The following is a 144,179-nucleotide window of genomic DNA, read 5'->3' on the forward strand; positions in this document are numbered from 1 at the left end:
CCTGAAAGGAAGAAGCATAAGCTTACTAAATGAATCTCTTAATCACTGTCATTTTAGTCCTAAAAAACCTAGCAAAAACAAAGGTATAATTTCTGCAGACAAATGGAAGTCCAGCAGTGAATTTCCCCCTTGGATCACATCCCTCTGGAGAAATCTTTCTTGATGAGCTGATTTTTTTACATCTATAAAGCACATTTTCTTTGATAGTTTCAACACTCAGCAAGGTGAAAATGCTGGTCAAAAATGGTTTATTTCTATGCAGAGAGAAAAGCAATGTGTGTCCAAGCTTTTAAGTCTTCTTGATTAAACATAAGCACAGTGTTCTCAGGAGGTGCTGAGCTCAGGCTGTCCTGGTGGATCAGGCTTCTAAGACTGAGAGGACTTTTATGGTCCTGATGGTGTTCAAGTTGTCCCATGTTCGCAGCTGGTCAAAATTATGGTGCACCCAATATGAAACATCACAGTTAAATTAATCTGAATGAATAAAGTGTGATTTATTCTGCATGTTAAAGGGTCATAACACACTCAGGGGCCATGAGGCAGAAGGAACCCACCTTTTCCTCATGTGGAGCTCAGAGCATTTAACCATGTTCAAGTTTGGCCTGGTGATCCTGTGCCCCCCTGGTGAGTGAACTGCCTGTGGTGAATCTGGGATTTTGGACAAACTGGCATAGATATTGTCTCCTTGCAGCTAATTGTCCTGAGATAAATCTTGCTGTGAGGAAATAGCTCTGCCTACAAAAGAAATGAGTGATTTGTGAAGGAAAGGCTGCAATGAAGTAGCAGAGAGCTCAACAGTGCAGTGAGTTACCTGCAAATAGAGGAGGAAATGCAGGAACTGAAAGCTGAGCCCCGCCTTTCATCCATGCAGTGGGCTCCCCACACCAGGGGAATGTTCTCCCAGATTTGTGCAACAAAAGGAATGCAAAGAAGCCCCACCATCCTCTGCTTCCTCCCCCAGCTGGATTAAAATTGAGCATTCAGAAAGCGAGCCGGGATGGATTCCGTGTAATAAATTCTGTTTGAAAGCTGGAGGGTTTGCAGCTAGCAGAGGAGGGAAGCTCTGGGACAGCCTTCAGCAAGAGGAGTGGGTGGCAGGCAGCAGCCTGATGGGTTTTATGATGAAGCTTGATCAGCTTTCGAGTGGGCTTGCGTGGAACAGTTGCCCAAGATAGCGGGGACTGGATGCTGTGACCTTTGAGGCCCTTTCCATCACATGTTCCCTGAAATTCCAACGAAATCGTGGGGTACAACAGACACAGTTCAGTATTTTTCTGTTTCATGGAAGGTACTTTAGTTTACACCAGCTGAGAATTGCCCTAGTGTGGCCAAAGCCAAGGCTGGGAACCTTTAATCCTTGACACGTGTGACAACACCTCAGTCCTCGCAGCCCCCACCTGGCTTCCTGATAATACCAACAATGGCTTTATTCTGCAGGGCCTTTTTCTATTGTAGAGATGTTAGCAATGGCCTATCTGGTGCCACATTCAAATAGATATTTCTCTCTTTGTTTGGCAATAAAAGATACCTTGAAAGAGCAAGGATGATGGTGAGAGTGTCAGGTGGGGTCATGAGGCGCAGGCATTCCACAAAAGGGAGCAAAATAACAATGAGAAAATATATCAAAATACTTTCCAGATATAGCAGCCTAATTAATGCAGCTATTGTTTGCTCACTGGCTGAACCTCCTTTTCCTGTGCTTGGAAATGACTGCTGGGGAATTAGAAGGAACTTTGTTTCTCAGCTTTAGCCCTAACAACCTGCTTTGATGGAGAAATGTGTATGAAATCAGGTGGCTGATACTCAGCATGGGAACTCGGGGTTGTGTCAGAACCAACCAGCACAACATGAAGGTGGGATGCAGAGTACTGACAATGTAATGCCTATTTTATATATCTGTGTCTATATATATATATATATATATATAGATATATCTCCCAGAGGGACAGTGTGCCCCCAGTCACAGTGCTGGATGGACTACAAACAGAACAAAAAAGGCAACCACAGAACCTTACAATTCAACCAAGTTATGGCACAGAAAAAAATAATTCCACGAGAAAATGTTGGGCAAATAAACGCAAATAATTGCTCCCTTGAAAGAGGATAACTCACAGAAAGGCAAAATACGTCAAGTAAATTAGAAAGAATTTACAAAGCAAAATTAGCATGACAAACCTGTGGCTAAAAGTCAATCAAGGCAGTGCCCAGGTTCAGTGTCACTTCCCTGGGGATGATGCTGAGCATGGACAGTGACTCAGTGGAGATGCATCAGCTTGGATAAAAAAAAAGCTCTCCCAGCCCACAGCTCACCAGCCCACAGCTGTGCCCATGTGTGCCCATCCATTTCTGGTCAGAGAACAGCACTGCCTTTGTAGAACCTGCTGTTAAGCTTTGTAGGACTTCCAGCTTCGTGGGGCTCTGTTCCCAGTTTCTGTGGTCAGCCAAAATGGCATCTGTTGTGCTGCTGCTCCTCTGCAGACTGTCAGAGATCTGCTGGGCATGCACTGCTGGTTAAAACAGGCACTGCTGGACTCATTCCTGGGCATTTTGGGATATAAAAAGAAGGATCTAGTTCAATAAGAGCATAAAACAAATTTGTCCAAGCTGCATGGGAAAACAAGCCCAGTTGCACATTTTTGTGGATTAATTTATCCTACAGGCAACAGAAACATTCATGGTTTGTTTTGCTGCCCATAACACTGAAAAGCACCTCTGTATCTGACATGGGATCAGCATTGAGGTGTCCCTCCACCTTCCCCTGTGAATCCCAGAATCACACAATGGTTTGGGTTGGAAGAAACCTTGGAGATCACTTCATTCCCAGCCCTTACAATAGGCAGGGACACATCCCACTAGCCCAGGTTGCTCCAAGCCCTGTCCAACCTGGTCTTGGACACTTCTAGGGATGGGGCAGCCACAGCTTCTCTGGGAAATCTGTTCTGGGACCACCCTCACAGGGAAGAATTTATTCTTATTATCCAATCAAACCCTCTGAAGGGGCAGGTTAGAATGGGGAACGTGTCAGGTCAGGGCTCTGTGGTCCCTGACTGTATCCCTGGAGAGGGAATGGTGTCCCTGGGCAGATGTCCTGCTCCTGCCAGCACACACAGGAGCACAGTTTCTGTGCTGCTGCTGAGGAAAGCCTTGGAAGTGCTGTCTAAAACTGCACTTTTAAGAAACCTCAGCAGCTGCCCAAGCACAGGAGTTCCCTTAATTGCTGTATCAGTGCATTCAGAGCTCCTCACTATCTCACCATCGCCCCAGCTGCACACATATTATCCATTTGTCCTTGGAAGCAGGATTACAGCACTCCTGTGCCACATGAACCATGCACAGCTCTTTTCCTCCTGCTCCCCCCAAAGATCTCATCCCCCTGCCTTTCCCCCAGTCACGACAGAGCTCCTTCTGTTCCATTTGGAACATTTGCACTCACTTGTTTTCCGTCAGGCAGGCTTCAAGGCACTGCATCCAGTGACCTCTGGCAAAGGGATGGGAATAGCACACACTTTTATCCTGGCACCAGGCAGCAGCAGTGACAAATTGGTTTGCTTTCCTGCCTGACACTGGGGGTTCTGTGTAGGGAAAGGGGGTTTATTAGCCTGGACTTGTGCATCTGAAATATGCTGTGTAAACCGTCTTCTCTGATGTTGTTTAAAATATGTATTTGGCCTTGTCTCCTACAGCCTTGACATGCAGTGAGTTTTGCTCAAATGGATGGAAGCTTCTGGTTGGAAATAAACTTGTTATCATGATATGCTGGGATTTATTTTTTTTTTTTTTAATTTAACAGCTAAATATAAATGTTCAGTTGTGTATGGATGTTATGTTAGGGAAAGGAACAGCACATACATCCACACTTTCCAGCACAAAAATATCCAGCCATTTACCAGAGAAAAGAGATTAGGAGGTGTGCACAGCCACAAACATTTCTCCAAGCCCAGGGGAACATTTTGGAAAGAAAGTACTGTTCCCACTTCTCTCCTTCCAGAGCAAGCAGAAATAGCCCAGTAGCTGGGGGATTCTGGGTGATTCTTGGCAGCACAAAGTGATAATAGCGTTGAATTTGGTTTCACTGTGTTTTGCCAGCACTGCCCTGCCCTGCAGCTCAACCCCTTCCTTGGACACATCCACCTTTGAGAGTGGCCAGCAGAGTGGCAGAGGAAATAAAGCAGTGGAGAGAATTTGTGTGGAATTCAAGATACTGACCCTCTTTGCACAGCCTGTAAGGCCTGCTGATAAAAGCACTAACAGGTGGCTCCTGTTGTCTTTGTTATACTCATCACCAATGTAAAAATCAAGGAAAGGTTACAACAGTTGAGGTCTTTTCCTCAAGAGCCTGCACAACCATTTCCAAGAGGACACGTGTGAATGTGAATATTCATTTTCTGCCCTGGCTGGGCTCCTTGCTGTGGTTCTGAGGATGCTCACAGTGCCCAGCTCAGCTTGGTGCACTGTCACCACACCATTTGCAGTGTTCCCATGTTGCTGCTGTGTCCTGATCTCAAAGGGTCGGGCTCAATGCAGCCTCCTCAGAAAAACCCCATTTGTGTTCCCTCCTCCGCTCTCTTTTTTCCCGTGGCTGATGTTATCTCCTGTTATCTTAATTACATGCTTTAAGGGTGCCTGCTGCACAGATCATTGATGGAGTTTGATGTTTGTTAATATCACATTGCATTATGAGAATCTGGTACATTAAGAGCTTGGTGTCTTTCCAAATTATTCTGAAGATATAAAAAAAGCCTTAATAAGCAGCCCACTTTAACTAATACAGACTAATAAGTTGGGAAGGCAGAGGGTGAGTTTGGGAACATGTTTATTTGAAGGGTTTTAAGAAAATGATTTAAAGAGCCCTTGCACAAGACTTGCTGTTCAAGGTCAGAGTTTATTGTCAGGATTTGGATTAGTGCTGCTGGGGACAGCAGACCAATTTGTGGTCATATTAAGTCAACCTTCCCACTTGTATTTAATTTTCCCAAAACAGAAATTTGTCTTTAAATATGAGCACTTATCTAAATCAGATACAGATGGTTGTTTTTATCAAATGAATGCCGTTTTATCACTTTAAAAGCTTTTGTTCTTAGTCAAGTGAAGGCAGTGGGCAGCACTCCCTTGTTTTTGAAAGAAGAGCATATGCTTTTTAATTTGAAATGTAGCACTAATAGCATTATCCACAGGGGTATAGGCTGTGCTATTGTGGATTGTGGATAATGCATTTATGCTCAAATATCCTTTATTCCCTCTTGAGTGAAAGAATTTAACAGCATATTGTATTATCATGCCATGGAGAATATAGTTTACTCCAAAAGTGAAATTTTTGACAGTATTAACTCTTCTTATAAGTCTGTGTTGAAAAAAAAAAACACCTCAACTTATCATGAACAACCGAAAAACGCTGTTGAGGGGAGATCTGGAGATGAGACAGACAAAAGCCAGACACAGTTTCAAAAGCTGTCAGGCACATCCTTCTTTTGCCTTTATCAGTCCCTGCTCCCTTCTCAGCAGAAGTTGGTGCTCATGCCACAACAGAGCCACACTGGGGGATGCAGCAGAATGGGGAGAAACAGCCTTGGGATACACAAACTCAGCCCATTTGTGACTTCCTGTGGCAAACTCCTTTTCCCCAGGGCTGGAAGACAAATGGTTTAATAACCCAGAATGCTGTGCTCTTTGCTTCAGCAAAGTTGACTCTCTGCATTCAGCCTCACTCACAGGTGTCTTCCACAACCTCCTGGGAAAATGCTGAGCAAACAGAGATCGCGGCTTGGGCGCCCAGGGCTGGCCTTGCATTGTTTGCTTTTTATTCTAAGGCTTATCTTGCTGTGTCATATGGTTAAAAACTGGAGCCTTGCCTCCAAGATAGCAGCGGGAAGGCAAGAAAAGCTTGTGTGCATTTGTCTTCAGGTCAGTTCTACAAAGGAATTTACTGATGCAGCCCTCAACAAAAATGCTCGGGAGAAGCTATGAGGAAGAGAGAGCAGGGGCAAGTCCTAACTTTGTTCCCATCATGTGGTTTTCTGGAAATGAAAAGGCTGGGCACTGCTCTCATGCTGTTTCGCCAGAGGACTGGCTGTGCTCCAGTATTTATGTGAAGTGCTGGACTGGGTCCTTCCACTCAGAGACCTGGAGTGTGAGCACAGCCCAGCTGGAGGGACATTGGAAAACAAAACCAGGTCTTGCACCCTGTTCCCACCTGCCCCAGGATCTTGGGATGTCCTGGTTTAGTCAGGGACACTAAGCCAAACCTGTTAGAGCCATCAACATAGAATGAGGTGACAAAGGATGAGAAGCTCAATGAAAGGAAGGCACCAAGGGGCACAGTGTCCCAGTGGGGCAGCAAAAGAGGAGAAAGAGGTTTTCAAAATGAGGCTGGACACTTGAGCATCCATTTACTGCTTTGTAGGAGGAAGCACAGAAATTCCTGCTGTCTCCCTGCAGGACTTAGCTTCAACCTGCCTGTTGGGCATCAAGTCCTTCAGACCTGGTTAGGACAAGACAAGAGGTCCCTCCTGCAGCTCCACGTGCAGGGTCACAGAGCAGCAGTGCTCTGCTGTCCATCCCAGCGCTTATTGTGAAGCACAGAAAGATTTGGGTTTCTTCAGCCAAAGCAGGATTAATTTTACCCAGTTTTAGTCCTGTAAAAGTTGAAATGTCTAAGCAAGCGATCCAGCCCTCTTGTACAGGCTGTGAGGAGAACAGGAGGAATCTCCAGAGCATGAGTCACCTCTTGTAATGTACAGTGTCTGAAGTGGGTGGGATGAGTCACTCTCCAAAGGTAACAGTCTCTTTCTGGCTTAAATGACTGGTTAAACTGAAAGCCTGACTTTGTGGTGGCAGAAGTTAGCCATCCTTAGTGTCACCAGCATTTGTCTCAAGTTGTTTGCACAATTAGGGCGAGGTGAGGTGGCTTCCTTCTCAGTTAATAGCACTTCAAAAGACTGTTTTGTGCTTTCTCCTGGAATCTGCACATCTTTGCCCTTCAAAAATGGTGCTGAAACGGTTTGCTCAAGTTTTATGGAGTCAGAGAAATTAAAGGCTGTTGGAAACAGAAAGTCACTTGACCCATCCCTAATTCACAGACAGAAGACTGCAGATCAGTTTTGTTATTCTTAATGTTTTCTTCTTTCAACAATATCTCTCAACAGTCAGTAGGAAAATTTCAGTTGTTTTCAATGGGCTTTGATCCAAGCCTGCAGAGAGAGCAATAGAGGAAATTCAGCTGCAGAGGCAAATCAACAGAGGGGAAAGGTAATGGCATGAGAGAGCTAAAAGACGTAATTGTGAGATGAGGGGAGAAAGGGGAACAGAGAGAGGTGCTTTAAAGGCTGAGCAGAGGAGGAGCACAGAGGCAGAGCTCAGTGGAGAGGAGATCTGGGCACGGAGAGAGGGACAAACTCATACCCTTGAAACACACGTCTCTCCACCACTGCAGCATTCCTTCAATTTGAAAATGCCTAACTGCTCTTCAGTTTAATCATTGCTGCACTTTTGGGTATAAGATGAATAATTAAGCCTGGGAGTAGAATACAGCAAGTGTTAATAGGGCAGAAGGTACTGCAAAGTCCTTATAAAAAGCTGTGCTTGCAGCACGAAGTGGCTGCTGCTCTCTGTGTCCCCAATCACAGAGTGAGGAGCAGCAAAGTACTAAATTAAATGAAGTGCATCTGCATCCATTCTGCTGGACTCTTTTCCCCCTGTGTTTGATACTATTTCTTGCTAAATAATACCCCATCTCTAGCAAAGGCTGAACGGTGTAACTCTGAATTGTCCTTCCAAATGCAACCAGGACAGATATCCTGCACAGCCCTTCCTTCCATGCCTGCACCTGAGGGCTCCCACAGGCACAGCCTTCTCCCTTATGTAACTCCATGTCTAAAGAGGCTCTCTGGTGCCTTAAAGAAATGATTCAGTCTGAAGTGGCAGCATTGTGAAATTCACCCTCTCCAAGGAGCTGAAGATTTCTTCCTGTTGCTGCCAGAAGATCAACACGAAGAAGCAAATGCCACTTCACAGTGTGAGAGACAACAATTAAACAAGGTCTGAGAGGACCTCTGGGACGACCCTGATTGAGCAGGGAGGTTGGGCCAGGTGACTCCACTGTGATCCCTTCCAGCCTGGCCCATTCTGTGAAGACACTGGGCTGTGCAGAGAGCAAGAGAAGGCACAGCCAGGAAAAGCTGCCCCTGGGATAAAGTACAGCCACAAATCCATGTACAAAGGCAGTGATTGTGGTTTGCTGCTCTGTCTCCTCTGCCCTCCATCTGGAGTGTCTCCCTTTCCCTCAGCACCCTCTTCCTCAGCCAAGCAGCAGCTCAGAGCACAGGTGGTCACCAAAAACTCACTGAATCCACTGAATTGCCCAGGGACAGTGTGCAGGGTTATTCAGATATTAGAATCACCCAAAACTCACTGAATCCACTGAATTGCCCAGGGACAGTGTGCAGGGTTATTCAGATATTAGAATCACCCAAAACTCACTGAATCCACTGAATTGCCCAGGGACAGTGTGCAGGGTTATTCAGATATTAGAATCACCCAAAACTCACTGAATCCACTGAATTGCCCAGGGACAGTGTGCAGGGTTATTCAGATATTAGAATCACCCAAAACTCACTGAATCCACTGAATTACCCAGGGACAGTGTGCAGGGTTATTTAGATATTAGAATCACCCAAAACTCACTGAATCCACTGAATTACCCAGGGACAGTGTGCAGGGTTATTCAGATATTAGAATCACCCAAAACTCACTGAATCCACTGAATTACCCAGGGACAGTGTGCAGGGTTATTTAGATATTAGAATCACCCAAAACTCACTGAATCCACTGAATTGCCCAGGGACAGTGTGGAGGGTTATTCAGATATTTGGATCACCTAAAACTCACTGAATTACCCAGGGACAGTGTGCAGGGTTATTCAGATATTTGGATCACCTAAAATTCACTGAATTGCCCAGGGACAGTGTGCAGGGTTATTTAGATACTTGGATCACCTAAAACTCACTGAATTCACTGAATTGCCCAGGGACAGTGTGCAGGGTGATTCAGATATTTGGATCACCTAAAACTCACTGAATTCACTGAATTGCCCAGGGACAGTGTGCAGGGAGTGTTGTTCACTCCTCTGGGAGGGCAGACCAGTGATGCAATGCTCCTCTTTCAGGTCTTCATTTTCCACACACACCCAATTAAACAGAGCTGTGTACATTAATCAAATTAGGTGAGGAGGAGGAAAGACAGATTGTTATTTTTAAATCCTTGGAAGATGTTTGGGAATGGGAGGTCATAAAAGTAAAGAGGGAGGTCAATAAATAGAAAGGAAGAAATTATTTTTAACCTTTGCAGATAAGGTATTTTTAGAGCAATCACCTGAAAGCTCCCTGAACTACACAGAGTGATAAGCACAGCTCAAACTGGCACTGCAGCCTGGCTCAGACCCACCTTCCCTGGCTTCTTTAAAGTGAGTTTTCAGTGTAAGAACTTTTTTCTTTGCCTTTTTCTCCCGTCTCCAGTCCTTCCTGCTCTCACTGAGGCACCTCAGAAAGTCTGGTGCTTGTATGGACATTTGAGATCTCCAGGCATTGCTAAATGGATATTTTTCCTCCTCTTTGATTTGCTTTTCATCCTTTTCTTTTTTTTTTTTTTTCTTTTTTTGGTCTCCTCTCCCCTTCACAGGAGGTGGAAGGATGACAAGCTGAGCTTCCCCAGGCCAGCAAGCTGGAAAAGAAACCAGGGGGGCCAGGAGGGCACAGCCGTGGCTGGAACATCACAGACAGGGGTGTCACATGTGGGGCAGGAGCTGTGGCTCCATCAGAGGCAGAAGACCCAGGCAGAGCTGCCTGAGGAGCCTGGGTGTGTTTGCCAGTGGTGGGAGAGGGGGACATCGCTGGATTTTTAATTTTCTTTTTGCACACTCTGCCATACAGCTTCACCAATTATCCATGTCACACCTTGTCAGCAGGAGATGGGATCAATACCTTCATTTTCACAGTCTGGACAACAGTGCAGGCAAATGTAGGTGCAGGAAAGGAGCTTTGGATCAGGATAAACTTAGGACAGGCCTCACACAGACATCCCTCTCTAAAGCTGCAGACAAAGGCCTGGATGCACTAACTATACTGTGTATAAAACACTTTTTTTGGCTCTCTTCTCTTCTAGAAAGGGCCAGACCTTCAAAGTAATTCAGCACAAACCACGCTGTGCCATAACGTGTAAGCTGTGAATTGAAAACAGATCTCTTCAAAGGTAAGGGAAGATGTCCCAGCATCTTCCTCAACCTGAATTAGCATTTTTCCTGCCAGGATGCCAAGCTTTTGAATGTGTCAATATGCTGACATGTTGCCATAGTTTGGGGAAAATAATCATTTTTGGAGCCATCTTCCCATCTGCTGTGTGAATTTGGTTTCTTCCTGCATCCTGCTGGCCACTTCACTGAGAGCCATGGTGCCTCTGCCTTCATGCTTTGCCAGAGTGAGGGCAAGGAAAAGGAATTTTCTCTCTTTCAGGGGTGAAAGTAAAGCATAGAAGATGTCAAAAGATAAATATTTGACTTTGGAACATGAAAAAAAAGAGAAGAGGAAGAGCAGCATCATGGGAATAAATCTCTTGGGGTGTCCTGCAGTCTGGATGTACATTTGTATTGCAAAGACAGGAGCTGGGGATGTGGTGTGTAAAGATGTGGGTTTTACAAGAAAATAGAATCAGTTAGGAGACCTCTGGGAAATCACAGAATGTGTATACACATTATGGTTTGTGTAAAATTAAATGCTTTTATTTTTTTTCCTTCAAGATATTGATCCTTGTTCTTTTATTATTATTTATTATTATCATTTCTTTTCTTTCACTCTCCTTTGATTATCCATGTCCTGGTCTTTCTGATCCCTTGTTTGAATTTGGCCTCTTTAGGTGAAACAGGCCTATAACTCTCATCTCTTCTCTCTTATGCTCTGAATAATTATAGGTTTCCCAGGAAATCTGGCCTTCAGTAGAAATTTTGTGAAGGTTTTGAAAGATTTTATTAGAAAACACTTGGATCCTGCACAATTATCAGTTCTGAAAGGTGCTTTGCCCACCCCCTCCCGTGGAAGGGCTATTGATCATCTCACAAAGGCAAGGCAGGTACTCACAGAGAGAGGAGTTGAGGTTTGGTTGTCTTTTCAACATCAGTGATAAAATTGCATCTAATGTTCACCTCATTCACCTTAACTCCAGTGGTCTGCACTAATTAAGGTGAAGCAAGCAGTGCTGGTTAATAAAGAACACTGTAATTCAGCTTGTGCTGGGCAGTGATTGTGACAAGAGCAAAAAACTCAATAACTGATTTAAAAGATGGGCTTTGATTACCAGAAATATCTGGGGCTTTTGTCCCCTGATTGCAGAGCACACACTGCAAAACCCTGCCACCATCAATGGCTCTAATGTGACACTCAAAATACCTTCTCTACCTTTTAAGTTGGGCTCCAACTCGTCAAGTGGGGCTTTAAAATATTGTAGATGATCCTCACAATGCTGTCTTCTGTTTTGCAAAAAACACTGTTCTGCTTGGCCATATGTGCCACCATCCTGCTCCCAGGTCCTATATCCAGAGCCATCACATCCCACACAGTAGCCAGCTCCTTTTGGAGCAGCCACTTTGTTCCTTCCATGTTGCACACTGCTGGAGTTTGCAGGAAATTTTGCTGCTAGGTCTATTTTGGATGCCCATATGTCTGCCAGGTTTGGTTCTCTCAATCCAGGACAGTTCTTTCCCCACTGTCAGAACAGACTGTGCTCCTTCCTTCCCACCACACCCAGCCGTCCCTGGGATGTGTTCTCTGTGCTGTGCCAGCAGGGCTGGGACACAACCCTGCTACATCCACTGAGGTGAAAAATACACACATAAAATCAATTTTTAGAGCAGTGACAAGAGTCAGTTTGGGTGAGGTGTGATGTATTACCCTGATGGCTAATTCCCTCTCTGGAGCATTAGCCATGGAGATGTGTGATGGAGGGCAGCTTCTGCAGACTGCTGATGATCAGGGTGGGAGTTTGTCGCAGACATCTTTTATGGAAAATCCTTTCCTTAGGATTTTTCCTCCTGAGAAGCTGAGAGGCCTCAGGAACAAAATGTAACCAACGGTTATCTGCTGCTGTGGAATGCAACAGGTGCATCTGGGATTGGGCTCATGTGGTTGTTTCTAATTAATGGCTAATCACAGTCAGCTGGCTCGGACAGAGAGTCTGACACAGAGCCTTTGTTATCATTCCTTCCTATTCTATTCTTAGCTGGCCTTCTGATGAAACGTTTTCTTTCATTCTTTTAGTATAGTTTTAATGTAATATATATCATAAAATAATAAATCAACCTTCTGAAACATGGAGTCAGATCCTCGTCTCTTCCCTCATTCCAAGAACCCCTGTGAACACGGTCACAGGAATTGGAAATACAGAAAGCAACCCCGTGGGGTTTTTCACCCCCTGTGCCTGTCTGGAGCTGCACATTCCAGCTGTGTGGACAGGAGACAGAGCAATCAAGGATCACTCCTTCCCCCCAAGCCTCTCAGGAGCACTAAGAAAGGTCTACATGTACTCAGCAAGGCCAAGTTTTCACACCCCATTAGCCCAGATGGGATGAACTTCACTTGTCAACTCACTCTCTGCTGACAGAGCTGACCAATTCATTTTTCCCCAGCTGAACAGTTTTCTCTTACAGAAATGCAAATTCAGCAAAATATCATTTTTGTTGACATTTGTAATGGGAAATTATTGAAACACTTCATTTCCAGTTTAGCATTTGGCTGGTTCTGTCTCATCTGGCGTGAAGTAATCAAAACCCAGCAGAGAAGCCCTTGCCTCTTAAATCATTCACCAGATTTTCCCTTCAAGAAGCCTGTCCTGAGATCCCTGAGATGAAATAAAATGGAAGGTTGCCTTTTTACCCAAAACTTTGAGAACACTGCTTTTCATTTAACTTTAGAACTTTCCTTCTTGGAATGAAACTATTGCTCCAGAAATCTGCATTTCTAGGGAGAAAAATGTGCCTTGCAGCAGCTGAATCACAGCAAGGATGGTTTGACTCAAGGCTTTTAAAGAATTAACAGTTGCCACAACAGGACTCCCTCTTATGCAGCCAAGGCAGTGCAGAGAGGAGTTGGTACAGGGAGTCCTGCGTGGTTCAGGCTTTTTATAGTGACAGATTTCTTTGCATAATGTATTTTGGGTGAAGCTTCAGGTTTATTTTGTACTGATCTGATGGCAGAAAAGTATATGTTAAGTATTTTAAAGAAAAAAAAAAGGGAAAGGTTTCTTAATCAGCTTCTTACAGCCTTCCCTGTCTAATAAAGCACTTATATGGCTGTAAACCTGGAATCCTACAGGAGGTTGCTGTAAAGTGACAGATTCAGGTCAGAGCTGTTCATGAGCAGCCAGATTGATCTGTGATGCATAACGATGGCAGAAATGGCATTATTGTTTCACAGGAGAGCACAGAGAGTTAAAATATGCCAGGGCCATTAGAACAGCTGGGTACCCTGGTCTGAAATACCTTGCCTCTGGCCAATGCCTGATATTTCAAATAAATTGGAGCTATTCCACAACTGGTGAGCTCTTCCACAGCTAGTCACACAGTAGGTGTGGTTTTGGTTCCTTAGCTCCCTTCACCCTGGCAACAAAGCCTGAATTTCCCAGTTAACTGTTGCTCCTTTAGGTACAGGCTTTGAAAATCACAGACATGGGATGGGTACAACCACAGCTGTCTGCAAGAGGTCAATTTTAGATTTTCCTTCCTTTCCCTCTGTCACTGCCTAACCCTGTGACCATGGGCAACTCTTTCAATACCTACTTCTGTCCTCTTTCTTGTTTTAAACCAATCCTTTTTAGAGCATGAGTTTGTCCTGTCTGTGTCATCTGGTTGGCTTTTATGGTATTTCTTGTTCTGAATTTGTTGGCCTTTATTTGTATTAACTGGATCCTGTAATAAATGCACAAGTAATGCTGACCTGAGGGAAATGCTGCTCTCTCTATAAAGATATCAGAGAGGTATAAAAACACTTTCTGAATGGAACTGTATTGAAATGGTAAAAGCAATGGCTCCTGTCCAACATTTCCAGGGGCAGCAAAAACCAGATGAAGGACTGGTCCACCTTTATGGGACTGACCCTTGAAAACCCACTGGGAACTTCAGATGGTGCCACATGCATCTTCCTCTTAATTAGTGCTCTTCTGAGAGACTTTGTGACACCAGAGCTCCTTTCTCCTCCAGCTCAGTAAAATGCCAGTTCCTCTGGGGTCTTGGTGTGCAACTGAGGTGCCTCGGTGCTACATCAGAGATATTAATTCTCATTAAGAAATTATGCAATCAGTGCTCATTTGGACACGTGCTGTGCCCCTCTCTGGCTGCTGGGTGCACAGTGATGGTTCACCTGGGGATGGAAGGCTCTGTGCTCCTTCCTTCCATCACAGCTGCCCAGGCTCAGCTCACCCAACCAGCTGCTGAGATGAGCAAACTAATCCAGGCTGGCAAGATGGGTTTGTGATCTTGGGACTCCTGGGCCTTTACAGCCCTGAGATCTGGGATTCTCCCTGTTAGCAGTTATTGAGAACTCTGAATTCCAGCCAAAATAATGGATGGGCATTATCTTAACTCTGAGGGGTTTGAGCAGTCCCTTTGACTTTCACGCATCTGCCACACACATTCAGACCCTCAGTGTTGCAACTCCTGCTCAGCACCTTGCAGGACTGAGCCCCTCACTAATCCTCCTAAATCCAAGTCTACTGACTTTCAAAGCAACCCGCCAGGGTTTCTTATCTACATTTCCTGAACAGGCTGCTTGCTTAAGCTGAGCCTTTTTGCATTAGTCTTCAACCAGACTTGATTTTGAGCAATGAACATGATTAGATTTTCATATCAAGAGGGAATGAAAGTCTGGAGATAGTTCACAAGTATCTTGGAATGAGGCAGGAGTGATCTACCTTAATTGAGTAGCTTGTAAAAACACAAAAGGTCAGAATTAGTGTCTAAATCCAACTCAGGCAATATCCAGGTTTTTCTTTCTCACCCTGGAATGAATCTTAACAGAACCCTGAGTCTAAATGTCTTAGGGAAGTTTGAAAGCCAGATCTCAGCCCTTACTTAGATGGCTGACATTTGTAGAATAGGATCCTGTCACCACATGGCAGAATGAGATTCAGTCCTAAACTATGGCACAATCCCACAAAGAGGGAGATGCTGAATGAGCTCAAGGAGTCTGCTCCAGAAAACAGGCTGAAATAAGGATTGCTTCATCTCCAGGAAATTTCTATCATGGAGGTCACTTTAAAATTTTGTCACCCAAAATCAGGTGAAGACTGTCTTTCAGGCTGGACCTGAGCATTTGAGATGCCAGAAGTCTGAAACAAAACCCACATTGTGGCAGCACATCAGTGTACACCTTTCTCAAGGTCACTGTCACTGCCTGTGTGAGTGGGCAGTCAGGGACTGGCTATGGAAATGAAGCCCACCTGGAATAACCATTCCCACACTGACATTCTGCTCATCTTCACACAAAGGTCAGGCTTGGGCCTGAGACTCCAGAGGGACTCCCTGCAGTTCTGCGCAGGCTTTGCCATAGCAAGCCACTCTCTGTCCTTTTTGGACTTCTTGTTCCCACCTCTAAAGTCAGAGCAGTCCTAAACTGACCATGTCTGTGGCAACCTGGTATTAATTCAGTGTATGCCCAGGAATAAGCAAAATGAGACTTGGATTGTCACAGAGCCCTCAAAGTGTGGACTAATAGAAAAATTAATAGAACAATTAACAGATCAATAATATACACCTCTCAAAACTTAACAAAAACCTGCATCTGGAAACACAGAAGGTGTAATTGTGTTTCTGATGTCACAGTCAGACCCCTGGCTCCCTCACTTGAATTCAGCAGCACCAAAATCCAATCCTCTGTTCCTGGCAGCAGCTTTGAGAACTCCTGACCTTCAGCTCCCCTTGGCACGCCCTGTTTGAGGAGATGTGTGAGCATCTTGGAAAATCACCCCAGCTGAACTTCTCTTTCCTGTTCAAATCTATGTTCTAGACAACATGACTGACAGTATTAAAACACAGGGCTAACTCAGATTCTCAAAAAGTAATACCCCTCCCACATTTGTCAGTCAAGAAATCTTTACCTAAAACTTCAGCCAAAATGATTCAGTTGGACATTTTTTTACTGGAAGCTCTTGTGTAGTTAAAAATTAAGATATCTCACAGAGATTTATCACTGGCAAAAACATCCTTAATAAACAAAATGAGCTGCTGTGCTTTTCCCGTTTCATTTTGCTTTCTTTTTTCAGTTTGATTTATTTGACTTTTTCAGCATTAAAATATTACTTTAAGCTCTGCTTGTATGATGTATGTTTTTTATATATATATATATATAATGGGCTGGCTTTGTTCATCACTGAGCCAAAACTGAAATGAGGAGGTGATGAGAGACAAGATGGGCTGGGGGAGTGGAAGGAGCCCTCCCTGAGCACTGAGGTCAGTGTTCCAATTTCTTTTGTGCCTGCCTGTATCTCTTCAGGGTCACCTCACCAGATCTCACTCCTCCTCCACAGATTCTGCTGCTGTGGTGATTTTTTCCAGCTATACCCTTTGTAGTTCTCCTGGGGAGGAACCCATGGCCTGTTTGTTTAAAGGCTCTACACAAGGTCAGATTTTCTTCTTGGCTTACAAGCAAGTGCTGGAGGTGGACAGGAGCCACCTGGAGATTGCACTGCTCAGGATGGGGACACAAAGATGGGTAACAGCACCTGGGGATGCCCTTAATATCCAAGGGGCAGAGACTTGGAAAATTTGCCTTTTTTCCTAGTTACACTGAAGGAAGGTTTGGTTGAGCAATGCATTTGTACAAAGCACCCATCTTGTTCCAGTTAAACATTCAGGAGGAAGGATTGAAGTGTCCAACAAGGCTTTTATATAGTATTTAAGTCCTCACTGATTTCCACATTTATTTAATTCATGGATGAATGATAGTTCTGGTGACATTAGGAGAAGATTTAGATTAAGGTGAGGAAATTGTGAGGGTGAGATAATTGATATGTGCATTCTTGGAGAAGAAGTCTATAATCTGGCTGGCTCCAAATTGTATATTGTTAATCTACAATTTCAAATGTTCCAAGGCAGAAAGAACATGGAAGTGCCTCCCCCATGGCCTCCTTATGCCTTGTCTGCTGTGTCTCCCTTCATCCTCTCCCCGAAACACACACACCACAGATCATCCCCCTGTGTCTCTGTTCTCAGACTTGCAGCACCTCCCCCTTGTGCCATTTCCTCCCTTCAACGAGGGTGAATTCCTCAAGGGGAGTGTTTTAGGAGCACAGAGCTGGGACTGGCACCCAGCGTGTCTCCTGCAGCACTGGGACTGAGCAGCCAGGCTGGGGACCTTGCTACACCCCTGTGCAGGAGGCACCATCTGCCAAATGTCCTCCTGAGCCCTGTTTTAGCAAGTGGGCTAAAGAGCTGAAAAGAACATCCCATCCATGGCAGCTGAAGTCCATCACAGCTTGCTTACAGGATTCTGGCTCTGAAGGGAGGCTGGGCAAGTGGCCAAGAAGTTTCTCTTACTTGCCCATGCTTCTCTTTGGGGAAAGGGATTCCTGGTTTAGCATGGCCTGAGCTGGCTTTAGGGAGCAGGATGGCTTTAGGGAGCACTGGAGTTCCCTCATCCCAGGCGCAGCCCACCCAAGAGGATGCAAACTCCCTTAATTGGATTTGCCAGGGCCTTGGGGCTGCTCTTGATGTCTTCAAGGGAGCACTGGCATGAGCCTTGTCAGCTCAAAAAGCAGCAGATCTCTTGTGTTCTTCTATGCAAGAGCAGCCAGGCTTCCAGGGAAGGGAAGGGAAGGGAAGGGAAGGGAAGGGAAGGGAAGGGAAGGGAAGGGAAGGGAAGGGAAGGGAAGGGAAGGGAAGGGAAGGGAAGGGAAGGGAAGGGAAGGGAAGGGAAGGGAAGGGAAGGGAAGGGAAGGGAAGGGAAGGGAAGGGGCAAGAAAAAGGGGGATTATCTCCATGCTTTATCTATTTCTCTGCTTGTTGCCCCCTCCCATTTCTTGCCCACCTACTTCTCATCCCTTCAAGAGGAGAGTTCTGCTCCAGCATGAGGCTGCTCCTGCAGCTGTGCAGTGGTCACTGGGCCTGACTGGGGGGGGTGTCTGGGGCTGTGCCCTTTGCCTCTGAGGAGGCCAAAGCTGCTGAGGTCCAGATTCTTCCTGATGATTCCATGTGATAGCTAATTAATGGCCTCCCTACGTTTCCATGGCAACTTCATGCTGTGCTCTTAGCCCTGATCCAAATGGACATTCTGCACACTCCTGAAGCCATGGCATCAGCATGTTAATAAGACTTGCTGACGTCTCTTGCTTTCTGCCACACCGGCTGGTGAGTCTAAATTTGAATAATTTGAAAAGAGCAGATTTCTTAGGAAGCTCCCAATGAATTTCTGTCATGTGACTGGAGGAAAATGGTCCCAGAAGTCTTCTGCATCTGAAGGGAAGCAGGATTCTGCCCTACCTGCTGCTTTTTCCTTGCTTTGGCTTTGGGACACCTGGAATTGACTTTTCTTTTTTTTTTTTTTCCTAGGTTATTTGGGAGCTCCAGCTTTCATGTAGTGCCGAATTTAACGACATCAAGGGACAAGTATCTGTCCTGAATTGGTAGGAGCATCTCTATTAGCTGAGCTGGACAGTCTGATGGATTGCTCCCTAACTCCTTCTCATGCCAAGGAAGGAAGCTGGGTTTTGTTCTCATACAGTCAGAGGATGGTTACTCTGACTTGAGAGTCTGAACATCCCTTTTATCATGAAACTCTGCAGCAATGCCCACTGAGCACACAGGTTAGTGGGTTGAGCTTTATGGTGAAGGGGTTCTCTGGGTCCCACCTAATTCTGCTCTGTTAATTGCCCTCCATTCCAGTCATTGTCCTGTCAAACACGTTTTTATGGCCATCATTTCCTCAGGAGCCCATTAACCCCACTGGAGCACTGGTGTGGCCTCTCTGGGGGTCTGAACTGCTTTCTCTTGCTGAAGCAGATGTCAGATGCCTCCACATCTCCTATTGCCTGCAGAACAAATCCCCCAAACCAAACCCAGGGGATGTTTCTGGATCTGGCTGTCACAGACTGCCCCTTGCCTGGGGAAGGGTTTTGGGACTGAGCAGTGGAAGCACAGCATGTGCCCTGTTTAATTTATTTCCTAGCATCAAAAGCAATCATCCACATTTGATTGGCTTGTTTGGGGTTATTTTCCATTTTCTCAGTGAGCCCAAAACGGTGGTTGAGCTGCCAAATAACTTCACTTTCCCTGCCTTGAAGGACATGGGAGTTTCTTCTTGACATTTTTGCTGCATTCCTTCACAAAATTTGATGTAGCCACGTTGGAACGTGGCTCCACTTTATGGTGTTGATGTGCCATCATTTCCAGGTGCACCATCAGGTACTCCCAAGGTGAGTTCCATATGCTGACAGCACGGCTGTGCCAAAACTCCTTCCCTCTCCCTGCACTGCTCCCCAGCCACGATGGGAATGTTAACTCACGTGCCTCTCTCAGCACGCACTTGCTGTTAAATCCAGCCAGGATTTAATGTTGTCTTGGCACCCAAAACCTTTCTTAAGGTTTATGGAGCTGCCCCCATTGCTGAAGGCAGTAAATGCTGGGGGCTGCTCATCCCAAGGCATCATTAAAGATACATGAGGGCAATTGATTTGATCCCTACCAGTGCCACAAACACCAGGCAAGATTTAGGTAATGTGCTGCTAGTTACCCACGAGATCTGAGATTTAATTGCAGCTTCTTTGGCTTCCACTCACTAGACCTGGATTCTTATCTCAAAGGAAAGAATTTATCGAATTAATTTCACTCTGTGTTGGCACAGCCACTATTCCCAGCCACGAGCAAATCCCATCATTGCATGCAGGCTGCAGCTCAGGCAGCAGTCAGTATTTTTAGAGCTATAACCATAGTTCTTTCAAGTGTCAGCTCTTTGGGTCATACATGTAATTTAAACAGTACATTTCTATTCCCTGCTTAGATGGATGTAACTGTCAGGAACATTATTTCTACTGATAATTACAAATTTGACATTCATTTCCCATGAATACTCTCTACTATTTGCTTAAAACTCACCTCCATGCATACGATTGCTGCCAAATGTTCTCTTATCAGAAAGCTGAGGCAGAAATGTCACATCTATAAAGAACACTCTTGGAATGGTGAGGTCTAATATGATTTTCTGCTACACAAAGCAAAGACCAAGCAAATGAAAAACAAACACTGGGAAAAATGGGCAGCCCAAGGCCTCTTGTGTGGACTGCCCAGGTGAGAGAGAGATCTTGATACAAGGTAGGGAAAAAAAGCTCCCACTAAAGGAAATATCCCTAAAAACATCCTTGCTGTTTAATTCACCCAGTTCTTCTTCTGATGTCAGACTTTGGTGACTAATCCCCCTTTTTGGGGTTTTTCTGATTATCCAAATTGCTTTTCTTGTGCCCTCAATTGGTAGCTCAGCAGGAGAGTTCAGTGAATGTATATTTTCCTTAAGCTATCCAGTTTCTTCTCAGGAAATTTGGATGAGAACAACCTAAATCATATAAATTAAATCTGAAACCAGCCTTAATAGCTCAAGCCCCTGGCACCACATGACCAATACCACAATGCATGAACTGATGTTACTCTCAGAATCTCAGCCAAAGTCTTCAAATAAAGTCAAAATTCCTACAAGACTGTTTTGAACTCTGTTGAACCAACACGTTAAATCTTGAGCCAGACCTGAATCTTGGTCTTTGGATCAGGACTGTGCCCCTTGCTCAGACCCGTTTACCCCAGGATGCTCCTCCACCTCTGGAAGCCATCAGGATCAGAGATTTATTTCTCCCTTTCTGAGCGGGCAGGAATTCCAGTCTCTCACTAGCACTTCTCAATCAACTTCAACTAAAAAAAACAGTGAAATTAAGAGAAACACCTCACTACTCACCTCCCACAGTGTTCAGACTTCATCACCCAGCTCAGATGATCCTTCATTCACACAGTCCATTCAACATCCTACTTTTTGTTTAAATCCAAACACATGTCCCCACACATTCAAAAAAATTTTACCCACCTTTTGGTTATTTTAGTATTTTTTTGATAACTCATTTTTTTTAATTTGGCTTTATCCTTGCAAACTCAGGATATGTTTGGTTGTTGTGCTCTTCCCTCCCACCCCTCCCTTTTACTAATTTTGCATATATTTTAATAAAATGTTCTCATATATTTGCTATATATATTTTTTTTTTTGTGGACAAAGTGTAAGTGAGACAAGGATATTATTCACAGCCACAGAAACATAAGAAAGTAAAAAGGATTTTTTTCCTTTCCCAGTGAACAGAGATGACCTATGACCTACGTACCCTTCAGTGTCTCCAGGTTTCCTTGGAAATGTATTCCCTTGCATTGTGCTTTAGTTTTTGTGTTGATGAGGGTTACCCCGTGCTATTGGAAAACCCAGCACCTGAGGCAGAAAGACAAACTCAGCTTTGCCTTTATGATTTTGGCTTTCTCTGATTTAGGGACTATCTAGAAGGGTCTGAAAGATGAGTGAGGGAAGATTTACAGGTGCTGCTCCTCCTCTGGCACCTCTGAAGGCAGCACCAGCCCAGGGCAGGGCACAAACTGCAGGTCAAGCTAAGAAACCCAACACATCCCATTTTCCAGCATCTGCTGAGTCTCTACCTCTGGTGAAATGTCTTCCAAGATGGAAATCCCAAAGGGAGGACACCTGAGCCCTGCATCCTCCCTCCACCTTTTCTGTGTGGTCTCACCAAGGAGGTGAGAAAACTCATCAGCTGTAGCCCCCAAGGGCTGCCATTCCCTCCTGTCCTCCAGCAAAGCTCAGCACAGGCTGCAGGAATAACTCAACATAAAGCTGGCATAAATCTCAACAGAAGAAATATCTTTTATCTTTAACCATTTACTCCCACTATAGGAATAATGGTAGCTCTTTTACATTTACATATAACTCTTGTTTGTTTGTTTGCTTTGATTTTTTTTTTCTGTATGTCTCTTTGTCTTGGCACCTGCATAGCAGAAAACTTGACAGTTCAGTACAGAAGTTTGCCCCTCTCCCTGCTCCTCCCTTTATTTCCTCTGCTGCCCCTGAGGACTCACAAGCAACACCCCCAAGGTCAAGAGAGAGTACGGTGTTACCCTTTTATGACGGATTATAGAAATAACAAACATGCCTGACAGTCTTATACAGCGGCTAGAACGGGTTTAGTTTTCAACAAATGAAGAATTTCCTCTTTTTTTTTTTCTCTTTTGTATATTAATTACATTTTACAAATCTTATTTTCCCCCTTTTCTTTCCCCCCACTTTTACTTCTTCCTTTTTTACTTTTTTTTCCTTTCTCTTTTTTCTTTTTTTTCTTTTTTTTTTTTGTGGGTTTTTTTTTTGTTCATTTGTTTGTTTTATTTTTCTTTTTTTTTTTTTTTTATACAGCAAAAGGATCAATCACCAAAGTGTCCATTGCTAAGTCCAGGGGTTAGCAGAGTTTGGCTGTCATCTGGTCGGACTGTTTGAGGATCTCGGTGTTGTACAGGTCCAGGGCGTGGTTCACTCGGATGATCTCGCTGTTGGTGAGCTTCAGGCGGTGCTTGAGCATACACGAGAACAGATCCAGCTGCGGCTTCCCCGGGGCCACCGGAGGCGCCAGGCGGTTGATTCGGTCCCGAATATCCAGCAGCAAGAGCATGACGGAGGAGGAGGAGTAGAACTGCCCGCCCTGCGTGTAGGACTGGTTGACCTGCTGCACCGCGCTGCGCAGGAGGTCCGCGTTGAAGCGCAGGCTGTAGCCGTAGACCTGCACGTCTGAGATCTTGATGTAGAACTGGCGCTTGGTGGGGTCGGAAAGGTCCACGGGCCCTTGGCCAGTCTCGTTGCGCAGGAGGGAGGGCAGCCGAGTCCGGCTGCGTAGGTAGATGTGGACGGTCTCAAAAAAGGTTTTCCACCGGTTGCCCAGCAGCAGGGTCCAGTTGTAGCACTGGCTGTTTTGGAGGCGGATTTTCTCCCAGCGCGGGTAGCCGTACTCCCCGAAGGGCATGTTCCAGCCCTCCGAGTGGCTCCCGCTGAACGGGTTGACGTAGACAAAGAACATGGGGTCCAGGCTGCTGTTGCGCATCTGGCAGATGCGCATGGAGATCCCGATCACCATGTGGATGAAGTCCATCCGGTTCTTGTTGCTCTTCAAGGTGAGGGACATGCGCTTGCGCCACCGCGGGTCGAAGAAGGTGTCCAGGCGGATCTCGTTGCTGATGAAAGTGGTGTGCACGTACAGGCGGGAGTCCATCTTCTGCAGCAGGTACTTCAGCTCCAGGTCCTGGAAGTCCAAGTCCGTCTCAAAGCTGATGAACTGCTCGCTCCGCTCCGAGTCCACGTTCTGGGGCTCGCAGCGGCCTCGGTAAAGCTTGTAGCCCTTGTTGCACGAGCCGCAGAGGGAGATGTTGGCAAGGCTGCACATGGCACAGCTGTTGTTGCCCCCGATGATGCAGGGGATGGGGCGCTGGCACAGACTGGTGCCACCGTGGCAAACGCAGCTTCGCTGGCTTTCCAGAAACGTCCCCCAGAACCCGTTCTCATTGCAGTAGAGCAGGGACTGGACTCGGGTAAGCCATTCCTGTATCGTCCTGCAGGTGAGGAGGAGGAAGAATTAGCGCTGTAAGGCCTCCCAGGGAATCAGTGTTGGCATCTTGCTGGAGCTACAGTGTTTTCAGGGATATGTCTGAGGCAGAGCTCTCGGAACATCAATACCCTGCCGTGGCATCTGGGAGCTATTCCAGTCTATTTCTAGACTGAATCTTTCATCTGCTGTTTACTCCTCTGGTGATGAGCAAAATCCTTCTAAGAAATTGCCACCAGTTGGAAATGCTCACCTGAGCTCTCTATCTTCACTCTGCACCAGGAGCCAAGACAGGCACTGTGTCCTGCCAAGGATCCCAGCAGGGCTATATTGACATGGGAATGGAGCTGATAAAGCCATGCCAGAGTCTGTGGGGCTATCAGGACATCACAAGGGCAGCAGAACTCCCAGGCTAGCAGGAGAAAACTGCTCTTCAGGTCATTGGCAATTGGCTCCACCCTCTAAAACACAGACCCATAACAGGACAAGCAAAGCAAGCAGCAACCTCTGCTTATGAGCTCAGAACAGTAGAAAAGAAGGTGGAAGCCAGGATGCATAGAGACAAAGCTGCTAAAACTATTCCTCCTTAAAAAAAACCCCAAAATTCTTCTGCTAATTAATCACTTCTTGAAGTCTCTTCCTTAAAATCAGCCCTGCTCACCCACCCCTGAGCCCCACCACTCCCACAGCTGCTGGATCAGCACTTTCAACCCCACATCCTGCAGCCCTGGAACGACTCCTAGAAAATGACACTGCAGCCCACGTTCACTTTTTTTGCACAACCCACTTGCCACGTTGCCTTGTTCCCCCTTTTTCCCCCTTCCCACTGCCCCAGGAAAGCTGGGTACAGCGGCTCCTTTCTCAGCAGCCCTCAGCAGAGCCCTGTGTGCAGCCACTGCTCCCTCCCCTCCACCTCCCCCCTGGCTAATGAATACTTCATTGTCTCCTCTGGGCAAAAAGTTCTTGGTAGTGCTGCAGTGAGAGGACTGGCTAATGACAAATTAGGATTCAGCCCCTGTAGAACAGGAGGAGTGATTATGGACAGAGGCTCTCAGAGCTGGATTAGTGAAATTCATGGCACCTGCATCGCCTGACCTCCGAATAATCATTAAGCTGTGGGCTGTATCAAAGAAGGCATTAAATGATACAGCAGCAAAGAACAGCAAGATGATTAGGGGGAGGGAGCCAGTGGAGGGATGAGAGTGTAAAAGAGAGGAAAGCACTGGAAGGAAAGAAATAATCAAGGAGCAGAAACAGAAAGATTGGGAAAGAAAAAGAGGAAAATGTGCAGGTAAAAGGAAAAATGAGAGAGAAACACAGTGGGCAGGAGTAACGGGTGGAGAAAGGGAAAAACTGCAACAGCAACCACTGAAAGAGAGCAGGCAGGAATGAAAAGCAGGAAGAAAAGGAGTAAAAAGAAGGGCAAGGAAAAAAGGAAGGACATTAGAAGAAAAATTCTGAAGTGTTGGATATGGGAACAGACAATTTTTCATATTCTTCTACCCCTGGTACAGGGCTGACAGGGACTCTTCCCCCTATTCCCAGCCAAGAGGAGCTCTTCTGCTGGTGGAAAGGACAAGGCTGGCTGGGGAGCTTGGGAGCAAGGCAGTGACCCCCATAAATATCTGCTGTAGAGGGAGACAATCACAGCCCTAGTCCCTCAAAATGAGCACAGGGCTCCTCTTAATTCCTGGGACAGCTCTGCCCCGGAGGGGAGGGGACAGCACAGTACAGTGTGCCTGTAAAACACAGCCACAAGCTGACAGCAACAAGCATTTCCAAACCATCCCAGGGACTGAGGCTGTCTTCTGCTCACAGGTGAAATTTTGCTCACTTTTCAGCAATACAAATATATTTTCACCCATCTGAATCTTTGTGCTTCCTGTTTGGAAAGCCAGTCAAATGCACCTGGATTTGTGCAGTGCTGGATTGATGCTTTACACAGGTTTTATGTGTTGATAATGCCCCTGAGTTGCTGGACCATGGACTGCCAGGCCATAGGAATGAAATAAATTAGAGTCAGATGACCACATTCTGTCCATTTTGGGTATTTTCTGTGTTAGGAAAAAAATCACTGGATAGTAATCTTCTTCTTTATACTAACAGCCAGCAGAACAAAATGGGAAAGAACCTCAGCTGATATCTTGAAATGGATACCAGTAAATTTCCTGCTCCCCAGATGAACTTTGTGGAGGATGGATGGGAGGTTGTTTGTTGGTGTGTGTGTGTGTGTTAGCTTTCAGCAAAGATACAAGGAAGACTAAAAAAACCATGAAGAAAATGAAACAGGAGACTACCCACCATCTCCTGATGGCAGCAATAAAGGATGTAATTAAATAAAAATGCAGAATCCAGGGCAGAGCTGGGCATCAGCTACAAACACGACAATGGGAAGTGTGAGAGAGTGAGAGAGAAGTAAAGTGGTATAAATTACCCCATTTTTTCTTGCGACTGGGACAGGTTAAGAATATACACATGACCAGCCAAAGCCCTTCAGCTGACAGGAGGTAACGTTTTAAAACACACCCCTCTGACGGCTCAGGCTCATGGCGTTGTACCCAAGAGGTGTCAGAGCAGGAGGATGCTGGAAAAATCGACTGCTGAACAGCTGGAAACCAGTACCAGAGCAGCCCCTGATCCTCATTTAAAATATTCCCAGGGAGGTGCTGGGAATCCCCACCCCTGGAGGTGCCCAAGGAACGCCTGGATGTGGCACTCACTGCTCTGGTTGGGGTGACAAAATGGGGATCAAGCCCAGGTTGGACTCACCGATCTTGGAGGTCTTTCCCAACCTCAATGATTCCATCATTCTAAAGTGAAAATAAATATGACCTGCAGGCCAAGCTCTGAGTGAGAATTACTTTGCAGTGTTCTCTGACTGTTGCTCACTGGACATGTGGCTCCCTGGCAATGCTGGGAACAGGCAGCCAGACAGATTTTGGTTTTTATTTGCAGGAAAAAAGGCAGGGACTTAAATAATTTCCTTTGTAAACTCACCTTTCACTTTCCAACCATCACTAGCTGCTCTGGGGGTACTTTTGGGTTTTCTGTACAGGAGAGTGAAGTAAAAAATGCTATTTTTTTCCTCAGCAGCTGTGAGATGTATTTTGGCTGCAGGCCAGAACATGTATAACCCTTCTCTCCATTGGACGTTATTTCTATTTTACATCCAGTGCTTTAAAATAAAACTACAGGTGATCATTCGACATCAAAGTTTTATTAACTGAGGAGTGGTCTCCTTTTTAAACCAGCTGACTTGCCTCTGTTTTAAACCTGTAAACTTTCCTGGGTTTTGACAAAAGAAGTACAGACCAAATATATCTATATCTATATCTATATCATCTATATCTATATCTATCTATATCATCTCTATATCTATATATATTGATATATCTATACATTTATCTATACTTCTACAGATAAAATATAGATATATAGAGATATAGAGATATAGAGATATAGATATATAGAGATATAGAGATATAGATATATAGATATACAGATATATAGATATATAGATATATAGAGAGATATAGATACAGATATTTCTATCTCTTTAGCCATTGCAAAGGTCATGAAGAATCAGCCTAATTGCCAGAATCTCTACTCTTCTTTTCTTATCTTCCTTTTGGAAGCACCACCTATTCCTTTCCCTGAGGACAATCAGCTGCAATCTATTTTTTTTTAACATAGCCTTTGAATGTATAATGCAGGCTTACAATTACATGTATTAGAGAGAGAGAGGCTTGCTCTTAATAGAACCAAGCCATCCTTTCAAAGCCACTGGCATGCTTGATAAGCCTCTGTCATTCTGTACAGCAGCAATTAGAAAATGAGAGTATTTCCCAGCTCTGTGAGGAGAAAGATGGGCTGCACCTCTTCCACTATAGAGCTCCTACCACACTGCTCCCCTGCCTAGCTGCAGATGCAGAATGACAAACAAGAAAAGAAATTATAATATGCCTGCTCATGTTGACTTAAACAAATCAAGCACATCAGTCAGTTAAAAACCCATCTGCCATCATCCATTCCACCCTCCTTCCCCCACATTTCATTGTAGTACTTGGAGGCTCCCTTTCTGCTTGGCTGGGTTTTTAAAATAGATGATAAATGCTGAAGACATATTTGTCTGAATCTTTTGGAGTAACATGGTTGGATGGAGATTTACTCACTGCTGCTTCACTTTGTTGTTGTTGTTGTTGTTGTTAAAAATTCAAAAACAACTAAAAATTCCACCTTGGACATGCCTTTGGCTCCTCCAGCACTCAGCCTGGTCAGAGCAGCTCCGCCACTTGGCAGGGATGGGCCAGGTTTAGGAAGCTCTCCAAAGACTTTATTTCATAATCTCTTACATTTAATAGATATTTCTCCTCATCCCTAGTAAGTCCATCAAATTTTTGTCTAGAAACATGAGATTTCTTGGTAATTAAAGAGGTGTTAAGCCCTGGAAGGGGTTTTCTGAGCTGCACAGTGATGAAATGAAAAGTCAGCGTGTTCAGCAGCCAGGGAGCTGGATGAGAGCTGTAGACAGCAGTCAATCTGTCAATTTTGTCTTGAAACAGAATATTTAGGTAATGAAGGAAGTGAACAAACAGTTTCTCTTCAAATATTAACTTGGCCTGACCCTTCCAAGAGAAGCATGCAAGAAAAGGCACTCAGACTCATTTTTTTCCCCCAAGATTTTCCATATTGCTTCAGTCCAGACAATGTAGAAAGACACAGCAAGAGATGTTTATGAAAATCCAGAAATGCAAGTCTCCAAAAAAGGAATTGAAGCAACTCAGCTACAGGTTAGGGCTGAAAGGAGCCAGCAGGAGGGGATTATCAGATATCAATAATTGCTGTAGCAGTGGAAAATGCTCTCCTCCACATATAATAAATGGAAAATCTGCTCTCTCCACCTATAATAACCCTGCCAGGCTTCTGCTCAGTGAGGTTTTACAGGTTCACACTGCATCTCACAGCAAAAATGTGATGTATTGCAAGTGAAACTAAAGCTTCTCCTTTCACTCTGGAGATATTGAGGAGCACAATCCAAGAATGGACTGAAGCACCTTGTGCTCCACATGTCTCTTTGAACAGCAAGAGGAGGCTGAAAGCTCAGCTGTGGATCTTGAGGGGAAAACCACAAAAAAAGCAGAACAGACTGAAGATATTCTTGCAGAACTTAAAGAATAAGTGATACCCTTCCCCTGGGTAGCTAAAACCACACAGAAGGGATGTGAATGTAATCAGGAATGTGACAAAAGTTACCTACACCTCCAGGAATTTCCAGATTTTACCGTTTTCCCCAAACATCCACGCCAACACCCCCTACATCCAAACACAGCCTGCTGGGATTAATCCCAAACCCAAGCCCAGCTCCACCAGGCCCTGAGCCCAGCTCCCCCATGCCCGAGGAAGGATGGAGGTACCTTTCCCTAGGCAGCTGGTGGTTAGGATTGTGCCGACACCGGACGCTGAGGCCAAAGAGTTTGCGGGCGGTGCGCTGGATCTTCTGGCGCTGGGCTTCCAGCGAGCTCTGCAGCAGCTTGTAGCGGTTCTGCAGGTCCCAGTCGTTCCCCCAGTGCTGGTGGATGCTCCCAATGGTCAGGAAGTGGTTGCTAGGTAGCCTTTTCATGAAGGATTTGAACTCATCTGGAACACACACACACACAAGAAATGGGGAGAAATGCGGAGGTTTCTGAGCTGTGACAAAGGTTTTGTTGGCAGGGTGGAGAAAGAGCGGTGGTGATGAGGCCATCAGCTCTGCCAGGGGAAGGTGCTGCCCATTAACTCACTGCTCTGAGTTAAGCTACTAATCCCATGGCTGTTGCTGCTCCCATATAGGAAAAAAACCCCTACAGTGAATATCAAAGTGTAACAGCACAGTTAAAATGTACACGGTGGAGGAAAAAAAAAAAACCAACAACAGAAATTCCCTGGAACATGAGGTTATAGTGTAAGGGTTATAAACAAAAAGCTGGGAGTTGTAATCATTTTCAGTTAAAGTGTTCTCATTTACATCGTTTTTCAGCTGCTCCTGAAATGCTGTTTGTTGTTGAAGGCAAAGCATTTTGCTGTGTAATTAAAAAAAAAGGGAGAGAAACAAAGCTTTAAAAATTCCCCAGAGGAAAGGTTTGGATGCTGTTAAAATGTCCTGCTTTTGCATTTTTTAAAATGAGCATTCTGATTCTTACCTCTTATTTAACTCCATTTGAAGATAAATGAGTTGCATTTTGTAATGAGGAAAATAAAATGAAATAGTTTGCAGGGCTCGAGTGAGAACAAAAGGTGTCAATTTTAGCCAAAGGAACAAATCCAATTGATCGAAGAATATATTGTGCGGTATTGCTGTTTGTTGTGTTTGTTGTTTTTTTGATCACTTTATTTCCATTTTATTTTGCTTGATAATGAAAAAAACCCACTGTTCTGCAGGGTTTGTTTGAGGTTGTTTCGTTTTTTTCATCACAATCATCAATTCTGATACTGTTTCTGTTTCTGATCAGCCCCTCCTTCCTGCCTGAGAAGGGTGGTTTGCTCAGATTCTGATTACCAGGCTGGGACAACCTCAGATGAGGAAAAACCAGATGGTTCCAGCTTTCTCAGGGGAAAATAACTCAATTTTTGATGCTAGAAAACCACATTTGACACAGTGAGACCTTGAGAAATGCAATGAGTGGGACAATAAGAACTCCATCAAATGCAATAACAACAAGAGCAATGTTTTGTACCAGGAGAGAAAAACCCCAAGTGTCAGCACAGGCTTGGGCACAATCAGCTGAGGAAGGTCCTGGGGCTGAGGTGGGTCCACATCCTGCTCTCACTGGAAAAAAAACTTCATACTGGGCTGAATCCTGCTTGGGGAAGTTGATATTCACCTTTTCTTGGCAGTGTTACACCTGGGGCACCCACCTAAAAGGGATGGACAGAGGCTGGGAGGGCAGAGCTGAGGGACATTGAGGTGCTCTGAGCTCTGCAAAGTCAGGTGTGGGGAGCTGCACTGGTCTCACTTGGTAAAGAGGAGGCCAAGGGATATTTAATTACAGCAAAAGGTACTCACAGATATGAACAAAACTCCTCTTTTGAGAGACGCTTGCTGTAACAAGGAGCAATACACAGTTTGCAGCTTGAGAAATTAAAATGATTTACTGAAAAACTTCATCACTTGGAGGTAATGCAGTGCTGGAACATGATCAGAGATGTATAAAAATCTCTCATTTTACACTCTGCTAGGCAAAACCAAGGCTGACCTGACCTGGTGCTGGCTTTGGTCCTGCTTCTAGAAGGAAGCTGGACTAGGACCCTGCCATAAACTTCCCAAACAAGCCAACAAGAAGTATTTCCTCTACATCATCTACATTATTTCTGATCCTTTCCCAATATTTTTTTTTAATTCCTTCATCCTATTTTCAGAAGGAAAAGGAGAGCTTGTAAAGGCTGACATCTTTTCAAATAAGAAAAAGAAATAATCCATAGAATTAGTGGAAAAAAAAAATCAGATAATTTAAATCCTATAGTACAAAGTTAAAGATATTTGCATAACAGATTTCCTATGCAGGAAATTTCCTACTTGCAGTTCATGCTTAACTGCCCAACAAAGGATATTTGTACATCAGGCAGTCCCATCCTGCCATGGATGGTAAGTGGATGTTCACATCCTCCTCATACAAATAATCATCATCACTGCACTACCAACATCCCTGGGACATCTGCTTGTCTCCTTTCTCCCCCAAAGACAACCAAGAGATTTTTTTTTTAGTAATCTCTCAGGTTTTCACTGTGTTTTTAATGCTGCTGCAAGTGCCCTTCTCCTCCTCAGCCCTGACTGTGCTTTTCCGTGGGCCTCTGGAACCACCATCAGGTGTAATTGCTTCTGTTGACCATGCTGATTACTCCGGGTACCTTTCAGCAGTAAAAGCCTTGCATTTGCTTCCCGCCCCTTATAAATCAATTTCCTCAAAAGCCTTTTTGTGCAGGAGCCCAGGCTCTTTTCCCTCTGATGATGAATGTGGAACATTTTTCATTGAGACGGGCGAGGCAGGAATTTCGGTGCAGTGTGCACATTTTGCTACCGCAGTGCAACGTTGGGGGAAAAACAAATGAGCAGCAAATCTGGCAAAACAAAAGCTGGATGGGGTTGTTTAAAATTAGGGTGATGAAGAAAAAGAAAAGTACTTTAAAACCAACATCGTTTCTTCATTATTTATATTTATTTATAACTCTGCCTGAAAGCCAGTGGTGGGGATGGATGGGGATATTCCCTGTTTCTGGGAATAGTTCATAGTCAACCCTGAGAATTTCCAATTAATTAACAAGTCTGTTTGCATTTGTGGTTATTTGATTCCTCTGCACAGCAAACCTTGCTGATGGCTGGAACTACACCTCCCGTGATGCAGCCTGGCCCCTCTTTCTGCTGAGTCACCCCATCCCTAAGGCAGTCCCATGGCAGTGACTCAGCATCACAAGTGGCACCACAGGGAATTGGCAGGTCAGACATCTCTTTCACAGATGAAATTTTCTTTTTGCCAATGTTAAAAAAAAAATAAATCCCATTTACATCAGACAGCAATAGTCTTGAATAAACAAACAAATTAACTCCACCAAATGACTTAATTAAAAGTTGGCTTTTTTTTTAATCCACAATCACTGAAGTTTTTGACCAGCCATTCTAAGATGTCAAGAATAAGGCAGCGTTATTTTTCTCAATTTACCCACAAGCAGTGAAGCACAGGGTAAAAAATTTCCTGAGCTGATTCAAAGCAGCTTCAGTTCACTGCAGCCTCCTTGACTTTGAAGATACTATTCCAAATCACAGCAACTCTTGATTCACCCTGCACAACTTTTTTCAAATTAACAGAGGATCCAACACAGACCAGAAGCAGAATACAAATGTTTTGGGCTTTCAGTGGCTTCCTGTGCAAAATGGTATTTTGCTTTCAGAGCACTCCTGTGCCTTTCAGTCCACTTTATTGGAAAAGCCTTCAGGTGTCATCAGAGATTTCTCCTCTGCTGTTCATAATGAAGAAAATCCTCTAGTTATTGGGAATATTTATTAAAACAAAGAAGCAAAACACTAATACTGCAGTCTTTTGTGATAGCAACTTCTATCTCAAAGGATAAGTTCACGCATGATGCATCAAAGTGATGAATCAGATGCAGCAGCTTTAGACATAAAGATAATCACTCCATCTAGCCCTGAAAAGCCTCCAGCCCTGGGTGGAATATGGCAGAAATTGCACTGCAATATGTCACTTGAACGTGGCAAATGAAAAACACCTTCCCCCATTCAAATCTCAAGGGGAGGGAGCCTGGATATAATTATCTACCCTGGCCTGTGCTTGGATTGAGTGCAGCAAGGACAGGATGTGGGGCTGGAACTCCCCTCCCCACAGGGCTCCCACCTTCTCAGTGCTGGGTGAGATCCCCTGGGATGGGAAGGGGTTTGGTGAGACCAATCTGTGGCTCTTGAGCACCTTTTGTGAAGATGCTGTGCCAGAGCTAACAACTGCTAACACATAACCAGTGGCAGAGCTGTGCTGGCAGGCACTGCCAGTAATCCTTGTAAACTTGTGTGGTACTGAGCTGGCAAAAGCTCCTGAAATCCACATTTCTGGTTTGCCCTGGGGTTATCCATCCTGCTACCATGATATTTTCTGAAAAATCCCTTCACCAGGATTTTTTCTCCTGGCAAGATAAGAAGCCTCAGCTTCTCCCTGTTTTGCTGCTCTGGAATGTGGTCTGGAGATTGTTTATCCAAACATGTGAATTGTTTTTAATTAATAACCAATCACAGCCAGCTGTGTTGGACTCTGAGGAGTCAGTCATGAGCTTTCATTATCGTTCTTGTTAAGCCTTCTGATGTGTCCTTTCTCTTTCTTTAGTATAGTTTAGTATAGCATTCTTTTAATATAATATATCATAAAATAATAAATCAGCCTTCTCAGAACATGGAGTCAAATTCTCATCTCTCACCTCATCCTGGCGACCCTCCCAACACCACACCCAGCCCATCCATGAACCCACAGAAACTCACAGAACACATCTGACCTTGCTAGCTGGTGACCTGCCCCTGGAACTGCCCAGCCCTGTGGCTCCCCAGGGTACCTGGGGGGATCTGGTCAAGGTGGGCATTAACCTTGGGCCATTGACTCCCACCCTGGCTGCTCTGGCTGCTTGAGCACCAGGGTGACAGCATGAGTGGGACATAAGGACCTGTGCAGCAGCACAAACACCAGCAGGGGCCACGTGTTGAAGTGTGAAGCAAATCCTCCACAGACCTTTGAGGAAACGTCACAGGCTTGTCACAGACATCTTTTATGGAAAATCCTTTCCTCAGGATTTTTCCTTCTGAGAAGCTGAGAGGCCTCAGGAACAAAATGTAACCAATGGTTATCTGCTGCTGTGGAATGCAACAGGTGCATCTGGGATTGGGCTTATGTGGTTGTTTCTCATTAATGGCCAATCACAGTCCAGCTGGCTCGGACTCTCTGTCCAAGCCACAATCCTTTGTTATCATTCTTTCTTTTTCTATTCTTAGCCAGCCTTCTGATGAAATCCTTTCTTCTATTCTTTTAGTATAGTTTTAATATAATATAAAATAATAAATCAGCCTTCTGAAACATGGAGTCAGATCCTCATCTCTTCCCTCATCCTTGGACCCCTGTGAACACAGTCACACAGGCTACTGCATTTCAGCCTTTAAAGGGATTAAGGTGGCATTCAACATGAAGAAAGAAATAAAACTTATGAAGGATTCCTCTTGAATTGAGCTAGATGGTCATTTTCTCACAGTTTTCTTCCTGACATGGAGATCTGGGCAGTTGTGACAATAATCATTAAAGAAAATGTGTCTGAAAGTGGCTGATGAAGACTGAAAGATGAGAGTCAGCACAAGGACAGGCTCCTGATGAAGTTCTGCTTGGTGCCTGTGTGGTTTCAGGGCAGACAGGCCACTTGCTAAAGGAGAGGATTCACTGAAAGTCTTGCTCTTTCCTACCTCAAGCCCTCGGGAGTGTGTATCTTGTGAGTACAACACACCTACTGTGGGTAAACTACTCCCACTACCATCACCAACACAGAACAAACTGTGCTGACACCCCCAGCTTCACCTGGGGAGAAAGTGGGAAAGATAAATGTTCCCAGCAGCAGGGAACATTGCCCTGCAGGACAGAGGAATCATTTTCCCTTCTTCTCCCTGCCTCAAAGGAGGCGTCATCTGGCCTGTGTGCTCTTCTCCCTCTGAATTGCTTTCACCAAAGCAAAATAAAGTATTCATTCAAATCTGAAAAGCAATTTCTGCATCATTCATACTGTGGAATTTTCTCTGTAAAACTATTAAAAGGGAGATTTGGAGATGGTTTGGTCTGAAAAATCAGATTTTTAACCAAACATATACTTCCACAGAAAATATCCCTGTACACATAATTCCATGTGTGGTGTGTGTTCCTGTCTGTGTGTTTAATAGAGGAAAAAAGGGTAAGACTTTCAAGACTGAGATCCTGGGTTTGGGTTCAAATCTTCTATTTTTTAGCCAAACTAGAGCATTATACTGAGGGAATAAAAGGTTTTCACCAGGTTGTAACCTGCCACAAATTGAAAAAGCAAGCTTTGGTCAGTTACCTGAATTCTCCAGATCTTTATAGGCTTCTGTCCAGGTCTTGGCCATGTTTGCCAGGGTGTACTCCATGATCTGGATGTCGGTGATGGGGCAGTTGCACTGCGGGAACTCCTCGGAGCACTGGCAGCCACACTGGCTGTCCCTGCAGATGTACTCGCCCTCCCCATTGCACATGATGTAACTCAAGGCAGACTGGACAAACTTCTCTTGTAAATACTGAGGGAAGATGATCTGGAGGCCTGGAGAGAGAACAACAGGGTTATGGAAGGAAAATAAAAGTAAATAAAAAAGTAATTTCAGGCATTTGTTGCTCTTTTCAAAACACGTTTCTTTAACAGTTTGAGAAAGTTATGGTGAAGAATTAAAAGCTGTCATGAATAAGGAAGGAACAGTAGTGATTTAGCTGAGAACAGAGCCCATCTCCTATGGGCAGGAGAAGGGTGACAAGAAACTTCTCCTTCCCCAAAACCCTTTCATCCCATTCCCAGATCCCAGTACAGTACAAGGCCCTGATTGCAAAGCCTCCCTTATTCCCAGGTGTGGTGTTTTTTGTGTCCTGAAACTAAGTGCTAGTTCAGAAGCAATGAGCATTATGCTGCTCTGACCTGTTTAGAGAGATGCTAAATGGGTTTGGTTCCACAGAAAAAAAGGGAAATACACACTGAAAGGGAAAATAAGAAGGAACAGAAAACAGAAGAAAGGAAAATACCACAAGAGGGGATTTATAAAAGCCCCTTTCAGAGTTAAGTGCCCAGCTCCCACAGCATAAATACAGGAGTTGGGTACCTGAGCCTTCACAGCTTGCTCCCTGCTAGGAAGGCTACTTGCCAAATCCTATAAAAGTGCAAATGGATTTAGTGCCGATGATTTCAGTGTTGCTTGGCAGACTTACATTAGCAGGGAGATCTATCCCCTTGTCCCTTCCTGCATGGCAAGTGTTTGTGTATGCATCCATCTGTGCAGGCAGCAGTGTAAGTGCCCCTTTGCTCAGGTACCAGAGATGCAATAACAGTTTCAATGTTTGCCCTGTGCACAGTGTGTGTGGTTTTCCATCCCGTCCTCCTCCAGACTCCCTGCAGATCTCCCTGAGGATTCCCAGCTGTTTGCTTCTACCTGGCCAGTGCTGCCTGTCAGCCCCTGTCAGTGTCTGTGGAGCACGAGGCAGGGGACAATAACCCCAAACCTTCCAGGGACCTCTCAGGTTTCTGTGGTTGAGATGACCCCCAAGGTATTAAAGAGTCTCTTTTTTCCCAGCCCCATGACCGAAGAAGAAGTTGAGATTCCTCGGTTCTGCTTTTCAAGGTTGTTTATTTTTCCTTATCTATCACAGTCTTTCTCTGACCTGCTGAGATCTGTCCAGCAGGTCAGGTTGTGGCACAGTCCCTGCCCTCAGGGTGGTGTTAACTTTTTATACTAAGAACTACGTGTGCTTTATTTACAATAATTTTCTGATACCTATCACCTATGTTAGACAGTCTGTCTCTGCTCTAAACCAATCCAAAAGTGCCACCATCACAGCAGGAGATGAAGGACAAGAAGAAGAAGAAGGACAGGACATGCCCAGATTCCTCCATCTTGCCTCTTGAACCCCCATTCTAAATCCCCAAAATTCTACTTTTTCACCCTGTAACACATTAACTATCATTCTACTCAAACCCTTGTGGCTTGTAACTCCTCACACAAAGTTGGTAATTGTTTCCATGGGCTAAAATCGAAGGCACAGGTGGTTTTGACTCTGTGCCAAGGTCTCTGAGCCCCCTGCCAGGGTCTCAAATCCCCCAGGGCAGCCAGAGGAATGTCCTGGGTCCTGACAGGGACCCCCTTGGAAGAGGGCAGGTCTGGAGTGGCAGTGTGAGGAGTTTGTGGCAGTGCTGAGCTGCGGTGCAATGGAGGCACGCGGGTCAATCCCCCATCTGTTTGTGCTTCTGCTGCGCTGCATTACCAGAGCCATGCCTGACAGCTCACTGGAGTGGAATGAAAATCAGACAATAATTCAGAGGATGAGAGCATGCAGGAATGGCAAAAAGGGTTGTGACCCCTTTCAGGAGTGCAGGCCCGTCTCTGATGGGTTGTGCTCACCTCAGACAAGAGGAAAACAGCAGGCGGTGACCCTGGGACCCCCATTACCCTTTTGCATTTGGATCCATAGAAGCACCTCAGCCTTAATGAGGTCCCTCTGGAAGAGCAGGTTTGGGGGCTCAGGAGGCTGTGGAAGGCACGGGGAGCCCTGGTTCCCCTGCCCCTGTGCCTGGTGGCACCAAGCTGCCCCTCTGCCTGACCCCACTGGTAGCCTCCAGGCAGGGTGAGCTTGGAGCACCCTCCAGCTGGGAATGTGTTTGTGACACTTGCACAGGGAAGGATTTCCAGCCCAGGGACACTTCTGCATAGATCCTGCTGCCTTTTCTGCATTGCTGTTGTGGACTGGAAGGAGCACATAAAGAGCTGACCAGGACAGCATCCCTGCAAACACCTCAAAACTGGCCTGCAGAGGATCATTATTTTGAGGTGCCTTTGGTCTTTTCTGAGACGTGTCTCAACAAGAAGCTCAGATTTCTTCCTGCTGTCTTCAGGAAGTCCTGAAGCTCAGCCTCTTCCAGGGATTGTAATGATAGGACAAAGGGGAGTGACTTTAAACTGAAAGAGAGTAGGTTTAGATTTGACATTAGGAAGAAATTCTCCCCTGTGAGGGAGATGAGGCCCTGGTAGAGGTTCCCAGAGCAGCTGTGGCTGCCCCTGGATCCCTGGCAGTGCCCAAGGCCAGGCTGGACAGGGTTTGGAGCAGCCTGGGACAGTGGGAGGTGTCCCTGCCATGGCAGGGGTGGGATGGGATGAGCTTTAAGGTCCCTTCCAATCCCATTCTGGAATTCTATGATTTATCTGAAACAACCACTACAGAGGGATGGTCCCTTGCCAAATCCTCACACTGATCTTAGTGACCCACCTGCCAGGATCCCAAACTTTCTTTCAGGGTGGAATGAAAGCGCAGTGCTGTTGGAGAACTGATCCACAAAAGGGACCAGAGAGCCTGAAGGCAGCTGTACTCACTGAGCTTTCAAGCTCACATGAGAGCAGAGCTGGACTTCTTGATGTGCACTGACTCTTCATTCATGGTCCAAGTCCCATGAACACATTTTCCACTCTGCTTCATGGAGGAGCAACCTGCTCTGGCTCTTTGAATATGATCAAATTACCCCAGGCTCTTAAGCTCTCCATAGTTTCTCTTTGAATTTGAACTTGGATAAAGCACAACAAGGTGTTTGGTCCCAGCTACAAATGATCCTGGCTTTGGAGATTTTAAATTTATTTTTTTTCTGCGGGGAATAGGGGTGAAAAAAGCAACTGAAGTTTCGAGGAAAGCACCTCCCATTGCAAGGGAGATCCACTGTGCATTCCAGCACATGCAGAGGTGTGAATACCCTGTAATCTCCAAAACACAACATGTTTTAACACTGCAGTGTTTCACATGGATCCTCTCTTTTTGCCCATAAGACTCATGATTTCTGAAAAAAAATAACATTTCCAGGAAAATATCCTCTTGTAAGAAATAATATAATGTTTAAGGGGCAATCAGACTTCTGTACACTTAGCACCAACTCAACAGAACACTGATATAAATACTTAATTTCATCAGAAAAGCAGTTTTGCTGGAACCCACCAGTTGCCTGAAGCATTTGACAAGAAGCCCACACTCAGGGCTGTGTTTGCACGAGTGACACCCAAACCCAGACACTCATGGAGCACCAGTGTGCACACTCCAAACACAACCCCTGACTCTAAACAGGCTGCTGGGATTGCAGGTGACTCACATCTTCCAGCCTGGAATTTCCTTGTGGAAGAAACCAGTGCTTCTGGTTCTGGTTCTGGTTTCTTCCAGAAGAAACCAGAAACTTTACAGCTGAAATTTCTGGTGCTCAACCAGAAATTTCACAGCTGAAATACAGCTGTGCCTCTTTCCACAGAAGTATTTTATATATATATACATGAAAATATTCACAGATTCCTCATCATCCCCAGACAAGGGCATATCAATTTTTTTCATATCAATTATATACATATCAATTTATTCATTTGAATTTTTTTGCTTTAGTTCTGAGCACCTCTGTGATTGGATATCAACAAGAGATTTTACAAGCTCTGTGCCAGCAGCAACACCTCATCCAGATGATCCTGGCATCCTCTCTTTCATGTGTAGCTCTATCCCATGCCCAGGGACTCAATATTCCTGGAATTCAGTGGGTTATGGTTGTCAGGAAAGCACAAGTAGCATCAATCTTTTGAGACCACTGCCCTGGGTGCTTCTGTTGCTACCTGTAAAGCAGGAAAGCTGTAATCCCAAGGAATATAACAGCACCACTGAGCAGTTTGTGCTAGCAGGGAAAGCCCTGCTGCCAGCCACAACCCTAATAAAATAATAAAATATCCCAAATGCTGTGCTGTTCTCTAAGAAAGTTATTTGGATATTGCAAACATTAAATATATATATATATATATATTCAATCTTTCACTACTGTCTTATATATTCAATCTTGCACTGCTGTCTACTGATGAAACAATCTCAAGTCAGCAGCCAAGAAGAGAAGCAATCTAGTCTTAAAAATTGGGATTTTGGACCATCCCCATGGGGAGAATCCCTCAATCCAAGCCAGGGGGCACAAGGAATGGGCTCATCCCCAAGAGCAGCCTCAGGAGCTGATAACAGATGCACAAGGAAAGTTTGCTGCTGACTTGGATATCTTAGTTTTTTAGGGAATTTATTGATCAGAGGAGGAATTCTGCCACTTTGTAAAGCATGAAGTTCCTCTTTAAAAATGAAGGGCAGCACAGATTTGGTATAGGTTTATCTTAGATAACTACAGGCAGAATATGAAGTATCTGACAAGGGAACATGTCCTTAATTCACCCAGAAAAACTATTAGAGATAGATGTTTGGCTTTAGACTGTATATAAAAGGCTTCCTGCATTAAAAGAGGTAAATTTTCCCAGCTCTAAATTAGAGCTATTTGAAACATTTTCCACAGAAGAGTTCTCTGTTGAAAATGCAGTTCCATTGAAGCATTTTGTGAAAGCATGTTGACTCCAAAAGCACTTTTCACTTTCTAAATGTATTTTTTCATACTCCCTCATTTCACTGCAGTGAAAATTTGAAATGTTTTGTGTTGCCATTACTGTTCTTTCCATCTTGGAAAAAGCTTTAATAGTAATTTTAATGTAAATTCTAATGTTATGTTATCATATATGCTATGCAGGTATATAATAAATCTCTTTATGTAGTTATAGATGTATAATATAATATGTATAAGGGTATTTACACATATATGACAATATAATATTAAGTATTGAAATTTAATATATTTAATATATTTAATACTATATAAGTGTTGCATACAACAGGCATTATGAATAGTATAATAATATATGACCATATTTGATGTAGAAAATGACCTGATATGCAACATTTCCTGTTTATTGTTGCACAGTTTGGAACAGCATAGAAGGATTGTACCTCACTGAGATAGTGCTATGCTCCAATATTGACATATACTGTCAGTAACAGTATTGATACAACAAGCCATGCCTCTGAAATTTGGAGTTCCTGAAATTCTTCAAAATGTTGCCTTTTTTTTTAGTCAAATTTTCCAATTTCTGGCCAGGGAACACAAATCCCCCTTTCCCAACAGGTTGCTGTAGAGCTGCTGGTACCCTGCCCTGCATCACCACAGGGATCCTGCTCCAGGGAGTGCTGGGAAAAAGGGGGACATTCTGTGACAAACACTGTGTATATATATGTATATAGGTACTCCAGAACATGTCATGCATGCTGGGCCCACAAGGATACTGGTTTATAAATTAGTGATTATTTTTTGTCCCAGTAACACCAAGTGCAGCACCAGACACCCTGCACTATCCTCCCCCAAAATCAACCTGCCCAAACCCAACCCTACATGGGTTCATGGAATCATTTAGGTTGGAAAAGACCACCATGAGCACTGAGTCAGCCTTTGGCTAATCACCACCTTGCCAACCAGAGCAGGGCAATCAGTGCCACATTCCACCCTGTCTCTCCTGAAAGGCACAGCTTTGAAAGCCCAAGTCCCAGGGCTGGGCAGCAGCAAGTTCAGACAGAGAAATTCTCCCTGTCACAAAGAAGCTGCTCTTTTATTGAGCCAGGCTGAGAGCTGGAGTGACACAAAGGCAGGAACATGGATTTCTGTCAGCAGCTCATGCTCGGCTGCTAATCAGATCAGAGGAGACTTGGTCACGATCCATTACCTGCTGCAGCCCTGTGACTAATTTGGAATGAGGCCTCTCAGAGCAGAGGAAGGATCCTGGGTAATTATCCCAAGAACCACACTCCAGATTAGGTAGAAAACTCAGGTGGAGCTGTAAAGGTCACTTTGTTCCATTAGGAAGAGCTCCTGCCTTCCTCCCTTCCCTCGCTGTCTCCTTTGCCTGGGTTCAGCCATGGAGCTCCATGAAACCCACGTGTGGTTGGCCCCCAAGGTTCTCTGTCTGCTCCCATCAAAGACCACAGCCTCATCCCCTCTGTCTCCTAATTTTTCCCTCTTCCTCCACCTCCTTCCCCCTCCCTTGGTTTATCTCCTCTCTTGTAGGATCAGATAACCAATAGCAGCCTATTGATTTACCCACTTGTCTGCCTATAACCCGAGCTGCCTGCTGATTTAGCTGCTTCCCCACTTATCTCATGTGTCATCCTTGGGTTTTCATTACCAGCAGCTATCATCACAGTGTAAAACCCTCTCAAACTGCTTATTGTTAATTAGCTAAGAACCAGAACTCAATGATTTGGATAATCACTGCCATAGTGAAAACAACCTGCATATTATTTTTAAAGGCAAATAATAACAACAATAATATTATATCCACAACATTACTTGGTAAATGAAACCCAGTTTCTGTGAAACCAAAGATTAAAACAGCACTTGCCAAATTATACTCAAAGCAGAAGATGTAATGTAGCCCATTCATCTGAAAAATTAAAATTTGTGCAAGTACAAGGATTTGAGAAATAAAACCATCTGGGCAAATGAGCAATTAAATCCCACATTTCCTTATTTTGTCAAAAACTTGGGAATAACCTTCATGAATTACATGCCCAGTGAATTTCCTCCTTCTACTGAAGTTGACTTCTTGCTAACCAGCATGTATTTATTTATTAATTCAGCCATGACCTCTATCTGTTGACTTTTGGACTAGCTCCCCATCTGGGACTGAAGCCATGGCTTCTAGCATCCAAATAAAACCTCAGTGACTTTTCCCAAAGATTATGGTCATTAGAGAGCCCCAAAAGCTGATCTGCAAACCTCTTACACAAATCAGCAGTTTGGGAGGGATGGAGAGACGTGGGCAGAATTCTCCTTCTATACTGATGGAAGAGGTCACTTTTTTTTTTTAATGTTGGTGTGTGTATCATACACAGAAGTCCATCAAAATTCAGCAGCAGAGAGAGACACTTCATTGGGGTCAGCCCTAGCTCTGCTCAGCTGAACCTCGTGTGAAGCTGCAGGGAACTTCCAGACACAGCAGAATCACAGCAAAGAGAAGAGGGGGAAAGGCTCAGAAAAAAGGCACTCCTGTCCCATTTCCACCCCACTCCCTGGTCCCTGGGCCCTACCTTGCAGGTGGAGTTTGCTCTCAGTGCTTTGCAGAAGGACAGAACTCACAGAGTCCAGATTGTCGTAGCTGTTACAGCCCAGGGGGCCGGTCCGAGTTTCTGTTACCTACAGAGGATGCAGAAAAGAGAGAATGTTCCCTTTGACTGCAGCACCACACCTTCCCCAGGCTTTTTAAATCTTTTAATTCAAGGACTCCTTGTCACGGGCTGGTATAAGCCAAAACACATCCTCCCTAATTGGGGAAAAATGCCCCATCCTGCAAGACACTGCTAATGTTTGGTGCAGTCTCAAGCTGAAAAAATCAGAAGGAATTGCGGCTGCTTTCTTTAGGGTACCTCAGGTTATTCTGGGCTTGGCAATGGGATCCTGCAGACTGATGTTTCTCACAGAGGATCTCCACTGGAGAACATCAGAAGCCTGTAGAGGAATTATTCCCTGGTTTCTCTTATTGGAAAGCAAGAAACAGAGATGGATTGCCAGCCCACAGTGGTGCCTGGTGCTCCCACAACAGATGTGAACGGCAGCCCTGTGCTGAGGATGGATGGAGGCACAGATGACCTGCAGTGCTGTTGCTGTTGGTTTCCTGCCCTCCTGGAATTCACCACGGGTGATTATCTGCTGTCACTGTTTCAATATCTCAATACAATTTCCCATCCAGAAGGGAACAGCCTCAGCCATGAGACAGCACAGAACAATAACGAGAGCTGAAACCTTTCAGAAATGGCTAACAATGACGACTCCATCCACATCACCTTCCCTGGAGTGAACTCAGCAACAATAAAATCCCTGCCCAGTGTAGGATGATTGCTTTCAGAGAAGGCAGCCTTTGCAGAGCCATTTTCCCTGTTTTGTATTCTCTGAGCAGCTTCCCTTCCTTCCTGCTGCAACCCCCAAGCTGTCTCTCAGTCCGTTTCATTCCAGAAGCCTCAGTAATGCCACACTGAGTTTTTCACCATTTCTTGTAAATTCAGCTGAGAGATGTTTTGCAGCCTTACACCCCCAGGAGACAAACACTCCTAGGTGGCACAGGGCTGTTCATTTCACAGACCTGCCTTTCCCTTCCAACCTCCATCACTGATCTGGGTCCTCTGTCCCTCTCTCCCTTCCAGAAGTCACTGTCACATTTAGTGAAAGCCTCCTGTCCTACACAATCACCACACTGAATGCTCACCTCTTTCCAGACATTGGTGACCCTGGGGAAATCAATTCTTCAATTGAATAAGAGCCAACAACCTAACCCTGGGAATAAAACAACTTGTGCTCAAAGAAGACACCAGACTGGCAAAGCCCTGCCCCAAATCCCTAGAGAATCCAAACAAGGCAGACAATCTTTTCCTTCTTCCTAAGGCAGGATGTGGTACCTTGATTGCTCCTGTAGAGATTTGGATCTCATGGAGTCTCCTCATGGTGCCATCACGATCTACAAAGTAGGAGGAGGCGAGCTGGTGCAAAGCTTCAACGCTCTGGGTGGCGTTTCCTGACTTTCTGTCGAGGCGGCTTTTGTCCATGTACATGGTCAAGGCCTCCTCTCCTGCAGCAGAGAGAAAAGGAGATTTCAGGCTGCAAGCAGGGAGAAAATGGTGTCATCTACTGCACCTAAAGAAAGAAAAGTCCCACACCTAGAGCACTCTTGGAGGAATCCACCCTTCCTCACCAGCATCATAGGAGGACATAGAGAAACCTCCTCCTCTATTCAGACAGCAAGGCCGAGTCCACCAGACAAGTAAAGCAGCTCCACTGAATTGAGTAGACAACATTTTGGACATTTTTTAACCAGCAGAGCTTTGCCACAAAGGATTCAGCCCATCTGTCCCACCTGAAGCACGTTCTCCCTGTAGGCAGTGCCTCTAGAGTGATGCACACCTGAGAGGAGAAGATCTCACTTTGTGCAAGTCTCTGTCTGACCTGACTTCTGGAGGGGATGGATGATGACTGCAAGCAGAACACAGTGTGCAGGTAGGTACAGTGGACAAACAAATGTTACTTGGACCTCTTCAGCTCCCAGTGGCATTGCAAAAGGGGAGAGGGAAGGGGATGAGTAAAGAGAATTAATCAGAGGAAAAGCAAATAAGTTAATTTGAACTAACCACCCTTGCTGCCTTCTTTCCTCTCCCAGAGTCTCATCCAGGGAATATAAGTAAAGAGTGAAAATACCATACAAGATAAGGGACAAAAGCAGGTGATTTTGAAATTGTAAGCTCAGAGAATCTGGGAGAGAAGCAGTTAAGAACTGATAAACATCAGCAGAGACCTGAATGTAACAAAACAGGTCTGAAAAGGACATGCAGCTGAGAAGGACGATTTACCTAATAATTCAATTTGTGCTGGGTGAGACACATTAAAATCCAGTCCATTCTTAACAAAAGGCTGGCATTGTGAGAAGTCTTAAAAGGTGGAATGCCATCCTGCATCCTTAACATGTGAAACATGGATTTTAATAAATGAAGAGAAGACACAATTAGGGGAGGAATGTGCCATTTCTACATAACTCTCTTAATGAGAAGAATGGTGCTTGTTCTGATTTGATAGATGAACCACTGATGAATACACTGCCTCTGGCAGTGATAGCATAGTCCAAAAAATATGTACCACTGCTTTCAAGGCCAAAAAATATTTCACTTTTCATCATCTTTGCATATTTTTTTTACGAGAACAAGGACTTACTTTTCTTTAAAATTCTTACAAGGTAAAACAATTTGATTCATCCAAATTATTTCTTTTATTTCATATATGAAAAAAATAACCCCAAATCCCAGTAAGCCCTCCCTCTCACTTTCCCTGGAAATTTTCCAGCTTTTATCTGAAAGCCAAATGCCTGAAAACAAACCAAAAATATTCTGGTGGAAAATCAAAATATTTTTATTAGATTTCAGTTTTTCAAGCAATAGTTGTGTTGAGTATTCAGCCTTTGGCTTTGAGATGAAAAATTCACTTTTTTTTTTCTTTTTTTGTGGAAAGAAGGTACTTTTCATCAAAATAATTGATCAGTTGAAATCTTTTAATTAGTTTTGCAGGACCTAAGTGGAGAAGTTAAGCATGTAAAACTTTGTCTTTAATATTTTGTTTAAAATAACAGACTAGCCTTCGACCACTATCAAAGCTGTGGTGGCAACAATGATGGCACTGTTACCTCTTACAAAAGCACTTTCCCTGGAAAATGACCAGCTTTGATTTCCTTTATCACCATTACCATTTTCATGTGTTGAGCTTGTGAGGAGACCTTGGCAGGGATCAAGGCTCTGCCACATCAGGCTCTGTCCACACAAACAAAGTCAATCCATCTTCCAGAGGATTGAACTCCCTGGATCTGATGAGACACAACAGGTGAACACAGCAAACAGCCAGCGAGGCACAGGGGATAAATAAAATGTCTGTGATTAATGTGAGGAGCAGTGGTCACTGCACTGACCACTCAATGCATTTTTGAGTTTCGTCTCTTTGTGTTTTTCAGGGGGATTTGAAGGAATTTTGTCATTTTTATGAAGCAACTCATTTGCCGCTGAAGAGGCTGGATCAGTGGGAAAGTGTATTTTGAGCCAGAAGTTCTGGATCAAAATTCCGTTCTCATGTAACAAAAGCATTTCACTGCAAGGAGATGCAGCAGAGAGAAATGAGAAATGTTGTTTCACCACCATTTTGTGAGGCTGTGGCAGGAGAAGGAAGGTCTGGGATAATTCTCCCCTCAGCAGTGATGCACAGCCATCAACTCTTCATCAATTGCACCAATAACTGGGGAAAAAAAACAACTTTCCTGGGAAAAAACATGCCTTATATTAACAGCCAAGGCACAAAAATCAGGATTTTTTCATTCCAGCCTGGCTCATTTTCACTAGAGGAATGCTGAGGCTGGAATCCTTGGCCAGGGGGCAGGCAGGAAGCCTGGGTGGAATCACATCAGGCAGCAGCACTGCTGTCACATCACCAGCAGATCTCCTCTTGGATTTGGTCCCTACACAACATGAACCAGGCACGGAGAAGGAGAAGGAGAAGGAGAAGGAGAAGGAGAAGGAGAAGGAGAAGGAGAAGGAGAAGGAGAAGGAGAAGGAGAAGGAGAAGGAGAAGGAGAAGGAGAAGGAGAAGGAGAAGGAGAAGAATCTGTTCTCTGGAGCAGTGAGGATTAGTGATTTCCCTACAAAAGTTGTCATTTTTTTCCTCCAAAGGAAGAAAACAGAGAAGTCCATGAGTGATGATGCTTTTTCCTGAAGGAGCAGTGCTGTCCCTAGGACTAAGGAGTGCTGAGCAGGGACACTGCTGCTGGAAACCTATTCTGTGCAGCTCTGTGCAGAGCTGGAAAAGCACAGCATCCCCATGGAGGGGTCACATGGGAAAGCAACTCTTGGATCAAGAGAGGTTAACAGAATTTTCCTGCATTATTAAGTCTTAATTTCTCCTTTAATTAAGTGAATGATATGTTCAAAGTTGTTTTTCCTTGAGGGATTTTCCTGAAAATTGACTCTCAGCTCTGTGTGCTCCATCCCAGAGCATGGATGCCCTCAAAGTGACCCTTCACCAGTGCCTTTGTCACAAGCAGGCTGGAGCAGAGCTGGGTTTTCACTGGCTGCCCTGCAGGTTTGAAAGGCACCAGAGCTGTTCCTCCTGTGTCCAGGTGTGAAAACTGCAGCGTTCAGGTGCTGCTCCATGTCCCACCCTCCTGGGGGCTGAGCAGCAGCTGGCATTTCAAAGCCAGCCCATTTCCTGTGTGTTTGTCACTCTCTGCCACCTCCTGAGACACCAGGCTGAGCCACAAACAGCCATAACCCAGAGCAGAACTGCCTGCAGCTCTGCTGGAGAGACACCAGCTCCTGGGAGAGCCAGGTCATGGCTGCTTTAATGTCCCAGAGCTCTTGTTTAGCCCCCAGACTGAGATTAGAACGTGTCCTCCGTGCATAATGCATGCCCAGCTCCGTCTGCATTTTCCCTGCCATTGCCAAGATAAATCCTCGTTTTCTCCCCACCATGCTCAGGGCTGGTGGGGTGTTTAGTGCTCCCCTCCAACACCAGTTCTCATTATGAGTCTCTGCATATTTAAAGTTGTTGTGTTGTAAAATCAGGGGAAGAAACAAGCTCCTGTGAATAATTTACAACCTCAGCCAGGCAAAATTAAAAATATATTTTACCATCAAAGGTCTTTCTTATTTTGAATTTTCATGGATGTGAGTGGCAAGAAAAAGAGGAATGTCAATGGGAAAAAAGTAAACCAGCAAAAAAGAAGATATAAAAATCTCTACTTGGCTGTCTTGGGCTCTGTAAAACACGGTCTTGAAAAGTGAATTCCTCAATAAAAAGCAGTTTATCTTTACCTAGACTTCATTAAGGCCTGAAGAAAGCAGTCACTTATGCTCTTCAATGCTTGGAAACCTCCTTTGTCTCACATCTCTTGCTGATGGAATGGACTTGTTTGGGTGCCTGGACTGGAAGAGCAGCCCAAGGATCTTTGAAGGACATCACCACACCAGAGGCCACTGGACTTCTGGGGAACTGTGCCAATTTAGCTACCTACCTAATTTGTGCATGAATCATATGCTCACATCTAATCTCATCCCAGTGTCTGCACAATGCTCTGGGAACAGACAGATGGCCAGAAATTCCTCAAAGTTCACTACAAACACAGCAATGTGGCAAGGCTGGAGGTGAGGCACGTTAGAAAAAGCAACAACAACAAATTTTGAAGTAAAATTGAGCCTTTACCACTGCAGAATCCTTCTCACAGGTAGTTGTTCTTGGAAGAAAAGCATTTAAATGAAAGAAAGGCACACCCCAAAGGGGGAAGAGAGCCATGAAAATAATACAGAAAAAAGAACCAGGAGTAAACATCAATAGGAGCTGCTGATTTTCACCCCTCCAAATGCTCCTGAAGCACCACCAGCAGCGCCTGCTCAGGAGTTCATGGCCCTACAGGGCTCTCTCTGATGTCATCCCTGACACATTCTGTGCACACACAGACCTCTCTGCAGCCCTTGCATACACATTTTGAATTTTACTGAACTGCTGTTTTTCCAGAAGTCTGCTCCATGTTAATGCATTCAGCCTTCCGGCCATCTCTTCCCCTCTGTTCACGCTCCCTGCCCAACTCCTTGAACTCCCTTTTCCTGGAGCTCTTTAAAATTCCTCCAGTTCCAGCAAGAAAGGATGTTTTTCCCCCACCCCTGCATTTGTTTTCATCCTGTGAAAACGAGGGATGAGCAGGTTCTGTTGTGAAGCTGAGGGCAGTGGTGCAGGGCTGGCAGGACAGTGGCCCAGCTGAGGGATGGGTTTCTCCTGACACACACAGGGTCAGAGCAGCACAGGGGCAGCTCCCACCTCACACTCTGAATTCATTGGCAAAGGCTCTTTGGGAGGGTGTGATGGAGTTCACAGGGGTCTGAGGATGAGGGAAGAGATGAGGATCTGACTCCATGTTTCAGAAGGCTTGATTTATTATTTTATGATATATATTATACTAAAACTATACTAAAAGAATAGAAGAAAGGATTTCATCACAAGGCTAGCTAAGAATAGAATAGAAAAAGAATGATAAAAAAAGCTTCTGTCTCAGACAGAGAGTCCAAGCCAGCTGACTGTGATTGGCCATTAATTAGAAACAACCACATGAGACCAATCCCAGATGCACCTGTTGCATTCCACAGCAGCAGATAACCATTGGTTACATTTTGTTCCTGAGGCCTCTCAGCTTCTCAGGAGGAAAAATCCTAAGGAAAGATTTTCATAAAAGATGTCCGTGACAGGAGGGGGAGCTGCAGCCTGGCCTGTGCCCCCACTGCTTTCAGAGTCACAGGGTGGTTCAGACTGGAAAGGACCACACTGGGGTATTTGGTCCAGCCTCCCTGCTCTACAGGGTCATCCCAGAGCACATGGCACAGGACTGCATCCAGCTGGTTCTGGAATTTCTTCTGTGAGGAGACTCCACACCCTCTCTGGGCAATTTGTTCCAATGTTCCCAAGAAATTCTTCCTCACGTTCAGCTGGAACTTCCAGGGTATCACTTTCTGCCTGTTCCTTTTGTCCTTGTGGCTGGCACCACCAAGATGAGCCTGATCCATGCTCAAGGCACCCCCCTTTAGATAATTATTAATGAGGTGTCCACTCAGTCATCTCTTCTGGAGACTGAATAGCCCAGCTCCCTCTGCTTTTCCTCACAACAGGGAAAACCAGCCTGTCACCCTGGGTTTTTTAAGATTTTCTAAGCCTTCTGATGTTTACATTCTTGCAATGAACTTTCTCACGCACTTTCTGTAAATAACTTATTGTTTTGCATTTTTTTATGGAAGAGGAGAAATTTGATGGACTGTTGGTTTGTCCAGTGTCATTGGAGAGGTGGCACTGTCACCCTCCAACCCACTGTCACTTTTGGAAATCTATAAACGTTGGAGTCAGAAATTAAATTTCCCTCTTTTTTACCTCAGAGAGTCCAGTGTCTGCGTTATTTCATGTCCTGGAGCAACAGATGCCCTGCTCCCCTCACCTCTGCCACAGCCCCTGCTCCGCCAAACTGGACACACTTCCAGCACTGCCCAGTGCCTTCACCACCCTGTTGTGTTGTGATTTCATGGTTAACCCCAAAACCTCAGATCCCTCCCCTGATAATTCCCTCCCATGTGTGTCAGTCACCTCTCCTTTCCCCTCCCAGCACTGTCTGTCACTCCTGGCATTCCAGAAGGGCACTGAGTGATTGGCAGATCCAAAGGATGCCCTCTACCCCTGGGGGGCATTGGGCCATCCAAGTGTCCTTTGTCCCTTTGTCCCTCCCCTCCTGTCCCTGCTTGGTGCCTCCCTGCCCCTTCCCTGCCCCTCTCCCCGGGGTTAAAGGAGCAGCAGCCACGGGCTCAGGGAGTTCTGTTGGAGCTGGTGCTGCATTCAGAGGCCTGAGGGCCAGAATAAAGCTCTGGATCCAAACCCTCCATCAGAACCGACTCCTTTCCTTCACCATGGCCTGAAAGCTTCTCCACAGAGGGAAACCTGAGGAGCAGCCCCTGTTATGGGGGGAAGCTCCATCCCAGCACCACCAGAGCTCCTGCAGGCCTGGACTTGTCCCCACGTGCCCACTGCAGCATCCAGGCAGCCCAAAGTGTCTGTGGGGTGAAACACCACACACCCAGGCAGCCAAAAGTGTCTGTGGGTGAAACACCACACACCCAGCCAGCCAAGAGTGTCTGTGGGTGAAACACCACACACCCAGCCAGCCAAAAGTGTCTGTGGGGTGAAACACCACACACCAGCCAGCCAAAAGTGTCTGTGGGGTGAAACACCACACACCAGCCAGCCAAAAGTGTCTGTGGGGTGAAACACCACACACCCAGCCGGCCTAAAGTGCCTGTGGGGTGAGACACCACACACCAGCCAGGCAAAAGTGTCTGTGGGTGAAACACCACACACCCAGCAGCCAAAAGTGTCTGTGGGTGAAACACCACACACCCAGCCAGCCAAAAGTGCCTGTGGGGTGAAACACGACACACCAGCCGGCCTAAAGTGCCTGTGGGGTGAAACACGACACACCCAGCAGCCAAAAGTGTCTGTGGGGTGAAACACCACACACCCAGCCAGCCAAGAGTGTCTGTGGGTGAAACACCACACACCCAGCCAGGCAAAAGTGTCTGTGGGTGAAACACCACACACCCAGCCAGCCGAAAGTGCCTGTGGGGTGAAACACGACACACCCAGCAGCCAAAAGTGTCTGTGGGGTGAAACACCACTATTTGGTTCAGGAGCAAGGGCCAGACAAGCTCAGGCAGGTCCTATCCAGCTATATTGGTAAATATTCCAATACCACCCCCAGAGCCAGCCCAGGTGCCACCTACCTCCCAGGGTGGCAGAGATGAGGAGGTGGGTGCCGTACTTTTTGATGATGGTGTCAATGAACTGCTGCGTGGTGGGTCTCCTGCCCAGCAGGCGGATGCTCCTCTGGAACTCGGGCATCAGGGGCAGCGGGTTGTGGAGCAGGTCCCTCCTCTCGATGGCTGTGTTCCTCACCTTCCAACGGGCAAACTCCCTGTGCCACAACACAGGAAAACACAACAGGGGTGAGGCTTCCAGTCTGGAGGGGCAGGGGGAGTCAGCAGGGGTAGGAGAGGAGGATGGAGAAGGGGCCAGTGCTGTTGGACACCCCCCATGTGGATTCACACATGAGGTCACGAGGCTGGACAGAGGGGATGGGGAGGAGAAGAGGAAAAGTGAGACATTACTGCACAATAACCATATGCTACAAGGATCAGGCTGGTGAGGAGGCGCCCTTGGAGACATCAGAGGTGTCTGTCAGAGAGCTGGACTGCCCTAAAATAAAAGCAAGCTGGTTCCTTCACCTTCCCACACTTTGGGGTCTTTCATTTCTCCATAAAGCAGCAAAGTCTGGTCTCTGTCAGCAAATGGTCTCAACCACAGATCTAGCCCAAACTGATCATTGCTAAATCTCTAATGCCCACAAGCCTTCCTAGCACGCTTTTGCAAAGCAAAGCTGAAGAAAATACATTTTCTCCAAACATCTTCATCTTTCAGCACCGTAAGTATGGCAAAAGAGAATTTTGGAAAACAATTTTTGAGGTAAACAATGTAAAAGGATGGATTCAGATACAAGCAGAGTCCAGGATGAAAGTGGAGGTTTTGTTCATGTTTTAGGAAAAAAAAACCAAAGTGATTCTTAAATCCATGCTTTTAAACTGAGAGCAACTGGGATAAAAAATAAAGTTAATGTTTGCAAAAGCAGTTCTTTATTGCAGGTATCCATTTTAAAACAACACAGAGGGAAATGCCTAGAGAAAAGCTTGCACACCTGCAATCTAAAAATCAGGCCTCTGAAACATCACCAGCTGAGCACCTGAAAAATGAGAAACCTATTAATGTCTTTCAAAAAGTATTGAGCAAAGCCTTCCTTAAAGGAGAGGATATTATTTATACCCATTCTCCTACAATGCACCTGCTCTATCTTCAGCTATCTCCCAGATCATCAGCTCACAGGCTCCTCTGTCACTTTTAATCCACCCATTCCTGTAACTTGGGTTTAAACAAATATTTTATTTAAATTGTAGGTGTTGTGGTTTAATCCCAGCTGGCAGCTCAGCCCCACAGAGCCACTCACTCCTCCTAGAGAGGAGGAGAGTCAGCAGGGTGAAAGTGAGAGAACTCATGACTTGAGATAAACAGTTCAGCAGATAAAGCAAAAGCTGCACAGGCAATCAAAGCCAATCAAGGAGTTCATTCCCCATTGCCCATCCCAGTCTGGAGTTCAGCCATCTCCAGGGCTCAATCAGAGTGACTGGGGAAGATAAACTAACTCACACTGCACATGCCCCTTTCCTCCTCCTTCCTCAGCCCTACAAGCTGAGCAGGATGTCCTGTGGTGTGGGATATCCCTGGGGTCAGCTGGGGTCAGCTGTCCAGGCTTTGTCCCCTCACAGTTCCTTGTGCATCCCAACCTCATCCCCGGTGGGGTGGGATGAGAGGCAGCAGAGCCCTGACCTGTGTAAACTCTGCTCAGCAGCACACCTGTGCTATCAGCACTGTTCCCAGCAAAATCCAAAGCACAGCCCCATACCAACCTCTATGGAAAAAAAATTTAACTTTATCCCAGCGTTACAGAAGAAATTTAATAACAGTGTTCTCTGGGAATAATCTTGTTTTGCATTAGTGTGGCTCAGCAGTAGCAGCTAAAGCAGAAAGAAATTTACTCAAAGAGTAAACTTTGAGAAAATTAGTGCCGCTAACAAGGAATGAGCTGAATTCAGCAGAAACAAGTGGAATGAAGATGAGGCCCAAGGAGACTCTTCCAAGAGAATGAAGTCACTTCAGAAGTAGGCCAGCCCCAGTAAAAACAATAAGAAGTTAAGGTACCACTGGTCAGAATTAAGGATTTGGGGTTGGATTTGAGGATTGGGTGACCAGATGGCACAGGTATGATTCTGAGGCATGAACTGGGCCAGGGTCCCCTCTGCAGGCAGCCAGCTCACACTGTAACCCAGCAAAGACTAACTGGAAACCTTCTCAGGCAGACTTGGCACTCCCAGCAGGATCCTGGGTTAAAATCTGTCACTGTGGCTAGTTTGGAGTAATCCATAACACCCAGTCCAAAGCAGGAACGACAACCCCTGGCCCTGAGGCAGCACTTCCCATCAGGGAGTGTCCTCCCAGCACACCAACCCCACCTGGCTGGCAGAGACCCTGACACACAGGCACATTCAGAGACTCAGCTGCAAAGCCAGGAGCACAAACCAGATGTTTTCTGCCCAAGTTGATTCTATACTCAGTCCACTCTGCGTGTGTTGGGTTATTTGACTTAATGTAATTATGCAGGTATTTATTTTGATTGTGCCCCTTCACAACACTCCACGCTGCCTGACAGCAGTTACATTCATCAAAATACCAAAGTGCCAGATATTTACATCAAAATATCTCCTTACACCTGAGCTAATGCTCCCTCTGTAGTTCTTTGCTTTCACAAGCCAAGTGAAAATGCCAAAACAAAACACACCTCCTACTACATTACAAGAGTCATTAGTGCCAAACCTTGCAATCTGAAGAAACATCCATCCTTCCTAGAAAAACCTCAGTCAAAAGGCAAAACCCCCTTCATACAACGAGTTCTTAACACAAGGAGTGATGAAACAGATCATTTGCTCACAGGTTGTCTGCAGATAACAAATACATCACCAATGCATTCCCTTTATGGAGCAGAGGGTGTTCTCTGCTGTCCCAGAATTGCGTAGAAGTTGATTTTAATGATAGATAAAACTTTAAAGGAAAGACAAAGTTTCTCTCTGACACCACCAATCATCCCAGATTAGAGTTCTAATCCCAGACCTTGAAATCCCCTTTGAGGAAGGAATGGCCCCTTCAGCAGTTGCACTTGATGGGAAGAGGCAGAGCTGGATGCTCGAAGACAGGCAAGTTTTATAATAAATAAATAGACACACCCATGTTCCATCAGAAAGATCACAACTAGCAAGCATGGGAAGAATGCCACCTGTGCTTCCTCTCCAAAGAGACAATCATTGCTTCCTGTAAAACTCAAGCACACATTCAGATTCCTGCTCCCTGCAGTATCCATAAAGTCAGGAGGGACCAGAGCACCCCAGAGCCACCACGTTTTCAGACAGGGCTGAGGGAATGTTCCATGTTCCCAATAGAGTTCAGAGAGTTTGGTTTTGCTGCTTGCAATAGATAATTTAGCAACAAAGAGTTGAAATGTGCAGCTGGTCAGGTATTGATCCCTGTTCTCCTTCAGGGGAGCTGTGGCTGCCCCTGGATCCCTGGAAGTGTCCATGGACAGGGCTTGGAGCAGCCTGGGACAGTGGAAGATGTCCCTGCCATGGCAGGGGGTGGAATGGGATGAGCTTTAAGGTCCCTTCTGACTCAAAGCACTCCAGGATTCCATGGTATATCAGCACCCAGAGCCTGGGAGCGCCTCCATTCAGGGCAGACTGGGGAGTGATGGGCAATGAAGGCAGGAAAGGAGAATGACATTTGGATAAACAATGTGTCCAAAGGAAAAGTGGGGTCATTTCTTACATCAGGTCCAACATCACCCTTTGACACCTCTGCAGGAGACAAAAGCAGGAGTTTAAAGGGAATCACTGTCACATCTCCAGCCTTTCCTGCTGCCAAGGGACAATCGCAGCCCCATTCTTGCAGTAGAAGAACCCTGAGCAGAATCCACCTCTAAAGCATGACAGTGAAGGAGACTTTTCCACCCAACTGTTATTGATGCCATCCCTCCCCAGGGCTCCCTGCTCCCAGGGCACATCAGCAGGTGAAAGCCCAGTTCTGCTCTGCTCTCCCTGTGCTTGGATGTGTGGCTTTCCCAGCTGACAAGAAAAGCTGAGCAAATATGTTATGATGAATAATTTATGCAACTAAGTTAGATGTTTATCTTCTGCTCATAGAATATCCATGAACCAGTTGCAATTCCCTCTAAGTTATGCATTATTTGAATTTACTTAGTGACATTTTTCAAGCTTTTTTTATAGGTTTTACATAGCATTTGGCTGTTTTATTTCTTTGTGTGCTGTTGATTCATTGGGATTGGAAACAAAGGAAGGGAACACCAGTAGGGTCATCTGCTCCAACTTCAGTAGTCAAACAAATGATATGGCCTTGTTAAGCTTCCTTTTTAATGTCCAAAAAATACATTTTAAACTTGGCTCACTGAATTCCAATATTTTACATGGAAAGCAAACTTCTAATTCCAGCAATCTTCCATGCAACCTACAGAAGCCTCTGCTGCAAGATGCACCTGAGGCCAAGATTATGGTACAGTTTTGGAAAATAGACTTAACATTAATAGATATGGCTACTGAAATAATTTAGAATTATTGAGGTCATAAAAAAAAATTATATTTGCAGGGAACAGCATAGATCTGGCCTTAGGGAATGTTCCAGCCTGAAACTCCTGAAGTCTCTGAAGAAACACCTCCAAGAACAGGTTTTCTATTAGCTTTCAACTCTAGATTTAATTGCATTTTCTGCAGAAGCAGAAAATCAACCAAAATGAATTCTGAGTGCTGGGTTAGGTAAGCAATACTCTTGTCTGTTTGTCACCACTGGTTCCTTCCACCTGTGGCTCTTGGGAGGATTTACCAAGGCCTTGCATTTGTGGATAATGTGTGGAAAAGGTGCTGAAACCTTTCCTCACAGAACCATCCTGGGCTGCCTTTCACTCCTCTCTGAGCCACCAGCAGCACCACCTGGGACACAGAGCTGAGGCCTCGACAGCCCCTGAGGCATTTTAAAAAGAGAAATATTGCCCTGTGCATCACTTGTTTTCCAGGTGAAGAAGTTGCAAAGACTGGACTGGGATTAGGGGGCACCCCATGGTACAGCTGGGATTGGTATAGCTGGGATCAGTACAGAGTCTTCTGACCCTCAGGGGAAATCCCAAGCAAAGACCTGAATTTCTGCCAGCAGGGGAGCTTTGAATGGCTTTGGAAAGAGGAGAAACCTCTCAGCAGGGAGGAGAAGGGTCAGTATCCCTGAGGGAGATGGGATAAGGAGAAACTCTGACCCAAGGTCTGCGTAGTGGGGTGTGGCACTTGTTGGGGCTCTGTCTCCACAGGGCTGAGAGCCCAAGGGAGTTTGGGCCGTGCCAGGAAATGCCCTCCAGGCCCTCGAGAGAAACACAGAGGAGCTTCTGTAAGGGCTGAAAGGGGCAGGAGATGCTGAAAGGGGAAGGGGGGTGAGAGGGAAGAGGGATGAGGGGTGCAGTACTGCCTCAAGGAGGCACATGCACAGATTGAGGGACACACTTTATTTGAATAGGGCTGAGGATGAGAAAACACTGCCCCTTCAAGCTGCATTAATGAGCTTCCATCAAGGCCAGCACGTCAGGGGCAGAAGGAGCCACTAGGAATGTCTCAGTGCTCATTAGCACTATGACCCTCCAGGGAAACAGAAAAACAGGGAAAAAATCTACAGAAGAGGGAGGAAAAGTCAAGAGGCTGGAATAGGTACATCTTGCCCCCCATCATCAGAAAGGACAGCAGGATCCAAGGGCAGGAGCATCTCTACCCAGGGAGGGAAGTCTGAGGGAGAGGGGACATCAGAGCAGATTAAATTCCAGCTCCACATGGCCAAGACAACCAAAGCATGTAAGTGAGGAAACAAATATTCAGCACAGACCTTGGGGGCTGGTGCTTGAAACAAAAGAAAAAAAAAAAAAAAGGAGTTAAATGTGTTAAATGATCAGGACAGTTTTAAAAAGGAAAAAAAAATAGCAGAGGCACTGAACAAATCTAAGCAGAAGAGCCCAGCCCCTCCAGGTGCTGGATGTGCATCCTTCAGAGTATCCCACCAAGTGCACACTCAAACAGGAGCAGCCCCAGCCCTCCCTGGGAACTGGGCAAGGACAAGGCAGCAGCTCCATTCTGCTCCATGGCTCTTTGCTTTTTTAATAAAATTTGTCTTGAAAGTCACCCACTGCTCCCAAAGGTGATGGGCCTTCCTGAAGGCAGCACGCTCTGCACTAACAGCAGGACACAAACATTATTTCATGCCCTCCCCTTGGCATATTGCCCACATAATTGACTGTGATGTCACCAGGACTCCCTGATGTCAGAGAGATGTTCCCTGGGATTTTGGTGTCTCTGCCCCTGTTTTCTTTCAAGCACTTCACCATCATTAAGAGAGACATTTTTGGACATGTCTGTGTGTGCTGCAGACAAATATTAGTAGCTGTCAGAATGAGTGTGAACCAAACCAGACAGATTTAAGCCTTGTCTGGGTAAGAAACAAGTGCTGTGTTAGCTCTAAATCTTCCAGAACCCTTCCAGATACTCCTACAACAGAGCTCTTGGTTTGGGGCTTTTGTTTTGCTCTGCCTTTCCTTTTTCCAGCCCAGTTGTCCCAGCCCCTGGCTGCACAGAGACCTGATTATCTCCAGTCCTCAGGATGATGGCTCTTCCAGGTCCCTGTGAGCCCTGGATGCTGCAAACAAAGCCAAGGGACAGGGCTGAGCATGACAACAGCACCATAATGCTTATCTTGTTCTGCCAGATCAGGCTTTAGAGGAGCCTGTGCGGGGTATCTGGGATTATGGTGGGGTCAGTGATATTTCATTTCCAGTCTGTGCCCTCAAAATGCCAGACAGCCCCAGGCTGAGCAGTGCAAAATTCCTTCAGCACTTCCCTCTGCAGCTTGGCCTCTTCCCTATCTAGGCCAGCATGAAGAAGTCACTCTTCAAAGCTGAGCTTTTCAAAGGACCTGCAAGAATTAGTTTCCTGTGAGGGTTTGGCACTCATCCCCCCTAATCTATTTAAAAAACCTCCAGTCTGTAGATTTAAACTAGATCCAAATTAGACAGAGGCTGAAACTCTGCCATGAAATAGAGAAAAAAAAACAACAAAAAAAAAAAACCCTAAAAATTTAATTCCAGAGAAGTATGAAAAAGAAATCACTTAAGCTGAAAGTCCAACAGCATTTTGCATAACAACCAGGCAAGTAGACAGGCTCACTTATGACAGCTGGCAGGTGAATGAGATAAATAAATTGACTATTGATCTATTGATAAATGCTGTGCTGCCTGCAGCAGCTTTATTGCTCTAAGGGCATTTACCTGGGTGGGACTGAACCAAGGGGAGGACAATCAGAGTTTGAATCATTCAGCAGAGTCCTATGGCAGAAATTAAGCAATGCTGTGGGACTGCTTCCTCCTCCACCTGGCTCCACAGGACAAAGGAAGAATTTCCTGTTGCTTCTCCCCTTGGTCTGTCCTTTGGCCACGTGCTTGGTGTTGGCTGAGGGGTCTGAAACCTCAAATATTCCCCCTTTTTTTGGCAAGCAGTTCAGCCTGCTCCAGAGTTTTGTTTTCATCTCTCTAATCATTTTCTTAAAGATAGTAAATTGTTACAGAGTTGAAAGCTCTGAGGTTTTTTTTTTTGGAGAGGGGGGATGTGGGAGGTAAAAATGGGGTCCAGAACAATATGACAGTTGCAAGAATCAAAATGAAATAAAATTACTTCAAAGTCAGAGGAATTTCATGTGACCTTGAAAGCCCCTTGGTAAACAGGTTGTGCCAGCACTGAATTAAAATCCAGTCAGACAAACATGATTGCAAATGTTGTGCTTGCTCTTAGGATAGGACTGCATTTGGGTCTCTTAGGAAGCAATATGGAATTGTTGGGTGCCCAAAAGATTGATTTGTTTAGAAAAAAACTGAAATAAATTAATGATTAGAGACTCAAAGCAGAGTGATTCAGCATAGGCAAGAACAAGTTAAAAGATAGGTCATTAAATTTGATCATTATTAAATTTGTTTATTATTAAATGTGATCATGGCCAGGATGTGGCTGTAATTCTTAATCTTGACTTCAAATCCAAACACATAAAAACATGGTGGAGTAGGTTTCTACCCTTCCAGCTGCTTGGGATCACCTCCAGGCCATGGATTTCTGCATCCTCACTAACACACAGTAACTTCTGAACTCCTTCAACACAGCTCAGTGGATCTGCTCCCAAACCCCACCAGATCCAGCTGCTGCAATGCCCACCAGTTCCAGTTCCTTCCAGTTCCTTCCACCTCACCCACCAGTTCCAGTGCAAGCAGCTCGTGGACATTCATCCCCCAGCTCTCCCTGTTATTTGTGGTTATTTGTGCAGGTTTCCTTCCAAAAACCCCACACCTCGAGCACTGCACAGACCCTTCCCAAAATCAGCCTCCATCAGCCTCAGCCACCCCACAGATGTGCTGGTGGGGGTTCCCATTGATAGTAAAAAAATTTAAAATCATGGAAAATTCAGAGAGTTAGAAAGAAGGTTAGGCTTGGGAGATGTTAGGCCTTGTGTTTGCTAGATCATGTGAAACTGCACCTGTGTAATCAGTATATGATAAATGATATGATTGTTAGATGTGACGATTATTTAGTAATTAGATCTAATTATTGATTAGTCATGAGAAGAATCATGAGAAACTATGTTAAAGATTTGAGGGGGATCATGAGAAATCCATGCTTGGGTGAAATCAATGTACACAATAGAAGAATGTAAGTTTAATAATTAATATGTAAGTTATATAAGGATAGAATATAAAACATGTTCAACCATGGTGGGTCAGATTTGGGTTTGTGTCCCCTGACACCCAGAGCTCTCAATAAAGGCACCTGCATACAATCATTCCATGATTATGTGTTCCTGAACACCAACACCACGAGTGCTGACACCATCTCAGCTGTTCCACACTGGGCTGACAGCCCCTCTGAGCCCCTGCAGTTCCCATGGGCTTGATGGGAGCGGCTGGAAGCAGCAGTGACATCTCTCCAACAGCTCCCAGCACTGTTCGCACCACCACAGCTTTTAACAATCGTTATTAATAACAGCAAACGTTCTGCTCTGGAGCTGTTTGCTCCCTGAAAGCTCACCCAGACCACACATGGTTTATCAAGCTGCTGGGGAAGCTGTTCCAACAGGCTGCAGGGTGCTGTGCTCCGAGATGGACAGCACAGGGACACCCAGTCCTTCACCGTGAATTAGAATAAAAATCACAGGACAAGCAGCAGGAGCAGCTCTCCCACTAAAATACCTGACATAGCCTAGAGAAACTCACCTGTGAATCAGGCATTTTGAGTTCTCTGCTTGCCAAAACAATGACACAAATATTGTTTTTCATAGCAGGGTCTCCTGGATTTCTGTCTCTAGAAGTTTGACCCAGAATTCACAATCAAGCTGATCCTGGAATGTCAAGGAGCTGTCAAGAAGAAGCTTTCACAGCACTTTTGAAGCAATGGATGGAAACATCTGAGTCATTCAAGGAATTTAAGGTATTATTGAGGAAAGCTGGGACAGCTGCCATGATTGTAGGTTCTCTTCACACTTCTTTCAATTCCCTTCTTTGCACACAAATCCAGGGGGATGAGGGCAGAGATCAGCCAACAACAGGTTGGAAGGGAAGCCAAGACACAGGATGCTGAGACAAATAAGATTGTATAGGAGCATGTGGCACAGACAGAAAAAATGTCCCAAACCATGTGGTCTTGTGCTGTACCAATTGGGTTGGGGGGGCAGGGGGGAAACAAGAAAAAACTACAAATAACACCAACAAAACAAAGAAAAGCCAAAAAAACTAACACAACACACAAAAATAACCCAACCATAAACCCCCAACCCCCAAAACAAGCAATAAATCCACAAAAACCACCTGACAAACTAGCCCTTTTCACATTGATGTGTTTATTGGGACTCTAGTAGATTAAAGGATTACACCCTCAATGAAGTCCCTCCTCTTGTGGCTAAGTAGCACATGAGAATATTTAAATCTTTTGTAACCAAGTTTGCAATGGAAGACAGGCAGGGAGAGTTTAATTTATGAAGCAGATAAATCACCCAGGGGTGACTGGCCCATGTGAAGTCCTTGTGACCCCATGGACCCTGTCAGCAAGCGGTGCCTGCCCCAAAATTCACCAAATGTGGGTTCAGAGCCTGTCAGTGCTCCTAGGAGCACAACAGCACCAATCAAAGGCTGCAACAAGAACACAGTTTGGAACAAATAATTTCATTAAATTGCACTTGCTTAATTTCCTGAAGATAGAGGTGTGTGTGGAGCACAGGCTTTTTTCCTAATTTTAGCTGTAGCAAGCTGATAACCTCAGCCTGTGACACCACAGCCCCAAAGTTTGCTCTGTGCTTATCATAATTCACAGTTTGCTCAGATGAAAAACCTGAGAAATGTCCCCTTGAACCTTAATTCCTCACGTTGCAGGTGAGGGTACCAGGCTGCTGCACTGCCTGCAGCTTGAGCACAGCATTTGTCAATACTGGGAAAGTAATATCAGAAATTTAGCCTTGATTGCCCTTTTTCTCAAGAAAAAGCATCAAATTTTCTCCAACACAGCATGCAGCTATGTTTCAAAACTCGAGCTGTTGTTAGAAAATGGAGCTATCACCCCTCCTCCGGTCAGTTGTGCTGCTCACTTGGCAAAGGCTCAAAGTCACTGATTTAGGAGGGGGGAAGAATAGAACAGAAGATGATGTTTAAATACAAAGCTGCTCCTGCCTCCTCTACCCAGCTGAGCCCTCCTGGCAGAGCCACCTGGGCACAGCTGCCAGGCTTGTGGGCAGAGCAGGCAGTGCTGGGAAAGTGTCCCCTGTCGCCCACCCCTGGGCCCTGAGTCATCCTCATCTGATGGAGACACCACTGAGCACTCCAGGCAGGAGCTGGTGGGTGGCTGGGATGCCTAAAGGCCACCAGTTGGCAAAGTCACCTGTTCCCACCAGGGATCCTTCGCTGCAGGGCAGCTGAGGGGGGTTTTGTGCAGATGAAGGGCAGTGAGGAGGGCCCAGCCCCTGCCCTGCCACCCTTCAGATGGAAAGGTGTGCTCCAGGCTGCACAAAGGGGATCTGCAGGGAAGAGAACTGGCAACAGGACAGGCAGACTAAGCACTGCCTGCTCACAAAGATCCAACAGATGGCCACCAGGCTCAGAATGGCACAGGGGATGGGATTATCCCATATCCTCATATCCTCATACCTCCATACCCTCATACCCTCATACCCTCATATCCTCATACCCCCATGTCCTCATACCCTCATATCTCATATCCTCATACCCTCCATCATCTCAGCCATTGCAAGGGGCCTTGCAGGAAGCTTCTGGTACTGCTATGTACTTCCAGAGAGAGCAAGTGAACAAAAACTGTGTTAAAATAGTAAAACAAATCCACGCTTCCCTCCCGCTTTGATCCTTGCCACTTAATTTTCATAGTGGTGGGACATTATTTTCTCTGAGTTGGTTTAGGAGAAAACAGTGGTTCCTCCTCATGGTCCCTCAGTTCTGTGCCATCACCCTCAGAGCTGGGCTTCCACATCCCTTTGGTTTCCAAGCTGTGCTGTTCCTCTCAGGCCACTGGCCAAGGGCTGCTTTTCAATATTCAAGCAGGAATATCCACAGTGGCTGTATGCAGAGGATGTCCCCTCTCAGTATAGGATTCAGATGGTGGCTGGGTTTGAAATTAGTAGCAAATAGCATAAGAGGTTAAGGGCTAAAAAAAAATTAGGCTGCAGAGTATAGCTGCAGCAAAATCCGAGTCATACATAATCAGAGGCATTTGTGCTTTGCTCAAGATTAAAAAAGAAAAAAAAAAAAGTCCCCAAAAGCCTATGACATTTCAGAATTACAGTAAAACTGAAGAAATTTTCTCTAGGAAAAAGGTGACCCATTTCCTCAGACTACATCCCTCTTTAGCAAAAAAACTGAACACAAGCTGTGAGAAAGCCTTGAATATTCCCTGGTTGCTCCAAAATCTCATTTCTACAAAAATCAGTTTTGATGTATTTAATTTTCATTCCTAGTCATGCCATTTCAAACTCAGGCATGTTTTGATGGAGGAAATAAAAAGACTGCAATAAAATAAAAATTCACAAACTCATGAAGAAAGGCAATCTCTTTGCATGCTGCAAAGTGGCCTGCAATGAAAAGATAACCATGCTTTTTATGCAACACTTCATAAAGAAAAAGCTTTATTTTTGTCCTGTCCTAGCTAGTGAACAGGGACTTGTGAATGCAAATGCTTTTGTTTCCTGGGATCTGTTTGTGAAGCTCTGAGGCACTTGGTTATTCAGGCACATGCTTGGCAATTTCCCCATCATGAGTCATGTTTTCTTTAGCTGTTATTTGTGACTTTGATATGTGGATCTCAAAGCACCTTTAAACAAATGTGTCACTGTAGATGGAGAAGCTGAAGCAGCAGGAGATGAACAACTTTTCCAAGGAAGAGATCCCGTATATAGCCCAACCGTGAAGAAAATCCACACAGGTGTAGAGACAGGGCAAAGTATTTCACCAGCAAGGACTAAAGTAGATGGTGGGGTTATGGCTGAAGTTGCTGCTGTGTTCTGCCTGCCCAGGCCTCAGTTCATCTCTGCCTCCACACCTCACTCGGGGTGCTGATGATGTGCAAACACAGCCCCACATCAGCTACAGAGAACAGAAACAGGGCCAGAACCACTAAATCATTAAACTTGGTAAAGACCTCCAAGACCATGCACGCCAACAATCACCCAGCAATGTGGTGGCACCACATTCACCATTAACCATGGCCTTAAATGCCATATCCCCACAATTTCTGAACACTTCCAGGGATGGTAACTCCACCACTTTCCTGAGCAGGCCCTCCAATGCTGTTTCACAATTCCCAATACCTAAAACATCCACTGGTGCAACTTGAGGCCATTTCCTCACGTCCTGTCAGAAATATGGCTATTAAAAATCACCACTGCACAGGTTCCCAAATCCCAGCCCTTAGAGAGGACACGAAAGCCATGTGCAAGCAGTGGAGTGAGCTGGAGTCATGCCACAGGGAGGGTATTGGACCTTCCAAAAGTCAGAGGAATCAGATGCACACCCCTGGCACTTGTCATCTCTCATGCAGTGGTGGGGGAATCCTTTGGTGAGTCTTGGTGGGACCTCCTGGAGGTTCTTCCCCTCTCTCCTGTGCTGCTCTCTTTCATGGCAGACTTCTTGGTTTGTGTTGAGTTAAAGTACAGGATCCTTCTGAGGATGAAAATTCAGTCTGAGGGCGTCAGATGCTGCAGAAAAGCTGAGGAGAGACCCCAAGGTGTTCCTTCCTGTGGCAGAGGATTGGAACTGGGTGATATTTAAGGGCTCTTCCAACCCAAACCATTGTGGCATTCCATGGAAAACCTCCCCTCATGGCTGTTTCAGGAGGGGAGGATTGGGCAAGGTTAAATTATCAGTTCCTATTCTAATTCCGGATACACACACACCTGAGTTGGGGATTATGTGCTATTGCACATCTGAGCCTCTGCTCCCAAAGAATGAACTGAACCCCAGAATTTAGAAGCACATGCATACGTATATATTTATCTACTGAGCAAAACAACAATATCTGCAATGCTTTTTATTTGCCTTCTGTGTTTTGAGATTTAAAGACTTGCATTTTCTGGCTTTCCTCCGCAATCCTAAAAGACAGCCTATTCTTATTTCTTAAATGGAAGTTGTGAGTTATACAATTATATGACTCAAGCATGGAGTGCTTAAAGGAGACGGGAAAAAAGCAAATGTGAATTCCCCGACTCTTACAAATACCAGAGGAACAGAAAATAAAAAGCACTATCTTTGCAGTCTGGTAGAGAGCAGGTCCTGATCTTTTCTCCTGCTGACTGGAAACCTCACAATCCCCAGTGCCTGAGCAAGAGCCAGGAGGAAGGGGGGCAGGAGAACAGATGCTTCCTTGCCCTGGGCTAGGTCATTAACCTTGGCACACAGCTCTGCCCTCTCTGGACTAGGATAAATCCCCAGAGTAGCTGAGTGATGCTCCAGCAGTGGGATGCATTTCAGCACTTCTCTCCACACCAAGGCATCCAACTTTCTCCTTTCTCCTCCTTTTTGGTGGAGTTCCTTCCCCTCCTGATAATTCCCAGCCTTCCTTTCCATTTTTCTCCCCCCCAGCAGTGTGCAGAGCAGGACAGACACAGGGTCCTACACACCACTTTTGTCCTGCCAAAGAACCTGATATAAACTTCTCCCAACCTGGAAACCTAATGGAGGGCAGGGAGGCTCCTAAAACTGTGGGAGGAATGAATTATCCCGCTCTGTGCAAGAGCAGCACCCAGAGGCCTCCACAACAAGTGCACGTTTATCTCACCAAGATCTGTCCCTGCTCCTTCCACTGCCCCTGCCAAAGCCCAGCTGCTGCCAAATCCCATCTCCACCTACAGGGAGACACTAAAGTGTCTTAGTGCAGCTCTGATGCTGTTCCTGGTTTAACTTATCCCCAACAGGAGGCAACTCTGGGCATTCCCACCTCCCCTGCCTGTCTCTCCTTGCCCCACTTTTCCCTGTCTCTGGAAGGGCAGGTGGTGCCTGTATTTAAAGCCTCAATCTTCCTGGGCACTGGACCATGCCCAGCAGCGCACTCATCACCAGGGCTGAGTTTCACTGACTGATTGTTTTCTGATTCTGTTTGGCATTTTATCCTGGCTGCATAGAAAACTTATTATAAAATCATATTTGTGTTCCATAGATTATATCTGTGGCTCACTGCAGCGGGATTGCTGAGAATGACAGGCAGAGTCAGAGAGCAAGGTGACAGGGACTGAGCTGCAGTGCAGTCGTGGTGCTTGCAGGGGACAAAACAGGAGCCCCTGGTCAGCCATGGGTTATCCTGGGGGTGGGATGGGTGGGGAAACTGTTAATAATTAGCTGTTGCAATTCTTCTGGCCAGATCCGTGCCATATGCCACAAATAAATGTTCCACACACAGAATAGTTTCATGTTAAACGACTGCAAGAGTCTCCACTGCTATTAAAAATGTGTTGGTGTTTCTTCTAGGTAGTCCCAGCTTAGAGCTGCTGCTCATTTCCACCTGTATAGAGTCTAACAGCCTGTGATAGAGCCAGAAAAAATTATTATTTAGGATTTTGGTTGTTCCTTGGGGTCTGGGGGCAGTCAAGACTTGAGAGATGCAGACTGCAGAGAGCACCCCCAGTGTCCCTGAGGTTTAGGATTTCACGGTGAGTTCAGCCAGAAGACACCTTGGAGCTGCATTTGGCACAGAAATGGAGGCAGCCATCCCTTCCAGCCATGGTTTTGCCATGCTCCTCCCAGCTCCATCCCCTGCTCACCTCCCAGCCTGCACGGAGGGTCTGACTGGTGCCATTCAACCTTCCTCCCCTCAGCCTCTCTCCTCTCTCATGCAGACTCACATTTTGCCAGCTGCCTGGCAAAAATGTTCCCTAAGAAAGGAAGGCGTCCACATGGAAAGATCGAGGAGAAAAAGAAAGTTTTACCTCTGGAGAAACAACTGGGCATGGTGTGATGGCCTTCTTGGAGAGGTGGAAAAATGTTCCAGCCTCCTTCTCTCCAGAGTAGTTTTTGTTCTCCAGAATACACATTTCAGGAGGGAGCTCCCCTGTTTCCTGAGCACCAACAGGTCTACTGGATTTTCCTGCCCACATCAGCTAATAACAAGAGGTACTCCCTTGTTCACAAGTTCATCACAAGATGCTGGTGGTGCCAGAGGCTCCACAACAGTGGAACCGGCCAGCTGGAACAACCCTCATGCATCTCTCCATCTCATTGACTCTTTGTTCCATTTCAGTCTCAGCTGAAATTGGATCTTTTATCTCTCCTCCCTTGCCTGTGACTCTTATTTTCCCCCTCATACCATATCTGCTGCTATTTATGATTTATTCTCTGTCGCTGTCCTATTTAATGCTGCAAAATGGTTGGGATGATGGTTTCTGTGGATGGGGGAAGAAAGCAGAGGGACCCTGTCCTTTACCCACCACAGAGGAACTGACTGGATGTGGTATTCACATGCTCTGAACAGAGAGAGAAGAGAAAACAGTTCTGATCTTCACTTGCTGCTCTTGTTGTTTAGCACATGTGGAATGTGTTACAGAGATTGTTTACCCTGATTTGTTAACTGGACTCTGCTGAGGGTTGTTTAGATTAGTTGGCCAGTTGGGCCAAAGCTGTGTCGTGACTGTCTCAAACAGTCATGGGTTTATCTTTAGTATCTTTTTAGTGTAGTTTTAATATAGTATCAGTGTAATATAACCTAGCTTAATACAGCAATTGTTCAGCCTTCTGAATCATGGAGTCAGAGCACATTATTTCCCTACATTGGAGTTACCCTGTATTGATAACTGAACACATCCCAGCATTGTGGGAGATGGGAATCCCACAGCAGCACCTGAATTCCTTACTGCCCAGCACTGTGAAATGCCACAGTGCCACTGAGGGACGTGGTTATCAGGAATCCTGGCTAAAGCAAAGAGCCTCCAGGATGAGGGGCTCTCCTCACAGTGAGCTGGGGGCACCACCTCATTCCAAAGTGTCTGCTGCTATTTATGATTTATTTTCTGTTGCTGTCCTATTCAATGCTGCAAAGTGGTTGGGATGATGGTTTCTGTGGACAGTGGAAGAAAGCAGAGGGACCCCGTCCTTTACCCATCACAGAGGAACTGACCGAACTCTTCCCAGCATTGTGGGAGATGGGAATCCCACAGCAGCACCTGAATTCCTTACTGCCCAGCACTGTGAAATGCCACAGTGCCACTGAGGGACGTGGTTATCAGGAATCCTGGCTAAAACAAGGAGCCTCCAGGATGAGGGGCTCTCCTCACAGTGAGCTGGGGCCACCTCCTCACTGCAGAGGCACTGAATGCCCTTTCCTGAGAAGGATGTTCCACCTGCCATTGCACAGTCTGCACCCAGGCTCTGAATGCCCGGAGCTGCTCAGGTCTCACCCTTTCAGGATGTGCAGAGTTCAGGGCAGCAATACACAACCAGTGTCTCTGGGAGGCTCCTTCCTACACTGGGATTTTTTATCACGCGGACGCCACGCTGCAGCTGGCTCTGGGAAGTCTTCTGCCCACACACTAAATAAATTCTGGTGTGGTGCTCTGCTTCTCTATGGAAACCGTACCCTGCATTTCTCTCCATAGGATTTTTCTCATTTCAGGCTCTATAATAAATTAACGAGAAGATGTTTTCTTTACACCAACCATAGGAGAGACACTTTTCTGTACTCGATTAATCTTTAGTGATCTATATTAAATATTTATCTGAAGAAACGAGGCCTGTATTGCAGCAACATTTTCTATTATGAGACTTTATCATATCAAAAGATATTTTCCTGGTGCTGACTCCTTCGTCTGTACCCAGCCAGCGTTTCCAATGGAAGGGTAACTTTTTCTTTTTTTTTTTCCCCTTTCTCTCCCAGTGACCTTTTCCCTCCATAACAAGCTGCTGATATGTTAGAATTTACTGGGTTATAAACATTTTTTATCGAGTAGGAGGGAGCTGGGTGATTTGGCACCAGCTTCCCTAATAAAACCCAGGGGAGAGGCTACAGTGTTTGACTCCAATAAAAGCCTGGAAGGAGCTGCAACCTTCTGGGATGCTGGTCACGAATGACATGGGGAGCTGGGGAGTGTCAGTCACGTAGCTTCACTCTGCTCAGGCACTTCTGGAAGGAGTCCAGCTCGCTGGCACAGGAGAGGGAGCTGGGAGGGACCTGGTAAAAGACTGCTCTGTTCTCCCCCAGTATTTCTGAAATTGTGTGATTTATCACATGGAGCAGTGAGCTGGGAGCCCTAAAGCCTCTTGTGCAGCAGCTGTGAGCTGGGGAGACACTGCACAGTTGAGATAACTCAGAAAGGATGAGGACCTTGGTGTTGGGGTCAGACACTGGTCCTGCAAGAATGCAGAGAAGTCAGATCACTGTTTGATTTTGAATAAGGGGGTGGATTTTCTTACCTGAAGTAGACCTAGCATTGGCTAGAGATAATCAGAATTAGGGTTCATCTATTGAAGCAGTGCCAAAGGGAAACCCAGATGCAGTATTCTGCTTTTTTCAGGTCCTGAACAAAACCACAGCAAAAAGAGATGGTCCAAGTTCACCAAGAGCTCCCAACCTTCCACATCCCTGCCTCCCTAGGGAACGGAGCTTTAACTGGTCAATAACTAGAACACCAAAAGCCTGAATAAATCACCTCAGGACTAGATATACACACATTAAAAATGTTTAGTTCTGATGATATATGACTGAGCTGTTATTTTGACAAATAGCTAGTGAATAATATATCTGACGAACTGCATAATATTTTACTAATGATTAATTTATTCATTCCAAACAAACAAACAAAGCCCAGCCTTTTCCTCCACCATCCTAAAGAACTCTAATGGCTGCAAAGAGCCTTGAGATCCCTGGATGAGCCATGTCTGTTATTGCCCCTTTTATCATTGTGCATTTCCACTGATTTATTACCAGGGAGAACAAATTCATGGCTTACGTTATGGATAGCCTCATTTCAGATTTCAGCAGATCCTGTTTAAAAATTCCTGATTTTTGTAATGCCCCCTAAAATCTACAGGAATTTGGTACACTTAGGCAGTTATTTACCCACACAATGTGCTTCAATACCCCTTTTTAAGTCTGAAATATTCTGACTGGAGATATGTTGTTTGGGATATTGTCCCTAAGGTTAGTTACTACAGGATATTTACTAAGGATATTTACTACAGGACAGAGGTCTGTGAGATTTAGCTGAGGATTGCCCTGGCTGTGCTTTTCCCTTTCCCTCACTCAATCCCATTCAGAATACAATTTCTGGGAGTTCTCAGAGAAGATAAAGGACCAAAGAGCAAGAGCTCTTCCTCGGAGCTTTCCTGTGAGGGTGGGCTGATTGATTACGGATCAGAGGCAGCTCCAGCTTCCCTTCCTCAATGAAAAATCGAGAGCTCTTAAAAATTGAATAAAATATGCCGTTCTGAGAAGGATTTCCACTGGCACAAGCACAATAGGAGGTAGTAGTGAGTTGCTCAATATTTCTGTGTGCTCTGGCTAATCCTTTACTCCTCAGTCCCTGTGCACTCTCCCCGTGGCACCTGAGGATAACTCATCTGTAATTGGTAAGGGCTCCAGCTCTGTGTCTCCAGACAAAGCTTAAATCGCTCACGTTTGGGAGAGCTCCAGCTTTAGCTGCGGCTGGAGCTGCCCAGGAGAGGATTCCTTTTGGTAGCTGCTTTCAGGCCTGCAGAATCTGGCTTTGTTCCACGTTGGAAGAATCTGGAACAGCTTGTAATGTTTTCACTAGACAAAATTTTGTCAAAACAGCTCGCTCCTTAGATCTCTTGCTCTCACCATAGTCACTGGTGGCCAGGGCAGATAGGATATCAAAAATATGTTGAAGCCAATTCATCAGCCTGGAACACTCTACACCTAACAAAATAAAGCATTTTGACAAAACCTTACTGTGGGAAAAATGTTTTTCTGCCTCACCGAGACAATTTTATTGCACCTAAAATACAACAACTTTTCCATTCTGTTATTTGTTTCCCTCCACCCTTGTGGAATTTCATCAGTTCTGCTCCTCTTTCAGTGCACAATCCCTCAGACTGTGAGTGAAAATCCTCCTTCAGTGTTACAAACACTTGTGAGACCTTGACAGGGAGCTGAGATACTTCTGTGCCAGCTCACAGGCTGCCACTGTGCACAGAAAATATTTTCCTTTGGATGCTCACTCACAATTGTGCAGGAGATGGTCACCAACAGAGCTGATCTGTTCAAGGGGGAGATAAAATATCGTCTTTTTTAAAGACCTGATCCAAATATCTCAGTTCCCCAGAGAGACAACAATAAACTTATTTTTATGACTCTTCTGCAGGAGAAAATTAAGTCCAAGTACAGTTGGCAATTATCCTCTAAGCTTATTATATAGTAGCATTCAGCCCCTTGCACACTCTTGGCTCCTCTTTTTTTATGTGCTGGAAGAGCTGGTGATTTCTGTCCCTTATTCCAGAGTCATTTCACAGGGAAGCATTCTCAGATTTCATTTAATCCACTGTGGGCTGTGCACGATGCTGCAGACACCTCAGCAGCTGCGTGTGCCTCAAACATCAGTGGTTCTGTGAGCACAGAGTCATCTCTGAGTGACCACAGAGCCCTGCTGGCCCTGCCAGCTCCCCACCCTTCAGTGTGTGTGCATCCCAAACAGAATCACACAGCCCGAGCAAACCTGCGTGGGGAAGGTAAGAGGAGATCCCTCTCCATCTTCTCACACCAGCATCCCTGCTTCTGTGTCTGCAGGAGTATGGCTGTGGATGCCACATGAGTGGAAATTCCCAGGGCCAGGCTGGATGGAGCTTGGAGCAGCCTGGGACAGTGAAGGTGTCCCTGCCCTCTGCAGGGGTTGGAACTGTTTGGTTTTTTTAAAATCTCTTCCAACCCAAAGCATTCTGCAATGAATAAAGAGCCCATGAGTGGTGCATATGCCCATAGAAATGTTGGCACAGTTCATTTCAATATTCAGCTTTTTTCTCCTTTCAGATCAATCCAGTTTGTCTGAGGTCATCCAACAATTAGCAAAACTTCAGTTGTGGCATTGCTAACTTAGCCACAAGTGTCTGTTCCCTGTGCAATCCTGCGGGAGGAGAGAAGATTCTGGAATATATTTCTCCCTGGGTTTGCAGTGCTATTGCTCTGTGGCCTGTTCTCCCTGCTTATGCATGCTGAGGAGATTTGCTGTTATGAATCGCACCACAAAACTACCTTCAAACTCAAATTTAATAACCTAAGTATTATGAAGATCAATATTATGGCTATTCTCATTCAGATGATTAACATTAATATAATTTGGGGAAATATTTATGCTGCAGTAGTGACTGGAGACCTGGATTAAGAGGAGATCCTCAGCAACTCCACAGAAGAAAAGACACCATTGTCTCCAGATGAGCACTGAAATGCAATACTCCATCTCTGAGCCTCCATGGGCTCAGATATTTTATGTAAGTTACCTAATAAGATAACAAACCAGCCTTACAATCCCTACAGCCACACTGGTGACAGTTTGAAAATCATGAGTCAAGCTCAAAAAAAGAATTAAGAGATTGCTTTTAAAATTCATGAGACTTTTAAAATCTGATAAACTTCAGGGTTTTTTTTCTTTCTTTTTTTTTGCCTTCTGCTTTCTGAGTATGTAGGAGTCGTATTATCAAGTTTTCCTCTGCAATTATGAGGGCCGTAAACTTACTTTAAAAATTGAGTTGAGACATTTACATAATCACAGGACTCTGAAAGTGTGGGCTTTGAAGAGACATTAAATAGTCTTGAGATACAGTTCATCATGTGACTTGGCAACACTCACTGCTGAACAGCACAGCACAGACTCCAAATATCAAATACTCCCAAGGAACAGAGAGGAGTCTTTTATGGGTGGGAGGGGGGAATCTGACACTTTCACAGTCTGCACATGAATGGGGGAGAAGGGGAGGAACACAGGGGAAGGAAAACAAGGAGAACAAGGAGTGTGGGACTATTCATTTTGCTTTAATCAGAGATGAAGCAAAAAAAACCAACTTCTTGTCTTATTCTGATATTTCCTGCTTGCCCTTAACCGTGCAACACACGCTTTTCCCTGTGTGCCAAGCTCTCTGATTAGCCTAACCCTGGCTGTGCACCTGCACTCCCCAGGGACAGCCCCAGACATCTGAGGGGAGGTAAAAGTAATGTTCCTTCTGGGGTTTTCACTCAAGAGCTGGAAGGTAACACTGACATTTTTAATGCTGAATACTCACTGGGTGGGTTTGCCTTTGCTAAAAAGGAAATAACCAGTATGAGAGAAAGGGGAGGGAAAACAAAGGGAGGTTGGGTGGGGGTGGATGGGCTATGGAAACACCTTTCAGGGGTGGATGGATAATGCAAACACCTTTCAGGAATGCATGGGCTATGAAAACATCTTTCAGGGGTGCATGGACAATGAAAATACCTTTCAGGGGTGTATGGATAATGAAAACACCTTTCAGGGGTTCATGGACAGTGAAAATACTGTTCAAGGGTACATGGATAATGAAAACAATTTTGCAGGGATGCACAAGCAATAAAACACCTTTCCCTCCTGGGATAACACAGCTTCTCCCACCTGCAGGTTGCCATGGGGTTCAAGTGTCCCTCACTGGTCAGAGCATCCTCACCCAGCCTGAATGCCCCCAGTGCTCTGTGATGTTCAGATCTCAAATCAGCGCTGAAACCCAGCCCATGCTGCAGCAGAGCTGCCAGTCACCACCAGCCCATGAAACCCATGAAACCTGTGTTTGCAGCTTGCCAAGAGACACTTTTATTGCAGGAATGACAAGCTCCAAGTGTCAGGATGCTTCACTGAGTCAGAGTGCAGAACTGGTCCCAGCTGTAAGTAACAGGGGAACTCTTCCAGCAGCTTTTCCATGACACTCAGTCAGGGGAAGCAGAGCTTGTTGCAATATCAGGCATTTTGGAGCCTGCAGACCCTGGTGAGAGCACAGCCATCAAATGGGGCTCTCCTTCAACAAGCCCTGTGTGTCCCTGGGAGATGGAGAGTATCCAGAGGCTTTTCCTCAGCTGGCTTCTAAACTGTCTGGTTGTTCCCTACCCTTGCTGAAACTGATGGCAGGAGAAAGCACAGTGCAGGGTTTGGGGCCAGCAGGTGTTGACACAAGGGGACATTAAAGGTGTCCCTTCAATCTGGGCTAAGGAACTCCAGGAATCAAAACATCTCCTGCCTCAACCCCAGAGCAGAGGTTTCCATGCTGCTGCCTAAAAAGTGCTGTGCACCATTGGCAGGTTCAGCCAGGCAATTCTCACACCTCCAGACATTTTTCCTGTGAAACTTGTGTGAAACCTGGCCCAGAAAAGCTGCAGGACAGCCCTGAGCAACTCAACCTCATGGGTGGCTTTCCTGCCCATGGCAGGGTGTCAGGACTGGATGATCCCAAGCCTTTCTAGGCTTCCACAATTCTATTTAATTCTGCCACAGCACAGCTTTCTGGAATCTCTCTCCAAAAAAGCTCTTTCATTGCAAGCAGAAGCACAAGCTGGCTTGACCTGATTGAGGATTTGATGGAATGACTTCCTCTCCCCGCTGCTCACCCCTCTGCTGGGAGCCATCTGCACATTAAAGCAGATGTTGGTTGCACTCAGGTCATGTTTCCAAGCTTTCTTTTGTAGCCATAAGGACTAGAGACTCTTCCCTCCCTGCCTGCACTCATTTCTTAATTAAAGCTTAAATTCTGATGTCGTCACATGACTGCAGGAGCAGATCCCCAGGCAGGCATTTAGTGCTCTGTGTTGTCAGCAGGACTTTGATTTAGAAGCATCACAGATCCTTTAGAGGATCCCACCCCTCTGGAAGCCCCAGCCTGGCCCAGCTGCCATGGCCAGAGCCCAAGGCTCCCTCTCAGGCAGCTGCTGGAGCAGCTCAGAGGCTTTCCCACGCCACAGAGCGAGGGGATGGGGAGCACCTCTGTCTTCTTGGAACAGTGGCTCCAGAGCCAGGCAGCTGTGAGGAGTCTGGCAGGGAGGGAGAAGGAGGAGGAGGAAGAGGAGGAGGAGGAGGAGGGGGAGGCAGCAGCTGCCAGCAGCCTGCACTGCAGTGCCTCAGCCCAGAGCTGGGTGGGTGTAAACACCATCCCTACCCATCTCCTCTCCTCCCTCTCTCCATGGTTTTCACTGGATGGCATGGATTTGACCAGGAAAAAAATAATTCCACAGTGAAGGAAACCTCACAGCAGCTTCCTGTAAAGACTTTGTGGTCACCATGCCAGTGCTGGAAGGGTGAAGAGCTGCAGGTGTGAAAGGGGTTTGGTCCCAAGAGCTCCCAGGCCTGGCCACCAGCAAACAGAGCCCTGGTGAACCCTCCTGGCAGCCAAAGCTGCCTCCATCAGCCCCGTGCCTTGGAGCAGAGCAGGTCTCACCTGCCCAGAGCTCTCCTGAGGGAAGCTGGGCTGTGCCAGGACACCTGGGTGCTGTGTCAGCTCCTTCCCAGGCACACGTGGGCAGTGGCACAAAGGAAGTGCTGGCTCTGCACAGGAATATTTGATATCACACTGCCTGCAGAGGAGATCCTGCCACAAAGGGCTGGCCCAAGCCCTGCTGCAGGCAAAGCTGATTCCAGGCTTTCTTTGTGTCCTTGGGTTCTGTACCTGCTCTTAGCGGCTTAGCCCAGGAAAGCTGCCTGGATGGCTCCAGCTGTCCTGGTGGACACTTCATGTTCCATTTACAGAGCCTGGTGGGTAGCAATCAGCAAAAAAGAAAGGGGAAGAAATATCCTTTCTGGAACCCAAAGGAAACATTGGAGGGATCCAGAAATAAAAAAGAAAAAAAACCCAAAATGCCTTCTACCAGTGCTACTTGTGCCAGAACAAAATTATTCTGTCTATCTAACAGGATGACTTTTTTATTTTAATGTAACAGCTTCTCTGCTGAAATAAGCATCTGCCTGGTTTGAAAACAGAATTAATAAGATTATTAAAAAAATTATTTTAAAAAACAGCTAAAAATATATTTTTAAAAGAAAGAGAGTGAAAGCTTCTCTTTGCCTTGTTAGCTTTTAAAATATGTTCCCAAGCCACTGGACCATAGTCTGCTGCTCTGGAGGAATCTGAGATGAATGTGCAGAGTCATTGCTGTCACAGCATGCTGGGAGCAGCCCTGCTGGGCACAGCCTCCACTTGACATGTGGAGAGCAGCACTCCCCCACCATGCAGGAGGTCTCTGAAGGGACAGGATGTGGACATCCTTGTCCAAGCCCAGCAGGATGCAGATCTCTTTGGAAAGGTTCAGTGACTAAAATATTTCTGTGCTGCTTCTGGGATTCACTGGGAGGAGGATCAAAATGTTTTGTTATGGATGGAGAAGGGGAATTTTCCTGCTGGAAGATGCAGCTCTGGAGATCTGTGCTAGCGCTCGGCCAATCCAGCTAAGAGCTTCCATGGATCAGCAGGCAGGGCACTGATCTGCCTTTCCAGGCACACAGCTCACTGGAGTGCTTTTCTCCAGAGGAACTGGCGTGTCCTGACCACGGGAGCCTCATCAGAATGTGAACTCATCAACTGCTCATCAGAATGTGAACTCATCATCTGCTCTGCCTCCATGGCTGGACATGCGCTGCCACCTTCGGATCCAGGGCTGCCCTTCCCGAGCCTGGGCAGATTTTCTGCTCCCCTATTTCAGCACCTTCAGGGATATCAAAGGCTGGTGCCATGGTGCCTGACCATGGCAGCCTCATCAGAATGTGAATTCATCCACTGCTCTGCCTCCACACCATCCCTATGGCTGGGTGTGTGCTGCTGCCTTCGGATGCAGGGCTGCCCTTCTGAGCCTGGGCAGATTTCTGCTCCCTTATTTTGGCAGCTCCAGGCATATCAAAGACTGGTGCCATGGTGCCTGACCATGGGAGCATCATCAGAATGTGAATTCATCCACTGCTCTGCCTCCACACTGCCCCTGTGCCACCTTCAGATGCAGGGCTGCCCTTCCCGAGCCTGGGCAGATTTTCTGCTCCCATATTTCAGCATCTCCAGGCATATCAAAGGCTGGTGCCACTTTTCCTCCCTCTTGCCCTCTGTTCTCAAGAATACCAAAGAGAAGGAGAGGTGTGTCCTTCTGTCATGCCTTGCAGCTGCCAGGGATGTTCCCAAGCCGTCACCATCCGAATCCAAAGGCAGCCAGAGCAGCTGCTCCTCCAGCCTGGCCAGGGCCAAGCTCTGTTCCTGCTCAGACACCCCAGCACAAAACTCTGCACAGCTCAGCCCCAGCCATTCCCTGCCAGCCCCTGCTCCTGCCTTTCTTCTGCTTATGCAAATCCATGGAAAGCTGCACATATGCAGGGAGCTGCATTATGCAGGGGATGTAGCAGCAGCAGTCCCTGCACTGCATGTAGAATGAAGGCTGGGGCTGAAGGAGATGCTGTGTGATGGAATTGTCTGGTTCATGCCCATCACTGAATGGTTCCTGTTTGCCAACTGCTTTTTAGAGATGCAGAGACAGGAATGTAAATTGTGGCTTTCGTAAAGTTGCATAAACGTGTAGTAATGTCATTTTTAGATGAGCATTTACATCAAAGACAACACTAGGAGGCTTCATTGTTTACATGCTCTATGGAAATGGATTTCAGGTTTTGGTTTACACACATTTATTTACACGGCATGTACTGATTACAAACCAATGTACATCACCCGTTTACAAGCATAATATAAACTAGGGGGTTTCTGTATTTTTGCCTGGATGGATTTCCATTGCTCATTCCACATGGAGAAAAGAACTTCCTTTCATCTCAGCTCCCTCTGTCCTTCAATTGCCGTGCTGTCTCTCCTAAAGAACCCTTGCCTGTGACTGGAAAACAAAAAAGCTGATGTCCCCTTTAAACACATAGCATAAAACCCTAATAAGAAAACCTTGTCAGCAGAACTTCAGCACGACTAAAAAACCCTAAGCAAAGATTAAAAGGCCTAACAGTGCCCATCAATTCATACCTGAGCCAAGCATCACCTCAATGCTGTTTGAGAAGAACGTTCACGGTGCTTCCTTGGATGCTTCAGACATCCAGTCAAGTGGAACAGGACTGAAAACCTGCCAGGCTGTGTGAGAGAGGATCTGTGAGTGCAGTTTGTCACTGTCACAGCACCCAGCCTGGTTTTGGGAAGCACCAGGAGCCTTCCCAGGCACAGCTGCATTCCTGCTGCTCATCCTGGCTCTCACTCCAGCCCAGCCATGCTGGGGAAATTATTATTGGGTTTTTTCTTTATCCTAAGATGCTGAACCCAGAGAAAATCAAAGCTGGACCCCAGGGAATTTCAAGATTTCATATTCACAGAGTGAAAAGGACAGTCAGTCTTTTTTGGTTTTCAGTCCTTCCCTAACTCAAGGTTATAAAAACTCCTTGCAAATTCAAACTGAAGAACAACCAGCTAAACACAATACACTCAAAATCAAAATGTTCCTCTTTTGACATTTTTGAAGTGGCACTACTTGACTTCATATCTTGAGATGAACTTTAGTGCCTTAAAAATTGCAAAAAAAAAAAAAAAATCACTGGATGAATAAAGGGAAAATAAACGGCAAGGCTTAAAACTTTCACTGAGCCTGAAACGAAATGTTTCAATTTTTTCATTTTACTGAAAAGTTGAACAAACATCCATTTCATATCAACCCATTTTTAATATGATTTTTGTTCTGTACAACCAGTGAACCACAAAATCAATTCTTTGTACTGCTCTACTGACCAGTAGATTAAATTCAATGCAATAAAGGGACAGCAAAAACAGCCAATGAGGAATGGGGAGAAGAAGGGCCAGAAAAGATGATGGAAGCAGCTCTTATAGAATCTGTCTGTGCCACAACTTAGCACAACCAAAACAACCTCACAACCACTTTAAAAGAACTTTAATGCACATTGCTGCAGGAAAGAGCAGCCTCACCTGTCCCCTTTGTCACCCTCCTGCCTCCATCTGTACAATCCTGTCCCTCTGCTATCCCCTGACCACAGAATGAATGAGACCAGAAAGTGATCTAGTTAAAAATTAACTTCTTATTTATTTTATTTTATTATTTTTTCACCTGTCTGACTGTTTTTCTGCCAGGTGAGCTCCTCAGCTCTGGAAATCACAGGTTTGCATGAAATCTGCCTGAAAGCTCCAGTCAGGAAAGGCCAAACTTCTGTAGGTTGGAGTCAACTTTAGCCTGGAGAAAAGGAGGCTTGGGGGGGACCTTCTTGGTCTCTACACTCTACGAGTGACAAGTGACAAGAGGAAATGACCTCAAGCTGTGCCAGGGGAGGACATCAGGAAGAATTTTTTTTTGTGGAAAAGGTGCTCAGGCATTGGCAGGGGCTGCCCAGGGAGGTTTGGAGTCCCCGTCCCTGGAGGTGGCACTCAGAGCTCTGGGCTGGGGACAAGGTGGGCATCAGGCACAGGTTGGACTCGATCTTGGAAGACTTTTCCAGCCAAAACAATTCTGTGATCTGTGACTCTGATATAAAACCAGCCATAAAACCCTCACAATCACTGACCAGCTTGGCCAAGCCCAGTGCCTGGTGTCAAAGTCGCATTTTGCTTTTGCTCAGAAATTATAAAAGCTCATTGTCCTCCCAGCCAGGGCAGGCAGTCATACAAACCCTGGGGCTGTGTGTGCCCTGGGCACTGCTGGGTGTGTTGGAACACATTCTCCAGCCAATAAATTGGTGAATTTACCTTGAAGTCAACAGTTTCACACATTTTATGTCACAGAGAATCTGGCTCATTGTTTTTAATTTGTGGTGCCATAAAACTTTGAAAGTTTTGTGAGACAGTTTTGTGAGACCAATCTTTTTTCCTCCTTTATTTTTTTTTTCCTCTAAGGGAAAATTCAAGCAGCAGAACAGCATATGCATTTCTAAGTCTGTTGTAGCCTGTGCTATGTGCACAGCAGAGATGCTGGCTTCAGGATCCTTCTCTTCCTCTTCACTGAGGGAGTGACACATTTAGGGAGCACGTAGCTGCTCAGATTTGTGGGTTTTCTAGGACTAAATAAAAATCTCTAGTGTGGCTGAATGCATTCACCAGTGCAAATCCCTTTATGAGCACACAGTTTAGTGTCCACTCTGAATTGGAGAAACAGGGAAATAACACAAATGTTGGTTAGATGAGACCATGGGGGTCCCTAATCCAGCCTCCCACTTGAAGCAGGACCAGCTCTTGAGCACATCAGCTGAGGCCTTGTCCAGCCAAGCCTTGAAAGCCACCAAGGATGGAGACACCTCTCACCTCTCCACTGACATGTCCTAGGCCTGCACTGTTCTCCTGAGGAAACAACATTCTGGGAGGAAAAAACAAATCAGCATTTTTCCCCAGGCAGCATCCCAACTAATTTCTGTCCAGCTTGTGCAGCCAGTTACTCCCAGCCTTTCCTGTCTCAGAAGCTCCTTTTCCTTTTTAATTATCTGGGACCTTGCTGTACCAAGTGTTGGTGAGCAATTGGCTCTGTCCTGTCACTCTGCAGAGGAAGGGATGGGCAGGTCTGGCTGCTGTGGAGCCACCTTCCCCACTAAGTTTTGAATCTGCTGGTGTATTATAGGCAGACCTGACAGAGGTCTCAGAAGGATTCTCTATTTGCAGGTTTCATGAAATTAGGCAGCCTCTAACTGGTCCCACTGCAGGAGAAGGAGAAGGTGAGCAGATCTCCTTTTTGTACCCCAGGGTTTCCCTGCTCCCTTGCACAGACAGCCAGACTTCCCTGTCCCCACTGTCGTTTCAGAAGATGGCATTAACCTCCCACGCATGGAAAATACGCATTTCTCCTCGCACATGCACGTTCCACTCGCAGCCCCGTGTGATCATCCATTCTATAGCGCTGCTGTCCCTTATGTCCAAACATCTTGCAGCTTTTAATTAAGTCTGCCCAGCAATGCAGAGCAGGCAAGTGCTGTCATCTCCTCATCTCCCCTTCTCAGGGGGTGGGGAGGGAATTGGGGCACACAGAAATGAGCTCACCCACGGCCTCAGCACGAGCCTGGGGCAAAAATCCAGATCCTGCCTGTGTCACCTCTCTGCCACTCTACCTGTGGGCTCCTCTTTCCAAGGCTCTGTGTCCTGTCCCTTTTTTTCCATAGAATTGGCAGTGGCAGCCTCTGCTCAGCTGGATGAGCCCATCTCACCTTGTCTGTCTTTGCCTCCCCCCTCTGACACTGAACAAAGCCTTTTATTTTTCTTTTAAGGAAAGATTTTTTTTTGTTCGGTTTTTTGTTTGTTTGGGTTTTTATTGTTGTTTTGGGTTTGGTTTGTTTGCTTGTTTGTTGTTTTGTTTTTTGTTTTTTCTAGAACTTGCTTCAGCTGAGCAGCATCATCAGGGAAATTCCTGTCAGTGCCTGTGCCTGGCAATTTGCATGGAGCATTCCAGTGCTCAGCCCACTTTTTGCTTTGCCTTATAGCTAAATAACTTCTGAGAGAAGCAGAAAAAAAAAAAAGGACAACATGACAACATACTTCAAAGCAGTGGGCTGAAGCTGTTAACTGTTCAGTGGAAACAGGGATGTTTTCTGGTCTGAGCAGGACCCCAGTCCCAAAGCCAAGCTGAGATTCATCTGTTCTCCAGCCTTCCTGCAGTACCTCGTACCCCAGGCTCTCATGACTAGGAATAACAACAAGGATGGTGATAATGAATATTCAGACATCCCACAAACCACTCTCAGCATCTGCCATCCTATCTGCATTAGCACCAGTGTGCACAGATAATGATCAAAGCAGCATTTTCCTGCCAGAGGCCCCCCTAAACCACCCTTATTAGTATGAATCAATGCTGACTAATGTGCTTCCCTAATGCAATTGTATCCACTCCTACTGTTCATGATTTAATATGAAACATCTCCCCCTTTGCCTGCCTTCCTCCTAATGCCACATGCAAGGTGTAAGCCTTGACTGAGGGTACCAGGAAAATCAGTGATCCGTTTTACAAGAAAGAGACCTAAAATCCACTGAAATGAAATGCATGGAAGGAGGTAACAAGACTTTAGGGGTTTTAACAGTGAACTGTCTGCTCACTCTAGGATGCTAGACCTGGATCCAGGCTTCCTATGAAAGATACCATCAGCTCTGAGGTTCTACAGCAATTCTGCTTATGCAGAATATAAAATAGCCCTGCTCACTGCAACAGGCTCTGTGCTGGCTGTTGACTAGCTCTAGACTTCAGTAATGATAGAAGGAAGACTCCTCCATGATTTTATGTTTCTTCCTTTTTAGCATCACCTGCAAAAAGGAGAAAATTCTGCATTTTGCCTTATGCTGCTCTTAGCACCACCAGTGGCTTTGCCTTGGTGGTTTTCCAGTGTAAATGACACAGCCCTGATGTGATGTGTCCATGTTCCCACACAGCAGGACACCAGGGAAATCACCACTAAACAGCCAACAGTGCTTCAGTTAGGGTTGGGTGAAGTCCTCTGGCTTGATTTCACATTCTCTCCAAACCTTTGGTCACTGTGGCTGATTTGGGATCTCCTGCCATCAGCCTTGGGAGAAGAGCAGGGGTCAGGCCAAAACCTCCCTCAGCAAAATCACCAGGAACTGCCTGACAGAGCAACAAACTAAAAACCAGCCAACCTAAAAAAGGATGGGAGGAAAGGGGCATTGAAGGAGAAGATTGCACAGAAAATTCCCATGCTCCATATCAGCTGCTTTTCTAAGGAAAGGATTGATATCCTTAATGCAGGATATGTGCCTCCCTTGGGCTAGTCTAGTGCAAAGAGCAATTGAGAGCCATCTTTTGGTAGGAAAGAGGCTTCTGTGTTGGAATTAAACAGTTGACAAAATCCCAACAGCTTTACAGATTCTCGGAGTCAATTTAAGGAGGCCACAAAATGAGATTTTACCCCTGTGGGTTTCAGTAAAACGGAATGTTCTGGGAGAGTGTGTGCACAGTCTAGCTCTTAACTGTGAGAATTGGCTGTGGCTCCACTAATTCTCCATAGCCAGGCTGAGCCTGATATCCCTTTAAAAATGCATGGGCTCAGTTTTTAAGTGACCAGTTCTGCCAACAGGGCCAGATATTAAAACCAAACAGCCCTGCAGCATCCAGCCAGACTCCCACCTGCTCATTGCACCTGCTCTGCTGGAGCACGTGGGGCTTTCCCCTCTTCCTCAGCTGAGCAGCTTTGTCCCACACTGGATTTCCAAGGTGCTCAGCTCCCAGCAGCTCCAAGCACCACACATGAGTGGCACTGCCAAGCCCTCAGCTCCCTCCTTCAGCTCACTGTGTGGTGTTTGGCCATGAGATGCCCTGGGTACCCTTGCAGTCCTCTCTAAACTCTTCTCCCTAACTACTTCCACTGGATTTTTGTCTTATTTCCAGGGTTTTTTTTGGGAATGGTGACTTCTCCAGCATGGTCATTATCTGCAAGACCCCTCTCAGACACCTGCCATGCACACACAATGCTGATGCTGTTTTCTCCCATGCTGGGAGCAGGGTGTTGTGCTCTCCACCTGCTCCACACGTCTTTCATAAATGGTTTAACAACACTTGGCAGAAACAGAGAAAACAGATCCCTTTCCACTTCCTATACATGAAGTTCATCCTGAACTGAACTAAGACTTCAAATTCATATGAGTTTCCTACAAACCAAAAGGGAATTTGTTCCTTACTCCCTGACAGATAAAACAACAAATCACAGGCTTCACATGCAAACAAGATTTTGGCTCCTCTATAAAAGTGGAGGAGGCACAGCCAGGGCACAGGCTGCCTGCTCAGGGTGTGAATCCTCCATCACAGGAGACCTTCCAGGTTCCCCACAAACCTCTGTCAGACGTGACACAGGTATGTCTGAGCCTGCCTTGGGGAAAAGGCTCAGGTTAAATGACCTCTCAAGGTCCTTCCAGACCCGTTTCTCAGTGATGCTCAGAGACAGGATCCCAGGCTTGATGGATCTGTGGCCTGACCCACAGTGACAGTTTGTAGCTATGTCTGAACACATCCATCGTGTGGCTCTCTGCCCCCAGCCCCTGCAGACTCTGTGCTGGCATCCTGGGCTGCACAGCTCTTTAGCAAAGGGCACAGCCAGTGCCAGAGGCGAGGAGCAGGGCAGGGATCTGTGGGCTGGGTCACTGTGTGTGTTGGCAGGCAGGGCAGGAGGGGAGCTGGGCAGAGCACAGCCAGGGAAAAAGGCATTTTTGGGAAAAGGCATTTTCCCTGCTGCCCTGTGCACAGGCACTGAGACCTCACCAGTGGAAGCAAGGCAGCACAGCTTTTAGCTTTTGGGGTTGTCTTCCCCCGAGCTGTTTCGGAGAGGACAAGCCAGGACAAAATTTTTAACTTCCCCTTGCTGCTGCAGGGAGAGGGAGTTCTGCACTCCCTGGAGGCTGCAGGACAAGAACAAATCATTTTTCTTCCCCACACAGAGCTGTTGCCTCACGAGTCTCTGTTACTCTGCCTCTGGCTCCATGCCCATGGGACAGCACTCCCTGCACACAGGTGATTCCCTGTAATTCCCTCCTCCCCATGTCCATGTCCATGTGCACAGTGCCATGGGCTGCTCACCAGCATTTCCCTGCCCACCACTTTGCATGGCAGTGTTTGCAAGAGTCTTTCTGAAGCACAACAGGACCATATAATTATGTAAATGCACACGTGGCTGGCAGAGTTTTTCAGTCTCTTTGGGTTTCAGCACAAATCTCCTGACACTTGCTGGCTTATTCCCCTTCACTCCAAAGTGCTTGCTGCTTCAAAAGGGCGTTCATGTGAGCACCCCAGCTTTTCAGATTAAAATGAGGAGGAAAAATGGTGGTTCTAGATAGCACAGCTGGCAAGAAGAGTTTGAAACAAGCAACAACTAAGGCTTAAAAACCTAGAAGGCAAAATAAAATCCAAATTCTACCTATTCTCTGCAGGTTTTTTTAACTCTCTGCAGTTTCTTAAATCAAGATCACAGCTCTTGGGCCAAGTCCAACTTGTACATGGAGATAAATCCTCAAAGATCCGTGGCAGGCAGCACACAGCCAAGGCTCCTACACAGCAGTGTGAGAACTGTCACACTGACGTGCGTGGTGACATCTTGACGTGAACCTGCAGCTACTGGCAGTTCACACGTACGAGTTTGGTACAGAGGCTTGGGCTGTCCAGAGCTCCATTGATTTGAAAAAGCTGCTTGGGAACCTGCCTGTGAACTGTCTGTCACCACGAATGAAGAACACCCACCCCCTCAGCTCCTTTTCATCTCACTCTGTGCTGTGCACATTGCCATGACACTGCAGTGCCTTCATCTCACTATCAGAGCTCTCCAGCCCAGCCTTTGGAGCAATTTGCATTGCCAGCTGGGGGCCAGGGGGAACCAAAGCAGCATTGCCAGGTGGAACGGGGACAATGGGGCAGCTCCCAGCCTGCAGCCCATGGGAACAGGCAGAGCTCCCAGCACCCAAAAACTCATCCAAGGCACAGGAGGCAGATTGGAAACACAAGGTGACCCCCGTGGCAGGGAGAAATGACAAGGAGGACTCCATGGATAGCAGAAGGCTCATTAATTGGAACACAAGCCCTATAAGGAACATTTGAAGGAACTGGGGCTGTTCAGCCTGAAGAAGAGGAGGCTTAGAGGTGACTTTATTGCTCTCTACACCTTCCTGAAGGGAGGTTACAGACAGGTGGGGTCAGTCTCTGACAGAACCAGAGGACACAGTCTCAGCTATGTCAGGGAAGGTATATATGTTGGATATTGGGGAAAAGTTCTTCACCAAAAGGACAATAAAGTACTGGAATGCTCTTCCCAGGGAGGGGGTAGAATCACCATCTCTGGATGTGTTTATAAAAAGACTGGCCATGGCACTTGGTGCTATAGTCTGGTTGAGGTGTTAGGGCACAGGTTGGACACGATGACCGTAGAGGTCTCTTCCAACCTCACTATTCTGTGATTCTGTAATTACTTTATTATACTATATTATTCTATACTATATTACACTGCATCTAAACTGAATCTGCACAAGCACCAAACTCAACTCAACTGAACAAAATCTCGTGACTGTCTGCTGACCCACAGCCTGCACACACATTTGGCCCTGACAGGCCAAGGAAACAAAACCCCATCACCTTGGGCAAACAACCTCCACATTGCATTCTGCTTTGGCACAACGCAGGAGCAGTGAATGAGACAAGAATCATTTTGATCATTCTTTTCTCTGCTTCTCTCAGGTTCAGAGAATGTGACTGCCACAGAAGCTGACATACCTGTATATTTTATATCTGGTTGTAAATCCTTGACGATGTCTTTCCACAAAGGATAAGTAGCTCCGTGAGTGGTGGAAAGGCCCCCTGTCTGAAATAAGCCAATCAAACTCCTTGGAGACATGTTGGTTGGTAGCAGCTGGGTCCTGGTGGGAGGGCTGTATGAGTATATGGTCCCATATAAACAGGAGGTAGAGGAACTCAACAAGCCTCCAGTTCATGCTTTTCTGTCTGCCTTTTTCCTCTCATTCTTGCTCCATTCTGTGGAGTCCTGTTGGAAGAGAGAGGGGATAGGAAGAAGGAGAGAGAGAAAGAGAAATGGAGGGGAGGAGAGGGAGGAGGGAGAGAAAGAGAGAGATTAAAAATGCTCTGATCCTTTGACAACCTTCTCTCAGGGTGAAAACAGATGTGAAAAATCATCAAGAACTAAAAGACTTCAGTTTGCCTGCGTTACACCTTAGAGTATTTGGCAGTGTTTTATTCATGTACTTAAGTGGTACCTTTAACCTCCTGAGCATTTACCACCTTTGAAATAACCAGGTCCTGACCTGAGACATCCTCAGCCCAGCTTTTCCATCATTTCCCTCGTGAAGTTCTCCACAGTGCTGCAAAGGCGAGTGAAGGCCGGGCACTGGAGGTGGCTGCACCCTAGGCTACAATTACCCCTTTATTGTCCCTTTAATGCTGTGCCAGAGAAACGTGTCTTCTGCTTTCATGTCTCTCTGATGATCTGTAATCCATACTCTGTGCAACCTGAGCAATCTATAAAGACCCAGCTCTTACTTTCAAGTGCTGCCAAAAAAAGAAATAAAACAAAATAATTACCCAGGTCTGGCGACGGCACACATGGACACACAGACACACACACACACACAGACACACACAACTATGAAATCCTGCCAAAGTCTGACAGATAAAAATGTCCTCACCCTGCTTTCCTGCTGGGAAGGTGTGTTTGGTGCAGGGGATGGGGTCTGTTGCTATTTCAGTTATGGTGGGACCTGGAGGCTCTCCCCAGGATCAAGGCTCTGCAGGGTGACTGGCTGAGCATGCACATTGAGCCAGGCAGATCCTTCCCAGCACCTGGAGCAGGGCACACTCTCACTGCCATGCTGGGAGAGCAGCAAAGCAAGGCTGGGGACAGCCCTGTGCGAGCCAGCTCCGCTTGCAGGCATGTGACAAGACATATGATGAGTGGGAAGGCAATCAGGGGGCAAGGTGGCCTGCTAAAGGTTACACAGCAAGCCATGGGTACAGCTGGAAGGGAGCCCTGCTCTCCTGACTCCCATTGCCAGCATCTCAGCCCTTGGCTCATCCTCCTCCCAGTGAGGCTGCTGGCACCCCAATGTCACAGACATCTTTTATGGAAAATCCTTTCCTTAGGATTTTTCCTCCTGACAAGCTGAGAGGCCTCAGGAACAAAATGTAACCAATGGTTATCTGCTGCTGTGGAATGCAACAGGTGCATCTGGGATTGGGTTCATGTGGTTGTTTCTAATTAATGGCCAATCACAGCCCAGCTGGCTCGGACAGAGAGTCCGAGACACAAACCTTTGTTATCATTCCTTTCCATTCTGTTCTTAGCTAGCCTTCTGATGAAATCCTTCCTTCTATTCTTTTAGTATAGTTTTAATACAATATATATCATAAAATAATAAATCAGCCTTCTGAAACATGGAGTCAGATCCTCGTCTCTTCCCTCAACCAAAAACCCCTGTGAACACGGTCACCCCCTGGCACTGCTGGCACCGTGCCCCAGGTGGCAGGTGAGGAGCCTGCTTAGCTGTCACCTCCCACCCAGGATGGTCCCCTCCAGCTTCCACAGCAGCAGCTCAGCCTCTTGGGCTGTGCTCCTCGCCCCTGGGAGCTGCTTGGAAAAAGCCCTCTCCATGCTCACAGCTGGTTCTGCTCCTGCCTTCTGGGTTTTGTGGGGGGAGTGCCAGCACTGTGAGCTGGCAGTGATCTTAAAGCTGCTCCCCAAATCTGGGAGCACAAGCTGAGCTCAGGACAGGTGATACCCACCTGTTTCTGTAAAATGCAGTGCAGAGAGACTGCAGATACTTTTTTAAAAAGGAGAAATGAGGTTACTCAGCGCTTTGCCACAGTGAGAGTTCATGTCAGGCTTCTTTGTACATCTCCAGAAAACTTTCTGGTTTTGAGCCTGAGTCCTCTAAAAGTTTGTAACTCCCAGAAAGCAAAGATTTTGCTGAGAGTGTAGGAGGGGTGTGCCAGAGGTGCCACCCTCACTCCCAGCAATGTGTGTGAGCCCTGGCTGCTGGGAGCAGCAGAGCACAGGGCAGAGGTGCTGGTGGCCAGCCTGGCCATCCCTCTGCTCCAGGAGCTTTCCCTGGAGCATGGCAGGGCTGCATCCCGTGGCAATGAGTGTGTGAGCTGCTGTGCAGGTGGGCTGGAGCCCTGGGCGTGCTGGGCAGCTCAGGAGCCCTCTGTGTGTGCCAGAGAGTGGGAGCCTGCACATGGGCACAGCACGTGCTCGAGGAGCTGCAGCAGGCTCGGCAGCACTCCACAGAACTGAGATGTGCAAGTCATAAAGATGACACTCAGCTGTTGCATTACAGGAAGAAATGGGGGGGGAAAATTAAGTATGGGAAAGTCAGCCAATGTTTGATTTTTCTGTTGGTCCCAAATAAACTTATTTCTAATTGCAGATGGAATAATACTGTTATTAAACCTGGTGGTACCTGCAGTTCCTGTTCCTTTTCTGGAGACATGTTTTGAACATCAGCCTTCACCACTGACTACTATTTCATCCCTGAACAGGGATGTTTTCAGTGCTTAATCCCTCACATCACACACAGAATGGTTCTACTTTTCCTTACAAACCAGGGGAGTTTCTAGCCCCACCCTGAGGGCAGCAGAACACAATCCAAGAGGGCCCCAGAACACCCCTGCTTCCACTCCTGAGCCCAAGGTGATTTCTGGAGAATGCTCCCAGCTACATCCCACCCTCAGCATCTCCAAATTCCAGTCCAGAAGTGCATTTTTACTGCTTCTCCACCCAGGCTCCTTCCCTGCCTGGCTGTTCTTGTCCCATCAACTCAAATTCAGCGTGTTTTTCATGAGCTGGGTGTGCAGACAACAATCAGCTGCTCTGTACATGCTGTCCCAGCTTCCTTGGTTGTCTGCTCATTAAACTCACCCAAAGCTATTTCCCTCATCTGCCAGCCTGGATCAGTTTTCCCTTAAATATTTCACTGTCTATTGGATTTCTGTTGCAGAGAGAGGAAGGGAGCTCTTATGTACCCAAGTGGGGGACAGCCCCCCTCCAGCTTCCAGCACAGTGCAAGTGAGAAATGAAATATGAGAAGAGCCAAATGAAAATGGGCCTCAGAGAAATCCCAGTGTGTCCTCCTGCATGTGAATATCATACACTGGGGAAATATCAGCTTGTGAAAGAGAGGAGATAGTCCCTAATTCTCCACACACAACTCTTCATCCTCTCTTCCTTTCCTTTGGGGCACAGCTGGAGCCAGGATGATTGGGGCTGTGATGTTCTTATCCAGCAGGTAAGATATGGGCAGAACATGCCTTGAGACCACTGGAGAAAGGATCACATCTCCAGCCTGGAAGCTGCCTGGATCAGTTCTGAGGGCAGGGAGTGGTGCCTGAGGCAATGGAGGATGGTGGAGCACAACTGGGTCCAGACAACTATCACACCATCAGCTTTAATTTTTCAGTAGTATCTTTTTCCCCCCTGTAGCTGCTGTAGAGATGTTGTTTCACATTAAAGATTAATCCACTCCACAGGGCTGGTCCCCATGGAAGCTATAAACCTTACTAAAGTGGGACTATCTTGTGTCTAAGACAATATTGTGAGGTGCACTCAATCTACCTCCTAACAAGCTTGAATCTGAAATTAATTTTTCAGGTGTCTTTATGGGGCTCCATTGATGTGAAATATGTTCTGTGGGTTTGGCAAAAGGAGCCAGGGAAGAAGCAGGGTGGGAGACCCCAGGCTAACTAACAGCTAAATCTGGCACAGAAGCAACCTGTGGACTAAAGAGTGAGCTTGGGGGAGCCAGACACTGGGTTTTGATCCAAGAATCCAGTGTCTGGCTCAACTCTGCCCCAAACTCCCCCATGACCTTGGGCAGTGCCCTTACATGTGGCTCTTGGCCTCCCTTTCCAATTGTCAGCACGGAGTCACAATGGGGTTTGTGTGACTCTTTAGACCAAGAACTTGTTGGGGAGGCCAGAATTGGGCTGTAGCACCTCCCAAAACACAAACCCACTGCCCACATGGCTCCCAAGGTATTTCTGCCCTACAGTGAATGCCAACCATTTCAGCAAAGAGCAGCAGTTAACAAAACCCAGCTCTGCAGCCCATCCCCACAGGAAAGAGAAGCACAGCACAGCAGGGAGGGAGCTGGGTCCTTCTGGCTCGTGTCAACAAACACCATCATGCAATCATCACATCTGTTAATAAACATGATCCGTGGGTGAGCCAGGACACGGCTCCAGTTCACAGCAAACAAGCAGTGGGAACAGGGAATGGTGGATGTGCTGACTCTGAGTCATGGTGCAATCATTTTCCAGCTCCATCCAGCATGGAAGCTCTTCCCCCAGTGCACATGGAGATCCCTCTTAAAGCCCCTTGGAGTTTGTTAGGTGGCTTAAGGTGCCCTTTTTCTAATACCAATTCAGCCTGGGACATTAAATGTTCCTTATCTTATGAGTCTACAGGATTCGTGGAGGAAAAATAGGCAAGTATTTTCTGTAAAGTGCAAGTTGTATTTGAATGTACACTTAATTTCTTTGTGATTGATATCTGTGTGTTAATTATATTCTATTTTCAGCAATACCTTCGCTGTCACAAGGCAGTGCCTTTTATCCAAGGAGTTCAAATTGAATTAGAGACATTAATTAAAGCTCTCAGCACTCTAGTAAGGCAGGCAAGTGCTGTTACTCCCATTGTTTCTTGAAATAAGAAGAAAAGAATAGAGCTGGATGTCTACTTAGCCACTTAAAAGGTAATTTTTATACAGTGGGAGAGCTCAGAGTGATAGATTTTGCACAAAATTATACTGCAAGGTCTGTTTCATCCAAGGGAGGCTGTGCAGCCCCAGATCCCTGCTACAAACAGGCAGACAGGATGCAGGTGCTCTGACTCTCCATCGCTTGCTGTGAACACTCCTCTGCCCCCTGGGATTTTCTACCTTTCCCCTAACCCATGTACCTTTCATTTATCTCTTCTATTAGATCCAAATTGATCTCACACACATCCCTTCTGTTTTCCCATGCTCGTTGTTGTGAACTATTTCCATCAGAAATGCAGACTCAGGAAAGAGAAATTACTGAACACATTATTTGCAGTACAGGAATAAGTCCCCTATCTCTTTAAGCTTCATGCACCAATAATTCTTCCTTGTGTCCCACATTTGGTTCTTGGCAGGTTGAGAGAGGTTTCTGCCTGCTGCCATGTACCAGAGGGAAGAGGCTAACAATTGCTATTTGTATCTGAAACAGTTCTGCTCTTCAGCAACTTCACACACGGCTTTAGGATGCTGATAAATTAGTAAGAGACTGAAGTGTCAGGGGAGAGATGAAACAGCTTATGTTAGTTTAGAGCTCAACCCTGGGAAGTGACGAATGTCTGACCTCATTTCAGAGAACAGATTAAGTGTACCCTTAATTTTAAGTACAGGATGTGCTACTCTAGCTTTTATTCAGCCATGCCTGCTTTGAGTTTGTGCACTCAGATTCCTGGACAGCTGATTGCTGCCCCACACCTTTAGGATTTAACTTGTGGAGCAGTAACATTTCTGTCCTGCCCCTAACTGAGAGATGGCCCGTGAAAATATTGGAAAGACAACATCAGGAGCAGCCCTGCCTGTCCTTTGGAAACCCTGCCCAGCAACCCAACCAAGCTGGGGACACCTCTCCTCTGTCAGGGCCAGAGGAATTCAGGCAATGGGGATGGAAAGGGAAGCCAATCTGTCAGAGTTTAAGTCATATGAACTGCTGTGGATAAACCTGAGCTCTGGAAAAACAGAATTTGGGCACTTCTGACCTAGATGTCTTTATAGCTCAGACTGCAGACACTGATACCTGACTGAGTCAGGGCTGGAGCTGCAACTCAGCAGTGGCTCTGACTCCCTGGGTGACTGTGGCATACAACACCGTCAAATCCCAAATGGTTGTAAAGCTGTTTTTTCAGGGAAGTGGGATTTCACTATTTCAGGCAGTGATTGGCTAATCCATCCCCAAATCTCAATAATTCTGCTCTGATCAGTGTCTAAATTTGCATTATTCTTTCACCACTCCAGTTTTAAATATGCATGAGTGGTTAGACCTGCGGGATATTCATCAGCCGAAATATTTTTGGGTGAGGAAAGGCAAGGAGAGAAGATGAGAAATACCTCTCCAGAAATACCAACTGAGTCCACAAATTCACTTCACTTTTGCCAAATTGCTCATGCTGAAAAAAATAATGATTGGGATATGTCAGTGTTTGGGTTGTGAGAGCTCCAAGGGGGTTTCCAAATCTCAGTTTGAAACTACTGGAGCTTTTTTCTCCTTTTGATTTGTCTTTCCACGCTCTTCGGAGGGAACAGTGATAAAAATATCACTTTTTACCCCAAATGACTTGTAGGAGAAAAGATTTTTCTTCTTTTCAGTTTATCAACACTTTGCTTACAACTTGTCAGAATATTCTGTGAACCAAAACCATCCCACAAACCCTCTTTTATTAATGCAGTTCAGCCAGCAGCCTAAAGGGAGCAGGTTTTGTGCAGAAACTCCTATTACTCCTTGCCTCTAAGGAGGCAAGAATTGTAGTGGTAACAGCTCTGTACCTGCTCTCAGCTTGTTTGTCCCCACACTTCAGCTAATTATAGACTCCTGGTGTGATGATGAGGAGGATGAGAGGTGCCTTCAAACCAAGCAAGAGTAGCAGCTGACTTCATCAAGTCACAAAATCAGGTGGTGCTGGACAGAGGGAGTCAAACCCCAAAAGTCCTGATCATAAATCTGCTGGCCAAGGTGCCACAGTCACTGCTCTGAATTCCAGGCTCCACAGGCACTGAGGTCAGGGCTCTGTGTGGAAAGGAGATCCTTCCACAGGTTGGGAAAAGAATTGAAATGCACTTCTGCTCATGCACACAGGTGCACAGGACAGGTTTATGGTGAAGTGTCACAGGGTTGTGAAGATGGTGAAGGACCTAGAGGAGAAGCCATAGGAGGAGCTGCTGAGGTTTCTCCAGACTGGAGAAGAGGGGACTCAGCAGAAGTTGTGGCATTCAGGTTCCTCACAAGGGGAGGTGGAAGGGGAGGCACTGATGTGTCTGTGACCAGTGATGGGATTGGAGGGATTCAAGTTCCTCACAAGGGGAGGTGGAAGGGGAGGCACTGATGTGTCTGTGACCAGTGATGGGAATGGAGGGAGCAGCTGGGGCTGGGCCAGGGCAGCTCAGGCTGGGGATCAGGGAAAGGCTCCCCAGGGAATGGGCATGGTCCTGAGGCTGCCAGAGCTCCAGGAGCCTTTGGACAGCGCTGCCAGGGATGCCCAGGCTGGAGTTGTTGGGGTGTCTGGGCAGGGACAGGGGCTGGGCTGGATGATCCCTGTGGATCCCTTCCCACTCAAAACTCTGCGACTCTGAAGCCAATCCTGCTGAATCCAAGTCTGGAACAGTGGGTGCTGCACAGACAGCAAGCAGCAAGGCTTTGGTGCATGCCCCAAAAAGCTCAGAATCCATTTAGGAGAGCAAGGACAGCAGATGGCCGGGGACAGATGGGGGAAGGCAAGGGAACAGTGAGCTAATCCCGCTCAGCGGGCTGCGGAGCAGCGGTGTCAGCACACCAGCAGCCCAACTGTTGGCAAGGGTTTGATAGCTATTGTCACAAATGAGAGTTAAAAATAGGGAGACTGGATAATGAGCTCGCTTTTGTAGATGTTTGTGAGGAACTCCTCTCATTTGTGAAGTGGCAGAGATAGAATGAATATAGATGATAATAATAATGATAAATTGCACTTTTCTGAGCTGCTTATTAAAAAAAAAAAATATGGCGGGTGTTGAGCAGTGATTTCTATTAAGCACTGCCCTGAACTTGAAATTATTCCTACTATTATTAAAGTATTGTCCTAGTTAGTCCACTTCCCCATAATTTCTTTTTACGTTACACAAAAATGCAGCTCTATCTTCTGTCTTCCTCAGTATTTTTACACCTCATATCAAAGTCCAGTAATCTTACAAGCATTAATAGATTTTTATCCTTGCAGCAGCTTTAAGAGATGGAGAAATGCTGCTTTTTTCCCATTCAGTAGGATGGGAATTGAGACATGGGGTAGATTAATGGCTTGTCCCAGATCATTTTATAACTGCTTGAGGAATTCAACCCAAATCTCTTACATCTCCTTGCAGTACCCTTCCTACGCACCTTCATGCTACTATTCCAGAATTAGCTGGGACTTGCCACAGAGCTGCTTAGAATTATTTTGGATTGCTCATTTCATGTCAGGAAAATGCCAATTCATCAGAGGCAAAACACTTTGTAGAAATTTGTTGATTTAAGGGGAGAAAAAAAAAAGGCGTTTTGATAAAGTCAGCTTTTCTTTGGAACAGAATGTGTTGAGTGTTCCGTTTGGAAGGGATTGGTTCAAGATTGTGTTTTGTTTTTCATTACATGTTGAGTAACATACATTCAAAATCAAAATCAAGTGTTTTCTTAAGCTGTGTGTTTTGACTGAGCTGAAATAGATTTTGTAATTTATGCACAAGAGGAAATATCCAAATTCATTTAATACTTTTCTCACAATTTGGAAAAAGAAACACCTGCAAACCAGACACAATAAACAGAACAAAAATCATACTATTCCCTGCAATTTTTACTGGAAACTCAGGAAAGAGTGATCTGAATTCTCAGTTTCATGAGGCCTGTGCCAGAGTCCAGAAATCCTGGTTTTTGCTTTCAGAACTGCTCCATCCTGGTGCCAGTCTTTCTAACATATTCCATTGCAGCAATTGGGACCTGTGAGCTGAAAGGCTGAAGGAAAAAAAAGTGGTGCCAAAACTCCTCTGGAGAGCAATAATATAATATTCAGTTCAAGAAAGTCAACTCATATCCCACACCTGACTGTCTGTGCAATATTTCTGTTCTGAAGTTCATTCCTGGGAAGAGACTTTGTCACCTAAGCTCACATGGAGTGATCCCACTCCACAGGCCTTGGGAAAAGCAAATCACCACTGCTTCTTTCAGTAGAAGAAGCTGAGGTTACCTAATCCTTGCAAACGGTTTATCTTCCCATTTGTCTTGTCCCTCTAAAAGGAGCTTAGCCTTTGGCTGGGTTATTGTGTTCTAAGAGTGGAGGAGCAGAAGGGGTTAAAATCCACAGGCCATTCCTTCTCCTGCTACAGCTCCTGCTGCTTGGATAATGCCAGCCTGCCTGCCAGGATGAAAGGCACCACTGGAGCTTCCTCTGGGCACCACATTTCACCACCACTCAGCTGGATGGAGCCAAGAGAAGCTGCTGAAGAGGGGAGAGAAAAGGGACTCTGAGTTGCCACTTGCAAATTCCAGCCTTGAGCAGCTCCACCTTCCTCATCCCCATGAGTGGATGAGGAATTTGCCATAAAACTCAGTGTGCATTTAGTCCCCCTGGTTCCTGCAGCCACGGTCTCAGCCCTGCCTGGGCACTCTGGAAGCAGGGTGGCACCTCCCAGGGATGGCATGGCTCAAGCTGCTGCGGGGGAACAGAGCTGCAGGTAGGGCCAGGGCGAGCACAGCTGGTCCCTGATGGGGGCTCCGTGTCCCTGCAACTCCCCGGGGGATGACTTAGAGGTGAGTTCCACAAATCACTGGTCAGGGTATGCAGGGCACTGCTCTGAGGCTGGAAACACCCAGGGTCAGTCCCTCATGCAGCCCAGCCACCCCACAGAGGAGAACTTAGATGCACTGCACATCAATTCAGGCTAGGAAAGTGAGCTAGAATGAGTGTTAGCCCCAAATAACAGCATTTCATGGGCAGCTCCTGCAGCAGAAGTCAGAAATCTGGAGCTCAGGCTCTGCCGTTGCAGGTCCTCCTGCAAAGTCTATTGAAGTCAATGAGCCTTGGGTTGGATCTCATTGCAAAAAGATAATCAAATACCATATTAACTCTTAATTTGGAACAGTGTATTAAATTAGAAACTCACATTAACCTGGAACTGCATTTATATAATGAGAAGATTTAAAAGCTGTGTATCATGAAGGTGGGAGAACTCCTACCCAAAGCTGTTCTCAGCAGCCCTGAATCCCAGAGCCAATCTTCCTGCAGCACTGCATTCCCACCTATTCCCCAAGCCCTGAGCCTGGGATTTCCACTGGGACAGAAGGATGTGTGGAAAATAAAGCCATCTCATCCTTGCCAGTATTAATCTGTCAAGCACAGAAGGCTGGTACCAGCTAGGCTCCAACCAAAGCCAAGAACTAGAAAATCCCAGAGGATCTTGAGGATCTGCACTGGCATCACAAGCACCCTCTCCCATCAGTGCACCAGCTCTGCAACACAGATATGCTAAAAAAAATTAAAAACTGGAGCAATTCAGTCCTTTCTGGGATTAAAGTTCAACACCATCCAGGTCTGAGCATCTCCAACATTGCAGCCCTTTGTTACCCACACTTGAGGCCACCTCTAGCTGTGAGCTTTATTTATTTCCTTCTCTGAGACTGTTCTGCTCTGTGCCTAATCCATCTCCTGACCACCTGGAGCGTTTGAGAGTCTTGGCTGTGATGCTTGTCTGTTTGGATAGACTCTAAGTGGAGCTGGTCAAAAAATTTTGACAGAACAGTTTTTCGCAGGAAAACGCAGTTCCCTCAAAATCGAAATGTTGCATGGGAACGTCAATTTTGACAAACTTTTTTCATGTTTAAAGTGTCAAAACAAATCAGTTTGATTTTCTCTCTTCATTTCAGTCATATTGAAATGTTTAATTTTGAGGAAATAAACACATTATTTTTGTATTGTTTCAATTAATTTGTTTTGACATTTCTACATATTGTGCATTGTATTGATATATGTTTAGAATAGATTATACAATGCATAAAGCTGTTTATTTTATGTATTATCATACAATGCCAAATATTTCCCACAGCATCTAAGTGCTTCAGCACAAAGGAACAGAAAATATCAATGATCTCAAATCATTATTGCTTTTAAGTTTTAGGTCATAAGAGCTTTGTGATCATGGTTCTCCTTCACACTGAAGTTTATAAAAAGCCACCACATGTCGAAAGGCAAGAATTTCCCAAGGAAATTGTCCATTTTCCAAGCAGCTCTGTCAGCTCAATGACAGCAAAGTACAGCTCCTCTCCCTTCTGTACACCAGAAAACCAACTCCTCTACTTGTTAAAGAAAAAAATAAAAATAGAAGGAGAAGAAGAAGAAAATGCAGATTTTCCCAGAGTGGAATTTGTATGCAATGTTTTCCTGAGCATCAGGGATTTAAAAGTCTGAATACCATTGACCTCCTGGGACCTCTGTCTTCCAAACCACTTACGTACTTTTAAAAGATGTATTCCACCTCCTTCTTGGAAGTCTACCTGATTTTTTTTTTTTTTTTTTGCTTATTTGAAACCACAGTTCTGCTCCCCTGCACGTAGCAGAGGGGAATCACTCTGTGAATGTCTGTGCAGGTGGTGGGAAAAGTGGCTTGAAAAGAAGAGCAAAGCAAGAGGCAAAAGGGAGGGTGAGGAGCTGAGCCTGAAACAAGGCAACTCCACCCATTCCTTTTATTTCAGTGGGAATAAAAAGAAGCATCCCCAACTTGTGGAGATTCATTTACAGTGGAAGAGGGGCTTTTCAGTCTGCTTTTCCTCTGAGTGGGACATGCCTGGTGTGCCAAGCTCCGTGGTTGGAAATCTGAATTCCCCCACGCAGCTGCTGGGAGTGCACCTCTGAATGCAGATCTGCCTGGAAGTGTCCTTGTGCTCCAGCTGGCCTGTCACTATGGATTACAGCTCTTGGCTAATAGTGAGCACTGCTGGAGTCTGAGACTTCCATTAAAAGCTGATGTTTCCACCTCCACGCCCCACAAATGGCTCCATCCCATCCCAGCTGACGTTTCTGTGCTCGTGGCCTCATCTCTGGGGTGGGGAAGGAGAAAAGTGCCTCAATTTGTCTCTGTGTTAGGTAACAATGGAACAAGTCGAAAGCAGGAAAGGAGGTTTGAGGATGATCAATTTTGAAAACTGTGGGTAATTCACTTGAAAGCTGACCTTACCCCATCTTGTCACCATCACATCTGTAGTATTGGAGCCCCATCCCTCTGACAGCAAAAGCACAACTGAGCATGGAGTTAGCCCCTGGAAGAGTCCTTGAGGGAGAGGCTTCATTAGCCCAAGTTGCACTGTGGAGTGTCTTTGGAAAGGAGGAATGCTCCTGCAGGGAGATATTGCCCATCCGTGCCAGACTCTGCAAATCACAGCGAGCCCGCAGCGCCTGAGGGCCCGAGGGCTGCTGACAGATCCAACAGAACTGGCATGGACACTTGACCTTTCCTCAGTGCCAGGAGGAGATCACTGACCAGGAAGAGCAGCACATGCTCAACCAGGCTCTACAAAGGGAGGCAAGAAGGCCTGGAAGAACTGAGAGCTATTTGTAAAACAAACAGTGCAGCTTCAGCACAGCCTGTGCAGTTGGCCGGCGTTGCCATCACTCGTGGGCAGGCCCAGGGGTGACTTCCAGTTTGGCAAGGGCCAGGTGCCATCACAGCTCCTCCTGCTCCAAGGGAGACATTCAGAATGAATGCCTACAGGGCTTCCACGGGAATGCTGAGAGATTCACGCCTCTGTGGGCTGGGGGAAGGACAGGGCATGCTGAGTGGCACTTTAAAGTTTCCCTGGCATGGTGTCCTGCCAAAGGGAGCCAGCAGACCCCTCCACCAGCCTGCACACATTCTCCTGCTGGATCTCCTCTCCCCGGATGGATCCTGCATGCCCCTGCAGCTTCCCAAAGTGACTTTGAAAGCAATCCAGAGCGAGCATCACATTTGTGTCTTCAACAGCCTGACTCCCAGAAAGACCCTGTGCAATCAGCTGGCCAAATCCAAATCTGAAAAGCACCTCCATGGCTGGTCATGATTAATTAATTCTGCCTTGACATTCCCCAGGGCACCTAGCAGCTAGTCAGAGCTGCCAGAGAAAGAGACACTGCTGTGGGAAAGGATAAATAGTCTTTCCTCAACTACAGACATCAAATTAGATAATAAATAGTTGGCTAGATACATAATTTTGTATGAGTGTTAAATTAAATGCAGAACAGAAATACAGCTGGCTTACCCCAGTGAAATCAAAGGTGTTGGGAAGGAGTTTCCAAAGAAAGAAGAGTATTTAGAGTCTGCTGTGCTCATGAAGACACAGGCTGAAGTTATCTATCATGGCTTATGTGACTGTTCACAATGACAGACAGCTATTCTTGGACATTTTATTCCTGGTATAATATTCTCAGACCAGAGCAGCTCAAGGAAACTTCCCTCTAATTTATACTTTTGTTTTGCCCCTCCTCCTGTAGACAAGACAACATCTTTGTTCCCACAGGAACACAGTTTGTCCCCACCAGCTGCTGTGGGCTTAGCCTGTGCTCCTCAGGGAGCTGCAGCTGCCAGCCCAAAACAGGGGCTCTCCTATGTCCCCCTTAAACACTTCAGTCCCCTAAACCCACAGGTTCTGCCCAGAGGCTGCAGTGACAAGCAGGGGATCCTGCAGGAAGCTGGCAGGGCTGTGCTGACAGCCCAGGCTCAGGTGGGACCCTGTGCCCAGAGCAGATGGCTGTGGGACCCCTGCCAGCACAGGGAGCACAGCCAGCACCATCACCCCTGTCTCACTGGGTGTGCACATCCACAGCTGGTGTTCCTGCAGTGCCACAAGTCCCTGTGCACAAACCCAGCCACACAAACGAAGTGCAGGGTGCCCTGGTCTGAGCTCCTGTCACAGCACAGGGCAGGGCTCTGCTGGTTCCCTTACACATCCCCCAGCCCTGGAAGTCTTTGCTTTGGCCCCTGCATCCCTGAGGAGACAAGTCCCACCTTGCAGATGCATTGATGTTCTCCTCCTGAGACACAGCTCACACTCTGCTCCCATTGCAAGGAGGTGTCTGAGCGTGCAGGAGCTTCCTCTGCCCTCCTGCACCTCATCCAGAGCCTGGAATCAGCTCAGATCATCCTGTTCCTCCTTCTTTGCAGCTTTCCTTCACCCACCTTGCTCCTCCTTTCTCCATCACAGCAGGCACAGCCAAGACATGTTATTAACACTTGCCACTTTGTTAGCAATCCTCTCCAGGAGGAGCAGGGGAGAAGAGAGGAAAGCCTGCAAAAATTGGAGAGTCAGGAAAGTTGGATTAAAGGAAGAGTAGCAAAGACTTGAAGGTGTGAATGAGAAAGTGCAGGAGTAGAAGGAGTATGAGACAAACCTAATGGGTGAGAAAGAGATTTATAATTAATCCCCAGGCTGGTGAGAAAGCAGGGAATGAAGTCAAGACCATCCTCATCTCTATATAGCTCTGCTCCTGATTTACTTTGACTTCAGACAGATCTTTTTATTTTCTCCTTTTATCTCCCATCACTGTGGACCCTTTGAGTATCTGCTATTTGAGGTAGGAATTGTCTTTAACTGTGTGCAGCAAAAAGGAAACTGCAATCATAGGCACTAAAGGATGCGAGACATTGTTTTTAACACATCCTAAAATTAGGCTCGGAAAAGTGCTTGGGGATTGTCTGCCAATGTTTATTAATTCAGATTGAATTCATTAGATAGCTACTGTCAAAAAGTGGGATGGGAAAAAATTAAAATAATCAAAGTACATGACTGCATTATTTCTTAATGTCAATGCTTCATGATGAGATGTCTATAAAGTGGATCCAGAAGGAAATGTTAAAAAAAAATCCCACAAAACCGACCAAAAGTGAAATAATATGGTTATGAAAAAAAGGTTATTCATTTATACAAAATTCAAGTTTTGAAATTATTTTCTACTCCCTTTTCCTTTTAGTCTCAAATATAAAATCTTTTTCATTCTTCCCCTGCTACACTAATTATATTTAAATACCTAAAAGTAATTTTTTCCCTTCATTTTTTCTTCCAGAGCTAAACTGATTAAAAAAAAAAAGAGAAATCATTATTCACCTATTCCTACCAGGAATTCCAATAACTGTCTGTCAGATCTTCATAACAACATGAGGGGTCTCAGCAAGGCTGAGTTTCTCTGAGTTCCTTAAGCTGGTGACTTTCAGAGTCCTTTGCTGTCTTCTAGTCTAAACCTGCATTCAACAGAGAACTTAAAATGAAATAATTAGATTTACAGCAAAATAGATGAGGAAAGCCCTGTGTCAAAATGAGTGAAAAGTTCCCAGGAAATAATCTGAGAGTGAATTTACTTTTTCCATTAGAAATTGCCATATGCTGCTGGTTTATTTTAAGATTTTAAGACAGTGACACCATCCCTTTTTCTCTGAATTCTTCCTTTTCACTTTGCCTGATTTCCCTTTTTTTTTTTTTTTTTTTTTTAAATCACCACAGACCCAAACAGGCTCAAAGTCCCTACAGAAAATTGGAACATGTGATGCCCAAGTGCCTGTGATATTAAGCCAAAAAAAAAAAAAAAGCATCAGAGCTCCCTCCATCAGCCATCCCTGACTGAAACCCCTGAAGAGCACTCAGAATGAGACACAGGCACAGCCTGTTCCAGGGACCCTGCTCCTCCTCAGGCAGTGTCTGCACCCATTCTTGTGTCTGCTTTCTCCAGCACAGGGCCCTGCTCACGGCAGTCCTGGCCCTGGAGCTATTCAGGGAAGCAGCACCTGCTCAGCTCCCTGCAGGCAGAGGATTTAAAGAAAAGGTGTGTTTGTAGGAACTGAGCATCTAAATATCTCTGGATGTTTCCACATTGCCAAAGATCTCAGCTCCCTGTATTATTTTGCTCTTGGAGTTTCTCCAGGAGGTGGAAACAAGCTTCCCTTCAGAAGTAACCCAGTTCTGGGTACATTTTGCTTTGTTAACATCAGTTTTGGACAATATGAGCAAGCACAAACCCTCCAGTGGGTTATTGCCATCTTCACAGTCCTGCAGCACTGTCCCAGCACATGCTGCATGCTTCAACCCTCTGCATGTGGGGCATGGAAAATTCACCCTGCGTGTCTGAACACAAAAATACTGCATTATTGAGCTGGGAATCAGTCCTCATATCCCTCCAAGTGCCTGGGTGTGACCGTGTTCACAGGGGTCTGAGGATGAGGGAAGAGATGAGGATCTGACTCCATGTTTCAGAAGGCTGATTTATTATTTTATGATATATATTACATTAAAACTATACTAAAAGAATAGAAGAAAGGATTTCATCAGAAGGCTAGCTAAGAATTAGAATAAGAAAGAATGATCACAAAGGTTTGTGGCTTGGGCTCTCTGTCTGAGCCAGCTGGGCTGTGATTGGCCATTAATTAGAAACAACCAACATGGGCCAATGTTGGTTGTCCCAGATGCACCTGTTGCATTCCACAGCAGCAGATAACCATGGGTTACATTTTGTTCCTGAGGCCTCTATGCTTCTCAGAAGGAAAAATCTTAAGGAAAAGATTTTCCATAAAAGATGTCTGCGACACCTAGAATTTTAAACTTACACCTAAAAATAAAATCCAGAGTGTGTCTCAGCTCTCCTGTTGATTTCCTTTTCCCATGTCCAAACGTTGCTGATGGAGCTCTGGAGGCCAGAGCTGTGCAAGGGCAGCAGAGTTTGTCCCCAGCCCTTCCACCCACCCCTGCCCCAGCACCCAAGGGAGGGTCGTGCCCCAACATCAAATGTGTGTCTCTGTGATGTGACACACGAGGGTTTGGGGACTGCACTTCCCTGGTGTCAAGGCTTTACAGAAGAGCTGCCTCAGAGGAGCAGCAGTGAGAAAAAAAAAAAGTGCAGCCATGGACAAAATCTGCCTTCAAACTTAAAGTAATGAGAAGCACTGCAGGAGGATCCACTGGTAGGAAGGACCTATCAGCCTCTTTTGCTCTTCTATTTAATGCAGGCAGCTTTATCATTAATTGCTATTTACTGCAAATGCTGAAGTTGGGAAAAAGATTAATATGAAACAGCAGCCTTGATTCAGCATTCTTAAAGCACAATGCACATGTCTCTTTGTGTGTGCACTTGCAAACTTCATTTTATGGTTTGTGGATGTAAAATACTCATTTCTGTGTGCAAGGGAGGCAAATAAATGCAATTAGCATGTTCTTCCCTTATCTATTCCAGTAAAAGGCCAGCTCTGCCAGTGATCTTAGGTCATGAGAAGGAAGATTAACTCAGGCCAGATTTCTGAAGAAGGAGCCATTTCATTGGAGTGGAGGGGACAGAGAGGCAAAAACCAGCACTGCTTTTACCCAGCATTGGAAATGTAAAGAGTCAGCATAGATGAATACCAGTCTTTGGGGGATGATATTTCCTGAGGACAGGGGTTGCTGAATTCTTTAAAAAATCCAGATTTTCCCTCATGCCAAACTTGGATCCAAGTTCCCTGGGCAGTTCCCATCCACTGTGTGATCTGGAGGCTCAGAGCCACACCACTGAAGGGATTCAGCTCCTGTGCATGGAAACACATTTAAAAAGCTCTTCTGCAAAGCTCCCAGCCTAAGTGACCTGCTCAAGGTCGTATATAAGATGTCAGTGACAGCACCATGATTGAACTATCTCACGACAGCGCTGCTTTATTCACACAGTGCTGCTGCATCCCAAAGCAGCCACTGCTGCCTCCCTCTCCTTATCTCATCCTCCTTAGAGACACATCTGTCCTGTGCTCTGTAAACCATAATATACCTGTAGTCTTTTATTCACTATCTGTCACTGGGCAGTTTTATTACAGATCCCTGAATTATCCAGCCTAGACTACAATCTACTTATTCCTGTCAGCCCTTCTCGCTTCCGACCCTCGCCTCACCTTTCAGCCTTGGCAGTGTTTTAAGGCTTTCAGGTACTTGGAATGCAGGGACAATTCTGATTCTGAGGGGAAATCCAGCAGAATTGCACTGAGGCCAGCCTGCTGGTCTCCCTCTCTTTCCTAAATGCAGATGGTTGGAAATCACAAGCTTGCACTGGTTTCTGCAGTTTCATTTGAACCAATCCTTCAAGAATACTAACAGCTGCCATTTTAGACCTCTGATCCCCATTCTTGCTAGCCATAAAATTTTATTCCCCTCCTTTCTCTGCTCGTTTCATCAGAAATCAATCTTCCAATAATGCAGGTAAATTGCAGTCCTACCTTACAGCCATATTTTTTTTTGCATGCATCTTTCTGGTGAATTTTGCAGAACAAAAACTTCTTCATCCATCCGTCCCAGCCCAGGCCATGAGCACAGTAATCATCACACTTCCACAACACCTCACCGGCAGATTTGCACCTGCCACTCACATCTGTCTCTTTTTTACCATCCAGGAAACAAAGGACTCGTTCACACCTGCCCCAGCAGCGAACTTTGTGTTCCCAGCACCAGCTCCCCCCTCCCTCCTCCCAGTCACACACCTGTCAGAACATTACCTCACCTATTGATGTGTTTTCCTCACAGCCATCAGCTGCCCATCCTTCTGAAGGGAGCACTGCTTTATTACCTGACCACGGGAGAGCATCTCTGTCCACACAGAGGTGCTCATGGCCAGGGCAGAAGTGGCCCTCAGCAAGTGCCACCTGCTGAAGCTGAACTTCAACAGCCTTGCTTCTCTTCACCCAACCTCTGTCTCCAGCAACAGGAGCAGAAAGGCTGATAGGAGAGGAAAGTTATGGAGAAAGGCACATTCCTCCTCAATCCCAGCAGCACAGTGATGGTGGATGACCCTGGGCAGCAGGCAGGACTGTGTCCAACACGAGGCAGACAGGGAGAATCACCCTGGGACCCTCAGGAGGATGGGACTGTGGGGAAAATATGGGGAGAGGACACAGCTCTATAGCTGATCTCTGCCCACCCTGTCACTCCTATCAAGCTGCTTTGGTTAAGTCTCAGGATTTCATGCACCCACTTGTCTCTGTCACAGCCTCCCTGCATCAGCTTGGGCAGATTTTTAAGGTGACATCTTGCAAACACCTTGGAGGCTGATTTTCCAAATGTTCCCCATATCCCATAGCAGTATTTCAGGTCCTTTTTTTTATAATGTTCTGCTACCTTTTGCCACCAACTACTTTCAAAATCTGTCAAGGCAAGATTGCAAACTGAAATGCTTCTACTGACAGGATTTGAATAGCTCTCCAAGCCTTGTGCTGCATTTCCTCTGGTACTGAGCAGAGGTGACAGCATTCCCTGTTTCTCCTCCTCTGTGCAGGCAGCAGGCCCTTGGGCACAGGGAGCTTGTATCCCTACAGGACCTGGGGCTGGGAGACTCCAGGCTCATCCCAGCTCTGTGCCATCCTGCAGATGCTGGTGCTGATAGAGGACACTGAGCTGTGCAGCTCGGGGTCACTGCTGCTGCCTGGAACCACCCGCTTCATGTCCCACTTCAATATCTATTCTAATCACTGAAATTACTTTTGTGGGAGTTGACACAGAAGAAGAGATTGCTGGATTGATATTCTGTCTGGCATTGATGAAAACCTTTTTATAATACCTTAATCCAGCACCCACAGAAGCAATTTGCTAATCTCTTGCTGACTTAGCTTCCAGCGGGATCGACCATGGGCAGTCACATTACCTGGCCAACCATATTATGTTCTTTTTATGCAGAGAGAAAATGTCCTTCCTGACCCCAGAAGATGGTCATCCTTTGCTTTGAAGCCTGAGACCTGATTACCATTGTTCCAGATTGCAGGGCTGCAAATGCTATTAATTGCTACAAAGTTATGTAGCCTTTTACACTTCAAATCCATCCGGACTTTCATCTCAGCCACATCCTGCAGCAGGGAATTGTGTGCCTACACTGTACACTGAAGAAAGGACTATTTCCTTTTAATTTGCTTTAAAAGTTGTGCCCTTTAATTTTGATGTGGTCCCCTTGTTCTTCTATCATCAAAGTGTTAAAATACTTCTGATCACGTTTCATTTTAACCTTCATTTACCTTTGTACTGGAACCTGAATGTCCCTCCTCACTCCCAGCTTTCCCAGACTAGATGAACTATAATTTCCAGCCTTCCCTTATTTAACTTGTTAATATTTGTAAAGCAATTTAAAATGTATTAATATGGTTCAATTATAATATCACTTCTATTTTCCATCCTTCCTTTTAATGTCTCAAGTGTCCATCTAATTTGCCATCAATCTCCATTGATTCTCCCTCTGATGATATGTTAGTCTTTATAATATCCCGGGGAATATTTCTTCTGCCTTCCTGACCAGCATTTTGGAACAAAGAAGCTGCATACTGATGAACCATAAACATGATTCACTCTGCACTCGGCATGTGCATGGATTTGTTGTTGTTGCTTAGGCTTTGGTCTTGGAAATCAGTTTCATTATGTCCATGGGGCTGTAATTAAAAATTTATCTGTGTGATTCCAATTGCAGGATCGGGCTCTTTGTGGTTCTGATTGCTCTCGGTTGGCTACAATTGAGCCCAGGTGTGAAAAAAGTCTGTGTTTGATAAACTTTGAGCAATACCTGAGCACTCAGTGACACATTCTGCAGCAGCACGGCCTTTGGGACAAGAGGGGTGATTTTGACATCTATCCAGTCACAAAGAGGGGAGAAAATTGAGATATGGTTATTCACCCCTTCTCTTTCCCATAGAAAGCTGGGAGACACCCAAGGAAATTATGTGGTACTAGATCTAAACCCCCCCAAAAAAAATATTTTCATAGATGACTTGTGGCTTACTTCATTACTGCAGAATGTTATTAAAACACCAAGCATGAAAGGAATCAATAAAGAAATAGTCACACACAGGATATTCCATCTGGCACTGCAGATGACAGTCCTCAGACAACCACTGACTTTGCGTGTCCCCACACAGCTGAAAGGTTATCCCAGGAGTGACAGCACTCATCCATGTCTTTCTGATCCCTTTAGTGTCCTACTGTTGTGGTTAGAACACTTCTCAATTTTTTCCAGTCTTAACAAGGCCCAAGCCAGCTTCATCAGCAAAATAGATCCCTCCTTCATCCCTCATCCTCCAGCAAATTCCCTGAGCAACACTTCCAGCTCCAATCCGTCTTTTCACCTTAACTCTTCTGCCAAAAAGCAAAAAGGGTTGATGCACGTGTATCTCTAATTGCACAAAAAGACTAGTTTAGTTTTATCTAAATATTTCTAAACTCAAGTTTCTCCTCTTTGGTTACTTTAGGTAAATATTGCAGGAAAATCCTAATTGGTCTCTTTTCCCTGGTTGACCAGATTTATCTATTCACTGACCTAAAACATGGTCCATCATTTTCAAATACTTTACAGTTCTCTTTCAGGAGAGTGGAAATGGCAGATGAACACATTATCAGCATTCTCCAGCATAAAACAGCAAAGCCTGGAGTTGTTTTGCAGAAGTGACTCCGAATTTGGACGACATGACAATAAGCAATTCTAGAAATAGCTGCTCGTCTTAAGGCTATGTTACAGGGATCCTTGTTGCTGCTTTCTTCTCTCTGTTCACAATCTTAGCACAAACACTGTGCTTTGTTAGCTCTTCCCTTTGACTTTCTCAGCATTTCTTAGGCATTCTTTGGTCTCAGCTTGTACCTCCTAAGCTCGCGCTGCTCCCTCAAAACACGCCTTTGATTCGGGCTGCAAACCTCGCTCAGCACAGGGCAGTGTGGGAAGTGGCTGGAATAACATTCCTGGTCCAGGCAGGGAGGTGGTCTGAGCCAGGAGGGACCCAGGGCCACATATGTACCCCAGCATATGTCAGAGGGCTCTGCTTACCCGCTCACCATCTGTACCTGCCTGAAGAGCAGCCACGCGCCAAGAGCAGCCTGGCTGCTCCAGCACCCGCATCCTGCCCTGCTGGTGTCTGCTCCACTGAGCCCAGAAGTCCAGCTAAGGATTCCCACCTGCTCATCCTGCTCCTCCTGCCTGCTCTGAATCCCCAGCCTCCTCCCTGGGGTCACAGCTCATTTCTGTTCATTCTTCCCCCGGTTAGTTTGAGCTGCTTTGTGATTTTCCACAAATTCCTTTTAGTTATTTTTTTCTGCTCCCGCAGCCTCACCTGGAATGTGCTGCCTGCATGAGGGGATGGTTTTAAAGCTCGCCCTCCCTGTCTTCCACCCTGCTTAGCAAGTCAACATCTACAGCTGTGAGGATAAATTACCACAGGGGTCGCCAGTGTTAGCAATGTATCTGACAGCCACACACACAGCCAGGGCAGGGTAAAGAAATGGCTAAAGGGGATCGGTTGTGCCGACTCAGGACTTCTGGCCAAAACTGCATCCAAAACCGTGATGGACACAGTGGAGTCCAGAGCACAGGCCAGGTTCTAAATCACACTCTAAATCAAAGCCTAAGAAAGAGATCCTAACTCACCACAGAGCCAGTTAACAGCCCTGGCTTCAACAGGCTGCAGTGATTTACAGCAAGAGGCTGCGAGCTTTTCACAGGAACTTGCTGTACAACATATTCCAGCTGTAATATGCAAAGATATTAAAGTCCAGGCTGTAAGAAGACCTGTCATGAGGCTTCAGGATGTATCTTCTCTAAATACCAGGGTAAAGGATGTACTTCCTATCAGCAATGAGACAGATCCCAGGCATGAAAAGACTACAGGATCCAGAGCTACTCTACTGGAAATTGGGAGACCAGATGGGAGGGAGAGCTCCCTCTTCTCCTATATTCCCTTTTGATATCCAACAAAAAGTGCTGGAGCAAATTGTTGGGGTTTTGTTGGTTTTCTGGAGCTTCTCTTCTGTGTGAGAACCTCCCATAGCTTGGTTTGCAAGCTTGGTGTGTCAGCTGTGAGCTGACTTTGCTGTAATTCATGACTGTCTGGGAGGGCAGATGTCTCTGTAAAGGAAATACTCCACCAAATAGTGCCCACTGCTAACACACACACACACACACATACACAGAATTGTTCTAGGGCTGCAAAGCTCCTCTGGTGCTTCTGGCACATCAGTTTCTACCTCTGCCCAGCATTTCCATCAGTGAACAACAGCATGTGTCTGGCAAAGACAATTCACTCCATCCTCCTCTGCAGGTGACCCTCTCTAGATTATTCACTCCTCTGTGACTTACTGCTATTCCTATTGCCACTGGAAGAGGTGATCCATCAGCAGTGCAACTGGTTGTTTTTCTGGAACAGGAGCCAGAAATCACATGTGTGAGAGTTCAAGCACTGGGGAATGCAATGTCAACACCCAGAAAAATGCCACCACCACGGGTGCCACCGTGGGTGCCACTCAGCCATAGCAGCAGCTCTGTGCAGAGCTGAGCTCTGCCAGCTGCACCGTGCAGGTAACAATAAAATGGATGGAGAGCACATGACTTGAGAAGAACAAATAGCAAAAACAAATAAGCATCTTTCTCCTGTGAAGCTGCTTGCAAGTCCTGCCTCAAGGCTGCAGGAAAATAACTCCCCAAGCAGGAGGCTGTAAATGTTGTGTTAAACTCCCCAGCCCAGGCTCAGGGGAATCCTGGGCCTGACTCTTGTTTTCTTTCCAAAATGACATGTTCATATACCCAGTTTATGCCACCTCCACTTGGGATGTGATCCAGCATTCCTGAAATAAACTTAAATCCTTCCATAGCCTTCAGCTCACTCTAAATCAGCTGCTCCTCTGATTTCTGCTTTTTCTCCCATTCCTCCCTCCCACTAGTCAGGACTTTTCCTTCCCTGGCACTGCACAGCTTAGCTCATCAAGCCAGCAACAGCTGTCCCGTGCCTACTCCAAACCCTGGGAACGTCACCTCATTTGTCTGGTCCTGCTCTGCCCATCCTCTCTCCAGACAAAAGTACCTGGTAGATGTATCCACTTTGCTTTCCCAGCTCTCTCTCCTTGATAACATTTCCCTTTCCCACACCACCTGCAGCCACCAGCCCGCTGCAGCCCTGGCCAGATGTGCTCCAGGCCCAGCACATCAGCTGGACATGGCCATGCAGAGGCACAGCAGGCAGGGGAGAACCTTCCCTGGCATCCAAGAACACTCTGGAGCACACACATTGCCGGGAGGAGATGTTTATTTTGCCCTGACTCAGCTCAGCACCATTCCCTACCTCGGCATCCTGCTCTGGCAGCCATCTTCCATGGGAGAGGGAGAACAGCAGGACCAGTCCCCAGTCCATGGATCTGTTTAGAGGCCAGATCTCTGTGTGTGTGTGTGGATATTCTCCCTTGCTGAAAAGCTGCTCTATGTGGCCTGGAAGGAAATGGGCCAAGGTCTTTAGTTGTTAAAAATCTCATGATAGTTTTGCAAGCAGGATGGTGTAAATCAAACAACCGGGCACAAGCTTCCTCGGCCTGGGTAATTTATATTCTGCCTCACTAAGTTCATCTCTGCACTTCCAATGCATGAAGTGATTTTTCACTTCCCCTGTAGTATTTGCTGGCACGGAAAAGCTGCTGGGCTCTGTCCCAGAAGTAGCCGCATTTCATCACCGGGTGAACGATCCCTGCTCGCACCGGGCCGGCTCCCCGCAGGCTGCGCTCGCCCAGCAGCTCCGGAGCGGGAGGAGCGGCCCGCACCCGTCCAGCCGCAGCGGGGCTCCAGGAGCAGAGCCCCGCCGGCACCGAGCGCCCAGCCCCGGCCCCTCCGCCTCATCCGCGGCTGGGGATAGGGGCGGGGGATGCGGGCGAGGATGCGGGAAGGGATGCAGGCAGGGCTCAGGGCAGGGACGCAGGCAGAGATGCGGGAAGGGATGCGGGAAGGGATGCGGTCGAGGATGACTATATGCTGAAGAATGCGAGCAGGGATTTGGACAGGGGTGCGGGCAGGGGATGCTGCCGGAGAATGCGGGCAGGGCTGGGTGGTGATGCGGGCAGGGATGATGCGGGCAGGGATGGATGCTGATGCGGGCAGGGATGGACGGTGATGCAGGCAGGGATGGATGCTGATGCGGGCAGGGATGGACGGTGATGCGGGAAGGGATGGATGCTGATGCGGGTAGGGCTGGATGCTGATGCGGGCAGGGATGATGCGGGCAGGGATGGATGCTGATGCGGGCAGGGATGATGCGGGCAGGGCTGGATGCTGATGCGGGCAGGGATGATGCGGGCAGGGCTGGATGCTGATGCGGGCGGGGGTGCGGGCGAGCCCCGCTCCGCTCCGCGCCCGGAGCTGCGTGGAGCCACAGCGCCCCCTCCTGGGGCCCGGCGGCACCGCCCGCCCGCCGCGCTGGCGCAGCCGGGCTGAACGGGGCTGAGCGGGGCTGAACCGGGCTGAGCCGGGCTGAACCGGGCTGAGCCGGGCTGAACCGGGCTGAACCGGGCTGAGCCGGGCTGAGCGGGGCTGAACCGGGCTGAGCGGGGCTGAGCGGGGCTGAACCGGGCTGAGCGGGGCTGAGCCGGGCTGAGCAGGGCTGAGCCAGGCTGAACCGGGCTGAACCGGGCTGAGCCGGGCTGAGCGGGGCTGCGCAGGGCTAAACAAGGCTGAGCTGGGCTAGCGGAGCTGAACAGGGCTGAGCTGGGCTGAACAAGGCCACACAGTGCTGAGCGGGGCTGAGCGGGGCTAAACAGGGCTGAGCTGGGCTAGCGGGGCTGAACCAGGTTGAGCCGGGCTGAGAGGGGCTGAAGGGGGCTGAGCAGGGCTGAGCAGGGCATGGGGTGTGTTCCCTTTTTTGGGGGATCCCTCCCTGATTTCCCACCTCCCAGCACCGTGTCTCGCAGTGCTCGGGGGTTCTTCACCCTCATTTATGTTCTTCAGTTATTTTTTTCCAGCCCTCCCCAATCAAATTTTTCCTGCTTTCTCAACATCTCTGCTGTAAATACCAAGTCCTGGGTAAAGTCTAGAAATCCCCATCCATTCCTGGGAGCTGGGTGCGGATCCCTGGCTCTGGAGTCAGTTCCTGCCATGCTCTCCCGATGCACCTGGAGAAGGTGGTGGGGCTCCTGCCTGCTCAAAGATGGGAGGATTTGGCTTTGAAGTATTTCTGTCACACAGACAACAATGACTATTGTCTGCTGGCAGACCCATTCCCACGGAGTGTTTAGCATCCGCCTTACACATACTCCCAATGTAGTAAACAGTGGTGGTTAGGAGGGAATAGGGACAAATCCCATGCCATTTCTTTTGGGACACATTTTACCTAAAACTAGCCAATTCACCATATGTTCCTCCTTTCCAAAGTTTTAACACTGACTTTAGTCAGCCTCATTATATCCCTGCTCTTGGAGGCTTGTGTCCTCACTAGGCCCTATGGAAAGAGGGGAAGAGGAGGAAGGTCAGAGGGGGATGTTAAGCACCTCTAACAGCAGTGACATCATCCCCCTGTGCCCACTCTCATTTCTGATCAAAGGGGCATGCAAAGGGAGTATCTGTCCCTTGAGTATGGGAGGGTTTTTCTCTGAACCAGGGTAAGACTGGAGTGGAGCCTTGCATTGTGTGTTTTAGCCATCGATGTGTGTGTGGTTCTGCTCACACACACTCACACACATTTTAAAGCTATATAACTCCAGCAGAGCTCTTCCCATACTCCCAGACTCCAGCTCTTGATCAGAGAAGGCATGATGAGTATGGAAATGCCACCACTGCCCCAGCCATTTCCCTGCTTCCCTGTCTGCTGCTCGTCTGCCTTTCCAGTAGTGAAATCATTCCCGAGTCCTGGGAATCTGCAAAGAGCCATAAAACAAGCGTAGACACACCAAATGTAGAGGGTTTTCTGCTGAGTTGCAAAGGGCTTTGGAGTCAGACAAACCCCAAATCAATGCTTGGAGCCAACTACAAGAGAAGAAAGCTACACTGGAGGAGCAAACCCCCTACTGCAAGCCCTGCAAAGACGACAGCATGTGTGTGCTCATGTGAACTTCTGAAGGTTTGATTTACATAATAAGAATATCAGTGCAGCTATTTCTGCCCGTTCAGTATGTGTGGATCCCACCTGTGTGGCTGAGCGTGCGGGAGCTGCGGGGCTGCAGAGCTTGGAGAGGGGTTTACAGAGCGAGCCTGAGGGGCTGTGTCTGAGCCTGGGGTGGGCTGCGAGCTCCACAGCATGTGCTGGCTGTGCTTGGCTTGTACATGCTCCAGGGAGAGCACAGTGGCTTGTCTGGGGTGTGTGGGAGGGAGAGAGTCCAGGGCTGTCTGTCTGCTACTCGCAAGCAGAGCTGATCAATATTTTTCCTTTATAAGGAATCTTTTTTCAAAAGCCTTTCATGTTCCTTACACCAAAGCCACATCTCCACTCGCTCCCTCCTCCTCTCACTGTCTTCCCAAATACTTCTCTACAACTCCTGGGAAAGCAGATTTACTGCTATGAACACATTATTATTATGCAGCCAGATGAGCAGCCAGAGTAAAGCATGAAGGACCCTTCTGTCCTGCCTAGTGCAGATGTCAATCACACGGCTAAATTCAAACACCAATTCTGCCAGCATTTCATCTGCTGCTGGGTTCCCTCCATGAAGAGGAGACTGCATCCAAGAAGTGACACCTCCTCCCCTTCCCCACTGTCAGGTACCAGCACGGGGGAACTCTCCAAAGCCAAAACACGCACACCTATAACCCCCCTCCTCTCTCCAGATGGTCTCTGGGGCTTTAGACCCAGCCTGTGCTGGACCCCGGGGATGATGCAATGGCATGGAGATGCCCTCCGTCCCGCCATTCCACAAGGACTGGAAAAAGGCAAAGTTACACTCCACACCAGCCTCGCAAGCAGCGCGGAACGGGGAAATGAATGTGGGGAAAACCCTCTCCAGCACCGCGGGGTGCAGCTCCCCGCCACCCCTACCCTCCCCCGGCTCTGCCGCTGCCTCCCATCCCCGCTGGAAGTAGAGGCAATCAGCCCAGTGTGGGATTCGAGGCGACAGACTTTCCTTTTCCTCCGCGATTTGCTTGTCACTTGCGAAAGCGGAGCAGCGGATTAAGTGGAGATGACACCATCTCCTTGGGGACGGTCCCCCCCTGCTCTGGGATGTATCGATACTCCGGAATACAGATGGATCCTGGCTGCCTCCCGCCCCCACCGCCAGCCCAGCCGCGCCGGGGCTGAACCCCCATCGCCGGCCATGCTCCGGGGGGGGCTGCCCCAGTAAAAACCAGCGCTCCCAGTGCGCGAATCTCGGCACCACGCGTGCAGAACGGAGCTGCGGGACTTGGCCATCCATCCCCCCGGCCAGGCAGGGCGGGGGTGCGGGCAGGGGGAGCGGAGGGGCCGCGTTACACAACGCGCGGCAGGACGGGGGAGCCGGCCCCGGGCACGGGCAGAGCCGCAGCCGCAGCGCAGCAGCGCTCGCCTTACCTGATGCTAATGTCCCTCTGTGGCGGAGATCGGCTCGCCCGTGGCTTTTATTCGGCTCGGTAGGAACTTGTGGGAGAGCTTCTCTGTCCAGCTCGCATACTGGGTGCGGGGCTGAGACTGCAGGCGTGAAAATCCTGGGGCTCTAGCAGTCCTTTTCATGCTCAGACAGAAAATCCCCTTCCTTGATCCAGATCGCGGGCATTAAGGGCAGAGGCAAGGAAAAAAAAAATTAAATTCCGCTTCTCCCCTTCTTCCTTTTCCTTTTTCTTGCTTTTTTTTTCCCCCCTTCCTGTGCCCCCCCCCTCTTTTCTGCTGCTCAGTTCGTAGCCATCGGGGGAAAGAGCAGAGGCAGCAGGGAGAATGGAGAGGGGGTTAGAAATAAAAATGAAAAGAGCTCCAGGAGGGAAGCGAGAGGCTGGGCTTGCCACCGGGGGAGGGGCTTGGAGCGGGCTAGAGAGGATGAATGGGGAAGAGGAAAGCAAGGCGGAGCCCCAGCTTGGCCATTTTATTCTAAGAAGTGTTTTGTACATAATTAGAGAAGGGGAGGGGCCGGGGGCAAAAAGGAGGGACTAAAGCTCCGGCCAGACGGAGCCTGGGCCGTGGGAAGGGAGGATGAGACCGGGAAGGGCCGCGGGATGGGGCTGCGGGAGGGGTCGAAACTTGTCCGCCGAGGGGGTTTGGGGAGGAGGCAGCAGCGGGGCCAGTTGGAGAGCCCATTTAAATAGACCTCATCTATTTAATTTTAATTCTATTTTTTTCTACCCCCACGCCTTCAGTTTTCTCCTCCCGGACCCGGAGAGCTCCCGGCTGGTGCGAGAGCAGGATGGGCAGGATGGGCAGGATGGGCAGGATGAGCAGGATGAGCAGGATGGGCAGGATGGGCAGGATGGGCAGATGGGCATGATGAGCAGGATGGGCAGGATGGGCAGGATGGGCAGGATGGGCAGGATGAGCAGGATGGGCAGGATGAGCAGGATGGGCAGATGGGCAGGATGGGCAGGATGAGCAGGATGGGCAGGATGGGCAGGCTGAGCAGGATGGGCAGGATGGGCAGGATGGGCAGGATGCTGCCGGCCTCGCTGAGGGGATCCCGGCTCTCCGTGGGGAGCGGGGCCGGGGCCGAGCCGCTCCCCAGCCCCGCCGGGCGGGCGCGGTTCAGCACCGCGGACAGCGCCGGCCGTGCCGGGAGAGCGGGGCCGAGCCGGGCCGAACTGAGCCGGGATGAACCGAGCCGGGCTGAGCTGAGCTGGGTCGAGATGAGCCGAGCCGAGCTGAGCCGGGCCGTGCCGGGAGAGCGGAGCCGGGATGAACCGAGCTGGGCTGAGCTGAGCTGGGTCGAGTTGAGCCGAGCTGAGCCAGGCTGAGCTGAGAGGACCAGAGCCGGGCCAAACCATAGATGCAGCTGGCTGCGCTCCCAGCCTGGCTGTGCCCCCCAGGTGAAAGTCCTTCTGCTGGATTTGGAATTGGCTTGGGATGAGGAATGGAGATGGGGCTGATTCAGGGGCTTGACCCACCCAGATAAACCTCAGCAGACCAGCAAAGGCAGCCAAGTGTAGGGGCAGAGCTTAACAAAACTGTGATGTGAGGCTTCCAGACAGGGACCCTGAGGTTTCCAGACACTACCCCTAGGCAGTGGTGGGGCTGGGCTGGGTTAGGCTTGGCTGAGCTGGGCTAGGCTAGGCTGGGCTGGGCTGGGCGATGCTGACAGTGGGAAAAAAACCACCCACCTCGTGCAGTGTGTGTGGGCCAAGGAGGGCAATGGGAGATGCCCTCCTTCCTGCAAGGATAAGCCCTTCTCTGGCCTGCAAGGACACTCTGTCCTTCTCTCACCCATCCCTTGTGGCTACAGAATATTGTCTTAAGCTAAATCTTCAGCAAGTCTTTCCTAAGCCGAATTAGAAGCTGTTTTGTTAACTCCAAGCTGCTCTGACCAGGCTGAAGCTCAGCTTATGCCAATGGCAGGGTGCCCAAATCCCCGGAGTTGTGCCTTTTTCCAAGGGACTGTTCAGCCACAAAGCACACTTCCTGGTGAGCCACCTTGGATTCTGTCACACTGACTCAAATAAAAGACTGAAATGATTCTCACAGATTCCCCTGGTGCAAGGCCACAGAGGAAACTCCACAGCAGGGAAAATTCAGGCATTAGGTCTTACACAGAACATACAAACAAGGCCAAAGCCCTTGTTTAAACAAAGAAATGGCACGTGGGGATATCATCAGTGTGTTTTTTCATTGATGCTCTTGGCATTACCAGAAGTGGAAGGAGAAGCCTTGTGTCCTACATGAGGCTGTTTGAAATAAAAGCAAAGGCTCCGTGAACCTGCAGTGCAGCCACATGGGATTTGCCAACTCAACCAAGGCAACAGTTCTGGGTGTCTTTCCTCACTACACCTGAGAAGGCTTCTGTGATTTGGTCTAGCAGGGTTTGGCACTGCCCAGAATGACATTTCATACTCCTGTGAAGAGGGAGAGAGAGAAAACAAATGGCATGATACTCTTCAGGCACCCAAAGGCCTCACAGACCAAGGGAACATTTCAACACCCAAGGGCTGTGTCAGGGGAGGGTCAGGTTGGATATCAGGGAAAGGTTCTTGTCCCAGAGGGTGCTGGGCACTGCCCAGGCTCCCCAGGGAATGGGCACAGCCCCGAGGAGGCTGCCAGAGCTGAAGGAGTTCTTGGACAACGCTCACAATGAGAGGGTGGGATTTCTGGGGTGATTGTGCAGGGCCAGGAGCTGCACTGGATGATCCTGGTGGGTCCCTTCCAATGCAGGGTATTCCATGATTCTGTAATTCTGTGATAAAAACTCTCTAGGAAGTAACACTTCCATCCACAAAATCCATGTCAGCCAACTCCTGGGGCAGATGTCCTGCCTGGAAATAAGATTTTCTATCAATATAATGAAAATAGAAGTAGAGGAAAACATAAAACAATATAAAAAAAGTAATTTTGCTTATGCTTTTCCCTGTCTGCCCCCCTCCAGTCACACATACACTGCTGCTGCCTCATTCCCAAAGCTGTGACTGTCTCTGTATCAAAAGAGGATTATTTGGTGCATTGAGTATTCAACATGTTCTCTTACAGTATTGTTGTGTTCAATGAGCTTTGCTCATCTGAATGGACACTCACTGCATAGTCCACTGGTTTAATTTGCTGCTTTGGAAACCTAAGCAGGTTACAGCATATTTGGCTATGTGTCTGTTCTTATGTGTCAAAGATAAGGTTTCTGGATGCCATTTTTAAAAACAAAATTATTTCACTTCGGTAGCTTTCTCTTTTCAGTGGTCTCTTCTTTTTAGTCTTGAGTATTTCAACTCACCTTCTCCCTACAATGAACAAAGCCTTGATCTTCACCCCAAATCAGCAAAGCTCCATTGAACAAGGATTTCTATTTCTTCTTCCAGTAAGGATTTTTTTTTTTTTTTTTTAGCTTTTAACAATTTTAGCACATCCAATCCTCACTTTTTTCCACCCTTCTTTCCTCAGATATCTTAAAAGCAATGTTTGGAATTCTTCAAAATATAATATTGTTCCCATTATGAAAATAGAAGCCAGTCTATCAGAAGAACAGAAATTCACAACACATAGAGTTAAAAGAGAGAGTCTCCAATTTGCATGCACTGGGCAAACAAAAAATTATGGTAGTGATGAGGATGGGGAAACAGTAATTTGGGAAACAGTAATTTTGACTCTTTATTAGAAGTTGAGGAATAAATCACATGGAACTGAGAGACCTAGAAAGCAGAGAAGTGTCCATGTTGATCACTCAACAGCTGCCACAATGATGGACAAAGAGGTTTTCTTGGTGTGTTCCAGGTATGCTGTGGGTGTGGGTTAACCCCAGCGGTCGGCTCAACACAGCACAGCCATCCCCTCACTGCCCTCCTGCCCATATCCAGGGGCCTGGGGGAAGAGGAAAGGGCAAATAAAAACAAGAAAACTTGGTGATCAAGAGAAAATGTTTCAAAATTGAAGCAGTAGAAGATGATTAAAAGAAAACAAAGAAGTGAGACAAAGGCAAGCACTCACCATGTCCCACAGGTAGACCAATACCCAGCTAGATCTCAAACAAAAGATGACTAATCTAACTAAAATCCTCTTTTCCCCCTTTTCATTGCTGAGCAAGATGTTCATTATCGAAATCATCAGTGTGTTAACAGCAAATGTTCTGGTCACAGATCTACAACAGGATCCTTTGAGCTGCTACGGGGGACATTCACTCTACCCCAAACAGGCCAGCACAAAGCGCCATTATTATTTCTTGCAAAAGGAGCTGTATGTGCCAGCTGCACACAGTGAATTCTTCATCTCTGTTTGTGATTCTACAGCAAAGCTCACTCCAGAGTCCCATGAGCTGCTGAAGATATTCAGACTCCACTCTGTGTTCTTCTCATGCTACAGGCAAACTTTTCTCCCTCACATATCCTGTTGTGTTGTCCTCCTTGAGGATGCACAATGTATTCTTGTCAAGGTTTCACAGACTTCATTGTTTATTACAGGCTAAAAATGGATTAAACTTGCTTTGTGAGCATTGTATTGATATTCTGGTGCTCTCCCAGTCTCTTGTGAAATATATTTCCTCTTTTTCCTCTGCAAACAATATCACAGCAAGCAGTGATCTTACCCAGACTGTGCTTTGTGCTGGCTGCAGAGAAATCCTGTGCACCAACCAGATCCATCTGCTGCTGGCATCCCTGAACAGCTGGAGGGGTGTCCCAGTGTTCCCCAAGCAGGATGGGTGACACAAAGGGTTCCACCGGGCTGTTCTAATGGATGGCAGAAGAAGGCTGTGAGTGGGCTCAAGGGTGAGGCCAAGAGGCAAGGACCATGCAGAGCCTGTTTCCATCACCCCCAAATGCAGAATTAAAGGCTTAAGTTGAGTCTTCTGCAGTGGCTGGGGAAATGATGAAAATCCCAGCCAAGACAAAATGCTGGCAGGTCCCAACAGAGTGGGAAGAAGCAGTTGGGAAATGTTTGTTTGTTTGTTTATTTGTTTTTCTAATAGGAGTTTCTAGTTCCCTTGCATTAAACTGAACAAACCTTCTTGGTGAAGTTCTTAGATACCTTAAAAATTCAGAACTCACTCATCTTTCCAAATAGGTTCTCCATCTTTGCATTGTTCCTAAATTAACATATCCCAAATTTATCCATTTAGAAAAATCCCTTTCAGGTTCAAACTAACAAAGGCAGAAATGCCATAACTTCAGAATTGAACTCCAGCTGTCCTGGGCACCCACCTTTCAGGACACTTGTTCTGAGCACCATGACCTTCTGGGTTTCAGAATTACATTTTCAGTTTCATGAGCTTCAGCTTTCTAATTAGCTTTTTTTGTATTTTTCCCTGCTGGTCTGCTTCTTAGCAGATGTTGTGTGAGAAAGAAGTAATAATGATTTGTCTTTCATTGAAATTTAAAATAAGGCAGCGACCGCTCTGAGGTCAAATCTAGGAAAATAGAGTGGGCAGAAGGAGCAGTTGGAATTGGTTGTTTCCCAGCTCCAAAGACTGTTTCCCCACTGTCATTGATATGACAGTTCCTGGCCAAGAGTAGATCACACAAATTAATGATTTGATCCATTGGATTCATGGGGAATTATAACAGGCCCAACATTTGGTCTCAGGTATTCATCTAAACATTCTCTGCAGTTAACAGAAAGGGGTAATTTTAACTCTACAGGTGTAATCTTCCTGTTATCTTAGACAGTATCTTTGACATGGCTTGAATTTCCTTCTGAAATTGTCTTCTCTCTCTGTTGACTCTAAAGGGAACCAAATCAGTGCTTAGATGAATTCCTAAATTTTAGAAGGATGAAGCCAGAGGATTTGAATACTTTCCTTTAGAGCTTATATCTGCTGATTTTCCCATTTAGGCACAAATCCATATTCTTTATTAGCAGTCTTTCATATTCCCCATTGTTGCCATTGTGTGGGACCAAGCACAAGTCATCAGTATTCATCACCTGCAGTTTAGTTTCCTTCTGAACTTGGACAACGACTTTCAAAAGGGAACTACTTGTAACTCCCAGCCCATCATGAGCTGCACAGAAGGCTTCAAGCCTCACTCTGCCTCTATCTGCAATCACTCAGCACTTCAGACCACTCAAAAAAAAAAAAAAAAGTTGGCAGAAGAAACCCATGTGCAGTCAAATGCAGGGACGAGAATGTTCAATGGGTTTCTTTTTTTTCTTATTCCTCACTGCAAAATGTCTGTGTTCTTGTAACTGTTTCATATCTCACCCATAAAATTCACAGCTAAGGAGATGGCAAAGCAAGAGGTGTGCTTATTATGAAGCAGGCAAGAGACAAAGAGGGTTTAGCTTGATTAAAAGAGGTGCAGAAGAGCCACTGTCACCCAGAGTCCCAGCTAATTCTGATGAGAGTGAGAGGGTCAGTGCTTCTGTTCTGGATTTCCCCATCCAGCAGGGAAGGCCCTGCATTGGATGTGAGCATGGAATAATGGTACCACCCCCAGGAGAAATCCATGTCATGCCACAAACCCTCATCCCACTCACGACTGTCCAATTGGTCTGATCCATTGTAACTCTCTGGGATGTTGTTTTCAGCCTCTGGAAGGGGTGGCTTTGTCTTTTTCTCCCTGGATTGTTGTTTTCAGCCTCTGGAAGGGGTGGATTTGTCTTTTTCTCCCTGGATTGTAAATAACAGCCAAGTCACCTGGCTCTCTGCCACACAACACAGCAGGGAAATTCTGTAGCCTAAGGTCCAAATCTCCAGGACAGGGAGTCCAGCATGTTCCAACAGATTCATGCAGCCTAAATGCACTCTTTTCAACAACACAAGTCCAGGTCAGAATGGACCATCATTATTATCTTTGGAGCAATACACCTAGCAAACATTGAATATAGGGGGTGGAATAAAAAGTAACTTTCTTTTTTTTCACCATTGAGTATTATTTGTGATTTATTTGGGAGAAAATCTGAATCAGTGAGGAATGCCATGTCTGAGAGCATGCTGCTGCTCTGAGATAAGTGCATTTTGCCTCAGGTATGCAGTGAGTCACCAGGTTGATGGCTGGTGCATTCCAGCACCCTGAGAAGTGGAGCTGTTGTTACCTCACAGTAACCACATGCCTTGAGCAATATTATTTCTCACCTACAATAGGGACTTTTTATCTGGTTAAGACAAAGTGATGCCATCGATTTTCAGGAACTGTGTTGAAAGTGCTTCACAAAAAACTCTGCATAAACGCAGCCCCTCAGGCTAGTCTGGTTAGTGGCCAGAGCAGGAAAGGACAAATCAAAATATTCAGGAATCTATTTACAGAAACATGGTCAGGTAAAGCAAGAAGGAGCCGTGGTGTGAGTGCCCTATCCAGGTGCCTAGGATCAAGATCTTTGTGTGCAACACAGCTGTTTAGGTGCAGCTTTTATGGCACTGTTCCCCAAGCAGCACGTTAAAGAGTGAGGATAAAAACTCCAGTTAGTTTATTTTATTTGGATGCTTCCCAAAGCAAAGACTGCTACACATACTCTGTGTGTGAACACCTCTCCCTGAGCAGTCCTGAACCCAGCTGCTGCCTTTCCATGGAAATGGGGATATTCCTCACAAGGAACTTTGCCTCAATCCTTCTTCCTTTCCTCAATCTTCCCTTCCCTTCCTCAATCTTCCCTTCCCTTCCCTTCCCTTCCCTTCCCTTCCCTTCCCTTCCCTTCCCTTCCCTTCCCTGACATGCCCTGGTACCAGCAGGTTTCAGATTTCCATACCAACCACTTCATTCTCTGTGGGTTAAACATTAGGCAGAAATTCAAGTCTGGGGAATCCTAGAGGTTCTTTTCCCCTCTGTTTTCCCCTCTGGGTATGGATTTGCCAGTGGCAGCTCTGAACCAGCCCAGATGTCCCCTCAGAGCATTGCCCTCCCCTGTGTCCCAGTAGATCCATACCCTGAGCTCAGTCCCTGCCAGCAATGAATTCTGCACACTCAAGGCAGCTGAAAGGGCTGTGGCTGTCAAGTGTTTCTTTTTGTCGTGCTCAATTCTTATTTTCAAGCTCTTCTTATGCTTGTGACACCTTCTCCAGGAATAAACATTTCTTTCCCTGTTTGTTATAGACCAATTCCCTCCCAGCCAGTCAGCATTTAACTCCTCCAATGTTTCCTGAGGAAAATCACCCGGCTCACCTCTGGAGGGAGTGATCTGTTGTATAAAATGTTCAGGACCAACCTGGACACCTGGGATCTATTTTTAGCTCTGCTGCTGCTGATAGACACATATTCCCAAGGGAATCACATTACTCCTCCTCACTTCTCCTTGCATCCGTGTAATACAAGAGATAAATTACAGATCTAATACTCTTGCCAGGATTATTTGTGTTTGTGTAACTTCCACCTGGAAGCCAGACTGAGCTAACTGCAGTTGCCCACCCAGTTTTTTGCCTACATGACATAAAGGCACAAATGCAGCCAAATATTGAGGTATTTATGGGCAATGTTACAACTGAGAGCACCATGGCCTGCAGTTATCCACACCAGCAGGACTCAACCTCCAGGGGAATTCTTAACTCCCTCTGCCAAAGCCTCTCTGGGCTCTGTGGATCATCCTGAGGGAAAGTTCGAAGGTTTGCCTCACAAACCTCAGTATGGCAACAGGTGAAGAAAAAAGGAAGCAGAACTGACCCTGTTGGTCATGAGAGGGGTGTAGAAAGAACCTGTTCTACACAAAACCAGAGGCAGAACTTGGAGAAAACACAGTCCCAGACCTCAGTTAAATGTCTTTAATCTCCAAATCATCCATCTCTACACGTGTTGACAAAAACCACTCTATAGGGGCAAAGTAATTATTTTTATTCTCTTTCTTTCCTTGCTGCCTCACCAATACTTGATCAATATTGTCATTAAAGCTCTGAGAATAGGTTCTGTTGGTTAATCTGTGCCTTGAGTACAACAGAGAGAGAAAGGAAAACAAGAACCCCTCAATCATGTCACTCTTCCACAGCCATCATCAGTCCCTTTTTTTTGGGAAAAAGGGGCACATCCATGGATGTCTCTTTCACAAACAACAAGGCACATGGTCCTGGGTTTTCAATAGGCATTTGGAGCCCAAGAGAGCTCTCTCACCAGGGGCAATTTGTAGGTAGGTCAGGTTTAGAGGATGAAGTGAGTGAGGTATCCTATAAATAGCTGGCTTATTGTATATTTAGTGTATGCCTTTAACAGGCTTATGCTGCCATTAAGTCTTGTGTGGAAGAAGGGAGCCATTGTGCCACTGCAACACTGACCTAATTAGCTTTGCTGAGGATTTCTTTAACAGGTTTATTCTAACAAGTTTAAATGTCTGATAACTGATTTATAAGGCCTTTTAATGAGTCTCTGTCTTCCTCTGTTGGGTTTAATTCATGTTGCTGCTGCTCAGTAAGGTTTTGCATCTACACAGAAGGCTGATTGTGATGTGCTCAGGCTTTGATAAGCTTTATTCTTGCAGCAGATTCCTTTCAGTGTGCTGAAGGAGGTGGAGGCACGTATATTCCTGTAAATAGGAATGTGTGGAAGAATGAACTTTTTTTTTTTGAATTGCATTTCAGAGCTGTGCCTTTCATCCAGAGAGGTCTGAGCAGTCTCACAAACTCCTGCACTCAAATTCTGCTCACCGGAAGACTCCCATTGATTTCAAGTGGGTTTCTAATCACAGACAAAATTCCTGATTGGTGCATTCACCACCAAAATGATAAGGGGTACATTGTGCAAAAGATAACTCCAAGCATGGCCTGAGCCTGCTGATATCTCCACAGCACCCTGAGGGTCCCTTGGGTGACAGGGTGAGGTGTTCCCAAGCCTTGTCCAAGGGCACCATGTAGGACGTGGGGCTGTTCTGACCCTGATGCTGAAGGTGAGAGGGTTTCAAATCCTCTGACTGGGCAAAGTATCCTATTACAGCCTCTTCCAGGCTCTCAGAATGTGCAGAGATGCACAGTTTTCTTTGTGCACCTCCAAACACCTCTGCTCTGGAGGCAATTAAACATAAATTTAGCTGCACTCTTATGAGATGCTGTATCTGAATTACTTCAGCAGGTAGGGAAACTCAAGCAAAACCTGTCAGAGCATTAATCAGAATTGCCCCACGGATCACTGGAATAGATTTTAGCTTTCCCAGCCCAGTTCTGCAATCTCAGGCTTTGTGTTCTCCATGCAGAAATAAATATCAGCTTGTTCCAGAATAAAAGAAGAAAGCACCTATGTTTAGGCCAAAAGACATTATTGTTCAGATTCAAATAATAATTATAATTGATAATTAATAGTACACAGATAATGCTCACATTTTAATCAAATTATGTATTAAATGTAGCATATTACTATTATATACAACCATAACTAATAAATAAAGTCAAAGGATGTGTGACACACACTGTTACACCGTGCACCACGTGATCCAGACAACACGGACAGACAAACTCCTCTTTTGATCTCATTCCCAGTCAGATTCACCCAGGCAGAGAGAGCCTCAGCCACAGAGAGCACCATGAACTTGATGGCTGGTGGCAGAATTTTCTGTCATCTTTAGAAGATGATTCTGCACAGCAAATTAAAAAGGAGGTTCAGGGAAAAGCCAGCACTTTTTCCTCCAGCAATCGGGGAATCTGCTGTAGGAATGAAGTCATGTCTCTGTGAAAGGGAGGAGGAACTGCAGGTGGATGTATGTGCTCACACAGACAGAAAGCCTCAATCTTCTAGATTTACTTCCTACCACATTTAGGATAAGGTGAAAATATTCTTATCATTTTTATAGATGAGAACCTGACTGACTGAGGGCACTTATCTGTAAAGTAACATAGAAAAGATGTGTCCAGACAGCAAATTTAACTGTTGCTTTCAAAATATCACCCCTGTTTCCTAACCCTTGGATCAACCTTCTTCTAATGGAAGCTTTCAGTCCATAGTACCTCCAACCCCTGACTTCATATCACCAGAAATAAGTGAAGAATTTACTATCATTGCTTTCTGTATAAAGGGAGTCTGGAAGAGACCCTGGAGATAACTGCTTGTTCAATTTGCTTCACCTCAGCTCTGCCGGTGATTTTTTTGTTGTTGTTGTTTTTTTGTTTGGGGTTTTTCTTCTTTTTTTTAGGGTCTGCTAGCAAAAGTTTTACATTGCAAGGGAAAAGGAAGAATTAAAAATTATTTTCCACCAAAGTTTTACTAAAGAGTTCTCAATGTGGCAGGAAATATTTCCAGCAAGTGATGTTCCTCCTCAGCAGCATTTCTAAACACAGACTCATCTCTACAGGACAGAGATGGATGTATACTCCCTAATGGAATGGGATTTTGTTTAAAAATATCAATATTTTGCCCCCAAACTTTACATGGAAAAGGCTTTTGTTTCAATAACACTTCTCAATCACAGGATTCTACTTAGGCTGAAAACAAAGACACAGAAATTTTCAGTCTGGCCCCTTGGGATGCGCAGGAGTTCAGAGGCTGGGACTCCAGCTGGGTCCCTGTGACCCCGTGGGCTCTTTGCTGCAGGGGTGGCACTGCAGGGTGGTTCTGCCCCAGCCCTCTGCACACTCCCCCAGCAGGGGCTGCCATCAGGGAATGTCTACGTTCTACCCCTGGAGCACATCCAGATCTGCAGCCCAGCCCCTTCCCCTGCACCTCTTACAGGAGGAGCTTGAGCCCGGACAAGGAGAGGCTCTGAGGACGATTGTCCCAGCCCATCCTCACCAGTGCTCTCCAGTTCTGTGACTCAGCTGGGATGATAAAAACCCATTTCAGCTTTAGCCAAAGCCTGACCTTAGTTATTAACAGCACAGGTTGTGCAGAGACTGCTGATGGAAGATTTCTTTTAGCATTTCTAAGCAAGAGTGAAACCTCATCCCCGGGACTCCCCAGTTTTTCTTGCAGCCTGTTAGCATAAATCTCTACCCTTAAAATAAAAAGCCCTTTCCCTGACCATATCTCCCCAAAAATCTCCACTTATTGCCATCCCTGCAGCTGCATTTTTATGTGAGCACAGCACAGTTCCTTCGAGTGTAAATGATGAGTGTCCGAGCTGACCTCCACAGGCTCGGACCTTCTCCATCCCTGACAGCAAGGCCAGCTCCTGCCAGCCAGCTCCTCTGTGCAGGGCTAATAAAAGGAGATATACCTTCCCTCCCCACCTGTTTAACACAGTTGTTTAATACAGTAATTCTGGGAGAATGTGCATGTTGGGAATGACTTACTGTTATTGTGTGCATTTAGGGCAGCCTGAAGATTCAAAAACAGAGATAAAAGTTCTATTATCCAAAAGGCCCCTGTGCCCACAGCAATGTTTATGAAAATCATTTTGTTCCCTTGCAGTTTGACTTTGTTTTATCAAAGACTAAAGCATTTTAAAAGGTGCATGGAAAGGAAATGCTTGCTGGAGCCACCTCAGCTAGATCAGGGATAACCTCTCCCATCTCTGCTGCCTTCTGACTAGATCCATGGTCCTGGAAATGAAGAGGTGGGATTTAAACAGTTCAGCTGTTTTCTTGCTTCCTTCATTTGGAGAGAAAAAAATAAAGGAAAAAAAAAAGAGAGAGAAATAGTCCATTCATAGCTCCTTACACCAGCAGGAAAAAAAAATAAATCTACATCTTATTTAGCACAGCACACTCCACTGCTCCAAATTCCTTTGTTGTTGACTGTAAAAGTCTTGTACTCTTCAGTCATTATTGTTACTATGTTGCTTTTAAGAACAGACTCTTCATTTTAGGACATTCTAGATTCTAGAAGCTCTTCTTGCCTTTCAGACATGAAGCTCCTCAGACCAAATATGTCTTTACTTATGTGTCTGAACATCTTCTGGTACAACAGAGCCCTGATCTTTGCAAGAATTCTGAATTTCTCTTCTATTGCAGTTAATGGTAATTTTTTCCCTGATGGAGTAATTCCATTGGTTGCTACATAAAAGTGGAGAATGCTTTAATGGATATTCTTTCTGCCTTCTGAAGGTTATTCAGAGCAGGAAAAAATATCAATATCTCCCCACCTGGAGTACTGGGTCCTGTCAAGCTCCCCAGCTTTGGAGGGCTGAGGCATGCAGGAATGTGTAGAAATAACATATTTGCCATTATTCTTTTAGTTAATGGTTGGTCAACGCTGATTCCAACTCCTGACTGCTGCACTTTCAGTGGTAGAGCAAAGGAGGTGAAAGGAAAATTCTGTGCATTTAGATTAGAAAATAGTATGGATGGCTAAAAAATACTATATCCTGCTAAAAAGAGGATGGTGATAGAGCAGGTCTGTCCAGCCTTGAGAAGGGAAAGCTCCAGGGGAAAAAAATCCATTAATTTATACCACACATGTTGTTTAGTTCTGCTAAGTTAAAACACTAAAAACTTGCAGCTTTTTTTCTCTAGATTCTGAGCAAAGTATTTTGTGTAAAATACAAAATTAACTTAGAAAAGGATATTTTGACTTCTATTTTCTGATCATTGTTTGGAATGGTCGCAAAAGATATTTTCTATTTTTTCTCCTGCCATAAAAACTTGATTCCTAAAGTAGGTAGCTGGAAGATGAATGACCCAAATTATAATATGGCACCTGGATATGGGTCTTTCTCTGAAAGCAATTGATATTATCAGATTTATAATAACTCACTTAAAATTATATCCGTGCACATCACTGATGAAATCCTTCTTTCCATATTTTGTAAGGATGACTTGTGATAAACCTCGCACTTTTCATCCTTTTTCAACTAATACAAATTCTTAAGATTTTCCCTTGCTGATGTTCCCTCCTCCTCTCTGACTCCTTTGCCAGGCTCCAGAAAACTCTGTTTTCTTGGGGATAGGAATTACCAATATCCAGTGATCTTTAATTAATTACTTCAGAATGTCACCAGACACTTCTTTCATGGTATCCAAACCTTTCAGCCAGAGCCAAACTCCAGTGAGCGTCTCCATCACGTGAATATGGTCACAACTTTATGTCATTTCAGAAGTGACTTGTGGAAACCCAGGGCACTGGGAATATTTCCCTGTCTGCTCTGGGGTGCTCTGCCCCCTGTGGGAGCACTGACTTTGACCCTCACCCATGGAGAAAGTTTCCTAAACTCTAGAATAGACCAGAATCTACTAAAGTGTGAAGTAGATTGTAGAGAGTAGTGTAGGTGTGTCACTCAGGTGAGAAATTTAGATTTTGGGATTTTTAGCGTGTTGTGGATGGAAGCAAGATGGAGGACACAGAGTGTCATCCTGGGTTTCTCCTTCATGCTTCTTCTTCCTTCTTCTTCATGGGTTTGGGTGGCATTTTGTAATTGGGTGGAAAAGTCCCCATTGCGGGCTCTGTGGGATCAGTTATTGGGTTAAAAAGGGAAATAATCCAGGTGTCAGCTCTGAATTGGACAGTTTAGCTTTCAAAGACCTTGGAACAAGAGATTGTTGGCCATTTTTGCTGTGCTTTTCCAGCACGCTGAGCCTGGCGTGGACAGCGTGCAAAACTCTAGATAAGATAACAATAAACAAGAACCTGAAGACCAAAAAAATCCAGTGCATCTCTCTTTCCTGACACCAAACCACTCCAGGAGGGTCTCCCTGGACAGGGGAGCCCCCTGAGAGGGCCCAGCCCAAGTCCCAGAAATAAGGGACTTGGCAACAGGTACCCCAGCAGTGAGTGAGCAAAAAAAACCCACCACAAAAGGCCAGGGTGACCTGCAAACAAGGCAGCTGATAGCAAAAACCCTGTCCCAGGGTTCCTGGAGAGCCCCTCCCACAGAAGCAGAGGCAGGAGAACAAACCAGCCCAACTGGCTCCTCCACCCGCCCGGATTTCCCAAGCCTCGATTAGATTCTGCAATCACAGATCAATTGATAATTTCATAAAACCAAGTGAGCGGCTGTCAGCACTGCAATCAGCCCAGGATGATGTGTATGCATTGACCTTCAATCCCCTGCCCAGGAGTGTGTGTCAGAGATAAAATGCCTGTTTGGAATGCCTCTCCCTCCCACTCTCCCCAGGCTGTTGCTCTTTATGGACTGAGTAAGCTTTTGTTTAATTGGTTACAGCAATGGGAGAAATAAATAATATCAATACTGAGCCTGCCTCCAGTGGCTGCAGAGAGTCAGGCTCTGCCTGACAGGTGGCCCTCAGGAAAAGTTTGCAAGGCTGCTCCAAGGTAAAAAAAAAAAATACACAAAGATTTTTAGCTCCACAACAGAGGAGGTTGTTTTTCCTGTGGCTTAGTGATAGGAGTGAAATAAAGATCATGAAAAATAATTTTTCCATAACTTTTTAAGCCATGCTCTGGAGCTGGCTCTCCTCCCTTCTCCTGTGTCTCAGGTGTAGATACAAAGCTACTTCCCTTTTCTGTCCTTCTCTTTTTCCCACCTATCCCACTGGACATCCATCCTTGAATTGAGTACCACATCAGCCAAGACATGGGAAGTGAGGCAGAGAAGTAAATTGCCAACAGCCATGCAGAAAAACCATCCTGAAGCCTTTCAAAAGCACCTGTGTATTTCTTATCTGCTTCTTATGTTCACCATTTCACCCCAAATAAATGCAGCAATTCCTCTTCACTCACGTTCCTATGTGAGCATCCCCAACCCTTTTTCCTGCAAGCACTCAGTTATTCTCAGAGCTTGGTGAAGAATTTATAAGCCATATATAAACTCTTTTTGCTGCTGCCAGAGTATTCCATGAATAGATTTTAATTTTCTGAAGCATCTTTGCTGTGCAAATCCCCAAGTATGGCAATCCAGACTCCCATCCTCACAGATGCTGGGGAATGCTCACGAGCTGATCAATACCAGGCAGGATTGGTCACTTAGACCATAAGGTCCTGTTGAACCTGTTTCCATATTAGATGATGGCTCACAAACACTTGCAATTAGGGGCTCATTAAAAGTGAATGCAAGTTTTCATGCAACATTACATTCAGCAAAACAGGAGCATTCAGCCTCACACAGCCTGGAAGGGAGGACAATGAGAGCTGGCTCTTTGGAAATTCCAGCTGAAGTTCCCAGGATCCTTGTGTTGAACAAGTGTTGCCCAATTGTGGCTCTGATCATGAATAAAAATATAAATAAACCCTTTTGACTTTGGGATAAACCTGGCATGAAGTGTGAAATCAACCCATGCTGTACATCATTTGGAATGACCAGTCACATGCAGAGTCTAAATAATTAGCAAAATAATTAATAACCTGCCAAATAATTAGCACACATAATTAGGTATTGACAAAAATGAGAGTACATGTGCTCCTGGAGTTTGGGTTGTAGTGAGCAAGCCTGGAATGTCAACGAAGCTTTCAGCCATCATTGCATAACCTGGCTGGAGACTTTGGGAACACTGCAGGGAAAAATAGGAAAAATGCAAAGTGTGTCTATTCAGATAAAATTACATCTCTCTCACTTCTACCCTCTCCTGTTGATTAATACTGAGACAACCTCCCCTAACTTCTTTTTATGGCATCTCTGTCCCCAAGAATTTCTGTGGAAGAGGCAGGATTTGCTTTTAAGCCCAGCTCCAGCAGCCAGTGGTGGGCAGCCAGGACCTCATGGACAGAGGATGTTCCCCATAGTTTTTATCATAATATTCCCCCTTACGCCTCCAGAGTCACATCTTGGTCCTGCCTTTCCCTCACTGAGTTGCTTTTCTTCAGATGCATCATCATTCAGGCTACTTTTACACCTTGTGGCTCCTGTGGGACAAGACAGAGGGAGTTTTTTGCAGGAAGGAACACACTCCCTGAAGAAAATTTTTCAAACCTAAAATCACAGAAAGGTTTGGGTTGGAAGGGACCTGAAAACTCATCTCATTCCACCCCTTCCATGGGCAGGAGGACCTTCCACTATCCCAGGTGCCCTGACCAACCTGGCCTGGGACATTTTTTGGGACAGAAGTGTTCAATTTTTGACTTCCTTCCACTTCTGAGAGAGCTGCACAAGAAAACACTAATTCACCAAAGGCAGAGGAAGCTGCTCATCTCCATGGCCAAGACCAGCAGCAGCAGTTATGCAGCCTAATGCCATAAGAATCCAGAGGTCCTCTCCAAAAATCAGCGCACAGCCAGCTGGTCGGAGGACATTTGGTACAGATGCCTCACCTCAAACATCCCTCTGGACAGCCAGGAGCTGTGTGCAATCCCTTGGGGCACCCCCAGGATCATCCATGCTCCATCCATCCCTGGAGGCAGGCACACCCAGGCTGGCCAAGTGGCACAATGAGCAAATCCCATCTCCTGGGAGAGGAATGCTCCCTGCAGCTCCCAGCACACACCCAGGGCTCCATCTGTGGTTGTGCTGAGCCAGACCTCCCCTGGGCCGTGGGGAGGGAGCCTTGGCTGCATTTTCCACCCCTGGGGCTGATGTGATATATGAGGTGCAGGTGACACTTGGGTCAAGTGAGCACCTGTTCTGCCGAGGCCTCGGGGGAGTCTTACTAACATGGGAAGAATTTATTTTAACAGCGAGAAACTGGGGGAGATTAGCACAGCACATTCCCTCCCTGGGAGCTGTAAACTGCTGGAATTCACTTCTTGCCTTTGGGATGCTGCAAAGAAGAGAGGAAGGGTCTATGCAAGGGCAGGAGGAAGGGCTTTATGATTGAGAGCTGGTGTCTCTGTTAGCTTGAAATTTGGATTGCAATAGTCAAGAGATGTCCTTGGTCTGCAAACAATGACAAACCCATCCCTGCAGCATGGAAGCTGCAAGGCTGAGCACATTTATGTTTTGTCCAGAGGATTTGGGATTTTTGTTAAGGCAAAACATATAAACACCATTTGGAAAGCAGGGACTAAAACCACAGTCACACACATGCACATTCAATATCTCATCTAAGCACCTTTGCCTGCTGCAAGGTTAAAATAAAGTATTATTATTCTTGTCAGGTAATTGAAAAGGAGAAGCCCCTTTCCCTATTTCATCTGAGCTTACAAAGTCAAAATGTTCACCATTCCCCATCCAGTCAGTCAAAAAAAAACCCCAAAACCCCACATTTCATGGTGAAGGCTTGGATAGGGTCCTACAGATTTGTCAGTCTGGGTTCAGAGGGAAGCCGTGGCCTGTGTTGGTCACCAGATGATGGTGTTTTCATAGTTCATGTAAAAATTAATTGCTTGTCTTAGTGCAGTTTCCCATGACTGGGTAGGAGTTGCACAAACCCAGCCTGAGGTCAGCATCCTTACAACAAAAGCCATGTCTAGGCCTTAATCCTGGAGATAGAAAAAGTGTGTTGGACATCAGTCTGAGGGGGGAGGGTAAATGAACTACTTGGTCACATCAGAACACTGCAAAGAATTTCTGATCTCTTTGTAGAAACAGTAGAAAAGGGAAGCAAGAAGTAAAAAAAAAAAAAAAAAAAATTAACAAAATCCCTTTTCTCCCCCAATTGTCTTTAAAATGTTCATTTTGGCTGTTGTTTGAAAATTACTCTCTTTTGACATTTCCTTTAATGTTGTTGTCTTACTCAAAATAGTTCCAATGGTAAAAAAATAAGTGCAATACTTTCCCTGACCCTAAATAGAAGTCATTTTGTTGTTCTGGTTGCCTTTTTTAATTTTTTTTTTACTTTTCAAATTGCTAAGAAAGCTGTTATTCACCAGCCCTGCTGGAATCGCTTCTCTTCCCTCACTCCCAGTGCTGGTACTACTGGCATCAATTCAGTAGAGGAACAGAGGATTTCAGTCTCCTAAAGATGCCAATCCCACACCTTTGAGAAGTGCCAAGTGCACTTCGTGTGATAGCAGGGAGTTCCTGAGCTGGTGCAGGCAGAGCCTGGAGCCCACGGACAGAGCAGAATCCAGCCTGGGCTGCTCCATGGAGATCAATCACGGCCAGCTTGTTTGCCACAGGGGCCAGCTGAACACACCCCAGCCTGCTCTGATCCCTGGATATGAGCAAGGATCATAAAAACAGCTCTTCCTCTCCACAGAGGACTCAGGATTTGGGCAAAGCACTTGGCTAAACAGGAGAGGGGCTCATCCAGAGATTAATGGGAGCTTGTAGCAGCACCTCTTTGTACTCAGGGACGGGGAAGGTAAAACGTTTCTCCCAATGTGGCCTCTGCCAGCTGAGCATCTGCCTGCCTGGCCAAGTGTGCCTTGTTCAAAGCAGCAGCACCAGCAGCACCCTCACCTCACCTGTGGCTGTTGTTCCCTCAGCAGCGCCCCTCTCTTGGCAATGCTTGGCTCCCACTCTGGAAAATAAATCACCTCCAGTGCCAGACTCCTCCAGAAGAGCCACTGTGGACAGAGGAAGGATGACACTGTCCCTGGGATTCCCTCAGCTAGTCCTCCTGTGGTCCTGACTGAAAAAAACCCCTACACCTACCCCACAAAGATTTTCTCAAGGCCATACAATCTCCCCACACTCCCATTCACACCCCCAGCCATCCCATTGATGCAGGGCAGGGCTGGTGTGGTAATTAAAAGGTAGCAAAGCTCCTCGTCTGCATGAATAGGGGACAAGTCAATACAGTTCAATCTGCAGCTGAATTGACTGCAATCAATTCCTCCCCCTGCCCGTCCAAGGCTGCAGATGTAAAGTGCACACAATCTGATCAATGGTGACCTTGAGAGCAATGAAGAGACAAAGCCACACTGCAAACAGGGGCAGTGATGGAGAGGAGCCTTTGGAGCAGGCAGGAATGACAAGGAAAGCTGAGCTTAACCTGCTGGGGCAGGCAAAGGTGCAGCCTGGACAGCTGGAAGAGCCAGCAGCCTCTGCCATACCTGGGCTTGTGCCCTCTGTCATCAGCAGCAATTGCTCAACCTCCAGTCAGCTGCATCACAGTGAGGAGGGGAATTAACCCAGGAGTAGGATGGTCCTTGCCCAAAAAGATTTTTGGAGTGATACTGATGAGAGATCACTATTCCCTATCAACCTCCTCCACCCTGCAGGGAGGTCGGGATGGGGAAATCAGAGAATCATAGAATGGACTGGGTTGAAAAGGACCTAAAGGATCACCTAACTCTGACCCCCTCCCACTAGACCAGGCTGTTGGTGAAAGGTTTCTCCCCCCATGGCAGGGGGGGTTGGATATGGATAATCTTTACAGTCCTCACAAACAGATGGTACCAAGCATCCAAGGCACCCCAGCATCTCCACTTGGCCCCAGGACATCTATCCACCACAGGCAACTCCTATAAAGTTATCTGAAGACATAAACCAAGATTGTGTCTTAGCACTTTCCCCTTCTGACCAGCTTCAACCCAATCACCAGTAATGAATTAATAATTAATCAATCATTCCCTGATTTCATTTTCAGCCTGCAAGATGGAAAAAAAAAAAAAAGAAATGGGATCTTAAAATAATGCTCTGCAATGGGTTGTGTCTGTCTCTGGCAAATGCAATTTAACTGCCTTAATGAAATGCTAATTGGTAGAAAATATATATAAAAACCATCCTGAATACTCCTCTAATTGAATTTCCTTTTTCCAGATCTACAAAGCAAAATGCTCAGTGCAGAAAGAACAGTAAACAGACTCAAAGGCTGTCCTTTCTGAGACGGGGTAAAATCACAAAGAGCTGCACAGGGGTTCATTTGGAATAGCACCATTGTTGTTCCTAATTGTGTGTGTGTGTGGTGTGTGCATGTGGCAGAGCTAAAGAAAAAAATGATGTTTGTAAAGAGCTGCTCCTTTGCCTGATGGACTGGAGGCGCTGATCCGACAATTAAAGCATCATCTCAGTAATAGCCATAAATAAACAGCAACATTAGAACAGCCTGGCAATAAAGATGGTATTAAAAGGAGAACAAAATGAGAGGCAGCACCCAATGGGAAGGGGTGAAGTGGAAGTCACATTGATCTGCTCTGTCTCACTGAGGAGGAGGAAACAATGAAAAGAATGAGCATTGGGGACCCCCAGAGCTCCCCAAAGCTGCTACAAAGGAAGAGCAGCACAGGCTTCTGGCAAGGGGTGATAGGTGTGACTTTTAGCCAGAAAGAGTGAAAAATAGAATTAAGTGGATGCAATCAGGGCTGTTTAGAAAATTCACATGGAAGGTTGTGCAGGAAAGCATTGGTTTGTCAAAATCCCAGCTTCTTACAGGGTCAGGGTCAGCTCTGACCCTTCTTCTACAAGTTTTGAATCGTCAGAATTGTGACACTATGCAAGTGCCAAGTTCCCAATTTCAAGTTGTAATGACTTTTCATATAGAAATTGTAAATCACTGCACTGAAAGAGTTTAAGGGGAAAAAATCCCCAACCCAAATCACTCAATTTCAAACACCAAATGCCAACTGACCTGACAAAGATACCAGCCACTCCCCACAAATTACCGCCCTCACATTTCTGAAGTTATGAGTTTTTGTCCTCTTTTGAGAGGAAAAAATGCTGATGCTCTGAGAACTCCCTCCCCTCACCTGAGAGAGCCGTGTCCTCTCTAGAATGGGCATCCTTGACTTTGCCACTGGCAAAGCATCATCACCTCACTCTGGAGTGCAGCCTCAGGTTTCTCAAGCAGGACACCAGCACTGCTGGCAGCCCCAATCCAGGGGGCCACACAAAGAGTAGATTTTCCTGTGCTCCATCAGTACTACTGCCTTTAAACCCTCCTAGAGATTTTAAATGCCTCTGCAAATAGCCCATCCAGCTGAGTATAATTACCTTAATTAAAACCCCACCTCATCCTTCTGACTGGAAAGGTTCATGTGTTTCCTTTAATGATCTCCTTAGCAGCAGGCTCACAAAGTCCTTTGGCTCCTCTGGCAGGGAGCTGGGACCTGAATGCTTAAGGTGGGGGGAGTTTTGGGGCTGAGGTTTCCAGGGAATGGATGGGTGATAGAAGTCTCTGTTCTCCTCTAAGCACCAATAATTTCTTCTTTTCTCCATGAAATGGGAACCTTCCAAACCTCCAAAGCCTGGGCTTAGTTGTGTCCTGATGCCATGCCAAGGAGAGTGGATGGCATGGGTCTCTGTGCCTGGCTGAGGACAGATTGGAAGATAGCAGTGGCCATAAGGCAGCAGGAAGTGCCTTTGCTGCTGGTCTAGAGCAGCCAGGGATGTTTTTTCACCTCTGGTCTATAAGCAGCAATTCAGTTTTGTCTCTGCTTCCCAAGGAGCCCTTATGGCTCACAGAAAGCAGAGAACAACTGCTTTTGATGTGCATCCTACTTACCTTCTGTCCTCTACCCAGGGCTATGTCTGTGCAGAGTTAACCCCTCCCTTTCTGTTGGGGTTTAGGATTCTTCCTTTTGTTTCTTCCTCCCAGGGAGTTTTCTCCCACGGGTGTGGCTGGGAGACAATAACAACCAGGTGTTTGGGAGAGATAGAAGGAGTGGCCAAGCTCAGGGGAGGAGGGCTCTTGGCTGCACTCCTCTTAGCTGAAGGTTTCTCTCTGAGGGGCAGAGATAGCCGAGAACTGGGCTGGGAAGAAAGGGGCTGGGGCAGCTGCTGGCTGCTTCTGTTCTCTCAGCATTCGCAGGGGAAGGAGGCCACTGTCACAGACATCTTTTATGGAAAATCCTTTCCTTAGGATTTTTCCTCCTGAGAAGCTGAGAGGCCTCAGGAACAAAATGTAACCAATGGTTATCTGCTGCTGTGGAATGCAACAGGTGCATCTGGGATTGGTCTCGTGTGGTTGTTTCTAATTAATGGCCAATCACAGTCCAGCTGGCTCGGACAGAGAGCCCAAGCCACAAGCCTTTGTTATCATTCTTTCTTTTTCTATTCTTAGCCAGCCTTCTGATGAAATCATTTCTCCTATGTTTTTAGTATAGTTTTAATATAATATATATCATAAAATAATAAATCAGCCTTCTGAAACATGGAGTCAGATCCTCATCTCTTCCCTCATCCTCAGACCCCTGTGAACACCATCACAGGCTACAGTCAAGAATTCACCACCACCACCATGGCTCTGTTTTCTGCCACCTTCTACCATGAGTTGAGCTCTGCTCTTGAGAGCAGCCACTGCACTGGGACCTTGTTAACACCCTCACCCACCAAACAAAGGAGTTCCACCATCTGCTGGGGTGCCTCAGAGGAAACCCCAGGACCCTTGAGAGAGGAAGGTGTGTCCTCTCCAGCCTCATGAAGAAACAGGTCTGATAACACTTGTTCTGTGTCAGCTAATGGGGCTCCTGGGCAGCAGATTGTTCTAAAAAGGCCATTCCTGCTTGTCACTCCCTAATCCTTGCTCTGCTGTTGGAGAAAATTTAATTGTCAAGTTCCTCAGTTTTTGGCTGTTAGAATGAGGCAGCAGCAAAGTCTGGCTTGAGTGGATCTGGGAGATGAAATCCTGGCTGCCTCTTCCTCTTCACTGGGTGTACAGACACCAGCACTGTTTCTATTTCCTTGCTGCCATGAAAATTGCCTTATTGAATTTTTAAATAAACTCTGCTGGTTGGAATATCTAAAGAGCCTTTGCACAGACCCTGACAGCGCTCTTTTTTTTTTTTTTTAAATTAAAAAACTTGGCCTCAGGCAAAATGGAAATGTCTTCAGATTTGCAATCAGTGCTCATGTAACATATCTGAAATGCAGTTTATAAGCTAGTGATTTGATGAGATTTGTTTCTGGGGGGGGGGTAATGGAAGGATTTGTAGAACCTGGGAGCCCAGGATGCCATGACACAAATTGCTACCAATGACCACACCAAGGCACAAGGGGAAAATGGGAAAGAACAAGCAAAGAACAATCTGGTTTTAATTGCTGAGTTGCACATGGAAGTCACATTGTCCTCTCCTGCCAACCTCCTCTTCATCTTTGTGTTTAACCCACTGAGATGTCCAGTTTGCTCCCAAGAACATCCAACTCTGATAGAGATGGGAAATTAATAATAAATACCTGCTAAATGCTGAATAGGAACTGCCACAGAGAGCCTGTTGAGAAGAAAAAGGCTTGAACTTTGTCCTGAGGCTGCTTTCCCCAGTCACTGATCTGGATCATTTCATTAGCTGAGGTCAAAGGAAAATCCTTCTGGAGGGAGGCCTGGGGAAAGGGGAAAAGCAGAGAGAAAAATACCTTCCTCTCTCAAGGATACAACTGCAATGGCCTTAGCTAGGGATTAAACAGCTGAGCAAGTCCCTAATAATGCCTGGGTTAGATGGTAAAGAACCCCAGAGGAAGGAGTGAATAAGGGAACACAGGGCTGTTTATGGAGCAGAAGAGGGGCAGAGCTGCCCAGGGAGATGCAGAGGCCAGAGCTGTGTGTAGGAGGAGTGGATGATTGGGGTGATCTGCCCAGGCCTCATCCAGAGCATGCAAACACAAGCAGTGCAGAGATTCACCAGCCATTGCTCGTGCCAGGCCTACAGAAGCTGGGAAAGCCCCACATCATCATGCAGAGCTGGGCTGGAATCTGATGCTTTGGGGATATCTGCTCTGGGATGGAGCCCCTTGGCTGCAGCTCTTCCTCCTCTGCACCTCCACAGCAGGCTCCTTTATCTCCTTGTCCTGTGATATCTCTCCTGGAACAAGCGTAAAAGGAACATTCACCACACATACAGACCACAGAGGGCCCAAGTCCTGAAGCTCCTGGGGATGTGCTGCCTCCATGTGCTGTCCTCTCAGCCTGTCATTCACACCCTGGGATGTGCCACAGCCAACCACCTCATTATGGTTAATCCAGGGGTGGCACTGATCTCTCCCAGCCCACAGGAGTTCAGTGCCCACCTTCTTTCCACGTGCCACCACGTGATGATGACTTCAGACATCGCTTTATGACACACAGCAGCACCCAGCAGGATTTGTGCCAGGAGCCATGCAGAGGGAGCTCACCCATCTGAAACCAGTAAGAGTGTGTGGAGTCTGGCTGGGATGGAGCTCATTTTCTCCACAGCAGCACTCACAGGGCTGGGCTGTGTGTTGGGAACTGGGAAGGTGCTGGTTACACACTGGTGTGTTGGTTCTGCTCAGCACCAAGGCAGCCTCTCCAACATTCCCCCCTCAGCAGTAGGCTGGGGATGGGCAAGATTTTGGGAGGGATTACATCCAGGACAACTGACCCAAACTGACCAAATGGATAGTCCACATTATATGATGTCTGCAATAAAAGCTTAGAGAAAGGAGAAACGGGGGAGCATTTGCTATGATATTTGTCTTCCAGAGCATCCTCTACATGTACTGAACCCCTACTTCCTCCTGATGGAAAGAAAAGAACAAATCTATTATTTTTTCTTTGCTACTGCTTGGGGCAGTATTTTATTTAGTTAAACCACCCTTACCCTACATGTTTTTTTCTATATTTTCCCCCCTTCTCCACCCTGCTGAGAAGAGCAGTGGTAGAGAGGCTTAGTGGGCACCTGTTGTCCAGCCAAGGTCAGCTCCCCTTGGAGAAACAGAACCAAACCAAGCAGATTAATCTGGTTTTTGGAGGCTGTAGAGCCTACATGTCTGTCTCCAAAGGTTTGCAGCCTCAAGGCGAAATCATTTCTTCACAGCTGAGTTTTGCCTAAGGCTGATGCTGCATTGCTGAGCTGAAGCAGAAGGAGGAACAGGCTCGTGAGCTGATTGTGCAATGCTGAGGAGGTCAAAATGATAGAAGTGCTGGGAGATTAGGGCTGAGCTGTGGGGCAGGGACAGGAATGTGCTGTAGGGTTGAGAAGCTGCTCCCTGCTCTGGGAAAGGGGGCAGGTTGGTGCAGAGCCAGGCTCCACAGCTTGGGACAGGCCTGGGAAACACTGATGTTTTTTTCTCTGTTTTCCCCCAAAATGGTAAATGATGCTTATCCATCATTATTATGTCACCCAGCATGGGGATGGCCCAAAGGCTCTGCAGAGGTCAGTGGGCTGATCCATTAAAAGGCACCCAAAGATGAGTTCACTTCTTTCACATGAAAAAGGAGTGGGTGAAATCTTTAAATCTCTGGAGTCAGAAACAGTTTGGAGTCTTGATAGCTTGAAACTGGTTTTCAATATCCATCATTCTTGTAAATGCAACTGACTCCATCTCTCACTGCCAAGTGCTATTTCAGGGCCGTTCATTCCTCCCTAGGACATGTCCATAGGAAATATCTTGTTCTTGGTTGAGTCCAGAAACAGGTTGTGTCTGAACAGCAGCCCAGTGACAAAACCCCTTGTGGCTCATTTAAAGGTACCATAAGTGAACAAATCCCTTTATTATTATAGAAATTACCTTTAAGTATCAATGCCATTCACAACTGGACAAGATGCCATGAACTTCAGGACCATCCTGAAGTTCAGCCTGTGAGATGCTGAGTGTGAGACTCATTTTTGACTTCCATGAGAAGTGAGGACACCCAGCACCAGCCTGGATAGGACTTTTTCTGGAGGGAGGAGGAGAGCAAAGGTAAATAGTGTAAGAGAGAGAGGGGTAGAGGCAACGAAAGGGAGAACAACTGTTGAAGAGCTTCATCATCTCCCTGTCTAGAAGATATTTCTCCATTGACTCTATTTAAAGTCAGCCTCAGGCTTGTGGGCTTGGAGAGCTTTTAGCAGATGAAAGAACTCACTCATCAGGCAGAAGTTTTTGATTTTTTTTTTCTCTCCTCAGCTCTCCCAGGTCTGTTTTAAAGCTATTTCAGCAATTGTTGAAAACTGTCAGATGCCTTTGACAGATCAGTACTTTACCGTGGAATCTGCATGGCCTGTTAGCCAATCAAAATGCAAATTTCGGATACATTTAAAACACAAGCCCCCAATTTGTCTTCCAAATGCTGCTGGAAAGTCATGAAAGCAATTTAGCTGTCCCTGGGACTGCACCTTCTCCTCAGTTCTGGCAGAGCTGCCGGGTTTTGCCGGGAGGGAATGTGTGCGTGTTGGAGTGGTGTGTGCGCGAACACCGCGGGCGGCGTTCCCAGGCTGCGAGCATCAATCTTCCCCTCTGACTGAGTGAGATTTATGGCTCAGCCACGGGGCTCCCGGCTCCTCCAGATCCACACAAGCTCAGGGATGAGGTTTGGCACTGCATGCCGTGGTTTTGTTGAGGTGTTGGGGCAGGGGTTGGACTCAATGATCTTGAAAGTCTCTTCCCACCCAGTGATTCTGTGAAGAAGGATGGACTCCCAGGCTCTCCTTCCTTCCTTCCTTCCTTCCTTCCTTCCTTCCTTCCTTCCTTCCTTCCTTCCTTCCTTCCTTCCTTCCTTCCTTCCTTCCTTCCTTCCTTCCTTCCTTCCTTCCTTCCTTCCTTCCTTCCTTCCTTCCTTCCTTCCTTCCTTCCTTCCTTCCTTCCTTCCTTCCTTCCTTCCTTCCTTCCTTCCTTCCTTCCTTCCTTCCTTCCTTCCTTCCTTCCTTCCTTCCTTCCTTCCTTCCTTCCTTCCTTCCTTCCTTCCTTCCTTCCTTCCTTCCTTCCTTCCTTCCTTCCTTCCTTCCTTCCTTCCTTCCTCCCTCCCTCCCTCCCTCCCTCCCTCCCTCCCTCCCTCCCTCCCTCCCTCCCTCCCTTCCTCCCTCCCTCCCTCCCTTCCTCCCTTCCTCCCTCCCTCCCTCCCTCCCTCCCTTCCTTCCTCCCTTCCTTCTTCCCTTCCTTCTTCCCTTCCCTTCCTTCCTTCCCTTCCTTTTCCAGCTGGCAGTGGGGTGTCAGTACCAGCAGCTCTCCCTGGGCAATAATGAGAGCCACTTAATGGAGCCTGAGTCAACAGGAACATGCTTCTCTTTCAACAAACAAACACTGTTATTCCCCTCCTTGCTCTTCCCACTAGGAGCTTTCTGCTGAGGGAAATGATGCCTTAAGATTTTAGCTTTTACATTTTCCATGTATTTGTAATCCTGCAATTCTTTAGTGGATAACTCTAAACTCCACACACAGTGTGAGCAGCTGCTGCTTTCCCATTTGGGGCAGACACAACAATTCCTCTCCAGGCCTGGCAATCAAGGACCCCTCACTGCCTCAGGCCCCCAGAGATGGAAACAAAAGTGAGTTGGGGGAGCAAATTTGGGGTAAATGACTTCATTACCTGAAGCTGGATTTGGCAGATTAACCCCAATATGCAAATGGAGCAAACTTATAAAAATGTAAACCTGTGACCCAGGGTCCATTTTGGGTGTAGGCCCTGGGGGGCTTTGCCTCCCCAAAATGTACCTGAATGCCCTTCAATAAAAATACCTCCTTTTTATTCCCTTAATTTTGTCTGGCCTCTGTTTTTAGGTAGTCCCAAATAGGCATCAGGAATGGGTGGATCAGCATCTCAACAGAGGAGCATCTTTGATTTACCTCCAGATTAGGTACAATTGGCATCATGGTGACACCAGCTCTTCCTGTCCCTCAGTCCTAACCTGATCCCTGCTCCCAGTCAAAGCATTATCCATCCATTCCAGTCTGAGAACCCAGTCTGAGCCAGCTAAACCAATTTTCTTTATTTTTCTACCAGAAAACTGATTTTCCCTGCTCTTTTTAAACTATCTGAAAGTAAAACCTACAAAGACACTACTTTATTTGAAAATCATTTATTTCCCCTTAAAATACCCTTTCCCCCCATAATAATCCTTCAGTTCTGATTTAAAGCCACCTTGCAAAGGTGAGGGATTTTGTTTTTAATAAGAACTAGAACTGCTGTACACAAGACAAAAAGCCTGTCCAGCTCATTCTTTAGCTGGAAATGTCATTGTTTCATGCAGACTCATGCATAAAAATTAACCCATACACTCTTTAAATGGGTCTGGGGGAAAAAGGCTCAGTTGCCTGTTATCTACCTGCGGAGTTACCTGTTTATATCAGTTGAACTGAGCCCACTGCCATCCCATTATGATGGATTTCTTACCCCCAGAGGCCCAGACCTGGGAATCTGCAGATTCTGGCACACAGGACATTTCCTGGCATTACCCAAAGCTGGGAAAAATCTTCCAGGGAACTGAGTTCACGCCAAAGAAAATTCTTTCCCGCTTATCAGATTTGCTTAATAACACGGGTAAACCTTTACTGCAAGATTATTTGGAGTGATTTTTAAATGTTCCTCCTCTGCAAATGGCTGGGTTTATGTTCCCCTCGTTCTGTTAAGGTCTGGATTCTCCCTTTGCCTGCAGTCTGCCTCTTGTCTGGCTCACTGAAGCAGCCAGATGGTGCAATTTGCAGGTACCTCCACAGCGCTTACTTGTCTGACATGCCTGAACTGATTGAAACATGCACTGAAACCTCATTGAAGTGGCCTGGAGAAAGCTCTGGAATGTGATAGATCTGGGAGACAGAGCAGGCACATTCACTCCTGGAGACTGCACAGCGCAGAGCTCCAGGGGAAGGAGTTTGTGCCTGCACAGGTGGGCAGGGGACGAGGCTCTGTGGGTGCTGTGGATCCCTACAGGACCACTTGGCAGTAAATAATTATGGTCTGGTTGCTCATGTAGTGCCTGTCCCTGCATTTATATGTAGATGTGTGTGTAGGTGTGTGTACTAGTGAGTACATGATTCTATAATTCTGTGATTATTTTGTGACTCCCTCTTTCTTCTGTGTCTCCATGCTCTGTGTGTGTGGTGGATGTTCATATATTTAATCAAAAATCATAGAATCACAGAATGGTTTGGGCTGGGAGGGACCTTAAGGACCATCCAGGCCCACCCCCTGCCATGGCAGGGACACCTTCCAGCGACCCAGGTGCTCCCAGCCCTGTCCAGCCTGGCTTTGGACACTTCCAGGGATCCAGGGGCAGCCACAGCTGCTCTGGGCACCCTGTGCCAGGGCCTGCCCACCCTCACAGGGAAGAATATTTTTAAAAATATTTTCTCTCTTCTTGGTCTTCTCTTGCTTCTTTAGGAGTGTGTTGTCAGATGCCAGACAGCTCTGGGAAAGGGGTCAGCGAGC

At 46.4% G+C, this 144,179-nt stretch overlaps 1 protein-coding gene across 1 annotated transcript; it reads right to left on the reverse strand.

Annotated features, from left to right (window-relative positions):
- Positions 1 to 21,905: 21,905 nt before the first annotated feature.
- BRINP1 (BMP/retinoic acid inducible neural specific 1) lies at positions 21,906 to 114,940 on the reverse strand. Its single transcript, XM_066563156.1, has 8 exons — positions 114,572 to 114,940; positions 86,313 to 86,580; positions 51,678 to 51,868; positions 44,244 to 44,413; positions 42,882 to 42,987; positions 35,251 to 35,487; positions 29,064 to 29,286; positions 21,906 to 23,656 (listed from the first exon to the last, which is right to left on the reverse strand). Exons 2-8 carry the CDS (start codon positions 86,528 to 86,530, stop codon positions 22,516 to 22,518), a joined length of 2,286 nt encoding a protein of 761 aa, XP_066419253.1. The 5' UTR covers positions 86,531 to 86,580; positions 114,572 to 114,940; the 3' UTR covers positions 21,906 to 22,515.
- Positions 114,941 to 144,179: the final 29,239 nt, after the last annotated feature.

The sequence above is a fragment of the Molothrus aeneus genome, chromosome 19, assembly GCF_037042795.1.
Source record: "Molothrus aeneus isolate 106 chromosome 19, BPBGC_Maene_1.0, whole genome shotgun sequence".
Lineage (NCBI taxonomy): Eukaryota > Metazoa > Chordata > Aves > Passeriformes > Icteridae > Molothrus > Molothrus aeneus.

Coding starts and splice junctions, on each gene's coding strand:
- BRINP1 (XM_066563156.1), bottom strand. CDS start 86,530: ATGAACTGGAGGCTTGTTGAGTTCCTCTACCTCCTGTTTATATGGGAC. Junction 42,988..44,243: donor TCTCTACAGGAGCAATCAAG/GTACCACATCCT, acceptor CATCCTCTGTAG/GTAACAGAAACTCGGACCGG. Junction 35,488..42,881: donor GAGCAAACTCCACCTGCAAG/GTAGGGCCCAGG, acceptor TTCTCTCTCCAG/GCCTCCAGATCATCTTCCCT.